Below are 119,397 nucleotides of genomic sequence, written 5' to 3'. Positions count from 1 at the left end.
AAAGTGTACTCGTTGAATTGCGACCTCATGCATAGAGAATGTTCTGCGATCACGTGAACAGTTTGATTTGATGGCAGCAAAATTATCTTGGACAAATTTTCGGGCGATAACTGAGGAATTTTCACATTCCTCGATTCTCGGCGGAAGTATTTGCATTTTCAAAGAACGTTGTTTATTTCTTCTCCATCAACTCCCTCTGTAGACGGTCATAAATGTGAAAAAAAACAAAAATCTGCAGATTCCAGCGACTGCTCGTTGTCTCAGCGGAGCTCCTTCCTAAGGGCTTATATTTAGGGGAATTTCTGATTTGATGACGTCGCCCACTACTGTTCTCACTCTAAGTTGTTTTATGCTACGTCAGATTGCGTTAGGTAGACGTAGAGAAGAAGAACTTAGACCGTAAGTACTTTGGTGCCGGGCTGTACTCTGCAGTACCCAGCATCCTGAAAATGTGCTTTTCAGCACCTCTCTCGTTTTCGAGTGGATTCTTTGAAGGTTCCCTTATCAGTCACCCAACATCTTCTTAACTTTTCCTCATACCTTTGCTTATGACATTTGTAGCATTTCTTGGTGACAGCGATAAGCGCTTCGAATGATTTATCTTTGGCTACACTCAAAATGTCAACCCTAATCGGATTATGTGAGTGTTTTCTGGTTAGATGTTTTTATCCTTACAAGATATTGGGCTGAGATGATGCACGTATCTCCCAAATATGCAAAGGTGAGACGAAAGGAGTAGCAGAAAACGTGCATTGAACTCCCAGACGAATCTGGTACCAGTTTATCGAATCAGCGGGGATGGAGGGCCTAGTTTGCCTCAGGACGGTTTCGAAGCATCGACTTCGCAGTCAGAGCCGAAGCTCTCACCGATTCGGCCTCGCACGCCCTATCCAGTATACATCCATGTCGAAGAAATATAAGTCACTTTTTTCTACACATGTTCATTGACTTTTTGTGTAATTTTCTGCAGAACTAGAATCATAGAGGTATTATGAGGCGGCTGCGGGGCAGCCGGTAGGAGGTTTCGTTGTGACTGTACGGTCTCTGTTTCGGATCCGTGCTAGTGTCAACCAAGCCTTTCAGGATCCTCTGGAGTTGGCAAAATGGTGTCAAACTTGTCTACGAGAATAAAAACACTGACTTGATACATCACTGTATGGCTGCGTTCATAAAACTCAATCTATCCCGAGCCGAGGTTGAATGTGTAGGCGGATCCTGATAGAATTTGATCAACCCCTTGGCTTTTATCCTCTTTTTATCCCTGAAATTAAACCGTAAAGACATAAAATATTTATATAATGTTATATGTGAAATGCATTGGCAAGAAATTATGGATGTACTCTCAGTTCGCAGTATGATATGTGGTTAATGAAGATGAACACATCCTCTACCAAAAAAAAAAACACAGCTATCTCCTAAACATATCTATCGATTGATTCATACAAAATATTTACATTACAGCAAACTTAGTATGTAAGCTCTTCTAAAACTCTTTCAGCACTCTCAAAACGAGCAACGTTACCTAATATAGGAAAACTCCGGAAAAAAAAACAACAATATTATGACAATCAACATGAGATGAAATGAGGCAATGTGTTCGGTGAAGACAACTGAAGATTGCATTGATCAGCAGCACAAATGGGAATGTGACATGAGATGTGGACATGACCAGAGAAAAAATCACTATCAGATCAATAATGAATCCATCATAATGTGGTAGATTTTCTAGGATTCCTAAGAAAGCACAACTATCGGCAAAATATTGGACTATAAGAGAATCGAGACGAGTAGTGGAAGCAGAATCGACAACGAGATCCCAAACGCTGATGATTGCCTGATTTCCGCCACTGAAATGAAGTTCACTATTTATGGATCAGGTACGGCGATTTAAAGGACCCATTAAAGTAACTCACGGTAGGAGTTGTACTCCATATCTTTGGCGGTTCTCCATAGATCACATTCGACTTTTTTTCGAGCCTGCATCGGCTTCACGTGAGATCCACCCTTTAAGAGCATCCACCTAAAATGTTAGGGAGCGAATATTCTCACACGATAGTACAGTACCAATGCAATAGAAAAAAAAAATAACGTATTTGAAATAAATATGTAAATAATACATAAGTTATACAAAAGATCTCGTCATTCCCAAGGGGAAATTTCCGGTAACAAGCAAAAGTTGATGATTTATGAGCACTCAAATGTACGCACAATTCCGATCAGAATTACTGTAACTCAAAACACCGTATCATAGACACAGCAAAACATGTACAAAGTGCAAAATCTCTACAATGCGTCTTTTTTTTTTACAAATTTATGGTCCTAAATGCTATCCATCTATTTACTAGCAACATTTAGAGGGCACCCTTTAAGACCATCCACCTAAAATGTCAGGACGCGAAAAGTGTACTCTCCTGACAGGCACGACTTCTCTCTCGAAGATCCAACCTCGTCGACAGCTCAAGAATGATTCTCTCACGATCGTACAGTACCAATCTAATCGAAAAACTTCATATCTCTGACGTTATGAGCAGAACAGTATTTCTTTTGGCGGAATTCTTGACTGTGATGTGAACGGTATGGAAATGTTTATAGTTTTTTTTTGCACATTGATGTGCTTCAGTAGCAACTACTGTAAAACAATCTCCAGTCTCTAGAAACTGTTATCAAGACAAAGTACAGAAAAATAAATCCGTTCCAAATCCAAATAAAAAATAGTCTTCAAACGTAAAAACATCAATTAATCTCAGTCTGATCCGAAGTTGGAAAACAATAAAGTGAGATTACCTCGTGTTGTTCACACCATCGTACTCAGGCCAAATATCAGTCGATTTGGAATCTTTCAAGCGGGGCACTCTGTAACGGTAGAAAATACAGAAATTGAGGGAAAATCGAGGGAAATGATAGCAATGCATCATAAATATCGATTTCGTCCCGTTGCTTATGAACTCTGACGTTTATGCGCAGTCATAAACTCATCTAGTTCATATTTCTTACTACTGATAATACCGTTGTAGTATTGTCGTCTGTACGGATTTCTTAGATTTCCATTTAGAGCATCTTGCCGTTGCAGCTTGAGGTAGCAATGGCAGGCGACCAACGGGACGAAAACTGTGAACGAAAGTGCATCTCCGGATTTTTGCTTACCCAGTTGTTGCGAAGGAGCTCCAGTACTGGATGATCTTTTCGGATAAGACCTGTTCTCGCTTAGTATAGCCAGCAGTCTCGTTGTAGATGGGTACTCCGAAAACATATTCAATTTCGTAGCCGTGCATCACTCCTGTCCACTTTGGCCACGGATTTGCACTGAAAATTTCTGCGTTAATGCGTTACTGACTGGAATGGTGTGAGTAAAACGTCTAGAGCACTATCTTTGAGCTTTCAGCCCCAAGCTTAACACTGTTTAGGACTTTCTTCTCGAAGAATTTCCCCACTTGTGAAAGAATGTATTGGGATTCCGTTAGATATCATTATTTGAAATTCCCATCCATAACATTAGGTCCCAAGCACTGCTCAATAAATACACGCCTCAAGACGCTGCCAATGTTCGAGATCAAGGGGAAGAAATCCACAAACACGTGATCAATCGATCGGTCATGTGTGTGAAGGGATATTAAAATGCCAAAATGACACGGATATTTTTCTGTACGTTTTTTTCTCCGAGATATTTTTCTAACCACAAAAAATGTGCTGTAAGTTAAAAACTCTATAAAAAAAATTGAATGTCTCATTGAAATGAACGAAACCCTTACCTTGATGGTTGATCGAAGTAATAGACGTATACACGGCCAGCTTTCGGCTTATGTGTTGGCGCTTTGTCCGCTAACCAGATGCTGTCGCAGGTGAAGAAGTAATCGCCGACCATTTGATTCACCTGAAAGACGTACGGATGGCGCCAGATCAGCGGTACGTCAATAAGAAAAGAGGAGATCACAAATTACCAAAATTTCCAATAATTTTGACAAATCTGTCGAGAACAGAGTCATTGGGAGTTGTGCTAACTCTACCCATAAAAAGAATCGGCGATTCGAACCTGCTCAGCGTAGAACTGCGTCCTCTTATTCGGATCGGTGCAATTCGGATCCGAGTAAACGTGCTTCGCCGCACTCCGAACCAATTCCGGTTGGGAGGCGAACGCACGTTCAACACAGTCGTGGAACTCGTCTCGGTTCAGCTCTGGTTGTTCAGCCTTGTCGAAATAATTGGCCAAGTTGTAGATATTCCAAAAATTCCCTAAACTAATTAGCTTTAGACGAGAAAATGTTGGAGTTGTCTCAAGAAATGTGTGAATGATATTCGTTATATTTTAAGAACCTATTTAATAGAGAAAATGGAAAAGGGGCGTAAAAATAATCCAAAAAATTCTCTAAATCAGATAAAACACAAAGAGACGAATTATAGTGTTCTGTGGTTGGAAGAATTCTTTTTTGGGAGAGAATTCAAGGATGCAAAAACTCTTTTTTTAGGGAATATCAGAAATTTACAAAAAAATATTCGTCGTCAAAAATCTGTCAAAGTTCGGTAGTAGCTCCCCTCCTTATGCGAACGCTCTGCAAATATAGGGGTCCCCGTTATTCACTCGTTTTTAAGATTAAGTTTAGGTGACATTTTAAAGAGAGGAAAGCTCCATCGTCCAAAATCTTTTTTAAAATTTTTTGAATCTAGGAATTTTTTAAAATTTTTTTGAATCCTAACTTTTTTTGCAGTTCATTATACACCAATACCTTCATCGTGGTTAATCCCGAACATTAAATTCACTCCGTGCATGTATTGACCCGTTCTTAACGAAGTAAATCCATCCTTATGCCGGAAGAAATTGCGATCCCTGAAAAAAAAAAGATTCGGATTACTTCAGATAACACTTTTTATTTAAAAAAATTGTTACGAAACTAGAAGAAATTCTTTTACCTGGATACTATTACAAATGGGAATTCGAGAAAATTTAAATTTAAATTCCATATGTTGTCGACGAGAAGTTGTGCAGGGACAGATCGTAAGCAAGCGATGATGTTTTTCACCTAAATCCGTCAACAATTTGAATTAAACTGAATTTGATTTGGATGAAAGGTCCTTCATTTTAGCTATCCATTTTCAGAAAAACCATCTATTTTCTATTGAACAAAGAAATTTTTGACTAGGTTTCCAAAAGCATAATTAAACAGGCTGAAATGTAAAACAAAGTAATAAATGATTTTAAAAAATTGTCGATGATCCTTAATTGTTTTGTAACAATTAGCTGAAGGATTAAGTTCCTTGAAATTATGTGATAATCCAGTGTGTAATAATTCCAGACAATCGTGCTGAACTCAACCAACCTCTGTGCGATTGCAACCGACAAGTTTCGCCAATTGCAGACTTTTGTCCAACGCTCGACTTGGTGGATCCATTGACCATTTGTTATCCAGACTACCAGACTGGAGTATGCCGTTTTTGAATAGGCTATAAGGACAGCAGTAGAACCTTGGTTTTTTCTCCACATTCGTACTTTTTGATAATTTGTTGGCATGAGGCCTTTGTACACACTAATTTGCTGTAAATTTTCACGCTCTACAAATCCTTTTTTAATCGTTTTTCTTTTTTCTTCCTTAATAATCCTTTTTTTACCGGAGAGATCGTACAGTTTAAATCAGATTCAAAATGGCTACTGTAGGAAAGTTGTATATAAAAGCGCATCTGTTTGCACTTGCATTCGTAGTTTAAATTTTGATAAGTTTCAAAACATCTGACCCTTCGTCCGAACGAGCTTCGCTCTGAAAAATTCGAAAGAAGAATGCCAATAAATAAAAGTATTTACACGCACCTAAATAGTGTTCAGTATACTGTAACCTACGGTAACATATTATATTTAGAGTTCATGGCAACAGTTTATTTTTTAAAATATTCTCTTTTTGATGCCGAGCCATCTTTCGTCGACAGAATTCCGTTCATGAACGTTCAGTTCTATTGTCTGATTTACGTCCATCCATCATATGTTTTGATGTGTTTTAACTCAAAGTTTCAGAAAAATTCTTGTGTTAAACTCTCCTTATTCGTTAGTCGCAAGAAAGAAACACCAAAGAATGTTCTTCACTCACTTCTGAGATCCTGGAGCGATAAGGTGAGCGACTATACTGGCTGCTCCAGCACTCTCACCAAATACCGTAATTCTGCTTGGATTTCCTCCAAAATTGAAAATATTGTCTCGGATCCAGTAAAGAGCGAGTTGCTGTAAAACGGACGAAGAATCACCTATCTGAAGACCAAATTTGGTATTTTAGTAAGTGAATTCTTGTGAAATAGGGCCTTAAATATCTTAAAGAGGTCGAAATCCGTTTTGAAGTTCTAAATTCCGTTCCCAAAACGATAACAAATGTAAAATGCGCAATAATTACATGCTCCACTGAAGTGACAGCTCGGGTCAATTTATTATCGCTGAAGTTGGCGTTCGGTCCCGTGGGGTTTCCGCAACATACTCCCTCACATTCGAAACAACAAGAAGCAATTGTTGAGGATTTCAAAGAAAAACGTACGCCCTCATAGGAGTTCGTGAAAGAACTCCTGTTAGTGTTACTATGATCGTCAGCCTAATAGAAATAACGCTAAAGTTTTCTTTCCCAGAAAAAAAAAACGTCAAATCGTACTTGATCAAGCATCCCAACGTTTCCTGGAGCGTCTTCGTCGTCCATAAAAAGGTATCCAAATGGGCCTACTCGATAGTTCACGTTCACAACGATGACATTTCCCAGCAAAGCCAAAGCCTGAAAAAGAGTTAGATTTCCGGAAAAAAATCACATCAACTGCTCAAAAATCAAATTAGAGGAAAATTTCGCCGGCTCCATTTTGAGAAATGCTCGTTTGAAATTTAAAAGGAAATCTAACAAAATTTCCTAAAAATTTTCAAAAATGACTCAGAACCTTGCCGTCGTAGAGGATCAGTGAAGGACTGCCTGAGTAGTAGCCACCGCCAAACAACCAAACCATCACAGTTAGATTGCTGAAAAATAAAAAAATATGGTTAGAGTCTTTGAAATAAAGTTCACTAGCAGATAAATTTTCGAGAAAATTCGAGCTATGCCTAAACGAAATTCTCAGTGTTTTAATTTTTGAAATAAACCGTCTGGTTCTTTTATATTTTGTTGTAATCGAGCGTTTTTCAGCACATGAAATATAGGAAATATTCAGAAAACAGTGGATTCATAAGATACTGAGCGAAAAAACTCACTATGCTTCAGCTGGAGTCCAAATATTGAGAAAAAGGCAATCCTCACTGACAGGTGTGTTGTGATTCCACATTTCTGAACCCCAAAATGAGGTGTTATATGAGTCTCGACCCTAGAACGTTTACGATTATTGATCGATAGGATCCTTTAAGATGTAAAATAAAAAATTTCGGGGCAACTCTTTACATTTAGTTTAGTCTCCTGTTACGGTGAATGAAAAAACGACAAATTAGTCTATCTCGTTGTAATTTTCTATACCGTATTTTTTCCTTCAGAAGCAGAAGATCTTGTGAAATGGCCAATTTCAAGCATACTTACTCTTCTTTTTCGGTGCAACGAGATCTGATCAGTAGAAATTTACCAATGCTACAGTAATCTCCCACTGTTCCTTCTCAGAAACATACATAACATTATTTGGAACGCAAAGACATCTTGATTAAGTTATTTTCAAAATTCACAAGGGCAGTTTCTTAGAAGTCTTATTTTTAGGTTACGACGTAAAAGTTTTTTTTTAGAAGATGTGAGAAACTCCTCAGAAGTGCAATGTTGCGGCCTTTCAAAGGTTAAGCTTTTACAAGAGACAAAAAAAAGTGTTCTGAGCTCAAAAGGAGGATCTTTAAAAGTTTTGAGGTTTTCCATCATCAATGACGTCAGATGATAACGAAAAAACAACGAGTACCCTGCTGCATCGAACACCTGCTCCACACATTTCCATAGAAAAGGTCTTGCAACGAATTCAGCGGTCAGAGAGGTATAGTTCTTTAGCACTTTCATTTTATTTGACTTCTTCTTTAAGTTCGAAGAACTTGTTGCTTAATTCTTCTTTTTTTACAAAAATTGCCCCATAATTATTGCCTTTCATTAATTTTCTCCAGCAGCTTCGAACACATCCACTTGCACAATTTCAACAGGCTTCAGGTTGTTTTGATCCGATTATACTAGTAGCAGTAAAAAAGCAATAAATTATTGTTCTGTGTTGTTTATGTTTATCGAAACATATTTTACGTAAACAACGACTAACCTGATAACATGCTGGAGATAATGTGTTGGCAATGATTGTATCATTCCATGGTTTCTTTGGCTTCGGCGGTCGAAACCGTCGCTCACCAACCGGCGCCTCAGCGAAGGGAACGCTGAAAATTAAGCAGTTCCTGGTAAGAGCATTTTTTTTTTCAGCAAAACACATTACAAACGTTCCTAAAGTTACAAATCGTTATTGTTTTCTTTCTAGAACAATTACCTTAGAAACGATCGCACCCTTTTGTGGAGAAATATCGATTCCTGTCCTTTTATTTTACCAAGCTTAGTTTCGACTTCGACAGGAATGTGATTTTGATGCGAGGAGGCCTAAATGGTGATAAAGAATGTGTTCTGCATTATTTACAACCTTAGGTTTACAATACAACAAACAGTTTTTGGTTCAATTTGTAAAAAAGTACATGAAAAGTATGATGTTATAAAATATGTTGTATGTGACGGGAGCTGGCACCCAACCCCCCCCCCCCTCCCTTCGCCACCGAAAAAAAAAACGAACGAAGCAAAACGCACTTTTGAATCTCTTCTTAAATTCGAAGTAAAAAAAAAATTTTACTGCGTTGCGAAATAAAAATCCCGAGGAGAACCCCTTTGCGAAGCGCGTATTCGACCTCAAGGCTGTTTTTGGAAAAATGTAGGTTCGCTCAGGGTCGCTTAACCTCAGCGTTCCTTCCACTGGTCATTTCGCCACAACCAGAAAAATGTTCCGCTCTAAGTGATCAAGTATAAAATCCTCTGAGATTGAGGTTTTCTCTCGCAGATTTAATCCCACATTGTATCTCGACATCCCACACCAGTACAACATACGGAGCACGCTTGGAACAAGTCAATCAATGAAATCTGGTTTTGTTTAATCACCCAATTTCGAGGTGTGAATTCTAGGAGTCTATGCAGAAGTTCTGCGTAGGAAGATATCCAGACTGCTGCATGGTGTTTCGCGTGATAGCATATTCGTAGTAAATTTGTAGATCCCGAAGAGAATCTTCTAGTAACTGTTGGATGTCGCCTGTAGATGTTGGGCTCCAGAGCGAAAAAGGTATCTATTCGATGATTTAATGCAAAGTTGAGATTTGTGTTCTTAATTAACGAATGAAATTAATTCCCCGCACAGTGTCCTCTGTTTTTCGGAACTTAGGAAGGATCTCACTGATGGCCATACGCCATTGTTACCGAAGCTTTGACCCAGAACAGAAATAAGAAGTGGTTTTAAAAGAACGAAAAATCGAACCGGTGCTTAGTAATGATTTTACCTAATGTGGAATACTTACAACTATTTACTCACAATTACTCTTCACTACCACTTCAAAGATGCAGCCTCAAAATAACCCCCGAGTATTGCTTGAGCCCGAGAAGAACATGTAAGTACCTCAGCAAGTGCAGAACAAAGTGCACTCAGTACAATTTCCGCCAACATTACGCCCGTAGAAATAGCTGTGGGCCTGAAAATGACAGGACAATTTGAATTGACGGATGAGCTATGTCAGGTTCTACGACGAGAAAAATGGATTGTGTAGGCGGGGGAAGTAATTGAATTATAGAACATCGATGAAATAATCTAGAAATTGAGCACTTAGGGTAGATTCGTCGAAAAATAATAGAGTAGTTAGGATGAGGTAACAAAGCTTGTGTTTCTGGACGAGAAAAAAGCAGAAATCAGGCAGTAAGTACGAAAAATCGGTGGTGAATGAGTTATTATCTTACGAGATCTCGTAGTAGCAGAGCTGGATAATCTCATCAAGAAGTGACTGACGCAAGATGAAGCGCGAAGAATGATGGATTGAAAAAGAAAGAAGGTATAGAGCGGAGCACGAAATGAAGGAAGAAAGGCAAGAATGAAGTTGGAGGAAAACGAACATGAATAAAATAAAACATACGCATAAATGTAAATAATAGTCGTTTCGAACGATGAATTTCTTGAAGTTTTAGTTTTCTCAAATAAGTTATTCATTGCCTTCAAAAGCGTGAAAAAAATGTGAAAAAAACTTCTTTTGAAGAAGTGATAAAAACGTCTACAGAGAAGGAAAAAAATTGTTTCTAAGGGAATTCCAGTAACAAACCAAAAAATATTACTCTTAGCAAAAGTAGTACGTGAGATATTAGCAAATTGCAGAGGCTAAAAAAAATGCCAGACAACAGATTTTTGCAAGATCTACATTACAAAATATTACGCTGGATTGTATACAGTGAAACGAAGAGGAAATCCCAAAAAAAAAATCCACGTTTTCGTGGGTTTTAACTTTGAAAACGAGGAAATCTGCTCCGCAACGAATTGCCGTTGCAGGGATTCAGGGCACAGATTCTATGAAAGTTTCCCGTTTGCAGGTTATTTCTAGCGTTACTTCGACATTATCCTAAACATATGTCGGAGCTTCATTCCGGAGAAAAGTGAGGACAAATGCAAGAGAATTAAGCGTTGCTCTCTTGAAATTGGTTCACTTGGAGAAATCAATTGCAATCGTCTAATAGAGCTCAATAGATGTTGTCCGTAGAGAACCCTTAAGAAGACTGATCCGGGGATCAAAATAGGATTCCGCGGGATTTCCTCTTCTGAACGTGAGATCGTGTAGTAAAAGAAGCAAAGGAGGTTCACGCTTCCTCAGAAATTAGCTCGAAAAATATAAGAAGTTACACGAAGGAAAATCCTCCGAAAAATTAGAATTTTATGTTTCAGTATGTGTCTTTCATTTATGTCCCACAAATTATCATAGAAGTGTTCTTCAAAAACGAAAAGAATTATTTTATAGAGCATAAGCGACATTTACGAAATGTTGCTGTTAAAAATAGAAAAAATTTTAATGAGGGCATGTTTTCTGTGTTACCGTTTTCGAAGCGGTAATTAGTATACGGTCTGCAAAAGATCTGCGAAACATCAAAAGTGAACATAATTCGTAGTTACTGTAATTCTAAACGGAATAAGTGTAAAGGGAAAAACTAAAAAAAAAAAACTAGAAAGCTAAATTTTCGTTTTGGTAAGTTTTCTGTTAATTTTAAGAAATTTTTAAAAGGTCTGAAATCTTTTTAGGCTAAAATATACAATAACACTGAGTTTCAGTGAATAAATATGAGCAGAATTTGAACGAAACGTTTGAAGAATCCCAGAAGATTGGATTGCTTCGACAAACAACTGTTCAGTTTTTCGTATTCACGAGACAGTAAAATTACGCCATCAGGGTTCTGTGATGCTCATTTTGTAATCGAACAAAAGGTTGAAAGACGTTTGTTTACGTTGAAGCTAACTTTTCACAAAATTTACTAGGCAGAACTACGAAGAAAAGAATACGAAGAAAGAATTTCTTTATAGGTTAAAAGTTTGATATGAAAACGCATGCAAACCATCGCACATATGTAATGAGCACATAAGGAATGTTACTTAAATAAAAAAAGTTGCTTATTTGTTACTGAAATCAATCCATCGTATCGAAAGAGAAGAGGAAAGAGATTTCATAAATGTACGAGTGTGTATGGTTTTGTATTCTTTGAATAAAATGGGGTAGCGAAATTATTGCTGATTTTTTAAAAATTTTTCTTGCAAAATAGCCTAACAAATGTTGCGGATTTTCCGTGCATTGATGAAGCCGCAAATCATCTCCTCGATGTTGATGTTGCAAGCGGAGGAATATGTTCTGTTTTTCCTTCACATCAAAAATTAGGAAAAAAAAAAACTATGCGGCAAAATGGACAGGTTTGAAATTCTGAAAATGATAGAATTTAGAAGCTTTCTAGCAGATAACATAGTTTATTTTATCATTGCTGAACCAGCAGGTGCCGAAGATGTGCTTTCTTCTAAGAAATCGAGTTATGAGAATTTGAGCCGATCGCGCCGAGTTTAAGCAGGAGGGAATTCTTGCGCAGGAGAAACTGCATTAGCTAGGATTTCCATGAGATGACTTTCAGGAAAAGAGAGAAAGAGAAAGTAGTTCGAATTTCTTGCCGGCAAAATTGGATTTTTCATGGCTGATGTTTCCAGCGAATCAACGCAGCCTTAAAGCTTAAGAGGTAAACTTAGGGGAGTTTGCGTATTCAGCTGACCGCTGATGTGCATAATTGTTGATCAAAACAAAGTCTCATGTGTTTTCTTGGAGTCGCTTTGAAAGTTGATTATTTGTCGAAATTTTAAGAACGCAACCAAACACAGAGAGCGTGGACGGACTTGGACCTGAATGAAGTTCTCACGATACTAGGAGCTCATAAACACAGCCTTATAGAAAAATATGGGTCGGATTCGTTCCAAACACACCAACACTCCCAAGCAGGAAATTCAGAGGAAAGAGGAAAAAGGAGGAAAGAACAGGTGTTCGGCATACCTAAACGTTAGGGGTAAATTGAAGGATATGTAGGAGTTAGTAGGATAGGATAGGTGAACACACGTTGGAATGCTTTGGTTTTTCTGCTGGAAGCAACGTTTATGAATTCATCAGCTAAACACACTAAATAGTCATTAGCTTCGCTGCTCGTTTAAAACGTCAACCCCACTCAAAAAACACTTCCCGTACACGCAAATCCCGGAATCTCTCAATAAACTACTCGAAAATGTCATCACAGTGGTGCATTTTGCATTGTGTGAAGCAACGAACGCACACCACAACAGTCTGGAAGGTTCCCGACGATAAGTAGGTTGGTTTTTTGCCGTACATCGTTGAGTTTCTGCGGCTGCTGACGACGTTATGAGCGCAAGGAACCGAGCCGAGCAGAGCGCACACACGCTTCACTGCTTCAGTCCCATATCTCCGTCACACTCGCATACACACACCACCACCACATTCTCGGAATCACCCACCCGACCTGTTTACTGCGGATTCGATGGCGGATAAGACGATAAGTTGGAGCAGGAGCGTAGTGTTGATAAATTTCGAGAAGAAAAGCGCAAAATCCAAATTAGTGGAAGTTCTGGCATTCAGTGTATCTTCGAGATAAAATGAACGACTTGAGAAAATCTTCGCTTTTTTTAGAAACCTTAATCAGTTCTTATTTGCAGGGATGACTTAGAAACTCTCAAAAAGAATTTCCTAGGAGACCTCAGAGGTATTAGCATTAATAAGATAGGCTGAAAATAAAAAATTGGCTAAAAATGTCAATAATTCAGCTAAACATTGAAGAGTTCGGTTGAAATTCAAAAGTTCCGGATTTTAACAGTTGATGAATTAAAGATTTCTGTCATATGTCACATGAAAAAAGTGGCCCAGCTAGATTTTAGAAAACGTAGATATGAGAGGTGGGCACCAGTTCCAGGAAAAAAATCCTGCTAAAAAATATTGAAACATAGGAACAATGGTATAGATTCTGAATTTTTGAATCAAAAGTTTTTTAAATTAGGTGCAAATGCGAGGGTCAGACATTCTTAAGTAAACCTCATCTGATTTGCGCACGAATTAGCAGAGCTCGAGTCATTAACTAATATTTTTACAAGAGTACCTCGGCCCTCAAATATAGAAAATGAAATCTTTGAAAAAAAAGCAAGAAGTTAAAATAGAAGCGAAAATGAGAACGACAGGTGAAATCAAAAAAGACTGGCTTCGACACGGGCCTTAAAAGCAAAAGTCGTGCTGGTGATGGACGAAAAAAGTGAAGGAAAAGGGTGAAGGTTGAAGATGCAAACAAATTAATGAGGAAAATATTTCAAGTCATATGTGATGTGGAAGCAGCACCAAAACGGCATCGTTCGATGTTCCCATGTGTTGCACCTGCAGTGAGCAGCGAGTGGAAACCTCTTGAAAACCCTTCAGAATATTTTGTCGTTCCAATCCTAAGCATGGAATGTGGTCGCGTTTGTTTGCTCGAGTGTTTCTCCCTCAAGAGACCAATTCCCGCGCATCAGTGCTAGAAGTCGCGACCAACGCTCTAATTTCCAGTGATTTTCCCCCGGCGAGTTATTGGGATTGACATTCGCGCGTAGGTAAGTGGTGTGGAGGGTGAGAGCGCATGAAAGTTCACTATCCAGAGCCGTGGAAGAACGTGGACGAAAGAGAATTTTCCTCATAGAATTCGATGATCAATTTATGGACAAAGCTTGGTGGTTTCGGAAATGAAAACGACACAAATCAAAGAGCAAATATGCTCTCTTATGTTTTATTTTTTCGGGATTTGGTTTTTTTCTTCAAGGATTTGCTCAGAAGCAAATCCTTAAAGAAAAACGTAGAAAGTAAAACGATGTCGATTTTTCGTGCAACAATTTTTGAAAGAAAAACAAATTTTCTGACTTATCTTAAGTATCAGATGTGGATGGTTTATGTATTTTATGTATGCACTTGTTATTATTATGTATTTACTATATTTATTTATGTTTACGTGTTTTTTACACGGTTTATATGTACGCACCTAGAAAAAATTTGTCAAATGATGAATTGCACGCTAAACCCATCTCTTTTTTTTTAGAATAAGCTACAGTATATCCATTTTATATTCATTGTAAGCATTTAGAATACAGTAACCACCAAGTTTCTTCTGCTCTACCATTGGAAAAACAAAGATGTCAAAAAAGGATTTAATTTGAAATTAGGTTGCTAGAAATCGCCAATGTAGATTCTACCTTAATGTAGATTCAACGTTTCTTCTACGATTTTCTCATCTTTCAAAATATTTTAATAGTTTTTTTTGGAATTTGTTACGGAACAAAGTCTAAATTAATCCCACATCGTTCGTTTTTTTTTACGAAATTGACAAGGAGGTATTTTCAGCACGAGGAATTTGTAGCAAAGTTTGCTTTGACCTATAATCCAGCTCAGAAAGCAAATCAGTTTCTTCGTAGGAGACAGGAGATAAAAAAAAATTATGCATCTAATCTAAATGAGTTTTATCACATAGGAAAATCTATAAAAGGAAACCTCATAGAAGTCAACAAAAAAACGAAAATGACAATGTTCAGAGATTGAGAAGTTTTTCAAATAAGTGCAGAAGTTTAGAAAAGGAGATCAGATTGAAAAGATAATGAAGAGAAAAGGAGGCCAGGTTCTGCTTGGAGCGCCTTCTTACTTTTTAAAATCTTCAGTAAACATTATTTTTATTTGTTCAAACAACTTTGAATCTAGTCAATCCAAATTTAAATAGTATGGGAAAAATATTTCTAATTTAAAGTATTTAAAGTCACAATATGAGAATGACAGCAGTAAAAAACTCAATAATCCGGATCTTAAATTAAGTTGCATTCGACGGATTCTGGAGAAATTACCCCAAAAAAACCGTTTCGTAGTGGTTTCACGGATTTCCTGATCGCTCTGACCCACCTCCCTATGGATGAGTTGATGGATTTTTTGGCAGGAGAGTACTGATATTTATTTAGGGAAGAAATTGTTTGGTCGCTAAAACATTTAATTGTACCCGCAGAACAGATAAACTAGCCTCTCCGTCAACGCAATAAAAACGCAACAAAAAGAAGACGGAAGCAGATGTTTGGATAGTTGGACTCTCGCCAACGAGTTCCCTCTTATATAACATAAGATATGGCGGTATACTGTAGGTGTCATGTGCAGCGATTATGTGTGCAGTGTCTATCGATAAGTGGCACACATTTACTTGATTGTCATTCATTAGATCGACTGCCACAACACGAACGAATTGCTACTAATCTGACAGAGGAACTCGGAAACACAATCATGAAAATCCTGGAAAAAATTGCGTGTCATATAGTAAATGACTATGGTATACTAAGGGGGCGACTAAATTTACAAAAGAGCTTTCCTTCAAGCGATACAGTACTTTCAATAATTATTACCAGCGCTGTCAGAGTCCCCCATGCATCTACGGATCATAGTCAGGTAAACAAGTTTTATTTTGAGAAAATACCAAAGTATAGTACAAGCGTCCTAAATAACTCGGATATATTTAACTCTCATTTTAAAAAGTATAGTAGAGGAGTTTGTGACAAAGTTAGCGGAGGATTGTTCAGCGATGAGTGACATAAAACTATACGATTTCACCCTCCTTGAACAAAGTTATCTAGGATATGACATAGATTGTATTTTTCTTTCCTTCTATTATTATTTTTCTTTCCCAGAATAAAATACCGATTGAGCTTGTCCATGCCTCTGTTTTCTATACAAGTCTACATTTTTTTTCACAACTAAAAAAAAACCGGGAAATGGATAATGTCAGTTTTTTTTTGAGTTTCGTGAAGATTATAAGCGCAAATTTTTTCGACTCTAATTAATGGGAGAATGTCTGTGACAGATTTCTCGAACAGATATTCATAGTTTTATGTGATTATATCATCGAATGAATCCTAACAAACCTAGGATAATCTCATTGAGAAAACTAACCCATTTCATCCAGTATTCTGAGGGCCAGAGAAAGAACAAGAAAAGCGGAAAATAGTGTTCTGATAAGTTTTATTATTAGATAGAAGAAGAATGAAATAAATTTGAAATTTTCAGCCAAAAAGTTATGTAGCTTCTAAGCAATTGATAACCACTCTTTTTGCTTATCCTTCCGATGACTGGCACAGATTTCTGTGGAATCTCCGAGACAACAACAATAACAAATACGAAGAATACTATACAATCCAGAAATAAGGCAGATTTCTTCAGTAAACGTGGAGAAATGAAGATATAACCCACAACCAAAAAAATTTAAAAAAAAATGAAAAGGAGCAATTGTTGATGTATGGAGAAAGTCTAGATAACTAAAACCAAAATCAAAATAAAATCAAAAATAGATCCGAAAAGAAAGAAAAATTCTAATTCAAATTAAACCAATCATATAGAAGCAGTGTCATGGGAGTTGACAGGAAGAATATTGAATGGAGAAAAGTGAGACTGACAAAAAAAGTGTGAAGCTGCAAAATTGCAAAAAACAGCTGTGCAAAATTTAATGATTAGGAAGATCCTTCGTCGTTTTTCTTGTCGAAACGTTAAAAAGACAAGCGCAAGTCTTTTACTAGTAATGATCACGGGTTTGGATCCATATTTTTTAACAGGATATATGCATTTGAATCTTCAGAAAAAAACAGGTGGTACTGGTTTTGGTACTCGTTCATTTTTTTTTTTGATTCTCACGTTGTAAATCCAGAACACACTGTTAATTATTCAAACACTTCTTGTCCTAAGAGTTGTGTAGAATGATTTCATACTATTTGATTATTGTTTATACAACCCGATAAACGGTTCCATTTGTTTCAAAGAAGTGCTGGTCAGCTGCCACCGGGCAGAATCAAAAAATATGACGTATCCACACAAAGAACGTTTGAATGCCTAAAAGTCAGGACAATTCCCGAATTTTTCCCACAACGCAATAAACCAACTAAATAATATGATGTTAAGCTCCCAAGCGTGAATAATACCCCCTCATTTGCGTTCACGTCATAGTTGAGGTGGATTGGAAGAATATAAACACATCGTGGTGGGAATACGAGAGAGCGGCCACAACTGAAAGCATGTTAGCAGCACGAAAGGGCTCTTCCCAACTCACAATAGGGTTTTCAGACAACACAGGAAGACCGAGACGCTATCCAGCAAACGAAGCTCGTCGTCGGCCGCCTACTCCGGCCGCCTTCCAGCACGAGAGTTCACGACGGTGGCGAGGTGGCTCGTCCACCCCTGGATGTTGTTCAGCGCAGATTTCAATGGCTAAGAGTCGAAAAATGCAAATGCATTGTTGTCCGCGCGTTTGCTCTTTCAATTACGTCACGGTCCGAGAGCATATGGAAGTAGGAGCTCTCGAAGCGCTTAACGTCGCGATTCCTCCAGCTCCCACGACACTTTTTGTCGAGAACCCATGGCTTTTGAGGAGAAGTCCTCAGCGCCTCGCCTACGTTCGCGCTCTCGGGTTAAGGTAAGTATTGAAAAGAACATCTTCACGAGGAGTTCCGGCGAATGCAATTATCGCATTGTGGATGTGTGGATGTGCTGGGAACTCGCAACCCTAGATTATTTGGCTCAGGGCACTCGAACAGAAAAAAAGGCGAAGCATGAGAAGAAGGTCCGAACAGGACGAGAGAGAAGATGTAGCAAGAAAATGGCAAAAACAGTGAAATATATGAGAAGTACGACGTTAAGTGCTCTCTCGAGGAGAATATTCGCACTGCAGAGCTGAAGAGCTCCTTACAAGGATCCAGAAAAACTACGGTTCTCAGACTTTCAACTTAAAAAATACAAGAAAAAACAGATTTTGACTTTTCCACTTCCCACTGGAAAAGAGAAATCGGTTCTACAGCAGCATTTATATATAAAGACCGAAAAAAATGGCCATCAAGGAAAACATTTATAGGTCTAGGTAATCGAAGATAAAAATGCGTCTCATTTCGTTTTTGTGGCTGGAAAAAAATCACAAAAATTTTCGCTTATATATTGTTATATGATATTATTAAAAAGTGGCAGAACAGCTTGCTGGAGGTAATGCTCATTTATGATTTATTTGTGATTTATTTGTGATTTGGTGAGGTAGCGGAACAAAAATGAAGTAAATATGTACGTCTACCTAGCAAAAGACCAAATACATTTAGAAAATGTAAAAATTTAAAAAACCTGCAAAAATTTTTTGGAAAGCTGTGAAAGTTTGAATTTGAATCTGGTAGTGACACTAAGAAAATTTCAATTAGTGCGATAACCTCCAGTAATTAACTGTGTTAAATGAAATTGATATAAAAGGAATAGCTTATGTAGATGAATGCAAATCCTGGAGAAGGATAGTCTTGACCAACTATCCGCAGTAACTCTGGTGAACTTTCGGGCAACAACGTGAGAAAAAGACGCTGTGAGAAAAAAGCGGAGCGTTATGGAGCAATTGGATTTAATTTTAGGAGCACTCTCAATTCCATGTGAATGGAAAACACTATTTAATAGTAGTGAAGCAATCTTTTTTTTTCTTACAAGAACTTATACGCTTACGAAGGGAAGAGAAAAAGAACTGTTACAAGAATAGAATCGACCCATACAAGGTGCTCATTTTATCTCGTTTAAAAAAACTACATACAACAGCGCTGCTAACCTCTGTCCCTAAACCCGTCGCAAACCGTCGGAATCCTTGGGAGTTAGCAAAATTATATTTTAAAATTACCATTAGAAGATATACCAGTTGAAGACCTACGTCTGTCGAGCCATATCATAGTTTTGTATTTTTTTAATATCGTTTTTCCAAAGAAGGTTGTGATTCCGTTCATTTCTTCCTAATTGCCGTAAAAAACGGCCCGGAAGACACGGCTTCAGGCGTTCTGGCGCACTATTTTCCACAGGGAGTTCGACTGGAGCGCGCCAGCCTTGTGCGGCGCCGCATCTTCCGGGTCGTTTTTTACGGCAATTAGGAAGAAATGGACGGAATAACCCCGTTTCCATAGTCTCCCATCCCGTATACGAATACTCCACCCGAAATCTGACACCACCTCAGATTCGTGGTATGCTGCCTTTAATGTAATATTGCAGCTAATATTAGTAGTGACCTCAAGAAGACTTTTTTTCATTCCCCAAAATCCCATTTCTCGTTACCAACCGATGGTTTCGATGAGATTCAGCTAATGTTAGCTTTGAAATTGGAGTTTTTGAAAAGTACAGCAGTAGTGCACAAAAACGAAAGAGAAGCGCGTGAAAAAATCACAAAAACAAACACGAGCAGAAACCTACGCCACGCACACTAAAAACGGCAGCGCAGCCTTAGCAGCGAGTGCAGATCGGACAAACATGTGCTGTAGTTTACACTGGATTAGAATCGAAAATCTAAACATAGACTATAAATGATGCAAACTTTTCTGCTTTTCAAAAAGAAAAAAATGAAGGGAGCCTATTTTTAGAATTTTTTTTTTGCAAAGCTCCCTCCGAAAAAAAAAAAACGTACAGCGAGGGAGAGCAGTTTTCAAGAAGCCTATTTTCTAGCAGCATCCCGCTAGGAGAAGTTGAACCCTAAATTCAGCCTTAAAACCTCACGAAAGCTCAAAAATATTTTTATTATGTAAATTGCTTGGACTCCACACCTACATACATCATAAACTCATCAATATATCCCTGCTACTAGTTCCCAAAAGCAAACAGTGCATTTCTCCTCCGATCGCCTTCGGCAAAATAGTCCGGGGATTACAGTCTTAGTCCAGAGGTTGTTAAAAGGCTTTGAAACAGCATTTGGTAGAAAAAGTACTAGCTGAGTGAACAGAAATATCCACAAAATGTGCTAAACTCCGTAAGAAGCACACCTCTTCCTCGATTTTGAGAACTCAAGTTCTTATTTTTCGTATTGCCCTCGGTGAAATCTCCACGGAATTCTCCTTTCTTTTAGGATTGCTACCTAAGCACACTTTTTAATGGATCTGGCAGTGACAAGTTCTTAAGAAAATCTTAGTGCAAAATAGTGGTGTGTTTCAAAACAAAGCCTTCACAAAAAATCCAATCCAAAAAAAAACACGAAAAGAGCACAATTTTTCAGATCAAAGTCCGGATCCAAAAAGAGAACAATCAATCAATTAATCTGTGGAAAAGGAGGAATCTGTACCCAAAATGTTTGAAGATTGCGTATCGTGGAATTAAGGTAGGGGTAGGAGTGTGCCTGATGAGTATGAGCCTCTTCACACCCGATCCCCAGAATGCTTATAAAACAGCCTTCCCTGGTCCCATCTCTCCAACGAAACGACATATGACGCGATGGAACCCGGGCAGTTCCGTCGTCTCCCAACATCGGCAATTCCACCATCTCCAGTAATAAGCACAACAACCGTGGACTTCTTGCGAATTGCCCTCGTTCTGTCACACGTAAGAAGTCGCATCGTCTGAGGAGACTGAATCACATAAGACTGCTTCACACACTTTTTCCTGGACTACTGGGAGAGAATCGAGCGCGATCATGCACATACTCGCGAGCTAAACACCCGCACCTCTTACCCAGCCGTGCAGAGAGCCGAACGTTGCGAATTTTGTGACCGGCCGTCTTTAAGGAACGCCTATACCAAAGTGGATTAGACTCGACCAAGAGTCAGGATGGGTAGAACTCCAAGTAGATCTAATGCCAACACCCAGTTGCTTCATGGAACCCGAATTATTCATCACAAACCTGAGGAAACTTCTCACTCTTCAAAAAACAGGTCATTCAAACATTTTGTTGTTCAGTGAGAAGAAGTGCAACAAATGACGAAGTCAGTTGCTCAATTCAGCAACTATGCGTATATAGAATTTCTATCTACGTAGGAATGGATATAATGTTGCGCCAGGATTCATATCGTATGGCATCCTGAAATGTGGAACATGCAATTCTAAACGGCGTGACCTCACGCTCGCTTAACTTCCACTCAAAAAAAAACGCGGAATGGCTCAGTGTTTAAAGGCGTCACCCCACGAATCTGGGATGGTGCGAATTTCAGGTATGTCATGCCTGTACGAGGTCACAGATTGTGAGGTAGAGGGTGATTCCATCCATTTCTCTCTAATTGTTGTAAAAAAACGACCCAGAAGATACGACTTTGAGCGATCCGGGGCGCTATTTTCTACAACGAGTTCGACTGGAGCGCACCAGCCTTGTGCACGCGACGCATCTTCCGGCCGTTTTTAAGGCAATTAGGTAGAAATGGACGAAATCAACCTCTTCCCCACAATGTTCGACCCCGTATAGGCATAATTCACCTGAAACCCGTACCACCTCAGATTCCTGGGGTGATGCCTTTAAGGAGACCAGAGAAAACTGTGATTTTGTAATTAGTCAGCAGTAATAACAAGTAGTAACTAACTAACAAATACTTGTCTAGTGATTCTTTATGTGATTAAAAACACCTTTTCTAAAAGGTACTGAAAAAGGTCCCATCATTTTTTGTTGTTGTTATAAGCTTAGACAATACAATGTCGGAAAGTGTTACGAAGGAAGGTTACGCCACGGAAAAGGAGTTTTAATCTCACCCGAAGGCAGAAAACGCTGTAAAGCATCAGCAAACACTTAGGAAGCTTCTGCATATTGCTGCTAGAAGTAGACGGAAGCTTCGCTGCTCATGCAAAAGCAACCATGGAAATTTTCCGAATTTTTTTTCGAAAGATTAGCAGTGCGGGTTTCCCACAGGAGGCTATTCTCTCTAGGCTGAAAAAACGCAGAGAGTGTGAGAAGGAACTGAAGAATTCCGAAAAGCAATGGGAATGAGCTGAGTGCACGGCAATTTTCCTATCCACACAAAAAAAAGCTATCATGGAGAAGGGAGAGGGACGACGCTACACAGCATAGTTATTTGGTGCATCGATCAATTATACGGATTTCGATGAATGTGGGACTAGTTTTCGGTGACGGATTGTCCCGTCAAATAATCTTTATGATGTTATTCGGAGTTTTTCAGGAGAAGGAAATGAGCTAAGCTGAAAATTTATCATTTTTTATGGCATCCGAGTGGCTATTAACCCGGAGAGAAGGAGAGATGATTTGTCCTTTGACAGAACATGGGATTTCTCAAGAATATGTCGGCTATGGAAAATTCTTGGATGGCTGAGCGCCGATGGCAGCGGCTGGCGATCACGTCAAACAGGGCCGGCCGTATCGGTGTGTACAGCATGGCGAACGCTGGAAACATCAAATATCGTTGTTGTGCTAGTAGATTAATGACGCGTTAGATGTTTGCACGACGAGGGCGTTAAGGTCATGGAGTGCAGAGCTATAAAGGCGCTTAATAGACATTTTCCCACGGTACTTCAAGCTGATCAGATTAACTATACGTATTCTGTGATCTACCGGTGATAGCAACATATTTTAAAGAGATTATAAAAATATAACCATCGCATAGAGATACCTAGGTCAATCGGACAGCATAGAAAAACAGGTGAGGCAAAAAAATTACCGCAAAAAATCTACAGAATTTTGATTGCATTGAACTGGCGATAAACATTACTAAACCCAAGCATGAGCTAATGCAAACTGACCAGCACATAAGACAACTGAAATTTAAGCTTTAATTTCAACACGATCATTGAGAAGAGGTTAGATGGTATTTTCCGGAATCACATGAGCTTCTGGGAAATTTGTTCCAGCAGATTACTCCAGTATCTCCTCACTCATTTCGTCGTTCCTACTCTTTAAGGCAAATCTCAAGGAAAGAGTTTTTTCTCATACTATTTAAACTTGACAAAATGAAAGTGATTTGTAGATTTCTAACCTTGCGACCTTACTGGAATCACGAAGATTAAAACACTAACCCATTGACTGATTGAAATCAGATTGATTTCCTAATTCGTTTCAGCTGAAACCAGTTCTAAAGCAAATAACCACAGGGTTTCGAATGGGTGAAGGTCCTACTGTTTTCGTTTTTCAAATGTTTTCTGTCTTTTTTCAAATGTGACTTTTGAAACATGGATTATTTCACATGGAAAGCATTCTAAACGTTCTGGAATTTTCCCCATCATACACAAAGCCACTATATTTCACAAGGACAAATTTAACCAGAAAGCTTAGCGGTCCATCTCAGATGTTCATGAAGAGAACAGGATTAGAATGTTAAAGAGTCGGTAATGACTTCTTAACACGGATATCCTGGAAGGAGCAATTAATCGCTCGTAAATACTTAAACATCCAGCAAATATGTTTGCCTATCCACTTTGGAAAGGACGACAACAGTCAAACAAAGAGAGCTATTAGCCGTGAACATACACAACGATAGCCACAGCACGTTGTTCGGCGGCCCTAAGGATGAAGGAAGAATTTCCATCCGATTAAGTTCTTAAAGGAATCAGATTTCGTGAAAATATCTTAATGTCAACACAAAACAGACAGATAACGCTTTGTTTCTCCCTGCGAATTTGTTGCTTGGACGTGGAGAGGAATAAAAACGGCTACAGCTGTTCTGGAACGGAGGACATGACGGCTGTCTGTGTTCTACATGGAGATGAGACATACAGAACAGCTATAAATTTTCGTTTAGGTGAATAATGATCCAGTGGTGCCCGGAATTGTGGCGTTATTTAGCAAGTTTCACAATCATTAAATCATCCCAGTAAGAAACAAATTCACAGTTTACTTCAGTCAGGCCGGTCAGCCGAGTTGATTGATTGTGGAACTGTTTAAAACACTGCTGGCAAAACAAATCTCGGACAAAATAGAAAATGATATGGAAAAATTTGACGAGTTCTCCGAGAACGCCGAGCTAATCAGACTTGAATGAGATTGCAAGGCGCAAATACTCGAAAAAGCAGACCTAATCACTCTTCTACGAGTTATTCCCAGAAAATGCTTTACAAAATATTTCGCAAGAAGACTATAGACGCCCAAGAACTTTTTTATATCTATAATCATGTAGTAAATTGTAAAATGAACTTCACCTAATTATAACAAACCATATCTACAATTTAAGGTGAGTACAATTTAAGAGAACGTACAATAATCGACCAAATTAGCAATATCAAGGGACGAAAAAGTGATGTTAAATAAATATCGTCGCTGATTTTTACGAAATAATATGCTTTTCTTGCGGTTAGGAAATAAATAACTGATAATTAGCCCTCAAAGAGTTTTAAGTGTCACTTTTTTCGCTCCACAAATACCTTGAAGAAAAACACCTGCTTTAATGTTAGAGAAGTGAACAGAAAAAAGTTTTTATAGGATCTAAAACACTAAAGTAAGTTGGTTGGAATAAATAAAATAAAGGAGAGCGACCGTGTTCTCCCTTTACGTTGTCATAGGGATTCCAAGGAAAGAGTAATTGATGAGTTCGACAACTCTACAACTAAAGACAATTCCCCAGGAAACTTCACCCATATGAGCATCTTGGACCACAATTCTTGTACAGAGGTGGATTAAAAAACCAGCTGCAAAGTTGAAAGACCGGTAGGGATCTTCGTGCTGCAAAATCGGAGCAAAAAAAAGAGATGAAAGATGATCCGACATTGTTTCCGCAACGTCTCCACCCGAATATTCCCACGCTCTTGGAAATGGAGAGCAGGGCAGAGGAAGTATATGCCCTCGGAGTTTTGAAAACAAAATGCTTCGAAAATAGCAGACGAATCCACTCTCGGATCCCAGATTTTGCTACAAATATAAGGGAAAATGAGTTCGTTTTTTGATTCGCAGTTTTTACGCTTCTCTTTTGAGCCGCATCATTACAAATTGTGTTCTCTCGGATGGAGAATTAATGAGGGTACGCACCGGCATGGTTGATAGCCTTTCATTTATTGGCGTTTGAGAGTAGGTTGAGAAAATTCTTATAAAAATTAGAAATTAAAATTATAAAAAAAATAGTAAAATATAAAAAAAATATAAAATAAAAAATATAGTAACAGCGCGAAAAATGCAACATTCGCATGTAATTATAAGGATTTCACAGGCTTACTTTCCATTGCTTCAGTCTCCCTCCCCTACCCTTGAGGAGAGACGGAGGAAGGATTCATTGATATTGTAACGAAGCTTCGACAAACGGCTAACTTTGAAATTTTGGAAGCCGAACAAGGATTTTTGTGATTCTGAATCTTAGAGGTCGCAAATATGCTCCTTTTTTAATCTTAGGTCCTAAGTGTTGCAGAGATTAGCTATTGATTTAATCCTCATAACGGAATTATTCCGTGTTAAGTACTTATGTTCTCTTGTTTTGCCAACGAGGTTTGGGTGAAACTTTTTTATTGGCCTGACGTTTCGACAAACTCGTCTTTTTCAAAGGCCTGAAAGTGGTTCGAAGTCTTTGATACCATGCATATCCCATCAAACTCCTCCTCTCTCCTCGCCAACGCCCGATATTGTTCCGAGTACACCACGCAAGACCTTAAAAGGAAAACAAACTGACCAGTTTCACTGACTAGCGGGTTGGTAAACCACCACGCTCTTAAAGAGGATAATCGCTAAAACTAGCCACAAGCATAGCCAGTTCAAACGGTTACTCGAGATTGAGATCTAACACCCAATTTCGAACTACGAACAATACAGTGAGAATCCCACGTGAAGGTAGAATTCCTTTGTGCATCCCCTTCGTCTCTGACTCCTTAACTGCTGCTATACACCGGACTCTTTTACGAGCACAGCTGCAAGATGATGTTGTGTTGGTGAACATCCCGAACGACAGCATCAAGCGACAGTTAGTTCGCAATAGATTCTACGATAGGCAATGCGGGTCAGAATGTTGCGTGGTTAGTCCATTCGGTAAGACCGGTGACTGCACGAACATCGGAGTTATTTACCAAATAGAATGCCTAACCTTCAACGCCATTTATATTGGAGAAACTGGAAGGATACTGAACGTGCGTATCAAGGAACATTTGGCTGGTAAAAGGCGAGGGAGTTCGATGACACCACGAAAAGGACGCCACGAAAACGATAAGCATGATGGAAATATGTTTGAAATAAAATGTACGATATTAGCGCACGAGAAAGAAATATCTGCTAGGAAGGCTTTGGAAGCATTCTGGATTTCCGTCAGGAATTCGTCCATGAATAACAAAAATGAGTGCTTATCAATTACCAATGACTTCTTGCCGTTCGTAACACTCTGTGAGCTATAAGATTATCTCACATGCAGTTCCTTAACGTTATCCAGACACCAGTACTTAAGGATACTGCGCAGTGCGTAGATCTCATTCGCCTTGGTGACAGTCTTTAAGAGCGCGGTGGTTTACCAACCCCGCTAGTCGGTGAAACTGGTCAGTTTGTTTTCCTTTTATGGTCTTGCGTGGTGTGCTTGGAACAATATCGGGGGTTGGCGAGGAGAGAGGAGGAGTTTGATGGGATATGCATGGTATCAAAGACCTCGAACCACTTTCAGACATAAATACACTATCAAATGCGGAGGTTTCAAGAAGAGAGGACTTGGAGATTTACGTGCTAAGTCACAACTACAGAATAGGAGGTTGAGAAACGAAGAAAAAGAAAACTTTTACTCTAATACAGGAATGAAATGGAGAGAGCGGAGGAGAAAAGAAAGAGAGAATATGGGCACTCAACGTTTGGAAAACTTCAGTATCATTGACATAGAAGTTCCAGGACACAAACGAGGCAAACTCTTTAATTCTTGTGATAAAACCTTCTTGATTACATTAGAATTAACCGACAAATGTTCTATGGTGAAGAATCGGTGGGCAGCAGAGCTGCCCTGTCGAAAAACGTCGCTACGTAATTGTGGGATTTTTCTACAAAATATCCTTGTAATATCGTAGAGCGAAAAGCGAAAACTGTTGATTTTGGTTTATTTCTAAAAACACTTGACTCGGAATGCTAACGGTACAAAATTCCAGTTCCGTAGAAAACAGAAATCAGCATATTGTCGTTTAAAACTACCACAAATTGGATTGAACCTCATTCTATTCCCTTCCTGAAAATTGGAAAAATTTTACATCCTTTTATTTATTACTATTCATTTTGTTGTTGCCTATCCATATTTTATTTTATATTAATTAAAACTTTTATTTTTGCTTCGAGGAAAAATGTTGACATGCGCCGGTCAGAAGAGAACTATGTGGCGGAAAAATAGAAATTAAAAGTAGTAGAATAATTCATAGCTTCAGTTTTTTTTAATCTTTCTTGATGATATTTGAATTAATGGGGAAGTTTTGTTTCAAAAATCCTGGGGATAGTCCTCTTATTGTTGCTAAAAAAAAGTTTTATCGAAGCAGTGGGTAGTTATCCTCACGATGTCCTAATTGAAAATAATGATATTTGGAATCTTTAACATTAACTTCATACAAAACAAATAGATTTCTTAAAATCAAAGGGGTTTGGCTGATTTAACAAAAATATAGTACAAATTCTTCTCATAGAAGCACATTCTTGTTCGGATGTAAAAACAGACAAATATGCATCCAAAAACGAAAAAAGAAAATGGATGCTCGATTCAAAGAGAGCACACTATTATTTAATATTTATGATTTGTTCCAGATATAAAAGATTTTACGAAACTTTCCTCTTTTATACACCCGTGAAACGCTCAACATCCGCAAAACATGGACATAATGCTGCGTACGGTGCAACTGTAACGTTGTCTTTAGAAGAGAAAAAATTTCCCTCAGTACCTTTTTGCTTGGAACTTTGTGCTTTTTCAGTATTCTGGATGTGTCATCCTATTTGCAGTTTGGGACACCAAACGTTCTGTCTTGTTCTCTTTAGTACTATAGTTTAGTTTAGTAGTAACATCTCAAAAGTTCAAAGAATAAACGACGAGGTGCTGGGCGTTGATACGAGCCTTTGAGCTGCGAGAACGTTACAACCACTTTAATCCAGAATTGTTTTAGATATACAAAGTTTAAACACTTTTGCAGTTTAAACAATGACCTGCGGGGCCAGTCAATGTATCAAGTCAGTGTTTTTATGCTTCCAGACAACTCTCGTAGCAATTTATCAATTCCGCATGGATAAAAGGTCTGATTCGCGTTAGGGCGGTCTCGAAGCATTGACCAAGCAGTGGCAGCGGGATCTCTTTACCGATTCTCCTGCCAAAGATAATTTCCGAACACTGTTAACGCATCTAACTTTCACCTCTACCGTTTCTACGTGAACTATCGCTGAGCAGCAGGTGAGGGTTTGCACTCCTCGATGTGAGTGAAATCAGCAAGCTATGAAGGTAGTGGTTATGAAAGTTGAATGTGATATATAATTTCTGTATATTACTGTAATTACTGTACACACAAAGTGCAAGAGATCGCACAGAGTGCAAGAGAAATAGCTGAATTCTTACAGAAACAGAAGTGAGGCCTGGAAGTGTAAAGTCGTTGCTTGAAGTTTCGAAAAAACTACTACAATTAACTTTGATAGCATGTGAAACACAGCGCATCTGAACAATTTATTATTGAGAATACTAACATGTAGAGAAAGAACTTCAACGAAGAAAAAAGACGGGCCAGAAATGCTAAAAAAAAAAGACGTTCTTCCACTTATCCATGCTAGAGATCCTCTCACTCGTAGTCCCAAAATGAATTATTTATTTGTTTAACCTCTTGGGATCTACCAATGGATTCCTCCATCGCTAACACTGCACCCCAGAAAAGTTGCGGATCTTATTTCTTAGCAAATTTCTGAGCTAATGAGATGCCCGCTAATGAGTGAATGAGACGAATCTTGCGATATTTTCAAAACTTCCGATGTAACTCGGTGTAGCAGATTTTATTTGTTTTTGTTATCGAAGTATGTACATTGATAAAAAAAAGCTAGAGAGCGTGATTTACTTTTCGGATAAGACTCTCCGAAGCGCTTCTTCTAAGGATCCCTCCGAAATTGATAGAACGATGGCAGCAAACAGTGCTTTGGAAGAGTAATCCGTTTGAGCAGTTATCAGAAAACCTAGTCAGCCTTATCTGGAAGGATTGCAAAGATCGGTGGAAAGCAAAAGCTATTGAGTAAAAACGAGCCAAAACGACAGCTCCTACAATAGCGAGAATAGTGGAAAAGAAGTTCAATGATAATTCTCCTGTTATTTTAGAGAGATTTTGATTGATATTAAGTTCTTTCAGTGCTAAAATTAGAGGTGGACACTGATGCCCTGCTTCTCTGACGTACTCGCCAATCGATGGCGCGTTTTCGCTGCGTCTCGGTGCATCAACGTGATCCACGTTGCGTCCGACTTTCGGCACGAATTCTTTATGGTTTCAGTAACAGAAATGTGAACGTATTTAAGCAACAGAGATGGAGAGGGGCAGCCAGAAACTCTCGAGAGTCTCCCCCAATGAGTTCGCGATATGTTCATGCTAGGGACATCAGCTCTGTCAAATTGATCGAGGTCGGACCGCGCTGAGTCCTCTTTGTGATCTCTATGAGATCTCTATTCGTTTTCTTTTTCTAGACAGATCAAATCCTTGAACAGCAATATTATCCGGCAGCATTTTCTTTGAACACTACTTCGGAGCGAATCCTTCATAAACAATTAGTAGTTTAGTCCTCCACAGCATTTCATCGCATGCGCAGATCATCCCATCATGTGCGGCTCCAGGCAAAACCTACACCCTTACCGAATTCCATTTTGAATATCCAACATTTACTTGTTTTGTATGTACAGCACTGTTCCTAAATGGACATAGTAGCCAGTTTCACTGCATGGAAATGGTAGTGATCCGACTACATTTTCGATAAAGATCAGATTCTGGAAACTTTCTACCTCTTAAATGAGTGTGATATGAAATTCCCGCAGAAATCACAACGGTTACTGTAGTAACACTGTAATAACAATTTATTGTATTGTAGGTTCTACTTTGCAATTATTTCGACGTATATTGAGCATTACATGTTCGAGAAAGTGCCTTTGAGCGGGGCAGATCAAAAAAAATCGATGTGCTAGGATCAATGATGGATAGAATCTGCACTGCCACACACTTGATATCATTTCTCTGAAGCGAGATCACCGCAGTCGCGCTCGTCGTTTGTTTTTCTTCTTTTTATTCTTCCCCTCATTTTTTTTGCCTATTCCTTTCTCTAATTGTCCCTTACTACTTTACGTCATCCTTCGTGGGCTTGCTCTTTTCTTGAATCCTCATCTTGGGTCATTCTTGCTGACATAATAATCAGAAGCACTATTTACGAGGAAAAAAATATTCCTTCGACAGGTAAGAAAAAATCTTGCTCCTAGCGCATTTATTCGTAGTTACTAACTTAAGGGCCTCTTACTCGATCTTGATCTGATTATCTCTAAGCTAAAGCATTTCCATCTCTCGGCAGACACTTCTGTCAGATAAGTGTACAGTAAATAACTTAAAGTTGCTGGCTTAGTGCACACCTGTTCGTAATTTCACTGCGATTTTACTCGATTGTAGTTTTGGTGCAACAATAATTGATACTCCTACATTTATTAGAACATGATCGCTTTTAAATCCACTATTTATGCTGTCATTTGCAACATAATGCTGTATAAGTCAGTCTAAAAAACAAATTTGCTTATTATTTATTTGTTTATTTATTTATTTATTACGCTCAATAGCGTCCCAAAAGGATATGCCAAAGATGAATAAGAACAAATATAGAAAATACATACATGGTAAAAAAGCGGCCAACAGAATACAATGAGCAGGTATTAGTCCCGTGTACGATCCCAGCACAACAATGATTTTTTGGTATTCAAAGACATCGAGAACTCAGGAAGTTAGGCGTTAAGACCTGAGAAGTTATTAAAGTGAACGCAGGCTGCAGACTTTAGTGGCATCCATTCACATCAGCCAGCAAGATGTCCTCCTCATTGAAGTCATAGGTACAGCGACGGCAGTTCAGCAAACGGGTATACTGGCTCACGGTCACGGATATCCATCTCCACGCACCGCTCAGTCGGTGTGCAGAGATGGAAGCACTAGTACTAATGGTGGCTTGATGAAGAAGTAACAGGCGAACACCAACAATGCCGTACCGAAAATTGAAGCGTAGCACGTACGTAATTTGTTACCGTAACTCTTTGTTATTGGTTTAAATGATGTTTTAAGTGAAACGATAAGCATACAGGGAAAGAATGATTTCGGAAGAATATTTAGAAACAGGAACAAGTGCTAAAATTTTTAATGACTAAAGATTGATCGTCTTAACTCGTCGTCTCTGTGGGAATATGCACTTAAGATCAACCTCATTTGATCCCTCAAACTTTGAAAGGCCTAATATGTCGTGGTGACATTTGTATGAGTTGTGTAAGCTTTATATACTAGGAAAAATAACGTGTACTCAATATAGAAAAGAATAAACAGAGTAAGAAAAATCCTACAATAAAGAATGTCCAACGTTATTTCTGGTTGAGAGAAAACGCACATACAAGGACATTGTCCTCACCTGAAAACAGGTACCCTTTTTCCCTTAACCTCAGGAATTAAAATGCGAACATAGCGCTGGAGAGTTAGGATAGAGGACAAAGTCCTTTGGTACCAATCCATATGGGACGCGCCAACGCGTTGAGGTTTTAGACCTCGTTGCGGTTCTAGAACGTGTGCTTTCCCTGCACAATGACTTCCGGGGGCCAGCCGATGTATCAAATCAGTGTTTTTATCCTCCTAGACACGTCTGGTACCAATTTGTCGACCACGAAGGGGTTAGTAGGCACTAGGGCGGTTTCGAGCTATTGACCGTGTGGCCACAGCGGACTTCTCGGACCGACTGTACCACACCCACCAATACATTGTGCAGTTGGGCAAGTTTGAACGGATGCGTCGTTGTGAGAGAGTCCTATGTTTTTTCGCATACTATTAAGAACGAACCACGATGGAATCCGGCATTTCTGAGCTCAGTAACTCTCAAAGGAAAGAAAAATTACGCAAAAACGGAAGTCTTTGGTACTCCAGACGACACTTTTCGTCTTTCACACCTTAGCCTTTTCCTCAATGGCGTGGAGTTTTCAATGTTTAATGAACACCTACTGATTTGTGTGATTTCTTCTTTGTCTTGTTAAAGGTAGGTCGAGGAGACTCATTGAACCATTGATCTTTTGATTTGTGAACTTTGTTGAAGAATATGTTACTTTTCAAATTGTTTCCTTAAAGCTAACCTTTTCGTCGTTTTTGATGTTGCTTGCAAATCTGTTTGCTTTGTTGCTGGAACAAATCATTGATTAGCCGATTGTTCCTGATACAGTCAAAAACTGGCTCATAGGAAAAACATATCACAACCTTACTACTAGTGGTAAAGAATTAATAAACGCTAAGCTTGTTGCTGAGGCATCGGGCTCGAAACGATGCGCTGTGTTAAAGGATGAGGGATGAAGTTTCTGGCGTTATTCAATCCGCTTGCTATGCGCTCCCACGTTCACTTCAATTCAGAATCGGTTGAGGTTTACCAACTTGTAACTGACCTATACAATGACTTGCGGTGGTCAGCCGATGTGTCAAGTCAGTGTTTCTATCCTCCCAGACAAGTCTGCTACCAATTTATCGATCCCGGAGGGACGAAAGGCTTGGTGAGCACTAGGGCGGATTCGAACCTCCGATCGATCGAGCAGGAAGCGGAACCTCTAGCCGCTACACCACACCCGCCCAAAACTATTTAAGATCAAGTTGTTGTTAATGGGGTACAACACAGACAACCCACTAACTGCGGACTGCGCTGTGTTGTGTACACATTAGTGCACTGAAATGCTCACCGCAACCCGCCGGCGTTTCTCAGTCAAAGTTTGTTTATCACTGCATTTAGCTCCGTTATCCAAACTCTGGCAAAACAGCTAAAAATAGTAAGCAAATTTCTAGATTGAATAACGTTGAGGAAGTAATGTAAAATGTAATGCAACAATGAGAAGAGGAAACGAAAAATGATGTTTTACGCAAGAGACAATCATCATAATACCAGGTGGATGGTTTAACAACCATGTGGACACATTTACTGTTTTGAGAGGTCGATAACAGAAGTTAGACATCGCAGTGAGGAGGATAGGGGTTGCTCACTGAGTGTCTTGCGCGGCAACGCATTCGAACGTGGTTACGTCGCCTGGAGATCAACTTAGAGTTCACTTCTCTAGTTAACGAACGGACTTCTTGAAATCGGTTCAGCCGCAAGGAGACTTTAGATTTACACCATCGTTACAATTAGATGCCATTCGCAGGGTCAGATTGGTGGTCCGATTATCAAATGCAACATCGCGGACCTAATAAGGTTCATGTGTACTAAAAACACAAAGGAACATTGGAGTGTAATGTTTTCTCTTCCCGTCAATCCTTTTCTTCACTTAATTTTTAAATCTGGTATGACTCCGTTGCTGGCGTGACTGCTCTCAGTCACAACTTAAGGGCGTCTTGTCCAAAAAAAAAATGGAGAGAAATTGGTCAAGAGCGACGTAAAACTTGTTGTAAACAGTTGGTGAAAGTAAGCATTATACTTTTGGGATTCACGAACAAAAAGGAGCTGAACAGTTCTTCTTCCGAAAAACGGAAATTTTGATTAGGCTTAAAGTAAAACTTTCTTAAAATTAAACTAAGAAGAGGGGATACTATTGCTGAAACCTAATACATGTTAGATTAAAAAATTCTGAAAAAAGTAAACTTCCCAGAAACTCAGGATGGCCACTCGTGGTTAAGGAATAGGAGCATTTAAGAAGTTCTACTGACCAAAGTTTTACACCGTATTCTCTTTCGAAGGTGATCAGCCGTTATGTCTGCACTCAGAAGGAATAGAAACAAAGTCCTCATGTCTACTACAAGTTCCAGTGGAATTCTGGTCGTGAAGTCGGTTTTCCAGAACTCAAGCGGATAAATCGAAGGATGACGTTGCTCCAAGCAAATCTTATAACTTCAGACGTTACATAATGGATTACATGGATTTTTCTTACAACCATTTTACTTACAAAGTTTACAAGTCATAAAACAACCCTATTTTCTTCTCTTTTTTCTTCTCTCCAGATTCTTAAAAATTTTAGCTTTTAATACGTACTGTCGGCAGTCCAAAGCATAGCTCGGAGATGCGGAATAAAGCTTGGAATCCAGAAATCTGAATTACAAATTTCCCTATTTCCCACGAACCGTTAGCTATCCGCACCTACTAACTTACTTTAAGGAAAGAGTTACAACTGTAATACATTTGTATTGAGATGGACACTTAGTGCCAGCGTTTCGGCTGAATTTTTCTTCGCCTCATTCGTCCATACTTAATCCAGCCAATAACGTGTTTTTCCTTAGGAGAAAGAATTAGGGTAACGCGTATTAACAGTATTTTACGAAATTTTCATCCTGCATAAGTACGACTACTTCACGTTGATGGGAGTACGCGTGCACTTCACGTTTGTGACAAGGATCACGCTCAATTCAAATAAAAATTATTTTCAAATAAAAAAATGCTTGCGTTGTATCACTGCCAGGTGTCTTCGCCTCTCCAACGATGCAGCTCAGTACGCAATAAAGCACAGGCAACTCCGTCGGCGTACAACGTTCGCAATCCAACTAATGCTACTTCGATAGGCAGCTGCCGCAACAATCACGGACGCGTTGCGGAATTTCCGCGCCCCATCTCCGGTAAAAGGTTCCGTCGTTGGAAAGAGAAAACATGGATAAGATCTGCTATACTCGCATTTTTTCTGGGTTTTTTTGGAGGGAACCGAATTCACCGTGGGTCGTGAACGCCACCGTCTGCTTCGAACATCGAAAATTTCATGAACGTTTAAGCAGTCCAGTAGTTTTTCATCGTGTGTTTCCTTAAATACGCTTATAGCCTTAGCAAAGAATAATTTTTCTGTTTTTGTGAGAAATTACATGTTTCATACCAGATTCGTGGATTTCATTTTGTTTTCACTTAAAAAAATGTCTAGCTCCATTTGGAAACTTTCTATATTTGTATGAAGAAGTACATATCCTAAAGTGAGAATGATTTATTATTATTTATTCGGCAGAAAAAGTGGAACAACTGTGCCCAAAATATTCGAAAAACCTGACCTGTCTCATGTTTTGTGTTAAAGACTGGTCCCATCTACTGACCACAATTTTTATCGAAATTCCAGAATAGTTGCGCTGACCTTCACAGTCATTTAATATCTGTGAACTTCTCGGCGTCTTCGAAATCAAACAGTTCGCCATTCTCTCAAAAATTCTGAGAGCTGTGCGAAAAACAATGAAATTCTACATCAACTTCCATCGAAACTCAATTCCGAACATCCCTCATTTTGCTAACGGCAACCAGAATTAGTTGAATATCTATTGTTGTCCGCCTTCTAGCACTATATATTCCGCGACTACCAGTTTCTGCGAATCTTTTATTATTTGAAAACAATGTCATTTTGACATATTGGTTGTCCTCCGAGGTGGACGTGATCTTGGATCTCATCAACACTGTACCCAGCGCCCCGGCCGACGAGAAGCGCGGTAGTGATGATGGGTTTGAGGAATGCGGTGACGTTGTTTTGCAATCAAGTAAACTGACGAGTGCAAAATATGAGCTGTCAGCTGCGAGACAGACGAATTTCATACCCATATCGCTAACTAGTTGTGGTTGTACTGACGGTGGCGCTCGCCAGACAGCGATAAAGAGTAAAGCAGTAACGGACGGCACTCACAGTTTCAGAAACGCACCTCATCTACTTTGATAAAAGTGCTAGTCTTTGTTGTCTTCTTGGTTCTCTCATCCAGCAGGGCAGAAAGAGTGGAAACGACACTAACCCAAGGAAAACAGATGAGTTTCTCATAAAAAGCGAGATGCCAAGGTTGTCTGTTCCACTATTCTGTGTGTGTTCTTTGTGAGGAGTTATCCAATATCCCATCGGTTCGCTAACCTCTTTTTTGGGAGATTGCCGATGCAGACAGACAATTGGCGCTCAAAAAAGTACTCGTTGTCGCAGTCGACATGTAAAAAAACCGCTTTGTCGTCAATGAGGTAAAGGTTTTTTTTTTCGAGAAAAAAAAAATAGAGGCATTCTGCTATTTCTACTGAAATTCTACACTCGTTTTCTAATTATTTTTAATTTTCTAACTTTCTACTGAAATAGCAATATTTATTCAAGGCACGAACGACTTTTTACTTAACTACCATTACTTTAGCAAGCTTCATTTTCTGACTACTCCTTTTTAACAACTCCTAACTGTCCCTATTTGAAACATTTCACTCCACTGCTTATTAAAAAAAGAAACATTCATTTAATGAGGAAGTATCTATGTTTCGGTATTCGGCTGTACCCTGAAAAGACACATTCTACATCGTTCTCGCCGTGTACGCTTTAATTATAACCGTTGCTCGTGAAGAGTTTAATCAGATGGTTATCGAATAAAACAATTTAGTTGTTTACGAGAAATTATCGCACCTTATAAGGGAACTAAATATCATGTAATTGAACATACTATTCAGCAAAGAAACAAGACGAATAAGAATAGAAGAAACATACTTCAAACAATCCTGAAAATCTGAAACTACACAAATGAACTTTTCTAAAAGCGAATTAATGCAAATTATTGATGGATCACTATGGAAGAGGCTGTAAAACGAAATATTAGAAAAAGTCTCTTTTTTTCTAACCTCAAACAAAAAGAAAACATAGACCTACTGGAATATGTGCGAAGTAAGCCTACTCCAAGGTATATAGTAATTAATATACAGTTGCGGATAGTTTTCAAGGACAGGTTATCCACATTGTTCCTGGTTTCCTCCAAAAGCACGAATTCTACCACTTTTTTGCACCGCAATTCACCTCGTTCCGTTTCTGATCTCTCCTCCAAATTTTGCATTCTTTTTCTTCTACTTCTTGTCTTTTACTTGTCTGTCGTTTTACTTCCATAATCAGTCAACATTTATCAGTTGTAAATAATTGATAAAATAATTTGTCCTTTTTCGACAAGCAGTCTTTTGTTATACTTGTTTCCTGAATTTTTTTAATGGACGAGTCTAACTCTGATGAGCGTAATTGTATTTAACTATAGATATTGCTATACTTGTGACCGTAATATTTTTGCTTTAGTGAAGGAGAGTTTTTTTTTTCAATTAACAGCCTTTTTCAGTTAATAGTGAATTTTGTACCCAGTCGTCCAAAAATTCTGAATACCAACTCCTAAAAATTAGTACTCTGATCAACTCAATGGAGGAGCCCAGAAGAGAAGCTTCCTACTATGGTTTTCTTATTGATTCTTTAACTTCAGCTTATCTTTAAGGCTAAGCTGCCGAAGAATTAACTTAGGAACCGTTAAAAATTGTGAATGATAATCTCAGAAATATAAAGAGGTGATGTTTATTCTTAGAAGTATCTAGGACTGAATGAAATGAAGACAAAATGCTTGGAAAAAAATTGGAAAAACTAACTTCTTTTCAAAGCAAATTTTTACCGCTATCACATCTCTTTGAGTTATAGATACAATGTTTCCACCGTGATAAATCCACAAAATTATTATCTTCTGGATCTTACATCCACTCATGTTCTCTTTCAGGATGAATCGCTTACTCACAACCTTTTCTTCTTGCTTACCCGTGATTGTTTATTCAACCAACTAAATACGACAAGAAATTGTCAAAAGTCAATAACTTGTATTTAAAAAAAATAAACAATGGATGCTGAACGGTAGCAACGTTGAAGGTTTTTCAACACAAAAAACTCCTGTAACAAAAATCAGTTTTTATTTCCCCAGTTATAATCCAAAAAAAACAATTTTCTTTTTTTATCAGTTTTTTTTTTTCAGTTCAAAAACAGTTCCAATTCCTTTGTGTCACTTTCTCTTAGTTTCCTTGCTGCATCTGCTGGAAATTTAACAACTAATCCGCTCGGATTTGCTCGTATTCTAGAAATTTTCTTTCCAAGTACACACGAGAGCTGATTAACTGAAGACATGCGCAAATCCCACAGAATTCCATCTTTTACAAATCCGTAGTATTTTCTCGGAACTGGACCGAAGGTAAAAAGATGTTTTGAACACAAAATGAACCCAATCGGGGATTTAGTTGGATTTAGTTTATGTATTATTGTTCCAGCATGTGCAATGCAAATAAACGCTTACATCTGTCTGCAAGGGACTTAGAAAACAGAAAGAAAAAACAAAACCACGAGAACAGCGACGGAACCCTTTTATCCCTCAGCTCCTTTTTGTCCCTTGCTTTCCGCGGATCTTCGAGAGTCCACAATAGAAACAGTTGCAGATGTTCAGCTTGCAAACGTTAATGTCCCACTAATAGCGAACTTGCAAATTCATTACCATGCTCCACGTGTATGTAATCGAAGCGTAGTTGTGGAAAAACAAATTTAAAAACACACATAAAACGTCGCACGTGAAAGTCATGTAACGGTGATGTAAAATACGTCACACGTCGTCATTTAGTCCACTTTTTATTCCGTTACATTATGACGCATAACGCATTGCAAAGTAATGAATAAAACTGATTGCATTCAACTTTTATAATAAGCGGTTTTTTTTCCGCAACTGCTTTTTCTTCCTCGAGTCTTCAGCGTTGATTCTATACAAGTAATGATGTACAATGCGAGTGCGTACCTTATAGAAAACAGCTGATTTGATTATTTCGCATAAATCGTTATCATATCTTTTTTGCCATTAATTCGGTTGTAAATAGTACAACAATTCCTTTCTTCCTGACAATTTGTCAAATTATTATTTTATTATCAGTTTATTGAGTAGCTAATGGAGGTACGATACGCAAATTTACAGATATTCAGATTTTTTTTTCGCGCTTTATAGAAGACTTTAACCCATAATTTATGTAATGATTTGTTTGTAAGGATACATTTCCTATCTTGGAAAAATATAATAGGACGTATGTGTCGTTTCATGTCTGATTTCTGTACAAACAAAGCCACACTATCCATGACCTCCATCCAAATGAGTTACATTAAAAACTAACGTCTACTGCTACGCCAATGGTTTCTTGTTTTGTGAACTTTGAGGATTGCCCGTTGGGTGAACAACGGTCAGATGTCACCAACCTGAATCACCATCGGGAAAAGTATGCTAAAATGAGATTAGTTGAAACAACGTGTGGAATTGGACTAGGTTCGTTCTACTGGATTCAGCACAGCTACGCATGAGTTTGAAAAAAAATGCTTCGTCGGGTTCCGATGGTGGCAGACTCCCATCCGTCTGAAGAAGAAACAGTGCTAATAGATGTTCTGTTAATCTATCCGAAAGCAGCTCGTAATTCCTGCCAGTTTATGGGGATCAGCTCAGTCCACTTTATTGCGGGTATTGCGTAAGAAATACGGTGGATTTAAGAAGCCGGTGCGAGTTTTTAGGAAGAGGCTCAATTCGATTTTGCTGATTGACATTCTATCCATTAGCCGTCACGAATGAAACTTTGAAAAATACTCAAAAAATGACTTAGTGTAAAGCTGTTGACGTTGGAGAACTTCACCACTTAACATTAATAGGTCGTAGGAGGAGCTGTTTTTGGTGGAATCAATTCCGAAGAAACGATGCTTACGCATTTCCGTTAATCTACATAAAAGCAGCTTCTGGCCGCTTGCGAGTTTTTAGAGGGCGCCTGAGACAAGCTGATTCCGTTGCGCAAAGGATACGGTGGCTTTACGCTGATCTGAGGTCATAAGAAACGCAAAGTTCGTTGTTTGCAGTCCATTAGTAGTTCATGATCGAAATCTTCAAAAATGTACTCAGCGTGGAGTTTTTAATGTGGAATGATCTCATCACGTAACAATAATGTGATAACAAAAGTCCATTAATAATTCCCTTCTATGTCGCAAATTTATGAAAGAATAAAATAGTTTCTTAATTTAGAAATCATTTCCATGTGCATTTACGTGTTCTATTCATTTCCCCAACAAAGAACACTTTGAAGAGAACACAAATAGAAACATGCAGAAATATAGACCTTTCCTGTGATTTAATTTTCCTTTAGCAGGCACCTTAGAAAATAGCAATAGTATTTTTTCCTCAAGTCTCGAAAATTGTGAAATTACATATGGGCGAAATAAATGGTTCGCCAAAAAAAAATGAAAGTTCACATTTATCTTCTTGAGACTGTACTTAGGTACTCAAAGTTTCCTGTGGTTATATTTTCCATCGTCATCAGAAAAAATAATGGTCATCTCACGCACGCTTCTCTATTTTTCTTCAGCTCTTTTGTGTTTCGCTCAGAAAAACAGCAAAATATGAGAATTCGCGAAAATTTGGATTTTTCGGCATTTCATTGGACATTATCTTACAATGTAAAAAATACTACTACATATGAATTGCAAAGGAGTTAGCCTCAATGTTTTCAAAATGAGGGGAAATAAATGTGTGGGAAAAAATTAAGACAAAAGAACTGTAATAGGAGTACCGTTTGAATACAAAAGGACATGCTCAAACGGGTAAATTCCAACCGTTACTGTTTAATTTCTTTTAAATTTTCAAACGGAAAAAATTCCCCGTAGTTTTATTAGTATTTCTATTCAAATCTGTGTTGTTGACGTAATCGCGTTTGCGGAAGAAGACTTGCAAACCATTAGCGGTTGCCTATTCAACGAGGATCTCATTCAAAGAACAACATTCGTGCTGTAGTAGTCCGCATGGACTCCGAGCACTAAGTGCGCTGTTTCTGAATTAAGTACGCGACGTGGACCCTACATTTCAATCAGAATTGACTAAACAGATGCCACCTGCTAACGAATACAGAAACTATTTTGAAAACTTAATAAAATATCGAAAGAAATTTTTTTGCACTTCAAAAAATTGTCTTCTACGAGAATGCACAAGGGAAAGAGCGAGTTGAAGATGAATATTCACATCATTTCGCCACTTAGAAGAAACGAAAAGCGTAACCATACTCAATACAAGGAAATGACATATTTATTTACTATTATTAGCAGATAATAACAAAATATCATTTATATTTATTTTTATACTGGGTCTATATATGCCCTCCATTCGTTCACAATCCTTCTTTCTTCACACTTTGTACCGAGCTACGTACATACGATCGTTAATAATTTGCACTTCTCCCTCGGATCTAATCCGTGGTTTACAAGAAAAAAAAAAAACCAATCGAGGAAGGTCTAGTAGTTGTCTCTGTCGTAGGCAACATACTGAAAAAAAACTGCACTTTTCCCGCATAACAATACCAAAATAGATTTCGACTCTCGAACTGATAACAACTCTCATCTTATACTCGGGTGTTCTCACAGCAATGTGTTCTCCCTGGACTGGTAGTGAATTCCATGGAATTACTGTGATTCCACAATTCTCCACGAGTAGAAAATTAAAATGACGATACCAAGAAAAAAAGCTATTTTTAGCTGTTAATGCGTTGCTTGTTCGAACCAAAGAGAGCAGCGGAGGCGTTTTCTCTGCTGTGTTGATCGTCATTAGCATCGCTTATTATGGGACTGCTCCGCGACGTTTTAGACGAGTTCTATAGATACAATTACTTTCAACAATGTTGCTACAAATGCAAGTTTAGAAAGATTAAGGTCCAATTACATCAAAATGATTTGCATCTGTTGTTCAAGCAACGATTCTTCAAGCAAAATGAGAAACAATACAGTACTTTCCCCACACGAATGCATTTTGCACTTTTTAAGAATTTTTTCGTATGAATTTCCCGCGCCGAAAATGCATACAGATTTCTGACATTTTCCTTATATTTTGGTACTAACAACATGGCAATAATACGATTTCTATTGGGAAATTGGAGAGAAGGAAGGGCGGGAGGACTCTGTAACGTACTGCTTGCAGAACGTTACAGCTACGGTCAATGGTTCGATTCCGCTCCAGGCCAATCAAGCCTCCCAGCCATTCGGGATCGATAAATTTGTACCGCCTGCATTTGTTTCTGAGGATAAAAACACCGGCTTGAAACATCCATTGGTCCTGGTCCCCACAAAGGCAGAAGTGCGTCCATAAACTTTAAACGATTCTGATTGAAGTCGAACGCGAAGCGACAAGCGGATTAGCTGCTACATTGTTAGTTAAGACGACAGACTTCTCCTTCGTTCTATACATTCCTTTCAACCTCATAAACTAAAACATAACATAATTGTTTCGTGTTTTGTTGCCTTGAAAGTGAGTGATGAAAGTGTTTGTTCCCAAAAACCTGCCTCCATCCAAGTTTAAAACGATCGCTTGAAAACTAACTTTGCGTACTTAGAGTAACATAATTTTATAAAAATAGTATTAGGTATTTTATAAGGTAACATAATTTTTAGCGATATATTATGAAACAAGTGATAATTTTTCTTAACGAAAAGTTGTTGATATGCAGCAAAAAAAAACTGTGCATCAACGCTATATGTTGTGATAACCAGTGAACATAATTGTGTAGCTTTAATTCACAACTAATACATTATTTAACAAAGAGAGGAAGTGGTAGAAGATGATCCAGAGATAAAGCAGTAGAAAAGCACTATAAATTGGTTTCTGACAAATTTTTCAGTTTATCAATGGAATCCCTCCTCCCCCTCCTTTTCCCTTTTCGCGAATATCATATTGCAAACTAACGAACTCGTTTATTATGTGAGTCATCTGTTTGATTTGTACACATCATTGGAATGCGTCTTCCGAGAATGTGAGTGTGATACGCACAGCAATTTCTAGGTACACCACTTAACGTGGAATGTAGCAAATCAGCATAAGAGAACTGGATTCACTTCTTTGAATTTTGCAACATTTTGCAATTTCTAGACCTCGTATTCAGTTGTGGACACCAAAGCAATGTGATGTCACGCAGAAGTTTCCTGAAAATTAATACGTGCCGAAGCTGCTAACTTTGAACTCAAATCCTGAGGCTACCGCTAAGGTTTCCTTGGTAGGGCACCCATACGCAATAACGGCGCTCATTGATGGTTAAACAATCAAAAGTCATAGAAGTAAATGTTCTTTTAAAATACACATTTGAAACTAGAAAAATCCAAGTGAGATTTTCTTTTGAAATACTTTTGCATAACATGAATAACAATAACTAATTAATGATAACTAATTAATAACAATAACTAATTAATAATTTGAATAACACAATACGATGGCTTGTATCTCATGATCTGCTGAACCTGCAAGAGACAAAACATTATATGAAAACAATTAGTCGTCATGACGTTGTACTACAAGATCCAAAGGACACAAATGTCCTTCAGCTTCTTCCTCAACAAGAGTACTGTATGCTGCTGTCTCGGCACTCGGACAATAACTGAAAATACACGCATAATGACTGCACATTGATAATCTTGAAAATCCTGCATGCATGCATCATCGCGGCTGTTCTCAGATGAAGTTTCCTTATCTGATGATGTTTACTTAACTGAGTTGTTCTGAACAGCAACATGTACTAGGGTACTCCCGCAAATCTCTGTCTGATTTTGGGACATTACTAGGAATGTAAAAGACAAGGATCCAACGATGCTCTCGCTGCGCATCTATTTCCCACTCTTTCAAATACCTTATCCGCCCTGGACACTCGCTTATGTACCTTGTGATAATACAAACGGACAGAAAGTGGTGATATTGTCTGCACTGAAACAACTGTCATACTGTCAGAAAATACTAAATACTAAATTTCGTTGATACTTTCTTGTTAAAGGCAGCGTACTAGGAAATTAAAGTTAGGATGTAACCAGAAAAAGATAGCGTTCTGAGTGTATCTAACTAATATGAGCACGATTACGCCCAATTCCTACTAAACGTCCTGAAAATGGTGCCGGGAAAAGACCTTACTAACCGTTCGTTTCTACGAGGCACGTTAGAACGCGGCACCTTTGTACACGCGCCGCGTCCGCTGGCGAGCGGATGAAAATTAATGAAGTCCCTTAAGCCTAATCTTTGACAATTTCACCATTTAAAAAAACGAGAAAAGAAAACGGCACAGATAATCCTTCATTAGAAATAATGATGCATTTCCCTTAACTGCACAGAAAGAAATCGAGTGTTCACGCTTGCGTATAGTTCAAAAGCAATGTGTTCACCTGCCTCATTTAGAAACTTGATTCTTCATTTAGAAATTTGATTCTGCAAATCCAAATGCATTTTGTGAATCGTTTCGATTTGCAGAATCAAATCTAACGGATTTGAACATCCTGATCAATCACTTTCTGGAAGAATTAATTCGAATGACAGTCGATGACAAAGAGAAGGTGGAGTTTGACCAAACAAGCATTAAATGGTCAGCAGGGATACTTTTCTAATCACGTGCAAGACCTTATTTGGACAGAAGTTGAGTTTGAGACATCAGGTTTTTGTCGCATTGTTTGGAGAAGTCACACATCAGTGTTCTTAAAGAACCGTTTTTCATGGGGTTTCCTCGACTTTCTTGATGCTTTCGACGTCGGCGCACTATACTTTCTGCAAATCAGAAAAAAAAAACTCAAACATGAAAATGATGTCAGATTCTATCCCGAATTACATTCCTCCCACATGCCTCGTCACCGAAAAGTGCCGCGAAAAGTGGATATATATCAAATTGATAATCACTATGATGTGACTACATGAATACAAAATTTACTTCTTCAAATTACTCTGCATAGTTGCATTTCTTTTCTTCTTCTACATCATTCTTCGGAATTGATACTTCGTTGCAATCCCGAGCCTTAATTTACGACTCATAATTTTACAAAAGTCAGACTCCTCTCCCTGGTCTTGCTTGCTCGGAATCCAAAGATATTCTAAAAGCAATTTTCTCAATGAACGGACGTCGCAGTTAATGTGATAAGGTAAAATGCACCTAAGAACCTTCTATCCCACAAGAAATCACTATTTTAAACTTGTACACTTGCTCTTTGTGCACGAAACCCTCAGACAAATCTCTATCTTTACGTAATTGAGTGATGAGCAACTGATCTATGTTATCGTGTAATGTGGCACAAAAACTGCTTCAATTCAAGCCCTGTGAGTATCATTTATTGCGGCGAGATACCATACTATGAGTTACTTGACTTGATCGAGGGCTAGTATTATCGTCTGATGCGGTTACCGGTATCTTGGCCAAGCCTAGTCGCACACATCGACGAGTGTCCCCTCTTTTGGGTTGTGCCTTGATGGTGTGCTAGAAGACAGCACTTTTTGCAATATCTGGGTAACTTTCGCCATACACTTGTGCAAGTTATATGGCTCGCATGTGCCCAGAGTGCGTACCCCATTGCCTGATTTCACTTAGTACAAACAAGTCCGCCAGGTACCAGTCAGACTCGTACATGTGATCCCACCCAATATTATAGAAAGTAAAAAATAATGGAATTTATAATGCAGGGCATGCGGCGAGCACTAGCAAATAATCCTCACGGCATCCCTTCGCTAATCATGACATTAAAGTGCATAGAACCCACACAGATGAAGTGTCCTAAACATTTTATATCAAACATCATAGGAAGCCCCCAGTAATGAGTTTCTTCGTTCTTACTGAGCTGCTTTTCGAACTTTACAACTTATCATCACTGATCAGTATTAAGCTCGACATATCCTCAAAAACCACTTATTGCTAACAAGCTACTCCTAATTACTGCGACAGCGATGCGTCATTCAGTGGCGATCTGAACGCAACGCAAATGGTCTCTATCGAAACTGAGACTAAACCCACTAAAGTCATAAAAGCAAGAATGGCGGTAAAAAATGAAAAAAGATGGATAAAAAACTATGGAAAAAAAGAGTTGTGTTGGAGCAAAATAGCTGTACTGATGAACAGAACGGAAATTCAAATATGATAGCATTCAATTATTGGTTGTGTCACGAATCAACTTCTTAATTAACAGCTATTATAGTTGTACTTATTTATTTATCAATATCCACTAGCGCATATTTACCTGCAATGATCTTATTTCTGTACAAACACTATAAAAATATTTGCGTAAACGAAGTTGTGAGAATAGTCGTTTCCTAGAAGTTGACTTTTTACTTTTACAAGTAATTCCAATCCAGACCATATATCAGAAATGCTCCACACTTCTCTGTAAATAGTGGCTATCGCAATCTGCTGTAAAATATTGGAATTAGTATGCGTTATTTCAATCACTGGAACATTGAAATCATCTGTCTTATTACGCAGTTCTGCTGAAATTTCATTATTAATCACTTTATTTATATATAAGAAATCGCAATAATATTGATTTAGATGGGTGTTTCTAAGTTCCAGAGCACTGTTGTAAACATGCTCAAGTAATTGATCTGTTGGTCTCTCATTATAGTTATGAATTATAAGTGAATCATCCATATACGTAGAGCTTATCAAGAAATCTTTCTTTTCTTTTCTCTATCTTCTTAGAATAATTAAATTCCTTCTTGGCTAGGGTGATGAGGTCCGCCGATAAACGCGTAGTTAATCGTGTTAGCTCTTAAAGACGCTTGCGATTCATCAGCGATTTTCCAACCAATAGTTATCAAAGACATATGTGAATATGATAAGACGTAGCTCCTTAATAAAAGTTGAACATCAATAAGTATCATATGCACAACTTATCTCCTGTTCTGACTAATTCCATTTTATCCAGTTCACAGTAGTTGCACAAAGTTTAAAGAACGAAGTCGTTGCAGTTTTGCTACTCTTTTCCACCTTGGGAATTGTCAGACAGCGTTAGCGTGACGGAGAGAAAAAGCGAATGTCCAGCAACGTTATAATAGTGCACATTTTGCGTATAACCGGTTCAGATGCCATAGTTAATCTCTGCAAATTTTTTCGGTCAATATTAATATGAGAGATTGTAGGAACATTCCCTTTTTACAAAGTTGCTCAAGATCCTGATCGTCACAACCTTTGATTTCGAGTGTTTAAAAGAGACACTTTGTTTGGATCCCAAAACAACAAGACAAAAGAGTCACAGTCCAAGGTGTCATACCACGAACCAACGTAGTGAGTTGTCACCGTTATAAGTGAAACGTTAGTCATTCGAGCTGGCATTCCAATAAGGAAAAAAACCGTAAAATCAAGAGTTATTTCACATTAGAGTATTACATCGGTGAAGAAGACAAGACCCGACACAGACAGAGAGTGTTTCGTCTGCAACTTCGGTCAACTGTGGCCGAGCGCACCTCTATGCGAGTTGAGTATGCGGTAAATCGGTGACTAATAACCAAGTAAGAAGCTGTGTTCGTTCACTGCTCCTGACCCTACTTGGGAGTTTACAACACAACAATCTTCTAGGCCTAAGCTATAATGTGGCGAAACTGCAAAAAGAGCTGAAACGCTGTACTCTTCACATCTCGAGTAGAGCACATCACGGCAAACATGACAACCAGACAACCAAGATGGGTATCTTATAAGCCCATCTATTACACAAGCAGGAACGACTCCCAACACTGACCAAGCGCCAACATTTTGACATTCTGATCGGTGTAATCGACTACACGAGGCGGTGCGAGCAGCAAGCGCTTCTATTCCGATCGGTGATAGCGAGTGAATCTGTCCAGAGCAACAAGTTCTCTTGGTTCTCCCCTGCATGAGAATCCCACTGCGCAGATGTAAAGTGTAGGTCTGTCAGCAGCACAATTGGCGCTGCACAATTGACGCAGCGCAGAGATCGCAATTATTGACCGATGCAGTCGGCTGCGAATTTGTTCGTTCGTGTGGGTGCGGCGCCTCTGCCGTAATCCAATCGCTTTCTCTTTTTGCTTCAGTATGCACTTTTCATGCTTCTGCTTGTCCCAGTCGAAGGTTCTTCGTGCTCGTCCACTTGCGCACATTCGGAACGAATTGGACGGCTGCTTGCATCCGCCTACATTGAGCTGTTCCCTCAATCTCATACGAGGAAAATGAAGTGCTGGGAATGAGCACATTGAACAAATACGGCAATTCGATGATTAAGTGGACCAAGCGGAAGAATCCAGCACTTCAACAAAGATGGCTGTGGTAGCCGTGATTGGAAAGTTATGTGGAGACTGACGAGAAAAGGCTCACATGAAGTTGGTGCACATTGTACCGTTTCAGATATAAGCTGCTGATCTCCGTACTTGACTATCTCATTCTTCGTAGTACTTCCATTGACTTTGGATGCATTTGACATAAGAAGTTCTTCAGAATGACGCTGAAGAGCCGAAGCGTCCAGTAAGCGTCCCACAACGGAAATGTTCGACAGCGGAACAGAACCCTATGGATTTCTTTGAATTTCCTCTATGAATTCCTAGCAAAATTAACTGGACACTAAATACATGCAACGAAATTTGTAACTGTCATGACTGGTTAGTCGTTTATAATCTGATTCAATACTGCTGACTCTAAGGAATGTAAAAATACTAAAACTAGCACATTTGGATCACATTTTTAACGTCTAACTCTGCACATTATAACGGAAAGTGACACTTTACAATACAACTTGAACGGCAACACATCTCGCTAAATAGTTCATTAGAGGAATAGATACGAGGAAAAGGATTACTTTAGTTCTTCTGTAAAGAACTGCATTGTTGCCTCTTGGCCTCAAACCATACGAATGCATTCCGCTCAAATATTCACTATTTCCATCTTGTGTTTCAGGGTTGAATGACTATGTTGAACATCCGACGAAACACTCCCTTGAAGGCAGCAGACCACAAACTTAACGTGGTGAGGGAATCGGCGAGAAAAGTTGGAGATAGTGTTGTATGTTGCAGGATGCGGGGTGGTTCCTATCACTTCTCCCTAATCTTTCTTTCCCACGGAATCAGTTGCAACGCTTCACCCTCGTGCACGTGCCGCGTCAACGAGCGTGCAGTCGAACACCAACTCGTTATCAGCCTATTCAAGTAACACCAATGAATATACAATACTTCTGACGGGACCGGAACACACGTAGAGGTTTGTTCTAACGCACCTCATAGGAAATAAATCGCTTCTCATGCCGTTTTCTACGACTACTGGGGAGAGATGAGGGGAAATACTCCGAATCCTCAAAACCACAACCCCAAGCTCTAGCTCTAGCTTCTCCCGAGGACCCACTCAGCACGTCAGATTCGTGGTAGGCTGCCACTAATGTTTCCTCAGCCGCGGTATCCAGTAGTAAAAACTGTGTTGTATTTGTACAAGAAAAGCAACAGCATGAACCGTTTAACTTTGTCCGCGACATCATATATCTGACTGAAGTCTACTTCTAAATAAAAACGAATGAAAGGAATATGGTTGAAGAAAACTATACATTGAATCAGATAAACTCACCTATGACACAATCGCAAACGAAAACGCAAAATGCAAGCGTTGCTTCAGAAAACTTACTATTCGTTCCTGTATAGAATAAAATCAGTAAATGAAGCTCGTAAATATTCTCTAGCTGAGTTGAAAAGTTTTATTTCATGAAGAACAGGGGGAAATTAATAGAAGCTCGCTGAAACGATAAAGATGTCATTCTGTATTGAGGAGTTTAGCGAGCCAACTCTTCACAAGGTTCTCCAGTTTGTGAGCTAAAAACCGAGAAGATTGGTAAAGTTCCATGCTTTAACACCAGTTGGGATTTAAAAAAAGAAGTTACATATCTGCATTTCCTCATTTTTATAACTAAGATGAAAGGAATTCAATGTATTTTCTCTTCTTCAGTTAAACAAGCCTTCACTTTCAACACCCACTTCAGTTGCGTTCGAGGAATTCTCGTAGCAAGACCTACATGTATTCTTTAATGAAATATAATAATATAACAGAAGCTAAGGATTTTCAACTCCTGCACCAGTTCCATTCGCAACATTGCCACAAAAAGAGTTATTTTTAGCTACCAGGAAAAATATCTCATGACCAGAACAATCCATCCTTTCACGACACACTCTGCAACATCGAGACTGCAAAAAGCGGGCACATTAAGTGTATTCCCTTAATGCAGACATGACACTAGATAAATTTTGAAAAAAAAAGATATCGAAGATTTTGTATTGTCGTGAGTTAAGCTGTACCTCAAGATTAAACTCAAAGAAAAGCGAATACAAATGTAATCTAATGTAATCTAGTAATCTAGTAATGTAATCTCTCCGCCTCCTGCAATCTTACTCTCTATGTAGTTTCGTCTGCGAGGGTCTAATTAGCAAAACACAATGGAATTACACTCGCGATTTTACAGCCGACGTGAATACTTGATAAAACGGCCCTTCCAAGAATTGAAAAGTAAACGAAGAAAAAGGAAAAAAAAAGTTGGAAACAGCAACAACAAATGTGTGGACTTGTAACAACTGCTAAATGCTAGATTGTATACAAAATGTGCTTCTTACTAGCACCATAGAGCTGAAAAGGGTTATATAGATAGACATGGATGGTCCCACCTTACGCCGCTGACGTTGTTGTATTCGCGTCTTCTGCATTTTCCCGACAACAACTGAAAGCTGTCCGAAATCGGTGGAAATGGTTGGGCTGCATTAGTAGAAACCTGTAATTAACTAAAGACCTAACCACTCAATAAACGCTTAATCAACCGCCTTAGACAAAACCTAAATGTTTAGGGCAATCAATGTCGATCCTAATTCAGTATCGAAAAAAGTGCTTCAATTTGGAAAAAAATCCCCTCAGAATACACTTAGTCCTTTAATTCAGATCCTGAAAGCTTTGGACTGCATTCGTTGCCTCCAAAAACTCCCTGGTATGATATGGTGGGGTTTTTGAAGATCACCCCCCATTCGTACATCGAATCCACCGTCCATCCATGTGAGAGTGTCCTTAACGTCCACCTATACCTCTCGGTGTCAGGTACGTTGTCTCTGCACTCCAGAGTACGTGGTTGATTGTGCAGCGCCGCAGCGGTGACTCACTAATGAAAGGATTTACTATCGTTTCTTTCAGCTGGAGATCCTAAGCGGATCAGGGAAGTCATGTCGGAGTTCGGTTGAGTTGGGTGCAGCACTCAATCGCAGAGAAGCGCTGTAGCACACTCCACAAGCTGATATTGCTTAAGGATCAATCATAGATATTAATAATAATGATAATAATGTTTCATAAATATTTCCTGAGGCAGTATGGCAGGTAATGCTCTCGAATACACTTGCACAAACCTATCATTGAAAACAATTAATTGTAGCAACAAGTCAGCCGGATCCTCATGATTGTGTTCCTAGCCAGAATTCCTGAAAAAAGCAAGGGTAGTGCGTGTTGCCAACTAAGCTCACTGTCAAACCTTACTTAATGTCACCATTTAGAATTCCTACAACTTGCTGTTCATAATATGGTGTAACTTTAAACACTAAAAAGAAGATAATAGACAGTGTTTCCACATCATTTGAGTGGGAGGGGAACTTTTTCTCAAAATATCTTGCAGAAATTGTGCACTGAACCACGCCTATGCTGTTTGTACGTGACGTTCACGTGAGATTCTCTGCAGTTGGACATTAGCAGCGACAGAAACGCATTCATAAAACTGATTTGTTCATGTCGTTTACACTTATAAATGGTTCCACTGGTGGTCTAACCTTTTCCGCTGCCGGGATCTGCAAAGAGCATGATTGCAACCGAGAGCAAACTGAAACAACACACTTCACCTGGAGTCTCAATGTCTCGAGGATAACTCTCGATATTCACATCACTTCTACGCTTTCCGTAACCCTTTCTCCATACTGAAGTATGGCCGGGCAGTGTTCGGTTGAAACAGAGTTGAAAGGCAGAATCTCAGGAATTTTTCAACTTCCTCAAAGCCTTCGTAATGAAGGAGAATCATTACAGTAATGCCGGGGCTCTACTTACTTATTTGCAGCTTGGAAAGACGACGGACCATTGAACGTGGTTTGTAGCTATGGCCCCAAAACAAAAACTTATTGCTGAGGACATTGGGTCAATTACGAAGAGCAGATGAATCACATGCATTTCACTTGAAATCGTGCCAAGAAATTGCCCGTTTATGTTTATTTATTTGGAAACATGTGTGGAACAAAGTTGATCTTTTTGCAGATTATTGTTTTAGATTGACAGATCATTGTCCTTCCACACGGAGAGAGAGAGAAATCTCAATCCAGATATCCGGAACGCTACAGTGGAACAACGGTGACCAGTGTTTGGGAACCTTGGCCGAACAGGTGGGAAACTCTTGCTATCCTCGAACGGCTAAGAGCACCAAGAGAGAATAGAAACAAATTCTAGGGAGGAACATATAGCTGACATGTATCATCGAAATTTTTCATACTAACTAGTTCGTGTCTGATTTTTAAGATATAATTGCAATTATAATTGTAATTTGTAAAAAAAAAACTCTTCTATTAATTACGCATTCTGCAGTAAATGGTGCAGAAATCCTACCCAAATTTTCTGCAACACCTCTTCAAGAGAAGGCGAGTTAAACAAATGCATGTAATCCAGAATAAAACGATTAACACCCTTGTTGAGCAGCGTCAAGGTGCCAGGATTTATGGAAAAATCCAGAGAATCTCGCCCACTGGCTCCTAAAAAGGGGGAGCAATAACTGTCAAACAATGTGATATGTCGTTCAGTGCACATCGAGAGTGAAGTCATATGTTTCCATGTAGCACTCTTGCACTGTAGCAGAAGAAGATGGTGCGACTGTAGACGACATCAAAGGGCAGCTACGAAAACCTGACCAACAACTGTTGGAAGAGCACGCGTTGAATATGAGAGTTAAGACACCGGAAGAAAAATTGTTGGCTGCACCAGTGCATGGTTCTGCAGAAGTCGGAGGAGCCTGCCGACGGATCCTGGCTGAACAGGGATTCTCTTGGGATTCTGCCTAATCAGCGCATGATACGATGTTAGGATTTGAGTTTACTAGCTTTTCAACATGACTGTCAATTGAAATTAGTGAGAAACGATAGCAAATTAGCTGCACAAGGGGAATTGCACGCAGACACTGCGATACTTTATTCATTTCATCTTTCAATAGATCACACTACAAATATTCAGTGGAAATAAAGCCTGTACACGATATAATGAACATAAAAACTAGGCCAATTGTGTATTGAAGGTAATTTGTACTTTGAAAATAGTCTTCAATTAGATTTCTTTCACGCGAAAAGTTCTCTTACAGTGCAAACGGAGAAGTGATCACGAACAGAAAGCGGGTCAATTGGAATCGTTTCCGTAACCGTATCTCACAGATGTCCACATAATCATCGTTGTAACGTACTGAAATGGGGCAATGCAAATAACTACGAAGGTTTCTTTCAATCGCTGCGTGACGCGAACTGACATCCGTAACGCGTCGCGGAAAGAAATGTTGCAAGGTTACAGCATTAACGAATTTCTAGCCTAAAGACTCGAATCCGTTCGATATGCTCGTCGTAGTCGTAGTTAATGAAATCTAGGTGCAATAAGGTATGAAAGTGTAGAAAATTCTTTTTTTTTGTGGGAAACCCAAAATATTGAAGAATTAACTATAAATTAATATAATCATAGTGCCAGGTAATCTGTGAAGTGAACAGCGATCTGTCATTGCGTCTTGAAGAGAGGAAGTAATTAATTTTTCAGCTCAACTCTTACTATCAAAACGCAAAATTTTGCGTCAGATCATATAGGACACCTTTGAAGCTACCCTTAAATTTGTTAATAATACCTTACCCTTTTATTTTTTTTAGAAACCAGACGTACTCATCGGGAAACCGTGGCCTAAAGTGCGTAAAAGTCCCAAGTGGTGAGGATATTATGCGCTAATCAGTTTGCTCATTAGCGAGCAGGTATGAGGAACGATTGTGCTCTTTTTATCGACTACGTGGATGTACGTTCCAGGACACAACGGTCGAATCACTCGAAACAGTCGCATATGCTCTTTTTTGAACTTAAACTCGCCTTACAATATGACCTTCTTGGTCACATGTTTGATGTCATTCAGTCTCGTGTCGTCGTGGCCGCAAATCTTATCATCATAATTACGGACATCGGTATTTATTTATTTTTTCTTTCAAAAGTATTGCAGTAATCTACCGGCTTCGACCATTAGACTTAGAAAATAGCTTTGTAATTTTTCTAGAACATAGAATTTCTCGCATATGATTTCAACTCACCTTTGAAAAACATGATTTTGTATTTTTCCTATTTTCGTTGTTATACCAGTTCATCCAAGAGTCCTTCCGAGATCAGACGTCGGATTGAAGAACGTCATGGACGTACTTCTCATGAATGATAAGATTTGTCTTGGCTTCGCCGCTGTGTTTCTGCACGAGAACAGCAAGTTTCACACATATCTCGAAAAATGCACGTGAATTTTAGATTAAGTGGCAAGCTCCACTATCTGTTAGGTGAGGAAATCGAATTACGGAAAAGTTGTTGGGAATATTAGTTCCACAAATTAACATAAAAATCATTGTATGGCATGAAAATCACTGAACGACTATAATGGAATTTGAGGTGTAATTTTCCCTTTTTTTGTGATTGTTTAAAGAAACGGTAAACGGATAATGTTAGCAGAAACATTTTGTATTGCAAATGTGATGTAGAGGCGGGATTTACTTGATCATTTCATTGAAACAACTGAAACCTTATCAGTGGTGTAGAGATCCAAGATAGAAATTGTTCTTCAGAAGAGCACCCCAAGGCCAAATCGTTGGAGATCGTTTTTTACCGTACGGATTCCACAGTACTTTGCACGACATTCTCAATTTCTACGCCGTTGCTTCAGCTAATATCGGCAGACAATCACCGCACGATGGAGTTTTGTGCTTAATTGTTCGACTTATCGGTTCTCTAGAATGTTGCCTTCTAGCAGGAGCACTCCTCTTCTTTGTCTCTTCTTGTTGACTTAAAAAGTCATAGTTTTCGCGTATTAAAGGATCCTAATTGAAGCCTAGCCCCGCCCCCCTGACATATAAGGGGCGGCGGACAGGTGGCAAATCACACTCCTCTCGTGGCCATGCAGCCATTGCTGATGTTGCTGCCGTTTCTGTTTACCGTTGCTCATGCAGTATATCAGGACTGGCCACTGGAACGAAGAGATGTGGAGGACAGTCGTGATCGTCGACTTCGTGGAACCTATGAGGATCCTGACTATCGCTTCAGGAAACAATCGGACCACGCATTCTCTCGTGAACGGCGTGCAAGATTGTGTGGCAAGAAGATTATAGAGCAGTTGCTCATCCTCTGTGATTCCTGCATTCTTCCGATTGGTTCTGAACTGGCGAAGCGATCTGTGACCAGACGTGAGTTTCCAGCACAACATTGTATTTAATCTTTGTAACACGCAAGGTAGCCTCACGGATGAATTCTATTTTGAAGAGTTTTGTGGGGAAAGCAAATTGCCAGCCGAATAGCAGAGTAGAGTGAACTGCAAGTCCCACCAAGATATATTTTTACGTTTTCAGATGACATTTACCAAGCTGCTCACCGTCTTATGAAGCGAGAGCAGTCCATTGCCGCAAAATGTTGTGCTGGTGAATGCAAAATCTCAGAACTGGAACAACTATGCTGCAAAAACGGTTAAACTGCACAACGTTTGCTCAGATCAGATTTCACGAACACTTCCTTAGTTCCTCTTTGCATTTGCATAATCCTTATGGCTAGACTTATTTTCTTCTTACTTTCGTGTTCTTCCTTGCAAATTTTGTTTCCATCTTCCGTGATGTTAAACATCATATCGAAACTTTAGGATTCGAAACACGTTCTGCTGCTTCCCGAACATCCTAAATTTTTTTTCCTAAATCAAGTGATCGTTGAACGCGATATAAGGCATGCACCGCATACTGTTTATTCCTTGTATATTGTTAGGATAAGACTGAGGTTGATAGTTTCGGTTAACTTAGGTTACGGGTATTCTACAAATGCTAGTGTTGTACAATGTTCATCCGAATTTTTTCTAGGAAGAACAAATACTTTGATCTCTTTCTGACACGCTAGGAGACACGGGATATTTCTAGTCCTACTGCATAGCACTGTATTATATTTTATGTTGGCAACTACACTTCACGCCATCGTATCATTTTCATAGGGGCACTGTAGCAGGAATAAAGTGTTTCACTTTTGTCGCTTATAGAATTGTTAGCACTGTTATATCTCTTCCCCATGAAATTCATTGTGTGCGGGTTGTTTACACCTGTTTCCAAATCGCAATTATTGCTACATAAAATGTTCTAAATAATCGTTTGCACCGGACATAATGTGTTCAAGCAAGTTCCGTACCGGACCTGCTTCCAGAAGCCAGACTGCGCCGAGTTGTAGAAATTATGAAACAAGAGATGAAAATTGTGAGAAAATAATAGATTGATCGGACTCAACTGCAGCAAACGGTGATTTCAGTAAACCAAGCTCATAAGAATTTTCCTCCGAAAAAAACATTCCAAAATTATACTCGCTCAGCTCACTTCATTCCTTCATAGGACATTCATCATAGAACAGCAAATAAGTCATTGTACATAAAGAATGTAAGGTCACCCAGCAATTGAACTGGAACCATTTTTCTCAGTACAATCAATCAACCCGACAGCTGCCGAAAAATTGCAACAACATGCAGAACTGTGCCAACTTTTTGATTATCCGTATCGAATTTTCCTTTGCCAATGATCCTTGGAGTGTTGTTCTATTGTTAGAACTGCATTAGAGTTGTATAAGATCTTAACCTAGAATGTTCCTTGAAAAAGAAACTTTTATAATTATCTTTTTCCGATTGATTTAGAGGCGTTGTTTCTTAGTCCGTTCTCCGGCTTCTTTTCGGCTGCGGTGAATGATGTCCGGAGTGCAAAATTCAAATCGAGGAAGTTGTGTGAAATTGATTTCTGTTATTGCAGTAAGTCTGACAAAAAAAAAATCTTTTTTCTGAGCTTTGTCTAACAGGAAATAAGGCGAGCAAGTATTTCGAGTAGTGCTTGATCCACCTACATTGTTTTCAGTATACCGTATCTACACGAAATAAGCATATACGTAGTTGCTCTTCTCCGGAGGCAGTTTCATCCAGCTCCATCCAGCTAATGCCAACAGAGTCGTGTAATCAGAAATAGTTGTCACTATCTTTCTTCAAAAATTCCTTTTCTTGCTTAGAATTTTGTCCTTGAACTCTTTCCCACTTAAATTTCATCCACATAAATCCGCGTTCAAAAGGAATAACCGTTCTGCCTTGTTATGGGTTATGGCCATTTCCTACTCTTAAAGACAACGATTTTTGAGCAATATCTTCAAGATTTTGACACATCTGAAGATAGTTAAACAAAATTGATGATATCATTTTCATGAGCGGAAGTAGCGCAACGCTAAGAGGTTCCACAACGTCTGCATGATCGATGATTTCACACTCGTCCAAAACCAGCCAAGTCTCCGATTTTTACAGTCAATAAATTTGCATCCAACATATCTCGGAGAATAATAACTGTGACTTGTTAGTTCTTCTCTCCTTCTTTAGCATAGACTGAATACGTGTTCATGAACACTTGGGATTCTGATTTGAAATCGAACGTGTTTTCGCATCGCAAAACAATCCACGGACGTTGACTTTCTATTTTTTCCAAACTTATTCGCATCTGCAGAGTTCGCTATATTATGCTCAGGAAGTTTATAAGTTCACGTAGATGCATTTCGAACAAGAGTTTCATTGCATGGATGGCACTTTTCTTTTCCAATTAAGTTGTTATATCCTCGTTTTTTTCAGCCGATCAACTTTTTGAAACCATGTTCGACCTTTGCATTTATTCGATTATATAAATGTAATCATTTCACTATTTGAAAATCTCGTTCAAAGGCGTTGCACACCTCCTTGTACTCTTCCCACCAATTCGAACAAAAATAATGAAACCATCAGAAATATTTAATGGAAGAAATATTCCACAGTCGATTAGATTTATTAGGGTTTCCATTTATACTTGAGGAATGCAGCGTAGGAACGCACGAATTAACTCGCGTTGTGGCCCTGATCTCAGAAGGTCTGGCAGAAGAGCTGGAGCTTGAAAAACTGTTTTATGGCATTAACGTGTGGTTTTCATCGAGCATACGTCCACGGTTCCACCGACAGCTTTAATGTCGTGAAGCGAAAGTGAACAACGAGTGGAAGGAACGGCAGCTTTGAAGTTGATGCATCACGGAAATAGCGAGGCTGGGAGTGGAAGTACCCTCACAATCCATAAGGGGCCTGTGAAATAACCTTGTATGATCTCATCTCACCAACGATGCAACTTAATACACGTCCATCATCGTTCAAAGCACGCAATCTAAATAATATAACTCATAATAATATAATAAACATGCAGTAGAAGATAACCACCTCAACAATTCACAATTCGTAAATCAAATCAATCAACAATTCATAAACACAATTCATTTTTGCAGACTGCCTTCTTTCTATTCGTAATAGAAAGATGGCAGTCTGCAAAAATGAATGCATGGTGAAATGAAATGGCGCGTGCACAAGGCTGGCACGCTCCAACAGAAATCGTTGTAGAAAACAGGGTTCCGGAATGCTCGAAGCCGCACCTTGCGAGCCGTTTTTTACGGCTATTAGGAAGAAATATTAGGTGCGGGGTCCCAAACGGTCCTGCAATCTACGATCCCGTACAGACTTCTATGCCCTTAAAGGCATCACCCTACGAATCTAAGGTGGTACGGGTTTCAGGTGGGCTATGCCTATACGCGGTCAAAAGCGGATAATTCCGTTTATTTCTCCCTGAATTAGTGTAAACGGCGACCCCGGAATGCTGTTTCTTATGACGGCTTCTGTTGCGATGCGTAACGTTTGCGCACCGCCTTGCCCAGCCCGTCTGCGAATCGTCGAAAACCCATTCGGACGAATCGCAGAACGGGGGCGGAGCGCAAACGTTGTTCATTGCAACAAAAGCCGTCGTAAGAAACAGTTCCGGAGTCGTTCATTTACATTGATACAAGGAGAGATGAACGGAATCACACTCTTCCAAACAATCTACGACCCCGTATAGGCATAACCCACCTGAAACCCGTACTACACTAGATTCGTGGGTTGTGTTGGTTACTTGTACTGGATACTTGTGTTGGACTTCGGCAATTGACAGTCCTGTTCGATGTGCCACGCCGGATACAACTTAGCAACTTTATTCGGCACTTGGGTAGTTAAACCATGTAACAGCAACAATAATGATGGCAAGTGATACATGGAAAGCAAAGGAGAGCGAGCAAAGTATAAACAACACTTAGAAATGAAGAACAAGAAAAATGGCACGATGAACTTTCCGCGGCTGTTTATACGGTGCAGTAGACTGTTATGATGTCCTGCACATTCTAACACAACGAAACACTCGGTTGTCCAAATGAATCTTTTTTTTGCAGCTGTGAGGCTAAGAACTGCAAATTCTTCCGCCAGACAGCGTTAGCTCAAGTTACACCTTGAACAGTCGACAGACAGACATTGTTAATTAGGCACAATGACGTGAAAAATCAGCGAATAGTCATGGTCGTATATCAGAAAAAAAATATGATTGTACGAGAAGCAAGACTTATGGACTTCCAATCTATTGACCTATAGACCTCTACACTTTTTAAATTTGATCACTGAGGAACACTAATTTTCTTTAACTGGCTACAGATGGTTTGCTGGAAGCATTGAGGAGCAATGTGTGAGGATCAAAAAATGGTCATGTGATCGGGTGATCCGACTCTCTTCTTCTGGATGTCACTACACTAGGACAGTAAGAGCAAAGTAGTAAGTCTACAGTAGCTCATGTTCAATTCAAGTCAATGTTTCGCTCCTTCTAACTAGTATTTATGGAAGTTTGTAGCATGTACGAAGATGTTATTATAGCGTTACACGAATATCGGTTTATCAGTTCGTGCGAAGTATAAAAAGCAAAAGAATTTCCACTATTACCTTCACTATTCACACCCTAACATGAGATTGGTAAACGATGGCAACAGTGATTTCCCGCAAAAATAAGACAATAGATAATAGAAAACAGACAAAAATAGACAGAGAAAGGCTACCTTAAGCTGCTTACAACTGTGTTACAAAAAAGAACACTACCAGGCAGTCGAATTATTGCGTATATCAGCATCACGACTACCCTACAACTGTAGCAAAGCACCTGCCTTAAAGGCATCACCCCACGAATCTGAGGTGGTGCAGATTTCAGGTGGAGTATTCGCATACAGGATGGGAGACTACGGAGAGGGGGTGATTCCGTCCATTTCTTCCTAATTGCCGTAAAAAACGGCCCGGAAGATAGCAAGAAATGGACGGAATCACCTCCCTCTCCATAGTCTCCCATCCCGTATACGAATACTGTACCTGAAATCTGCACCACCTCAGATTCGTGGGGTGATGCCTTTAAAGGCAGCATACCGCGAATCTGACCGGGTGAGAGAATTGGCGGGGAAACGTTTCTCTCAGATTTCTGACCCACCGAAAACTGTCATAGCAAATTTGCTGTTTTAATATCTTACAACAATGCATCGCTGTATTGCTTAATAGTCTCATCTCATCCGCAAAAGAGTAGTTCAAAAATCCAGAGTTTAGAGAATTTTTGACAGTGGACGAATGGGACACACCATCTTCAAATCGGGGAATAAAATGAGTCGAAATCATCGTTCGGATCGCATATGCGCAAATAGGTGCTTCGGATCAGTATACTCTCCGAAGCAACTATTTGCGCATATGCGACTAAGTCAAAGCGTGTAACGTGCACTTCAACGACCCCACAGGTGCAAGAAGTTGCTTCGTCGACGAATTTCATCGCTACTACTACTTTGGACGATTTTGTCTCGTGATTGCTCTTGGGTGTAGCTCCGCCGATAACCTGATCAATCTTGCTCTATTGATCCCTTCTTTTTCAGGATTATTAGGTGTTGTTTCGCGCGTTCGCTCTGACACTTGCAAGCTACGTCCGGAACTCTGTTCGCCACTAGGAAGAACGCAAAAACGATTTCTTTGTTCCTCGATTACCTCCTATTGTTTCCTACAAATTCTTTTGGTTTCTTTTTTGGACGTAATCAAAACATATTATCATTTCATCGTCTTTGCTTTATCCATCATGCCCTATATGTAGCAACAAATACAGTAAATTAACTCTTCTTCTTCACTTCATTGTCATCTCACCAAGCTGGGCAGGAGAATCGTGTTTGAATTTACTATATCACCCAAATTATTTCTGTAAACATAAAAATCGTCTTCTCAAAAGATGTACTCCACACTAATCGCAGATAAACATGAACTCGAATAATGGCACGTTTTTACATTCTCAGACAAGTGTTGGCCGTAATTATTAAGTTGTTTATTAGCAATGCAAGCACGTAAACAGATCCAAAGCAAGTGTAATCTCCGTTCTACGACCACTTATGTCGTTCACGAGAGACTATGTTCTTTCATCTTAATAAATGTTTGCGACATCATACACACTAATAACGATGTTCAAACGAAAATAGAGAACAGCCAATTAGTAACTTCTGAACTATCTTATAAGAAGCATCTTCGTAAAACTTTCTGTAACTACACCATATGAAAGGGACTAAGAACGGAGCACTGGAAAACAGGAATTGTTCTCCTTATTTTGTGGAACAGCAGGAAAGTGACGCCCAAAAATGATAGGACTTCGTCGGGGGACGTAGGCATCAGGTCTACAAAAGTTTGTTGAGCATAATGTCATCATGTTTCGCGAAAGCGAAACTTGCCGTCGGTCCTGAAGAGAACCGCCGTGGTTTCCGAGGTCCCGATGGGTCTATCCTTGGTTGGGTTAAAGGCATCACCCCACGAATCTGAGGTGGTGCAGATTTCAGGGGGAGTATTCGTATACGGGATGGGAGACTACGGAGAGGGAGATGATTCCGTCCATTTTTTGCTAATTGCCGTAAAAACGGCCCGGAAGATGCGGCGCCGCACAAGACTGGCGCGCTCCAATCGAACCTCTTGTACAAAATGGCGCGCCAAAACGAATGAAGTCGTATCTTCCGGGCCGTTTTTTACGGCAATTAGGAGGAAATAGACGGAATCACCCCCCCCCCCCCCTCTCCCATCCTGCATACGAATACTCCACCTGAAATCTGCACCACCTCAGATTCGTGGGGTGATGCCTTTAATACGAGTGCAGTGGAAACGAAAACATCGGTAACTTCTCTCTCCAGTTATGCACGTCAATATTATTTGGTCGCTTTTTTTGAGAAAAACTCAGTGCAATAACTCTTCGCTTCGGGACCGTTTGTTGAAGAAAAATTTTCAGTAATGAAGCGAGTGAAAACGAATTCCACCCGCGTGGCGCGTTCGTTCGTGGACAGATGTCTCTTGGATAGTTATCGAGTTTATCCAGCTGAAGGAATTTACTGGAAACGGGCTCGGGAAAGCGGAAAGACACTTCCTTTTAGCTCCGAGTACACACAACCGTTGTGATTTCTATGCGTTCCACCTTCTACTTACAGAAGAGGATGGAAATACTGCGCATTTGAAGAAGCTGCTACAGCTAATACAGAAGAACACCTACAAATAAATCGGAAGAGGGTCACATTTTAGTCGTCTTCATTACATTTTCTTCATCTACACTCCTCTCCAATCGGGCTGCGCAGCTGAGCGGAGATCCAGTCTGGACCTTACCACCACTTTTGGCGTACTTAAATGAGGGAGAATGTAGTTGGGAGGAAGGAGGAGGGAGGAGAAGGGAGCAGGCACTCAATGCTCTTATTCCTGGAAGCTCTAAGTTACGTTTTTCTATACTTTTAGCTTGCATGCTATAGATCCTCTAAGACTAATGCTTAGGTTCTGCTGCGTTGACTGACTTAGTTATTTACTTCCAAAAATAAGAACACTTTTGAGTGCTCCCTCCCTCCTCCCAATTATACTCTATCCCGGAAATGTTGCTGCTGTGCGAAATGGACACTTCCCTATGATAAGCGCTCCAAACATCCTTATTTCGACAACGTTCATTAATAACTGCAAGATTATTGACATATGTTTTAACATGTTGTCTGCTAATTCAGAACTAGTAGTTCTCGTTTTTCCCATAAAGTTCCCGTCACGATGACTTCGCACCGAAAATACATACGTAGAATCTTCACGTCCGTCCCGTGGTCAAAGCATTTTGAATTATTGCGCATAAACTTTACTACTTTGTGTGAATCTGCAGACAAGATCTAATGATTAACGGCTACCCCCAACACCATTCAAATCTCGCATGCCGTCTGCTGTCGTTTGATGGATATGAGGTCTTGGTTTTGCTAATTCATGGATTTTCTCCTTACCTATTGAGTCGGCATATTTGTGCGACATCTTCGTTGATATTGTCATATCAGGGTGTTCTGTGGTCTAAGAGCTCTGTCAATTCTCGTCCCGAGAGTTTCTGAGACGCGTTCCTTCCTTGGTTGTTCTCCAGCGATTTGATTCCAATTTCAAGCAAAGTGGACTCTCGTACAACTTCTTCGGACGGTGCTTTGGTCGCTGGTGGGAGTCCGAATATGGCGTCAGAAATTGACGTAGCTCGACACAGGTTCCCATTTTGCATTGTGTGGACGCCGCTCCCAGTGCTGACGTATGCCTTTCATTATAGCAGATTTCTTTCCTCTTCTGTTCAAATACTTTCCTTTTATTACAGCTGGATCTTTCCCTTAATTGGTCATATGGGTATAGGAACAAGCAAGGGGATTATACGCGATTTCTCAGGCAGTTACTATGTTTCTGTGGGTTCTCTATTCGGTTTCATAGGTTATATCCCAAGTTCTCTCTGCGAGTTCCATGTGTCAATCCATTTTTAGGAGGATGACATGGGTTTTGACTGGCCAACAATGTATTGGAAGTTGTCAGTAGATTCTGTTGAAGGGGGTGCCGAAGCTTATGACAGAGCCATTCGCGAGGCTTCGGACGAGTACAAGAGTAGAATGGTTTGTATAATGCACTATTTTTATTTATTTCCTGCTTTACTTCACAAGTTCAACTCAAAACTAGTTTTTCCCTCCTCCGGTATTGCAGCGTTTTTTCCAGCATAATCTCTGTTGTGATAACTGTCATTCCCACGTTGCTCTTGCATTAAATACAATGAAGTATGACAATCATGATCGATGGAATATGGTGAAGTTGGGATTTTACATCCAAGTATATGGAAAATATACTGGGTTGGTTTATCTTTCGCTTCACTGTACTTCTTTGGTTAACATTTGTATGTGTTCGATCTTTTAGAATTGGTGGCTTCCTTAAACAATGGGGATTCTTTCTGCTCATTTGTGTCGTTGTAATCACTTTGTTTATTCTATTCTAACGTTAAAGCGTTTTGTGCAAATTTTTTACATGCTACAAGAACATGGTCGTATCTCTTTTCTTGTTTAAAAAACTTGTACAGTTATTTTTGTATACATTCTTTGGCGGTTGTGTGCTCTGCACATGTTTTTGTAGTATAGGCGGTGTGCAAATGATTCAGACGTAGGATTTTTCCTGATCATTTGATTTTGTACTTTTTCTTTAATATCTCTTGGATCTAATCTACATAATACATGTTCTATAAAATAGTCTGAGTCATTGCTTCTTTTAATGTTTGTCATTACCGTTCAGATTTTTAGAGAGCCTTAATGTCTATGGTTTGTAAATAAAGTGTTATCCTAACCTTGATCCGGTTCCTCACTTGGTCTCGGCCGTTTTATTGAAATTGCGCCAAGATTCTGACAAAGATATCAACGCTATAAAAAAAAATTTCAAGGCTATTTATCATGGTCCGTCTCACGGTGGAGCTGATTGATAATGCTCCACAGTTCATCAACACGGTTCGGGAGCGCGAGCTTAACTTACGTGGCTACAAAATCCCTGTGATTGAAAATATGGGTGTTACAAAGGTAACTTTTATATCCTCATTGTCCTTAACCGTCATGACTTTATATCTTTATGAAACGAAGTTGTTAGTTACAGAACTGTTGTACTACTCAGGTTCACATTCTCCAAAACTTTGCTTCTTTATTGAGCTTCACGACTCTCACATATTATATTATGACTTGCTGTAATTTCTAGGATCAATTCGACGTCATTGATTTGACCGATAATGATGTGAAGAGGCTGGACAACCTTCCGTTGCTGAAGCGAATACATACTCTTTACCTGCACAACAACAGAGTCCAGTATGTTCCAATTTTTTTCTTCTCGTAATGGATAGTGGGTAGAAGACTTCACACTGAAGAATATTTCTCCATAGAAAATGTGTTGATGCTGTAGATCTTTCAGTATTCTTAGAATGGATACTATTTCGACTCTCAAGTGTTACTTTTAAGCTACATACAGCCAGACATTGGGGAAAAGCTACCAAACTTAAAAATTCTTGCTCTCACAAATAACAATATCACGGAATTAGGTGATATTGATCCGCTAGCGAACTGCAAGAAGTTGGAATACATCACGTAAGTACTGGATTCACTTCTTCTCTCTTTATGTGTTTCTTCGGATGTTGATACTAATTCATTTTTTTTGCAGCTTCATTGGAAATCCCATCACGCACAAAACCAATTATCGTAACTATATCATCTACAAATTACCTTCTGTACGTGTAATTGACTTCAAACGAGTGCGATTGGCGGTTCGTGCTTTTTTTCTACCTCGAAGTGTTCGTACTTTGTCAAATACTTAATGTTTCCAGGAAAGGGAGGCGGCTCGTAAAATGTTTAAGGGAAAGAAAGGTCAGAAGAACCGTGAGGCTATCAAGAGAAGCACGAATGCTCCAGCTGACATCGAAAACGGTGAAACCTCTAGAGTGAATGGATCTGTAGCACTTACTCCAGAAGACAGAGTAAAGATACAGGTAATGATGTTATACTCAAACGCAGTGATGGAATTTTTTATTTTAATTATTACTTCTTTCCCCGCTTCTGTGTTCATTCCGGTTGATTTTTTTCCTTTGAGAATGCTATTGCAAGCGCGCGATCTCTTGCTGAGGTGGAACATCTACAGTCAATCCTCGCAAGTGGCCGTGTTCCTGAAAGAGGTTGGAATAAGCAGATGCTACTTCCCAGTGATGTAGCGACTGTTTCACAGGATGGAGGGTTAGTACTTGTTGCTTTGGCTCATATTTCGTTCGTTTCTTAATCGAGTTCCATGCTCAACTCTTTTCGGTTTAGGTTCGTGCCTGAGACAGAGGATTCGGAATACTCAGCTGCTGCACGTGACAGTGTGACTGGTATGGAATTAGAACAGCATGAACAGAATGGAAATCCTCCTCAATATGGCAACGCTCCAAATGGTAATGGACATCGTGAACCTGATGGAGACGGTATGGATATAGAAGATGATTCTGGGTCTGCTAATGTATAAAATGGTAAGTCTTTTAAAATGGTTGATTTTCGGCGCTGTGTCACTGCTCCTTCGTAAGTTCCTTTTAGTACCTTGCTTTAAAAGCTCTCATTTTGGGCATATCATCCGCGAATCGATTTTTTAAAATCTAATGTTATTAATTTGCATATTCAATTATTTTGTATATTTCTGAAATATGGTTCTAATTTTAACATGGGATCCAGATGACAGATAATCGAGAAGTTTAGGGGATTGCGTTTCTGGAAACATTGTTTTGAACTGATTTTTGTGGTTCTTTTTGACGAAGATATCCCATCTGTATTGAATACAAAGTTCAGAAATGAATATTCTTAAATTGTTCTCTTCTTCATCCATATAGTCTCTCGATATATCACTCTTGCTTTAACAACACAGTTACGTTGCTTAATCCACAAGAGGATCGTTGGAGAAATACTTTGTTGTTTACAAACTCATTAGTTGATGAATTATCCAGTTTCAGTAAAATCAACTCCTAAGTGTTTTCAGGTGAGTCCCGTCCGTCGCTCTTTGCCCACTTTTTAGCTGCTACGGAATCTCTTTTCCGGATGGCTCCACTCGAGATGTGTTGTTGCTCTTATCGGATGTTACTTTGATGAGAACAGAAACTCTTGTCGTAGAACATGCAGTGTTTTTATTTGAAGGGATTTCATACATTTTTCATTTATGACTCTTTTTGTTTTACATAAGTGATGTTGGTCTCTAGACTGGGAACGAGTTTTGTTGAGTATCTTCAGTTTGTTATTGAATAAATCTAAAATATGACATTTATTGTGACTCAATCAAGGATGATAAAGGAACCCTATGGGGGCTAGAATGCTGATGTGCAGTCATAATGTTATTGTAAATGGTAAGTCACGAGTATCTCATTCTTCTTCCTTAATATATGTTATACCTAGTAGTGCTTTTGTAAACATCCAATACTTGGAAGGCTTGGGGTCAGCGGTCAACTCATCTAATTCCTGCTAGTCTACTTAAGAGCCGGTGTTCCTTAGTGCGCCTCCCTTTTGTGGACACAGCTGAACGTTACCTTTCTCACCAAAATACTCCACTATGAAGTGAAGTGTCTGCCTATTTTTACTGAAGCCGCAGCGATGCATATGCGTCAAGGAAACAAAGGGGTTGTGGTCACCCGGAGAAGAATGCTTCACTGTTTCCGTGTTTTGATACTATTATAATGCATTCTAAAAATATTTCACCATTCGAATGTACGTAGCAGATCCTTGCATGGCGCGACTCACTTTTCGACTTCCAATTTTTCTATGCAAAGTCGCACACCTTTCTGAACTAGAAGTCAGAGGAAAAATTTATTCGTCACCGGTAATTTCATAGTTAATGCACAAGTAGTAGTTAAGGTTGTGAAAGTACGCTAACAGAGGCAGTTAAGTATTCAAATAAAGGACCATATCGCATAAGATGTTAACTTGACAGAAAATGGTGAACGTGAGTGATTTCTTTCTGCTACGCCACATGTAGAGCAAAGAGTAACCTTTCTTATCACATAATTTTCATATCTCGAGAAAGAAATATTCATAGCGAAGTTCAAGTACAACTCTATCTGCAATCATTGCACAGAGATGCAAGGACCTTATAGGAAAATGGGAATGATGAGCCTCGTGGATTACTACATAGGCTATGGGAAAAATTATATGGGAAATATGGCTGTGGGAAATACCATAATTGAGACCAATCGAGATTGTCTCAGACGAACCTGGGACGCATATTATTGTTCTTGCTTCTTGGCGGATCCAATCTTAGTCATACTCATCTATAAAGCCCTCTCTTTATGAATGCATTATATAAACAAAGCAGAAAGAAAGGAACCGACCTGTTGAGCAAAATCTAAGCTGCGTTTCGTCTCGGCAATTTGTGTTACAGCCGGATTCAACGCGACTATGACCATGGTTTTTGAGTTACCTGCCCCTAGACTGTCTCGAAGCAACATTGTGAGCTTCGAATTGCGATATGGAATGTGCTGATTCTAGAATATGTAGAAGTTGTAACATTGCGACATCTTCACATGAAATATAGGCTTAGCATAGCGTACTAAGCTGAGCAGCGCATTCGAATGCTTTATTGTTCCACTACTACAGCAAAGTATTTCGCACTGTTGTGATAACTATACGAAAAAAAAAGAACTTACCTTGTTCAACTGACTACGTATACAGTTCTGAAGATTTGACAGTGCTGAATTGATGTGCGTCATCTCTTTAAAACGATCTCCTTCTGCGCCAGATTCTTTGACACGTTCGGATCCAGCAAGATCAACAAGATGGAGGGCTGCGTAACGGTATGCGCCTAAAGTGGTAGTTGCTCTCCGAATGTTGAAAATGGGATACATTACAAACCTGAGGTCTTGTTGCTGCCCTGCACTGCAAGCTCAAATACAGCATGACTCCTACTTGACTGTTCGTTGCACTTGGTAGCGGCTGTGGAACGGGTTCGGTCGGCTACGGCCAAAATGTTTTCGATCTTAAATTGCAGCGTTTTTCTAAATAGCTGTCGAAAGCTTCACCAAAAAATCTCCTCACATCACTTTTATCATTGATTTCGTAATACTTCAACCCTATCACGGTCGTATTTCCTGATCCCATTTTCACTTCAAGTTTCTTCCTCTCGGCTAAAAGGTCATAAATTTCTTCGTTGTAGACCTCTAAGAATGAGGCCTTGAAATCGAACTGAAACATCCATTTCAAATAAAAATATTCAACGGTTCAAAATCCATAATAGTGTTTCTAAAAAATACAAAGCACCTACAGTCCAATCTAAATCTGCTAGTTTATCTCTGGAATGGAAGAGAAATTTCACCGCTCGAGGAATGATTCCCTCACTATCGCCCTCTCCTAAAAAACTACAAAATTATCCATGTCACGTTATGACACTATACTATAACTACTCTAAGCATGTATCTATCATTTATAGGTGTTCCTGATTTTATGCGTATTTATGTTTCCAGTTTGTCAGGAGAGTTATCATCAAAGCACAGGGAGCGCTCTTATATGGGCAAGATTTCGAACTCAAGATAATACCTCTGAGAGATCTTATGAAAATAATTGAACGTTGTTAAGATATATGCAAACACGAATACTCTGAACTGAAAAGCCTTATAATTGCTTAGACTGCTAGATAGATGGTATTCCACCACTAGTTTCTCGTGGATAATTACGAAGAATAGATAAAGCAACGGATGGTTAATCCTGTCTTCGCTCGGAACCTAGCTTTACCATTAGTACTGCAGTTAGACTCACTCACCTCCCCTCATAGTGTGAGTTTTACCACTTCCAGTTTGTCCGTAAGCAATTATAGAGACATTGTAACCATGTAGGCACGACTGAAAAGATAGTAAAGGAAAGGTTGTGTGGGGTGGATCTGAAAGAAAAAAGGAACACGCATACCAGAACTAACTCTTCTACGTCGTTGAATACCCTCGCTTGACTCATGTTTGGACCGAATACCCTTTGGAACTCAAAGCACTGAGAACTTTTGCCCTGAATAATCAGGGAATGTGTTATTGAGTTGGCGGAACAATACAATATGTATTATACGCAAGGCATACTTGATCCAGTTTAATCGATGAGACTCCAGGATAACTGATATGAGTAACAGGTACATCCATTTCTTTACCAAGAGGAGGACGTACACGGACTGCTACTCGAATTTGTCCCTGTAGGAAATATTTTGAGAACTCTCTGAGAAAATTGCAAAAACTGTGAGCCTTAAAAAACAGGACGAAAAACAACATTTTATGTCCACTCTTTCCAAAATATCTACTCTGTTTTGAAACCGGAACTGAGTTTGACGATCTTCAATTCGTATATTTTAACATACTCGTTTAGTCTTTGCTTGCAAGGCTTGGTAAGAGCGAATTTGTATGTGTAGTGTGCGACATGAAGCAAGGTGCAGTGGAGTAAGCTTGTGCACTCGAAGCGGCGCAATAGAACCAGCGGTTGGAGTCGAGGTGGGACCATCGCAAACTACAGAGAGGAAGGATGTCAGCAAGGGTACTCCCTAGATTCTAACTCACTACGCTCCGCAGCATCGCTTCGAGCATAGCTTCTTACATAACTACTCCGTGCTTTTAACCTTAAAATCCACTTATCTCGGCAGAACCAAACTAGAATGCCCACCGAAGTAAATGCCTGACTGCCCACCTTTAAATCTACCACGGCGTTGTGGAGTAACCGCATTTCCTCATCCTTTTCACGTAGTTCATCGCGTTTGGCGGAAAGTTCCGACATCAACCGTCCAATGCTCTCAAGTTGGTCTTTACTTTCACTCTCAAGACGTTCGATCGCTGCTTGCATAGAGGCAGACTTCGACTTTTCCGCCTCAAGAGCGAGCTGCACAGAAGCGAGCTGTGCGTCCTTCAATGAGATCGTTTGTCGATAACACTCGTTTGAACTCTGAAATAGGTACATAAAAGGTATAAAAATACATGTAACACTGAAAATCACTGTATCTAGATAGATTAAGCTAAGTTGCTACCTGCAATGTTTCCAAATTCTGATCTTTCAAAGAGAGTTGACTCTGAAAAAAGAGATTCACTTGCAAAGAAGGGAAAACTACGATGAAGGACGATGCAACACCTTCAAGAGCTCATTCGCTGCAGTCATTTTTGCAACATCCCCTTCAAAAGACGTCACTTTTGCCCGCAACTCAGTCAATTCCACATTTTCTCGACTCGCTGATGAGGAACGACGAGCTAAAAAATGTAGATAGAATTGCGCGGAACACTGGGTGACCACGAGATTGCAAACTCACTAACACTCGTACAAGTCAAACCGTTTTAATCTCTTTTTCTTTTTATGCTATTAAAAAGGGCGAAAAACCGAGCGAAACAAATCTCCCCTTGTTTCACTAGGAAAAAAAATCACAGAAATTCTCCTTATTTGTCCTAATAAGTGAAAACAGCCACAAAACTTTTCTAAGGGCATATTAGCAAATCACAGTATCCCAATATCTCAAGAATTAGAACAAGTTCGAGGTCTACAGACACACGCCATAAGTATGAGAGACGTCCAATCGTCGCCAAACTCCAACATAGACACTTTAAGAAGCGATCCTCAAACATTATATTGTGAAGATTCGAGCAAAATGTAGTTGCGGCAGCGGACACTCCACCCCGCTCCAATTTTTGAATTTTTACTTAGCGGGCAAGAAAAAAAAAACGTTCCTACAGCTGAAAGACTGTCAAATTTCTTTCTAAAGACAGACTGTCAAATGTTCTTTTCAATTCCGTAACCCAGCAGCCTTCATAAAGGTTACACCACTTAAACCAATACCAACTTTGCGACCTTGTGAATAAAATCAATGTGCCGTTAATAAAGAAGATCAATACTAATCTTGGCTACAGTCCAAGCAAATCAGTAAAAGCAAAGTGTAGTTGTTGCATGCAAAGATTTTTCATTTTGTATGCAGCTGTTCATGATATGACTCCTCCTTTTTTCTCTTAATAGCTTCAGACTATATGTCATGAATCCTCGAAGACAAATGCTTAGAGTCTAGGGCTATACTGAATCTGGGGGGCTATACTGAATGAACAAAGCACAAAGCCTACAAAGGACAACTAACAAGTGGATAGCGGACATGGAGTGTTCACTCGACTGGAACTCGTTACGGATACCACATTCCGTCGTGAAGCGGACGATGCTGTAGTTTGAAGATAGCGTGGTAATCCATTTGTACTTGCTAATGTTGCTCTTCCTGTTCTCATGGACTCGGGCAACGGTTTGGAAACTAAAACTTCTCTCTAAAGTTCCTCTTTAACTTATAAAACCAGCAGCACAGCTGGAACCATTACCTTGTGAAGCAACAGTAAGATTGACCCGTTTTGCTGGAATTGCCGATGACATCGCTCTATTGAAGTGTTCAATACTTTTTCTTTTCAGGTTTCGAGCAGTTTGAACTGTAGCGGACAGTGGCGCACGAGCTGAAACCGCACTGATAAATAATTAAACTAAGAAACCTCTTCACTGATAAACGAAGGGTTGAACTTGACCTTTTCCAGGAGTAAGGCGAGGGATATTAGAACGACATGTTCCGAAAACCTTAGGCCTAGGAGAGGGACGATCGCCTTCCATAGTGGCTTCGAATGGATCTAAACTATGTGTCCTAAAGTGTAGCACAGTAAGAAGATTATAGTAAAAATGAAATAAAAGGTAGTTGTTCGAGGGGGGCACTCAGTGGCGCACTTATTTATCGAAGTGAATAATCAAATCAATCGGGCCCTGAGGCCAAAGTATTAGAATATTATTATTATTATTTGGAGGAAGTAAGTTAGACCATCGGGAAATAAGGGAGCCATTGAGTGAAAAAAAAAATGAAAGCAACCAATCCATCCACGCAGGTAGATCTTGCTTCATCTTCCTTCAAAATATATGTACTGCCGCGCGAACGAGCTACTGGACGTGGCTACGGAGAAAGCATTCATCGAGGCGTACAGTATCCAGCATTTCAATGAACCCTTCTCCACATGGTCCGCAGAATCAAACCAGGAGATCGGGCTGGCAATTGTCGATCAGTGGTCAGTTGTTTTACAGTCCGGCCAAGAAATAATTGCTCTACCTTGCTGCAGACGAGTCTGCAATTGATGTCTGCGCTGGGACCCTTGCCTAATTCCCTTCTCGAGCTAGATGCCAGCTGTTTTATGCAGGACCTTTTCATCAATTTACTGGAGGCTTCATTCATACTACTGAGCCCGAGAGCAACAACGATATGCAAAACTCTTTGTGCCGCATCAGTTTTTGTTGTGGAGGAGCTGCAGATACATTCGGATCGAGTCAAAACGGCCACAAGGTTGGTGGATCTGTAGAACAGTTGCAATTGAGGTGGGATCACCGCTAGCTCTACTCATTTCTGCAGTCCCACCGGAGCTAGTGATGGTCCCATCTCGATCCCAATTCCAGGTTACATCGTACCAGGCTTCACATCGTTTTAACCTAAGTCTACTAGGTGTGTTGAAGTCTTACGACGCTTTCGGTGCATTTCTCAAACTAGTGATTTGATCCCATCAATGCCCGCTCTTTGTGTGGCTTGAACAGTTGTCTTCGCATCAAGTGTGAAAGAATCTTGGAAGAGCCAATAACAGGAAGAAATCCTCTACTGTTTAAACTTTATTCAAACCAACCGGTAAATTGATGGTCCTTCGGATCGGAGGTACCACTAGTACCCAAGCAGATGCACTCCGAGAATGATACACAATCTTGAAAACGTAGTAGATGTCCACCCTTTTATAGTTGGTTTTATCAAATGATATTCATATTTTGTTACCATTTACCACCGATTTCGCTAACCTAATATAGTGAGAGCAAGATAGGAACCGGATATCCTGGTTCTCCAAGTTTCAGCGTTTAGCGCAGTTGGTAAAAGGTCTGTACGAGCGCCTTTCAACCCTCCTATTCGACACATTGGAACCAGAACTTCATGAAAAAGTTAAAACACTTGTCGATAGTCAAATTTAAGCAACAGCCAAGATTGCTAACTAACTTTATTACGGCGTTGACGAAGGCGGGCTGGTTGTTGTTTAAATTCGACTATCGACAGGTCGCAATCTCTATGCCAAGATTCAAGGAAGGCTGAACTATCGCACTTCTGGAAGGTAAAACACTGTAATGACATGTCGGCTTACCACCGCAGATTAATGCAAGGCCGCACACTCGTTCATAAGCCTCAAACAATTCTGAATAGAAGTCGTTTTCGTAGGCGCATCCCGAGCGGATCGGTATGCCAGAAACTTTGTCCGTATCCTTTTCCAAAGCATGGTTGCTTGAATTTCAAATTTGTAACGGAAATAAAAGAAAAACATATGAAAGGTAAATAGCCGTTTGCAGTCTCAAGGCGGTGTCGAGATCCCAATGGTACAATCCATTAGCAGGAGAGATCGTGTTGTCCCGCTGTACACCAGGGTGAGAATACATTTGGAAAAATAGTAGTGGTCCTCACTGGACCTCACTCTCAGCAATTACGATTATGTTCTACTGAACGAGATAAGTATTCAATTTTAGGAACACATCATGGGAGTATGACAAAAATCTGATAGCAACGCGTGAGGTTATCGAGGAGAGACTACGAGCGTTTGCTGCAACTGTAGAGCATGATTTTGCTCAATCACTCTCACGACTTCCAGCATATGTGTCTGTTCACTCACTAACTTTATGAACATCCATTTAAAGACATCACCCCACGAATCCGAGGTAGTGCAGATTTCAGGTGGCTTATTCGTATACGGGATGGGAGGCTATGAAGAGGGGGTGATTCCGTCCGTTTCTTCCTAGTTGCCGTAAAAAACGGCCCGGAAGATACGGCTTCAGGCATTCTGGCACACTATTTTCTACAAGGAGTTCGACTGGAGCGCGCCAGCCTTGTGCGGCGCCGCATCTTCGGGGCCGTTTTTTACGACAATTAGGAAGGAATGGACGGAATCATCCCCTCTCCATAGTCTCCCATCCCGTATACGAATACTCCACCTCAAATCCGTACCACCTCAGATTCGTGGAGTGATGTTTTTAATGTATTGCGAACTTTTCCTTGTTCAATGACTCTAAGAGTAGTATTTCCGAGATATCGGGTGAAAAACATCACTAAATAAATGAGTAACAACTAAATGCATAACAGAGAGAAATGAAGAGTGTTCTGAAAGCGCTGAAAGGAGCTGTTCTGATGCAACTGTGATCTCAAAATAATTTCAACAGAAGCGAAATCGGCGAGAAACCGCTCGTCGCCTTCACCTTACTCAAACTTTCTGAGTACAAATAGTATATATCACTCAAACTGTGTGATCATTGTACTGCTCGTAGACTATCGGAAAATAAGTTTATTTGATAACTTCACTAACCCGTTAGTACTGTCTCAAGTACGATAACTATTGTTTATGAATAGAACAACAATGTGGCAACTACATATTCATAAGTTACAACAATTTATGTACAACTGTTTACTGCAAAAAATCTTTGAACCTACCTTAAAACTCTTTTTTTTTCGAATCAAATCACTTATTTTGCACCTTTCATGACACAAGAACTGTGCTGCCACATTGATGCTGTAAACAGCAGTCAGATTTAAACACTTATATAGTTGAAAAAGAATGTGGAAAAGAGAAAGTACAAAATAATATTGACAAAAATGCAAAAAAGTAAATCTGATATGGAACTTGTGCGGAATTTCTCGGACTAGCTCTACTTCTCCGTGATGAAAGCACCTGGAAATGAAGGAGTTGGGGCGACGTTGACCAGAATATGCGATATGTTATGCTGCGATATTTACGTGGTGACAACACGATTCTAAACGGTCTGGAGTTTATTGCGAGCGTGTCATTACTATACGAAGTTATAGTGGCATCCAACTTAAGGACGGAGGTTCCACTGGGCACCGCGAAATTCTTAGCAAACATTGGTTCTCCTCTTGTGCAATAAAAAGCAGAATCCTAATATTTTTTGTATTTTTTTATTCAGTGAAACATTGATGAGCTCCTTTTCGATCGTTTTGTCGTTATATTCTGGTCAACAACTTTGAATCAACTTCGCAGACGTTTTTAAATGTCGACTTTCACATTTAAACTTCCAACTTATGCTGTTCTCATGCTGCAATCCGGAAACTTAATCTTTTATGCTCCTCCTTGTATTTAACCGGGTCGCCTTCAACCGGACGAGTGCGATACGTCTCCCACGTTTTCCTTTCTGGCGCACACTTCCTCATTCCTTCGCTGTTATCTGGTTGGACCCCCAGTGAAAAAATTTTTTCTAGTTCGAAGCGACTGTATCACCTTTTCACTGAAACGAAAGGAAAGGGTAACGATAATTTGACAGTGTGCAATTAACGTCACGAATACGTCGCTGCCGCTGTAAAAAAAAAAGAACACATTCGTGCGCCCTACCTCGATCTGACGATAAAAATTCTATGAACATGCTTACTTCTTTCGCTTTACTCACTAAATGTTTGCTGTAATGTTGTTTGCACTAACCCGTATTTCTCATATTTTCGGATATTACGTAGGGAAAACGACGTCGAGCTTCTTTCGCTGAGCCATATCGTTTAATACCTGAACAAAAGCGAATGAAATTGGAAGAAAATAACTGTGTTCGAGTACGCTCACCTCATTCACCGATCGCCTGCTTGTTTCCGGACACATCCACATCATAATCGTGAATACGCCAGTGGGAGCTAGAAACAAGAACATAGACTGCCCATGGATCTGAAAGAAATCGGTTGTACATCATGAGATCAAATCTATGCCTTAAGTTCGGATACGCCTGGTACGCACCACGTTAGCTAGCGGGTAGAAGGCGAATTCGACTCCAATCTTAGTAAGAGCTTCGAACATTGTAAGGATTGATACGGACGAGAGAAGGATGCTTCGGGGGACGAGCTCGGCAGAGTAGAATCGAGAAAGTGAGCCGATTCCACATGCGCTGATCAGAAGTAGAGTGGCGAGTCCGATCAATGTCGCTATCTGAATCGGTATGAATGGAGTAATTCCTGGGATATCGGCTGCAGTTCTCTCACCTTCCAGCTTGGTCCGATATCGATTGCTGCCAACAACAGAAGAAGTGAAACGAAACATATTCCAGTGGATCCTATGAGCATCGGTCGTCTACCGATTCGATCTACCAGAAGGATCGGGATCAATGTAGTAGGAAGTCGAACTATGCCTGAAATAGAACCCATTTTCTCTCTTTTTTGTATTAGTATTATTCTTTCCATTAAAGACGTAATGTGCAGTGTATAGGTGGCCTGAAATTTTCGTCTCACCCAGAATTAATGATTCCATCAAAGCTGCACTATGTGACCAACCACCCATAGAGTGCAACACAAAAGTACTGTACGCTCGAAGACATCTTGCTCCCGTGAATACGTAGGCTATCTTAAATAATTGTTATAATCTACTTTTCTTTCTTTCTCATTTTTCCAATTCATTCTCGTTGATTACCTTCACCATGACGCCCAGCCATGCACCGTGGCGCACCACTTGGGAGACAGGATCGCGAGCTTTCCATGGCATGAAGAGTATGGTGATTGAGTCGTGTTCGGTTTCAATTCCTCCAGACGCTCCCTTAAGGATTCCATCATAATATCACCAACCTCGAACTATTTCTAGTATCAATCATTTCGAGAAAATTCGATAGTAGCTCTCTGATCTCCGCAGTCAGATTCACACATTTGCCAAATACAAAATAAACTTCAGAAATTTCTTTTTTTTTTTTGGTTTTTTTCTTAGTTCTTTTTCAGAAATTTTCGACAGGTTGTTGTTATGCAAGCACACCTTCTGTTTTCCACTTTTCTTTTTTATGGCTTCTTCACATATTCGTATTTCCGAGTCCAGTGACGAATCCTCCACGCTGACCCCATGATACGCTGCCAAGGCCTTCCTTGCCTAAATACTCATAAATGCTGCTTGTTTGTTATATGCAACCAGTAAATAAAAACCAACCTTCTCGGTATCGCCCTTCTGCATGATGTATTGAGGAGACTCGTAGAGAAAAAGAAACATGATCAACGATACAACCACGAAAGCGATGTTCGGAAGAAAGATCCACGGCCAGAGCACGTCATCCGAGAACGGTACACCCAATGCTTGTGTGACCAGCGAGCCTGTATCCATTAATTGTAAGGATTATCTTGGTTGCAGCGCATCCGTATTAGTCCATCTTAGGCCCTCATGATTGTTTTCTAAGTAACGAACCAGCTGCCATGAAGAACTCCTGCATCGCCGCCATTCTACCACGAATATTTGGCGGTGCACATTCGACAATCCATACGGTTGCATTCACGCTGTTCACCCCATTAGCCAAAGACCTTAATAACCTCTTACGTAGACAGAGACTCAAAATGACTCAAGATGCTTCAGAATCCTCTGCTCACCACAGAATCCTGCCCACATATAAGAGCTCAAACGAATGGAAGAGCTTCGCTCCAGCACTAAGCAAGGTTGCTGGGATGTATACTGCACATGCCACGAGCGCAGTTCCTTTCCTTCCGATCTTTTTGCACATAACCGCTGCCAGAAACTGGCCAAAAATCATGGCTATCGGAAAGCAGACGTTCAGAAATGACCACATCATGTCCTAAAAAAGAATCATTACTTGTTGAAAAATGAACAGGTTGCTAATTTTCTGAACATACCAGCGTTGACGAGCTCAGAGGGGAGCCTGTACGGTCGATCCATGACTGATTAATAAATTTTTGTATTTGCAAGTATGGTTGGTTCAGTACCGATGCAATGTAGCCTTGCTGGAATCCAGACGAGAGGCAGAGCGCCCAGGATAGGATATGTATGGATAAAGAAGGCATTCCTGAAAATTGCGCATAAAATTGTCCAAATGCTCACTCGCGAATTCACAAATATATGTAAGGCGATCACTTTCATACTACTTAATCTGCAGTAGACAATGCGAGTCACTTCTGGGTCCCATGCGTTTAGGACCATAGGACAGCACAAAAAAAACACGAGGAACGCAGTTAATCCAAAAGATTAGCCATGAGAACAGTACCAATAAAGGGTTATATTCTCTATCAGTGTTAGATTTTGTCAGAAATAACGTTTCGGATCCAAATCCCAGGAAAACTGAAAAGGTGTACTGTTGTCGTATCGTAGTATTGTAGTATTGGGACTTCGACCGCTGAAGATCAAGAAAATCAGAGATTTTCGATGTAAATATAAAAAACACATCTAAAAATTTTGTGGTTTTACTCTTTGAGAACCAAAATTTACACAGTTTCCCTCTGGTGATACCATATGAATGACCTTTGTGCGGTTAAAGAATGGTAAATCCTTTACATGAGGAATAACAGATGCGAAGGTGGTCAGAAATCAAACTTAATAAAAGATTACTAAGCCAATACTTTTGTCGAAGGGTAAAGTGCTCTTAATCGCTTGTATTTATTCCTCCCCTTCTAACTTTTAGTTAAACCGGCAACTTTTTTCAGTCTAGTTAATTTAATCCTGAGAAAATGCTCTTTTAAAATGTTTACTATAATATTCATGAGGTGCAAATTGTTGAGAGAAGCCAAGAACTAGTGATAATATTAAAATGTAGCATAAAAATCAACTATTACGTCATGGATTATTTCAAATACAACGATTTGTCAACTTATTGATAATGTTTTATGTAATTGTAGGGTTTATTATATAGTGGTAAATTTTCGGTGAAGTGGCCATGTTCCTGGACGGCATAGAGAATTAGGGACCCAGTACTAGTAGCCTACGTGTGCGGGTTTTCCGAGAGCTCTTCCCGCAAGAGCAGCTTCAATTGCCGGAGCGCTACTGACAATAACAACGGCAAAGGGGAGGTCTTTTGAGTTGACATAGACGGTTTTTATGTGAGAACTCAATAAGTGCGGTGTTTGCCTCTTTCTCTCTATATATTTATATTTAGAGGCATCACTCCACCTGTCTGAGGTGGTGCAGAACGGCCCGGAAAAAGGGCCCGGATCGCTTTCCGGGCCCTTTTTTACCGCAATTAAGAAGAAATGAACGGAAGTACCAACCTCTCCATAATCTACGATCCCGTATACAAATACTCCTCCTGAAATCCGTACCAACTCAGATTCGTGGAGTGATGCCTTTAAGTTATATATAATGATTTGCAGAAAGTATCATGTATGTGTTCAGAACACCGGAAATATATTTTTTTTAGATATTGCTCTTAAAATACTCATTTTACATAGCCGTTTCGAACAACAAATTCCATATGTTCTAAGATTTCATTAAAGAAAACTCGTACTAAGATAACTCAATGAAAAGAAATTGAGCTTAAATTTTTTTTCGCGACGGAACCTTGCCACTGTACAAATATTTAATAAGGATATCTAATATCTTTTGTAACCTGTAATCTGTTTAGTAATATCTTCTAGTTTTCACGATCTACTGGTCGTTCTCTTCCTTCTTGTTGACAAAACGATATTTTAAATTAATTTGAGCCGAAGTATTTTTGCGAAGAAAAGGTCAGGAAAAATTCAAAAAGAATTCACTACTATCATTTAGTAATAATCCGATTTTTATTATCACTAACCCATCAAGAAATCCAGAGTTGTCGCGCGTTTGAAGAACACAGCAGACAAAAAAGTGGTTTCCAATCAAAATCCACTATTAAACACCGAACAAACACAAAGTACAACGTCAACTAAGCATAGTTGCTGTACCAGGGTACCTTTTTTTGGGATGAGGTATTTCTCAAAGTGCTATGACCTTAAGAAGAGGTATGGGTCATAACCCACATCTATATATGTAATAAAATCGCTATCATTATCCGGCACATCCAAATTGTACCCAGAATATGGATCTCTTAAGGAGAAAGTGTGAGCTGTTACTTAAGTTAACCGCGTTTAGGCTGCAGATTGTCTTTAGATCTCTGGAAGAGTACAAACTCAAATTTTGGTACGATAACGGTGGTGCAATCCTCACAGGTGAGGAAAAATGCAGAAATTTCCAAATATTGACTGAGACTTATGAAAATGAGGAAAAAAAAAATTCTTTGTTCCTAGAATACAGTAGCCATTGCGGGGCTCATACTTGGCTACTGTCCTACTGTACCTCTGTGGTTGTATGTAACCTACAAGCTACTGTGAACTAAATTTCAATTGAGAACAAAAAAATTTAAGAAGTTTACAAGAACTCACAAGCTACCATATACAATAAAACACATAAATTCTGCTACCGTATACAATAAAACACATAAACAAATTCTGCAAATCAAATTCTCAACGGAGACCAGCCATACTTATGCGGAAACAGAACTATTTTAAATCTCTTTCCTCTTACGATTCCTTAGCTCTCGATTTCTTAGCTCGGTTCTGCTAGCTGTCGTAGACAAGGTTATTAGATTACCATGAAATCCGCATTCCACCCACTAAGTCACAAACTTCTCAAAATATTGTTCTTTAATGTTGATCATAGTTTTTCTGATAGGTAGGTGCCTATATGTGAGCACAGTTACATTTATGTACGCTCCGAATATAAACGATAAGTTGATGTTGGACATGTGTACCTTGGCCGCTATACATGGCCCCCTTTTGTACATAGAAACACAAATGGATAAAAAAAGGAGTATTACAGGTGAGCGAAAAGGAAGGTCTGGCCGAATGACTGCTTTAATTCTCACAGCACCGTAATTTATATCGTCAAACTAATCCCTTCACTGTGAGTTGCCAGGTAAACACTGTACGGTTTCCGTGTCTTGCAGCAGTCGAGAAGGTTCACGTGGAGATCATCGAGCCTATCAATCTTCGACTTTTGAGCTGGCGCTGATGTGTTGTTTCCTCAGCCCATCAGTGCTTGCAGCAAGACTCGTCTGTTTAGCTTTTTTGTTAATTAGCTCTTAGTTCATCGAAGCGAAGTCTGCAAACTATGAAGCAAATCGTCTTGAGCGGTGTTTTTCCACTTCGCACTTTTCTCAGTCGGTCGAACGTCAGCATCTCCCAGAAAAATCCAAAGCACAACACCACAAAACTAATTTTGCCAGTTATATACCTTGTTTTAATGTCTTCCTCGTACTTTCTTAAAATTTGAGAACAATGAACACCACAATTTTTGTGAAAAAAGAAAATTCGAATAAGAAGAGATTTTTTTTCAATCTTCGGGAAACGAGTGGTCTTCCGGTCTGGTACCGATAAAATCTACGTTTCTTGGTAATGTAAATCATGAACCTGTGTGCTTTGTGCTTTTGGCCACTTTATGCAATTTTTTTCGATAGATTTCTCCGATTATTCCAAGTACATCAATAAAATTTTCTCAGACTAATAAATTAATTAGACAAGGATGAGCTTATACGTTTTTTGTATAAGAAAAGTACACTTCGTCAGGTTGTTATGGGATATTCCTGTCTGAAACAACAAGTGTAAGGTAAATATATCGACGCGTATAATGAATGTGCCAGAAAATTCTCGAAGCATTACATATTTGAACAGCACCCATCGCGGTCACGAATGGTATGACGAACTGCTGCGAAATACAGGTAGTTGCACCTGGTACAGAAAAAGTTTGAACCAAATCTGAGAATGACTCATTCATTGAGAAATCGTCAGTGGAATTATATAAATAAATATTTATAAGTGCCGTGATTGTCTCTCCAAAACCCCAGGGTTGACTGTACGGTGGGATCACAGATGAACCAACAATCAAACGCTCAGTTGACATTCGATGGTGATCGCTCTCTGAGAACTGCGAGCAAAATTTCAAAAAAAGTAGCAAACACCTCACGGATATCTCAGCTACAGTGCAGACGAACTCCTAACTTCATTGAACGAAGGTGCATTCGGTCGTCCTTCAACAAGTATCCTTTTAACTCCCGTCTTCGTTAACCTCCTTTGCTATGAGGAAGTTCGCTGTCTCTGGATTTTTGTGGTAGGAGGTGGCTTTTGAGGAGAACACCGGAAACCTGAAGCCTGCGTTGGCAACGATGCCTTATGTACTCATCTTATCCATTTCTCATATTAAAATAATCAACTTCAATTCTTTTTTCTGAAAAATTTCGTTACTGCAATATTGTTTTCTATATCTAAAGAACATGATAATGTATAACAAATATAGACGCGGTTTTTGTTCATTTCAAAATTTTTAATCCAATTTATCTATTATTTGAAATGTATGCGGAAGAATTAAAGACTCATCAGCCAAATGAGTGGGCGCGCGGAAAGAGGAGTATGAATAAGTGTGCGTAATTAAATAAAAGCAATAGGATTTAGAAATTATGTTTGAATTGACGGAAAATAAATTATTTCGAGAAGGTGATGCAAAAAATCCTTCTTTTAAATTAAATTAATTGGTTCATCTGTGCATAAAGTATGTGGAACAATATGTGATCAAATAGAAGGAAAAAAATTAAATATTTATCTAATATCACTCCAAGTACGTCTCCGTTCTTGTTTTTTTTCGATAATGCAAAGCTGTGAGATAAGATAAGATAAAAGATATGATATAATAGATAGATTTATACTTTCTGTACCTTTTTATTATTTTATTGTTTTTTTCTATTATTTTCTATTATTTTTCAAAGTGTCCTACATTGTTCCACAGAAGAGTAGTCGGTGTACCCGAATGTTGGATAATAATTATTCAAATCAATGGAAAGAATTCAGAAAAGGAATATTATACAAAAAAATTTAAAAAATAGAAAAGGTAGTTTATTGACAGAAATTTTAAACCTCGTCATCGACTACTTCAACAGAACAAAGACTCGACTACTTCAACAGATTGTTGTAATCCGATCTCTTTTGAAGCTCTAGTGGAAATCCATTGTGAAAGAGGTTCCTATATGACTATACTGTTTATAAAGCACTTCTAAACGTGTACCTAAGCTGAATATTGTTCCGCTTACTGTAAATATTCTTTCAAAGAACAATCAATGCCTTCGTCTTTCCAGTTTTCTATGGAATCACCTAGAAAACGCATGGGAAATGGTGCTGAGGAAGCTCCTATCAGCAGCGCAAACAAGCGGTGAACAGCTTCACCACGGGATTACAAGAGAACCGTAGAGAGATAAAATTACTGTATTGAAGAAAAAAAATTGGTTGAGTAGTGGAAGACTTAAAGGAGGGAGCGATTAATAATGAGTGAAACAGAGGCACTCTTTATGTACACGGATTCCCGTTAAACTGTAAATAAAGCAGAGATGACGAAATCAGCCAATGATCCCGGTTACAATATCCCGATCATGGAGTTCGTGTCCGAAGGAACTTCCACTAATCCCAATTTAGAAGAGGGACAAAACTGGAGGTATGCTTGGATTATGGATAAAGCTGTTGCTTTTTTTGGACCTACACCTTGCAGAAGTGGTGATTTGACGCTAAACTGTGTACGTCTCGAGATAAAATAAAATCTTTTTCGTTGTTTGCTCGCTGCGTTGCCAGTAAGACTAAAAATTAAAAGCAGCAAACAAAGAAATTGACGATATTAAGGTCTTGTTACGAAGAGATAGGGGTAGAGGTGTAGATCCGGTGATCACGTTCAATTTCCACTAATTGCCTGAAGAACGGCGCGGGAACGGCCTTGTCGATCGAAATTTCCTACGAAGCACCTGGGAACATAGTGGGTGCAATCACAAGCACCAATGGGGTGCTGACACTGTCTCCGCCGCTAGCAGACGCAGCGCATATGCTTGCGCTCGCGTTCGGGGCACGTTATTAGGTGTTGTGCAGGAAAATTCGATAGACATGGCCGGTTATCCACACCGTTTTTCAGGACAATCAATGGGAATCGAGTGTGATTGCGCCCATCTTCACAGATCCACACACCTAACCTTATTTATAATCCTTTACGGGATTGACGGCAACCTTGAAAAGTGCATCCAAAAATAAACGGTTCTATCCGATAATAGTACAAGGAAGAAAGGAAAATCAGAAAAAGAAGGAAAAGGAAATTTAAGGGAAGGTTTAAACCATCTAGTCATTCTATATGTTCTCTGCGGATCAAAAAAAGCTCTGTCTAAAGACTATTATGGGTAACCGTTCCAGAAAGAAACTCTCTATTATCAGAAGAGATTTTCTTAGAAATAATTTTAAACGGTAACTCGAAGCGCTTCAGAATACACAAATCATCTCAAGGAAAAAGAGGCTCTAAAATTCATGGAAAGACTATAAAAAATAAGACGAAATATAACCTTACAAACACGTTGCGAAGGAATTTACCAGGGTACTAAGAGATTTACTAAGATAACGTGTATGTGAATAAATAAGAATAATAATTGAGAATATTTTACGGAATAGTGAGGACCTCGGATGAGGTGCTTCAACGCAATTACTACGTAAATATCAAATTTGTGCGAACTAACAGGTCACGGTTCATCAGAGAGCTGCTGGAAGTGGATTTTTTTTTACGTTCAAATAAAAAGTTGTTTTGCTGCCAAATCACCGTTCATGTGATTTCATCATGTTGACATCCGTGAAATGCTTGGTATTTTTCATGGTTTGTCAAATTTGCCAGAAACTGAGGTTTTTTCTGGTACAGTGAAACTGTGAAGATGTGTCCACAGCGTCTGAATTTTTCACTAATCTGGATTCACTAACTTCTAAGAGTATCGAAAGAGAAAACATTCCATTTCCGAGAAGCAGCTACCGTAGCGTTAGGTGACCTGTTTTATGGAAACAGCTGTCGTTTTATGGATTCACTTTTTCCCCTCAAATCAATGCAGCAGTCACCCTTTCATGAATTTTGGGTTTTGTTTCTCTTTTGACTAATTATCGATTTCAATCCATATTTATTTTAGAAAGAATAAAGTGGCGCTGATCAATCGTTGGCAGGATGCGTCCTCTTTCCTCCTGCTTCAACTCTGAATCATTTTAGAATAATGAACGCGTCTGCATAAAATAATTAATTAGACGGGAGAGTCGATGTGTCAGATCAGTAGTTTTGCACTCCCAGATAAGTATGGAAACAACTGATGGACTTCTAAAAGTATGCAAAGCGTGGTTGGTTCCAGGGTCGTTTCGAACCATCGATGTTTCAGCAGCAACCAAACCTCTTACTGACTGCGCTACACCTGCTCTCGTCATCTTACAACCCTTTAACGTATTACCGAAAGCAAAGCAATTTTATTTCTTTTCTAATATCATTTTATTTATTCATCTTTGATTTTATTCGCACTAAACAGCAGCTGGGTGGTAAGATATACGCAAAGCAGTGCGATATCGTCAACTCGTCATTTTTCGGTTTTTTTTTCAAGTTTTTTTTTTCAAAGTTTTCTTTTCTTCTAAAAAAAACTCAATATTGTGATAGTGATGCCGTGGTTCTGGTTGGAGAAATTCGAGGAGTTGTGGCGATGTGTCGATTCAGTACGCTACTTTCGGATCCACCATCCTCCGCTTCTTCACGTCCCAATGTAAAAAAAAAAAACTAAATTCTGAAAGATATCCATTTCTTCTAAAACGCTCTGTGGTTCCTTATAACCAAAATTACAACAGAAGCGAACGGAAAATGGAAGATTTGCAGCCTCATGTCACATTTTTCCAGTCACAACACCTTTTAAACAATCAACATTTGCGAAGAGAGTTTCTAACGTACAAAAAACTGCATCCACCTCAAATTGAAGGAGAATACCGTTCAATTTTTCTTTCTAAGAAGGTCACAACGTTGAACACTGCAGAAGAAAGTGTTCTAAGAAAAGAAATACAATTGAATCCAGGCAGATGTTTAATTCCTTCTCTCACCCGCTAATATACAAGCCGCTTAACAGATTATAAACTGCTACTTGAGATCGGAAAAAAACCTCCGAGCTATTTTTGGCGGAGGAATTAAATTTCCACGGATACTGTTTGAGAAGGCCGTAAAAGTGACGTGATGTTAAACGACACGTACCGTCTCAGCAAACATATTTAGTTGAGAGAAAATAAGAGAAAGTGTGTACTTATCAGATTAAATGTCTAATCAGGAAATCGATCCGGGATTACACGTGTTATTCATGTGAATCAAGAACCTCGGATTGTTGGGTATACATCGGGTTCGTTCAGCTCACTAGTAGCGACTACTTGGAAACGATTCACCACCGAGGGAAATCAGTCATAGTTCTTCTGTGAAGTTCAAGTAATATCCAGGCGAATTTTTCCCTCTGAAATTGAACTGTTGTGTGTACGCAAAAAGGTACATTTTTTTATTTTTTCTCGATCTTATTTATTTTTTTCCACTTATTTTTTTTTTACTTTTTTTCGATTTTATTCCATTTACTTTAGCTATAACATAGTGGTTCCCTTACGAAAGACTTATGATTCCTGCAGAGGAGAATTGCTCGAAAGTATCCTGAGACCAATGTAATTTACACTCGACATAAAAAATAAACAGGAAGTCGAGAACGCCTTCCTCTTCATCCACGAGAGTGCACATTACATCAAGTATCAGACAGTTTACTGAATTCAGCGACTTGAAAAACGGACGTCGGACTCATCATGGGGCAAAAGTTCCCCGTTGACCGATCATTCCAACGTGATTAATAGTTTTTTGAAAGCGTCCAATTTTTTCGAAACGTCAGTCAGACGGTAGAAGAAGGCGAGTGATTGCAGCGTGCGCTGCATCCTATTATTTGGAAAGAGTTGCTCATCCTTGTTTGGAAAGATGTACAAATACAATAGAAAAAAGCAACTCTGCAACGAAAAGCACGGAAACACAGAAAAACACCTAAGACTGGGTTCAAAAAAATATTTGTTCACTGTCGGGTCGGTGCGGATAAGTAGGACCATGTACCACGAAAACTTCAGATATGACTGTTGCTTCGGCACTAAATCTCTCCAGTTTACTTCTATTCCATTCTAGTGAAAAATACGTGCTAGATTCACTCAATGTACGATTATCCACGAAAAATGTGTAGCTACTAAAATTCCTGACTCGAACTGCCGTAACGCACGTACCTTTTTTGCCTGACGAGAATTCCATTCCATCTCTCTTTTTGAAATATGTAGTTAATTAAATATGATAATAATGATACTAATATGATAATACTATGTAGTTAATTTTTTTAACAAAAACTTTTAACAAGGTCTGTGACTGAATTCTTGGTCTTTTTTCGCAAGATGACAGGATTTTGCGAGAAAAAAAACCCGCAAGCAACTTATAGCGCATTCTTTTAATGGATTTTACAGCGAGATCCTCAGAAAAGCATTTTAGAAGCGAACGAGGTAGAAGGAAGTACGAAAGTGAGAAGACTGAGGTTCGAAGTCGTTTATTACATTTTTTACAAGATTTATCAATGCTACTGTCAATTTCGAGAAAAAAAATTCTGTCTATATGAAATCGCTGTGAAACAACAAACAGACATCGTCAAAAGAATGAAGATTTCGGCGAAAACTGCAACCCGATTTGAAAATGAGATGAGATGGAGCAAAATAAACGCCTGGAAAGGCACATTTGATGGTGAAAAGGAATTAAGGACATGCTATGAAAGTGGTTATATATGTACATTCGGAGCAAAACTCTATATTATTATCCGTTGAGGAAATATGGCATAGATGTATTGCGAGTTACGTCGGAAACGATACTTTTAGGTTCTTTCGCATTGCCACCTCGTTGAGGACCTGAAATCATTTTTTTCTTTTTTTTTTGCTGGAAACTGGTTCTTAAATGGCATGTTCTGCAACTGCAACACCTAGGAAGACAAAAAAAAATCCAAAAATACCTCGTTGACTGTTCTTTTGCTTGTTTCCGGGCAGAATGCCCACATAATTAGAAGGAAGAAGGCGGTGGGAATCAGGAACATGAGAAGAGATTGTGCACCAATCTTAAGAATTCCGCGTTAGATTTCATACAAACGACTCTTATTTTAAATAATATCGGTTGATAAGTTCAAATAGTCTGGCTTACCACATTCGCAATAGGATACCATGCGAATTCCACTGCGATTTTCGTCATCGCTTCGAACATTGTCAGAATCGAAACGGAAGAAATCAACAGGCTACGCGGCACAAGCTCGGCCGCATAAAATCTCGACACGGAGCCGATTCCACAGGCGGTGATTAAAAGCAGCACGGAAAGTCCGATCAGTGTGGCCACCTGGAAATTTCCGAATAGCTGCAGAGAAGCAAGGAAAACACTGCATGCGTACCTTGAAATTAGGTCCAAGATCGATAGCCACAATCATCGTGGTCAACGATAAGAGAGAGATCACCGTTGACGTGATCATCAACGGCCGTCGCCCGAGGCGATCCACCAGAAAAACAGGAATCAGAGTGAAGGGAAGTCTGAGAAGACCTGTAATTATCCCAGTTATCCTTATATAAATTCCAACGAATAAAAACACACGACAGAAATGATTTGCACTAGCTTTTATCCTGTGGTGCCTACAGTAACCACAGGACGTGCTCGACATGGAGACCGTAGTACTGATTGGAGAAGGGAAGAGTATGTGAAGCTGAGGAACAGCATACTCGAGGGCGCATGCGCAGCGCTCACGCGGCTGAACCGATTCGAAGCCGGTAATTAAAGGTTGCGCAGCCTCATATTTCACTTTCCGATGCAGTACCGCTTCGAGAAAATGTGACGCACGTCCGGAAGAGAAACCACGGGGAAAGAAGATTCTCGGCTAGCGCGAAGCTCTCGTCCAGTTCAATAAAAGGTTTTGAGTCTCTATTTCTTTTGTTTTTTTTTTGCTTTAAATGGAGTACAAAAACAAGATTGTCTGAACTTCGTCAAACAACATGATTAAAAATTACATCGATCAGAAGACAATTTTCTTCGCTTGCAAGATTTTTTCTCTCACTTTACTGTTGTAAAATGAACTTTTATCAAAGAGAATTCTCCCGAAAAAAAGCATGATTCTTAATTTGATACCGTTAAGATTAAAAATGTTCTGAATTCAAACAGTAGCAAATACTTACTGGTAACAAAGGATCCATAAAGAGCGCTATCGAAACTCCATCCACCCAAATCGTAAAGGATAAATGTACTGAACGCTCGTAAGCACCGAGCACCAGTGAAAACGTAGGCGATCTGCAAAGGAAGATGCAGTTAGGACTAGAATTCTCCGAGGCAAATTCGCTTCCAACCTTAACCATCACTCCAAGCCATGCAGCTTCCCGAATCACTTTCGAGGTGTCGTCTCGAGCTTTCCACGGCATAAAAATCACTGTGACCGAGTCATGCTCGGTTTGGATGGCACATGTTGCGTTCTAAAAGGTCAGGATTTTTTATTGGGAGTTAACAAAAACATTTTTTTTGAGTAGAACTTTGCGTACCTTAGCATTAGTACTTTTTCTGCTAACGCTATCCTCACAAATCCTGAGTTCAGCCTCAATCGAAGCGTCATCAACGCTTACACCGTGGTAAGCGGCAAGTGCTCTTCGAGCCTGTAATTCGCTTTTGAACAAAGAGAAACGGAATAGTGACGAGGAAATTCTCACCTTAGTTTTATTTCCTTCCTTTTCCATGATGTATTGCGGGGATTCGTAGACAAAAGCGAGTAAACCCATGGAGAGGAGCACAAAAACAATATTTGGTACGAACACGTACGGCCATAGATGGTCTTCCGAGAAAGGAACTCCAAGCGCTTGAGTGACGAGGGCACCTGAAAGGGACATTGTCACATTGTAACTAATGATATTTGCTTTATTTATTTCTTGCACCGTGATGTTTGCATGAGAGGATGTAAAAATAAAATAATGTAAAATTCTCCTCTCACGAAGAGGGAAATTCATTATGAAAAAAATCCTGGTGCAACTTACATCGCGCTTTTTTATTGCTTCCGATTTTGCAAAAAGATCAGAGGAGAAAAATGCCATAGGAGCATAAAAACTACGTGATATTACCTCCACATGACGAATAAAAACAAAAATTGTAATAATAATAATAGTAATAAGGTTCTTTATTAAACCACTATCAAGTAGTTAAAATCACTTCTTTCGCAGGCTGTACGTGGGAGGAACTAATGTTTCTTCATGCAAGCATAGTAAGCATAAGCATTTTCTCCATAACTAATTAAAAGATATTCATTACCTACTTTTAAGTTTTTTAAACATTTTTAGAAATTAACTTTTCGTTACATAATCCAGAAAAATCTTGGACTATTTGCAGATTTTTTCTAAATTTTTCCGCCTACCAAGTAAAACCCGTAGTCGTGAAATTACTGACCTGCCGCCATAAAGAATTCCTGCATAGCGGCCATTCTTCCGCGAATCTCTGGAGGAGCACATTCGACGATCCAAACGGTCGCATTCACACTATTCACACCATTGGCGAGAGACCTAAGCTGTCTCGTTTTTTTCATGGACAAATCCAAATAATGGATATCACTGTGAATTACCAGAGTATTCTTCCAATGTAAAGGAGTTCGAAGTACGGATGCAGATACTTCGAAGCCGCGCACAATAACACTCCAGGGATGTAGAGGGAACTTGCGAGGAGTGCAGTGCCTTTCCGTCCGATTTCTTTGCAAAGAAATGCGGCAAGAAACTGTCCAAAAATTGTGGCGATCGGGAAGCAGACGTTCAAGAGGGACCACAATACGTTCTGAAATTATGCGAATGGGACCGTATCCTTGTTAGCTTATTGAAAAAACAAATCCCAACCAAGAGATCCTCGTCTAACGGCTTCTCCATTCGTTCGGCCCAGGATTCATTGATATAGTTCTCGATTTGGAGATATGGTTGATTGAGAACCGAAGCGATGTATCCTTGTTGAAATCCGGACGATAAGCAGAGTGCTATGGACAGCACGTGTATCGATATTGATGGCATTAGACAAGAGCTGTAAAGACACCTTCTATAATTTTCGGAATTATAGTAGCAGATCAAAAGACACGCATTCAGTTTAAACGATATACAAGGCGAAAAGAAGACAAAAAAAAAGTAATAACAGGGCATAATTTCCGTTGGGACATGAGGAGGATTGCAATAATTTTCGCTTCTTAAATAAACCTTTACGAAAATTAAACAGTGGAGTCAATCTTTTTCTCGTTAAGGCAACGGGAAAGGAAATTTGCACTGTTTTTTGTTTATTTCCATATATCTTGCATTTAATTGCATACAATATTGTTCAAATTACTCTTTTGGTGCTCCTTTTGGCATATGTGAACGAATAAATAGAATAAAATTAATTAGTTATTAATTTTTAAAAATATTTATTAATTTACAATATTTTATTGTCAGAAAATGTTATGAACAATTGTAATTTTGTTGGTACGTCTGTAAATGGGAGCAAATTTTTTTTCCTGGCGAAGAGAACTGGTTCGGGAAATCAAGGAACTGATTATAGAATAGAACAATTATGGAGACGTTTAAGGTCAGGACAAAAACTGCATATAAAACGAATAAAAAACAAAAGAACGCTTAATAAATAGATGGAGATTAATTCAAAAAATGAGGGCAAGTTGAGAATAAGCTGCACAGAGCAGAGAAGAAATTCCGTAAACGCTTGTTGTCTCGGGTTGTTAAGGGCTCGTTGATCTTCTGGAAATCTTTCTGCTCGAGTAATGTCAGCAGAAAAAAAAGTGACTTCAACCGAAAACTGAGAAGAGACGATTGAGGCGGATAACCAAAAATAGAGTTCTGCGCGGGGTCATTAAACGCCCGCCAAACGCTGGCCACTTTGCGCGGCTGACAACCAAAAATCAAGGATTGCCTCGCTTCTCCCATTGGCTTCCGGAGAACGCAGACAGCTTTCCCAAGGAAGAAAGATTGAGCTGTGTTATGAAGAGTGTCCTTACTCGGGGGTACTCTTATACGAGAAGCTTAATCCGCTTATTTATGCTAATCCACCGTACTGTTCGACGAGCACCGTAACGCTGCCGGTGGGCGAGGTTCAAACCGCGACCAGACAGCTGTTTGTTTGATGACGACAAAATCCGACCAGGTAGCGACCAATCCGGATCAACCACATATATGAAGGTTACTCACCGTTGCTGTGAAAAAATGTGTCATATGTGAGGAGGATCCCAATTTATTGAGGTCTCAGGTGTTAGGAAACCTGTCGGCACGAAATCCTTCCTATGGCGGTAAATTTCTTAGCAAAAGCACTTTTTTTTCAGGAACAGTAGAGCTGTTGCACATAGATACCACTTATTCCTACTATTGTTTATTGTTTTATTGTTTTTTGGGAGAATTTAGTTTTAAGTATTATTTAGTTCATCTGTAGTGATAGCTGAATCACTAAAATAAGGTCCCATATGAATCCCACTTGCAGAAGAACATTTACATTTCTTGAACACAAGTGTTTGCCTCAGTATTTAACCAGAAAAGTTCAGGAGTTATTGACTCTAGGGCCAGTTCAGCGATATCGTAAATACGAATGGAACTAAATAAATGTCTGAGAAAATATGTATCTTGGAGAAAGAAATGAAGACGACAAATCTGATTTTCATAGATTCCACCGATTTGTCCGTTTTTTTAAATACAGCCGAATAAGAATCAATAATTCTTTCGAGCAAAAAAAGAAAGAAACAATAAAATAAAACCGGAATGACCGAATCTACGGCACGGAAAAACATTGGAAATTTTAACAGAGCAGACTGATTTAAATATCATTCTGAATCGAGCTCGAATTCAATCTGAAATTTCTTTCTCCATCATTGAACTATCAGATTTGTAGAAAAACGAACAAGCATTCAATTTCACACTTTGGTGAAAGGATCAAGCCCACGATTTGTTACGTCAGCAATGCACTTTTCCGAAAACTCCACTGATTTGCATATCCTGCAGTTTCTCCCAAAAAATCTAATAATGACGCAATGGTTTTTTATAGGATTGCACTTGTGTTTGTCGAATACAGAACAGAATTTGAATTTGTGATGAAAAAGAGGGTAAGTTGTGGAAATACGAGGAAATTTCATTGAAAATTACAAAATTCCGGGTGGGTTCGTTTAATGAGGTTCATCAATGGTTAAAAGGGAGCCGATACTCCAAAACAGTTGACCAAAGCGAGTGGAGAGAGAACAAAATCGAACTGAGAGACACTGTACAGTCGATCGGATGCGTAGTTTTTGATGCTCTTCCATGTTTGGATTTGCATCCTGCAGAATCCACTTCTCCTTTTACGACTAATTTCGTCAAAAATTTCTCGTAGATAGTAGAAAGCTTGAACCTTATTGTGATAGTAGAACGAAACAACCTGAAAACACTAAAGAATATATCTGCTCAATTTTTTTTGTAATAATGACGAGTTTAGCGTTTCATGTGCACGAAGATAACCTTAACCTCTATGTGGAAATCCCTGAAATCTTTTTTGATCTGAGATATTTCACAGGTTAGAAATTTTGGAGTTAGTGAGTCCATTGATCTTCATTGCATCGAGCCCTGCGAAAATTCCAGAAATTCGTAAGTGATCCCAAAATTGTTTGGGTAGCGTTTTTGTTCGTCTTCCCCTCCTTCCCTATTCTAATGATAATAATATTTTTTTTTGAGTTGGAGGGCCTATTTAAGTTGTTAAACGTAGAAGGTCTGTGGAGCTCTGAAGACGAAGAGGCAAGTTCTTCTTCTTTTCTGCAAGAGAAACCTGCATAAAACTTTGGTGAGATGACTGAGCAGCTCCAGAATAACCTAAAAACTATTTTAGTAGCAGTGGTACTGCAGAGCAGCTTAGAGATATTCGAATTTAACGTGTAAAAATTTTAAAAATAATTCAAAACGTAGGCGGAGAGATTACGATAAGGTATTCTCGTAAAATATGTATAATTAAGCTGTCCGCTATCGCAGAGAACGTGCAGAATGAAAAGTTGGCCGGTTTATCTTATCGTCAGAGTGGATGATCTTTAATGAGCGCATTGTCATTGAAAGACGTCATATCAGTCGAAAACGAGAGCACACGCATGCGGTCGCAGACGCAGACGCAGACGCAAACGCAGAACCGGTAAGAGATTGATAGAAGGCGAAGGGAGCCGATGATAACGACGGTCGTGACGAGCGGCGGTCGCCGAGGGACAGCGATGACGCCGAGACGTGAAGAGGTGAAAGAAGTGCGCTCGACGTATCGAAACAAACCAGATGTCATTTTAGATGGAACGAGTGAAGGGCGGTTGTTGACAAACGGGAAGCAGCATACAAACAACAATTGTTATTGCACTATTTGTTGCTTAATGTAGAGGTGGTAGTAAACAAACAATAAATAGTGCATCGCTCTGTCATGGGAAAAAGTGTACGATAACAATAAATACAAAAGTTAGAAAAAGTTCTAAAAAAGTGAAAACTCGAAGAATGAAAGGACGTGATGAAATCGTTTCGAGATATGGTAGAGGAGTCTTAAGACGGAAAAATCTCAACGAATCTGATGTCTTTTGATTTTTGATTCATTATTTATATGTACTCCTGTATCTTATCCTCCTATTCTCTACCTGCACTTCTCTTTTGAAATATTCTAAAACATTCTGAAATACTGCTAATTTTTCGACTGTAAAAATTTTTCTTCGGAAAATTAGTTCATTGAGACGACGTAGAGCAATTTATGAAACTTCTCGAATTCATCGTTATGATCACCCCATTTAGCAAATATGATGGCAAGAAACAAGAATAACATTAATATGTATTAATGTAATAAGAGGTAAAATAATATAATTATAAAGAAATTGATTTCCAACAGTTTCCAGAAGAAGAAACCCTTGAAAGAGCGAAATCATTTGAAGTCGGGGAGAAAATATCTCAGTAGGTTTATCACGTTAGAACTACGTAATTACTCGTGAATTGTAGAAAATGTTCTGGTCGCTACCAGTTTTTCGCTGGTTTCATTTTTCCGCTGAAAAATTAGGATAGCGAATTTAAATTATAGATGCGATTACCTCCTAATGGCGCAGCAAATGGCCACTTACTGGTTGGGATTTTTTTAGAATTTTTTTTCCGTCTCTCAACGAGGAAAAACGAAACAACCCAAGGAAAAACAACTAAAAAGTGCAGCTTTGATTTTAGAAAAATCTCCACAACCAAATAAAATAGGGTGATTCCAAACGAATATTTTGAAACAGTGTCAAAAAATCAGATAAACAAATTTTAAAGTAGCTTTTGAGAAATTTTTTAGAATCTCATTCTAGGAAGTGGAGGAGGACTACTTGAGGAACTGACTTCTTTAAGCCCTCGGCCGACCACTGCTGTTTACGTCTAGACAACATTGAACTAGGCTATACAAACTCACACAAACAAACACACTTCTTTTTCCAGTTCTCGCAGGCGAACACACTCGTGATCGAATTTGATTGCAAAATTCTACTTTGTAATTTCTAGAAATTTAGTAACAAAGGAGTTTTAGCAAATAATTAACATTCTATGACCTCAATGTCGATATTGTATACGGATACGTAGGTTTTATTTTTAGAAAAACTACGGATGTCTGGATCATAATTACGAGATTTGAGTGAATTTATTTCCGTTTCCTATTTATAGCGATTGAGAAATGACGCAGTAATGTAAAGTAATTCTGCAAAAGACAACATCAGCAACATTTTTCTGAGAAGTTCTCGTTAATTCTTCGACGAATTAGAGGTTTTCGGCTCATGTTCGACGAACGGTTCGACATCCAGCCGTGGACTAGCAGGAAAGTGCAGCAGAACGGAAAAAAAAGTTCAATGAGTTTTGAGTTTTCACTTTACAACGTTACCGCACTACGTATGTATTTCGCCTATTCATCAGTAGAACTGCGAACGAGAAAAACCGGAATGCAAAAGTCATGGATTTACCCCAGGCAAAGATGAGGTGAGAGAATTTTGTGAGAAGTCACGTACGGTTCGTCATTCTGTACGCGTCCGGCACAAAAGTGCGCTGCAGTTTCGTTGTCTTTCGAACAGATAACGGTTTTTATCACTACGTTTTCTTTGTGAGAGTGACGTCGCCATGTCTACTAGTGTAAATAAGTGCGCCTACGCTATGTACTTCGCCGAAAACACAACTTTTAGAAGAAGCTGAGCTAGAAAATCAAAGGTACGAACGCACCACAACACCGCAAAAATTCTTTTGAAGTATTTAACTGTTTAGCTCAGTATCCATACAGTAGCCAGCTTTTAGATCCCCTGCTATATTTTGTTCTGCATTCTATATGTCAGAACTACTATCCAGTATATTTGTCTTGAAAGTATATATGCTATGGAATTTAAACTGACGGCGACGCGAACTTTGGTGCGATAGTACTTCATGCAGTTCACTGTGGTACTTAGCCGTTTGTAGGATGAACATTTCCAATCCTTGACCGCATGGACGCAAATTTCTACCCCATGGATTTCTAGGCAGACAAATTTTTACATCGTTATCATCGCTAGGTGATCAAGGGCTATTTATCGGCTAGAGAATATTTAATTTCTTTTGGATAGACGATGTTCGATAGAAACTCGGAATTTATGATAAATCCAAGCACACATCCGACAACTTTCCACTTTCCACCAATTACGGCTTACACTTGAGATACTTCTTGGAACAGCCTTATTTACTGATCTCAGTTGGTTCAGCGCATTCACTTCATTCTGTCGTAAAAAATTTTCTCGGGCGTGAATATTTTCCCAATCATCGGCCAAAAAAGGAATGTGCACGAAGCAGAGAAAGGGCAAAACGTCGCGTTTATCCGAATAAACACATTCGGTGTCGAAAACACATCAGTCCACCATATCGCAACAGTTTCCTAATCTGCCAGGAATTAATATTACCTACTCCTTCATTTTTGCTTGATCAGTAAATTTAAAACATTTTGTTAACGTTTTCGCGATTTATTCTGCAACATTTACCAAATAGTGTGGGAAATTAAAAAATATAAACAATAAACATTCGAAACAAATAATGAAGAGAAATAATGCTCACCGGATCACCGCCTTATGAGCCGCTAATCCTTGATAGGTGCCTATAGCGTACCAAACTCCTCGGCACATACAAATTTTGAACACTTTCCGAGAGCATTTGTAGACAGTGCGCAAAAATTCCGGTTTCATTTTCTTAATTCGTCTAACTAAAAAAATCCACTATTCGGGTAAATAACAACACTCATATGTTTGCTTAAGATTTTAAGCGTTAATGTTACGTTTCACTGCAAGATTATCCATTTAGAGTAATTGCTTGAGTGAAGTGATGGAATTTAACAACGTAGTGAAAATATTTAATAAATGTTCCCACTTCTGACTTTTTGTGTTCTTCTTGTGAATTGGTGGTATTTTATGTCTTAATCCGAGCAAATAAAGAATCTTTTCCGGAACACTGGTGGATTGTAAATATACCACCGTTCACTGCAGCACTTTCTAAGAAAGAGACGACGTTTGCAGGATAAGAGTAAAAAATCATCTAGCGGGAACAGAGAGACGGTACGGAATGCTACGTTTCAAGGCTCTTTAAAATAATTCCCTTGATATCTAACTGATATTCCTGTTTTTCTGTCTTGCCTTTATAGAGACAAGTTCTACGTTATTATTTACATCCACATCATTATTTCAAGCATATTTTATTCGTGATGTCATTACTATTAATTCATCCATTCCTTTCGGTTCACTAAAAAGTCAGCTTAAAGACAGTATACCAAAAAATTGATGATATTGGTATCTCTCTACAAAAAAAAACACGGTTATGGATTCAGATCACGACTGTGAGCGCGATCACACTTAATCCCCTGTAATTGCCCTCAAGAACCGCATGGAAAACGACCATGTAGATCACATTCTTCTACGATGCGCCTAGTAACGTGTCACTTTTGCAAGCACAACAATACGGATCGTTTCTGCTTGCGAGTGAACAACCAATGAACTTGTCCTGCCCCGGGTCCGCTCCGAGGAGGAGCGGCGGGCATCGGTGGTAGGACCCGGAGCGGACTACCCGGATCCAGAGGATCCTGCGCTGCGCTAGCCACCGTATGGTGGCCTAGCCCCTCCGAACCCTGCGAGCTCGCGCCCAGGGTCCCATCCCCTGATCCCACCCCCTCCCCCCCCCCTCAACCTAATCCCTTGTTCTTATAATACGGTAGATGTGGTTACATACGTGGTTTATCCCTATGACGACACTACACGGCAATGCACAAATATACGACATGAACGGCGGAATAATATATGGCCCTGTTAACGGCTCAGTGGTTGTGGTTCTCGGCGGCAGATGGTGTGTGGTTGCAGTTCGAGCCCAAAGGCAGCCAGCCAGAGTTAGATGGTGCGAGATGGTATAATGCGGCTGAGTGGTGACGTGGCTATCGATCGAAAAACACGAGCATAAAATACGACACCACAAAGACGGAAGAAAGAAAAGAATCGGAACGAGTATTACAGTAACGCTCCCACGTCGCCGCATATATAAGGGCTGGATCCGAGTACTCGGAGCAAGCCCTTATATATGCGGCGGCGTGGGAGCGTTACCGTAATACATTGCCAATGGCAATGTTTCCTGCGCGCCGCGTAAGAGAGTTAGCCGGCTGGCTGGGAAAGTCGTGCCGTGCACGACAGAACTGCTAGTACTATTTCTATGCCGCTCGCTGGAAGACGCGGCGCGTATACCCATGCCCGCATGTGTGACACTTTGTTTGCTACCTCGTAGGAAAATTCGATCGACAAGGCTGTTTCACACGCTATTGTTCCAGACGGTTTTAGGGAAATATGCCCTAGTGCTCGCATGCTCGAAACCTACACTCCAACTCTTATCTTTTCGTTGAGAGATCCTAAAATCGTCAGTTCTGCGGTGCATTTGAACCACCATCAACCTCTCAGCCGATCATATGGTCATTACTCCTCTATAAGTGTAATGTTGCATATTTAGATTTAGGTCTATCCTTTTTTCGGGCGAACACTGTCTGATGAGCAATTCGAATTGTAGTTTGTTTTCAAAAGGATAGATTTGCAATTGAAGTGTTTGTCTGCAACAGTAAATCGGCGAAGTTCTTTGTGACCCTACAATCAGCGTTCATCTTCACCACGGTCTCCAAACCGGTATCCATCTTCGTTCCATACTTAAATAGAACTCTGTAAAATGATGAAGTACAGGTATAGAGTTCCAGACACCACTGATCGTTGAACAAATCATGTTCTCATTTCAAGAAAAATATCTCTTATATGTTAAGAAAAATCTCTCTGCACAAATATTGCGTTATCAATCCATTGTAATCGTAGCATGAGATTTCCACAACGTCTGTAAGCTTTTCTCAACAAAATATTTTAACATATTTTAACAAACTGTTTCAGTCAAATCCACAAGTTTAAGCTATGCTACGAAGTGAAAGAACCCGAAAAATGTGATCATGTAGAAGCTTCGAAATCCCAGGAAATCTACTGTAAACTTTGGACGATTCTAAATCTTTTCATTGGGATTTGGAGTGATCCATTTCACTAGTATTCATAGAATTGGGTTTGGGATTCAAAAAAATGCTGTTTTACGTGCGCAGCAGCAAACGGTTCACTAATTATTAAGTAATCCTCCAGGCCGACATAAAAGTGTAAGTCTGCCCATTAGTCGCGTCGCATTAGGAACTATCTAACTAACCATATAGTCATCCAGATCGTTTTTTTTCCTATTTCTTAACTCCACAGTAGGTTCGCCTGACTAGAGCCAAGTGAGCATGGTAGAAAAAAGCATTGCGGTTCCTCATGAGTGATTTTGCCTTACATTTGACAAAAGAAAAGTAATGTAGAGACTAACAAAATTGTACATCCATAAATGTTGTTACTTCAGCTTTTTTTAGTCAGAAAAACTTCTTTTATAAATTTTGATCCTTTCCCCGAAAACTGTTGCATTCAAGAATTCGTATGAAAATCACCACGTATTATTTCCGTGAGCAATCGTGCAAACGTTTCTGAACGAAAAACGGAAAAAATTGTTCATTCATGTAATTAAAAACAGACGCAGTTGTTTTTGTGTTTGTAGAATTTACAAAAAAAAAAGCTAGAAGTTAAACAATGCGCACATTCACGTCATTTAAATCGAGTTCCCACTTATTTTTTTATTCAGTCAACTCGAAATGGATCTATTTTGCCTGTTCTCCTCCATAGATAGTTGTCTAAGAACGTATGATTGCTGGAAAATTTTTATTCCAGCAGGCGTCAACGTCCTTGCCACCGAAGCTGTCGTTGACGGCTTTACATTTGTCGCTGAACTGTCACATGATCTATCGAAATTCGAGAAACGATTCACGCAAGACGGAGAGAGGCATTCATGTGACCCGACGTAAATGTGTCCCATTTGTTGACCTTTTCAACATATCACATGCAGGTTGAGCTTTTATGGGAAAGTAAACGAGCGGCGAAGAAATTTATTATCGCTCGTCACATAGGAAAGTTTCATTTCATTAAATTTCTATACCAAAAAGGATGTTTCTATTTCGAGGAGAAATTTTGAAAATATTTTTAAAACTCACCATACCAACATGCAGCCGAATATATGGAAACACTGAGGCTTTACGATGACTGGTATGTTTAATCAGCATACGCATCAGAAATGTACTTCTTCTTTTTTGTGCAATCCGCTAGCAGGGATGCTGCTCGAGCGTGGGATCCAGCAGAAACGCCTACTTCATTTCCTTTTATACTTTGTGACATTATAAGTGACTTCCTAACGTTTACAGAAATCATAAAAATTTATTTGCTGTGAATAATTTTCTTCGTTAAAGGGTATTTTTCATATATCAAATATTTATATATCAAATATCGTGCTGACCACGAAAAAGTGCATATTTTTAGAAAATCAATGGAGGATAACGAAGTTCGACGATTTTTCTCGTTTACGAAATTATGCCTAGAAAATTCGATTTTAGATAGACAAGGCTAAATCAAATGAAACAAACTAAGGGTAGTTAAATAATAGTGCCATAGCTGGGGAAAGATCACCAAAAATGTGGTGTCATTTCAGTTAATAACATATTATACCTGAAATTGTAACTAAATTAAATTATTATTAAATATAACGCAACGCAAATCTCAATCCAGCTTGAAAAATTGTGAAAACATTGAATTATTTCGATATTAACTAATTGTATAGTGTGTATAGTGTGTAATGGTGTGTAATTTTCACACTTTTGCAAATGTGGCCAGTTATGGGTCCACCAACATCCGACATTGAATATTCGTAAAACAAATAGATGACCACAGGAGCTTATTTCGTTACCTAATTAACTTCACCGTTTACTCTTGATTACTCTTAGAGAGTTATTTATTCCATTTATTTACAGTCTTATGGTTGTATAGAGCTTGTGATGCTGCTCTGAGGCGAATTCGTGGAAAAATACTTGATAAGTTTGAATCCAGCTACAAAACTGCCCAGATTTATGAAGACGTAATTTAAAACATGGGACCACATCTCACATGAGACATAAAATGCAAGGGGTTTTTTCTAATTTAAAAGTGTTGTGCTTTAAAATTTATGTACGTTTTTCTGTTTGAGGGGAATTCTGGATTAATTGTGCACTGTTCATTTGGGAAATTTGGTGAATCATTCAGCGCTAATACAAGCTAATGGTTTTTATTTTGTTCAATCAACCTATGTTTGAACAGGGATATGTCTGTTGAAAAATCTCTTTGAAAAAAAAACTGTTTTGAAACAAATCAATAGTTGACTATTATTTAGAGAGGAACGACGATTTTTCTTTACGTTTAGCCTACTTTTTAGTTTCTACAATCTATTTGGAAGGTTGTAGCGCAGTCGGTAAGAGGATCGGCTGTAGCTGCATGACCGATCGATGGTTCGAGACCACCTTAGCGCCAACCAAGCTCTCCATCTCTCTGGGACCATTAAATTGGTGCCAGACTTGACTGGGGGTTTGAAACACTGACCTGATACATTGGCTAGCCTTAGCAACTCATTGTACACGCTACTTACGTGTTCCTAAAACCTCAAGCGATTGTGAATTTATGTCCAACGCGTGGGGGAATCCCCGTAGGGATTGTTCAATTTCGTGGAATTTATCCAATATTACTTTATCCAACAGTTTAATCCAACTTTTAAATAATATAGTAAAGAGAGTGAAATTGTAATCAGTGAAAAAAAACCTCGATCTGTTCTATAAATGAGGAAAAACACAGAACTATTTTCTTTTGCGATAATTGTCAACGATTTCGTGTTAGTTTTTAAACAGCTCACATCCCACACTCATAAGAAAAAAATCACCAATCGAATCCGAGCCGATGTCAATATTGGATCAATCAATTGAAATGACTCGATAAACTGTGTTTCACCACATCTCGCTTACTCACCTCAGCATCCTCAAAAGCGGATTGAGATTTTTTTTCAAAATTTCTCGCACCATCGCCATAGGACAAACATTTGTCTCCCTCTAGCGGTGGTTCTCGAACGTTTTCATAGAATTTAAGAGTTTTGCGTCACACTTGCGTGAACAAAATCTTGCAAATCCTCAGCTTGGTGGAAAAAGCTGCTCCACTCGATGACGAAATAATTCCTGGTTTTGATCCTCAGTACGCTGTGGGTTCACCTATGCACTATATCTCTTCCGTAAAGTTCAACGCTGAGCTGTGATGATCATCAAAAGGATAATCACCAAATGTAATGTCATAGTAAACAAACAAACAATCAAGGAGTGGAAGTCACATGAAAAAATTGTTGACATGTATATTAATGTAAAAATGAAATATGTGCGGTATGAATCCAAGTTGTTGTGGGATGCTCAGAAAAATAAAACAAATATTGAGTTTTTTAGTCGTTACCTAATTAACCTCACCATTTGAAAGAGTCTTTTTTTTCTTGTTATCCTATAGTATTGTACAGTGATCCTGCAGCAGTGGAATTGCAGTACGGTAAATCAATGATCTTTGAAGCAACCAAAAAAGAAAACAAAAGAATTCAAGAAGCATGGAATTATAGAGTCAATCACAGAGGAAATCTTGGAAATATATTTTGATGATGCAAGCGACGGCTGAAGGGCTGTATCTCGGCTAAAACTTATTCTAGAGATCACAGGCGCCGCGGGGAAGGCACATGACATCCGGAACAGCCGCCGAACGCTGACTTGTAAACACAAGGCGTGCCCCAGCTGAAAAGGTTTCCTTTAAACTGCGAGCTGTGATCGTCTAAGATTTTTTTCTCGACGAAAAATAGTTTATGTACACTTCCTGTAGGTAGACTATCCGCAAAAAGATGTCCACGTGACTCCTTTTCAATTTGGAGAAATAAAATCTGAAATTGACTGAATTTTCTGATTGAATTTTAGGAGATAAAGGAAAAAGTTTGCTCTTTATAATATTTACTACAGCATTAATCGCAGTGCTCTCCGAATTTCTTCGATAATTCGAGCAAAATTCTGCTGGAAACCTCCTAGTATTCGAGAAAATCACACGATTGAAAGCGTCATCCCATCATTATAGAGAAAATTTCTCATTTTGAATATTCATACGAAATCTATAACGTGAATCTTCGAGTGTGAAAGGTTTCCGTAGTGAATCTTATTGTGGTTTATTTTCAAAGAGAATGTCGTACATATTGATGTTCTTGTGATGGGAGTAGCTCTGCTTATTTACCTCGGAGTATTCCCGAATACACTTCCAGATGTGCTCGAGAAGACGCCATCATCCGATATAGTCGCAAGTGGAAAAACGTAACAATTTTCTGTTTTCTTTTCACGCCAACAAGGTTTAGGTGGAACTTTATTATTGGCCTGACATTTCGACAAACTCGTCTTTATCGAAGGCCTGAAAATGGTTTGAGGTCAAACTCCTCCTCTTCTCTTTCCATGAACCATTTTCAGGATTTTGATAACGATGACGAGTTTATCGTTTCGTCAGGCAAATAATAAAGATTCACCTAAACCTCGTTGGCACAACAAGAAAACATAAATGCGCTTCCCAATGCCGACGTTCCAGGAAGAAGGAAGAGAGAACCTGGAGATAACAATTTTCCTGTAGGGTACAGTCGCAATAAAGAACCAACGAACCACATAATCTGTTGATTTAATGATAGAAATTGGTAACTCAATAAATTTTCTTTGTTTTCGTTCTTCTTTTCTTAATTTTCCATTTTCTTTTAATCAAAAGTTTCTTAAAAATAATTTATCCAAGTAAATTGACATTAAAATAAGTATTTTAGTAACTTAGGAGCTATTTTTTTATTTTCATTTTAACTCTCATATTTTCCAAAGATGCTGTTGGTAGCATAAGGTCAAAACGAACTGGCTCATGCTGGAATTGCGTAAGCGGTTGAACTCGGAATGGCGCGGTTGGACCTCGCTCAACTCTGCGGCCAGACTGCACCAAGGAACAACGGAAAGACGTCAGCAGTCCATTGATTGTCAGTTCGCTAGCAGGCTCGGACATGTGACACGTCGTTAGACGCCTCGTAAGAAAATTGGAGTCACAAGGACGCTTTTCGTGCTATTTCTCCAGAAAGTTAGATGGAATAAGGCGTATTCGAGCTCATATGTACTCATGATTTACACTCCTGGACACTACACACTTCCCCTACCTTTTCGTGGATAGATCCCGTCAATTTCCTAGTGTACTGCCTTCAAACTCGAATCTGATCTGTTTGGGAATAAGAAGGAAAGGGTTCGTGGAGTGATACAGATTTCACCTAGTGGTTAATTCTTTATTTTTATTCATGCTTCGAATGATATCTCGAAGTTAACGTGTTGATCAGAACGACCGATCACGATATGCTTAAAATTAAGGGAAAACAAAACGATGAAACAGTGAATGAAAATAGTGTGAATGTTCAAGGCACAACATTAAACGACGACGAGGCTCCGTGTTTCACAATCCTTTGTTGTAGTACAACTGATCCGCATCAGTTTTTGACTGGATTTCTGGTTCAAAAGCGGTTGTGTTAATCTAAAATCGACATTTTTTTCAAGAAATTTAAAATATGCATTTCTAAATCATCTACTCTTACCGTGCTTTCTTGTGGGAATAGGGCTAAGGCAACAGGAAGACTAAAAGCAAATGAAAGAGTACAGACGATGGCATTTACAAATAGATGTCGATATGGAGAGCCGGACACCCATTTGTACCTGGAAATAAACAAAAAAAAATATCTTTGTTGAAAGCTGTAAAATAGAACAGGAAAAATTAGGTGGCTGGAAACGAGGAAAATGTCTGTTTTTGTACTGGATACGGTATTTAAAGGCATCACTCCACGAATCTGAGGTGATACGGATTTCAGGTGGAGTATTCGTATACGGGATAGTGGATTATGGAGAGGAGGCTGATTCCGTCCATTTCTTCCTAATTGCCGTAAAAACCGGCCCGGAAGATACGGCTTCAGGCGTTCTGGCGCACTATTTTCAACAGGGAGTTCGACTGGAGCGCGCCAGCCTTGTGCGGCGCCGCATCTTCCGGGCCCTTTTTTTACGGTAGTTAGGAAGAAATGGACGTAATCACCCCCTCTCCATAGTCTCCCATCCCGTATACCAATACTCCACCTGAAATCTGCACCTCCTCAGATACGTGGGGTGATGCCTTTAAGCCCTAATTTAATTCAAGTATGTGGCCGTCAATTGGGCTACTGTCAAAGACGTACCGTAATGATCATTGCCGTCATATTCCAGTTATCAACTTGTACAACGAACTAATATAGTGGGGTTAAAACGACATGATTTACAGTTTTCAATTTTACAATTTTACAGATTTACAATTTCGTAATCATTTGCATTGGCGGTGAGACCTTCGCTGACCCCAATCGTAAGATGAGGATTTGAGCGAAGGTCCCACGGCGCCATTTCGATTGTGACCGTTTATGTAGTTGCCAGATAAGTCAGATCGTTCTGATCCAATCAAATAACGCTGCTAGTTGTCACTCTGAACCTTTTTATTTCATGTTAGTAAAAATTCTGGATATTTCTCAATTTTTCGAAGTGCAAATATTTCTGTATACCAGTACCGAAGAAGCAAAAGTGTTGTGATAAATAACAAACCTTTCAAGAAAGGGCATAATGCATGGAGGTAACAACAGCAGAGGAACTGGTAAGAATGCTCTCACCAATGTAGTATCGGTAACAGCCTTAATAGACTACTGTCTTTGTAGTGATTCCAAGAAATTTCCATAAATTTCCCTAACCTGTTTAGCAGCAACTTTCGACACTCCGATAACTTTTCCTCCTTTCTCGTAGACTTCGATTCCTGTCCGAAGTTCGTTCCATCGCATACAGACACAGTTCAATGCGGATGCCAAGGATACCGCTGGAAGCGGGACGAAACGCTTCAAACAGAATCGTCCCAGCAATTTACTGAAGGCGGAACACCCCGAATGTAATTTGATTTCTTTTTTTCACGTCATCAGTCGTGGACGCCTGTGAAAAACTCACCTGTACTATAAGTTGTGTGGTCGGAGCTAGTGATTTGGATTTCTTGACGAGATAGGTCAAACCTAAACCACGTACACTTTGTTACAGGGAGATCCGTATTATCACAAGTCAACTAAGGCCCACATCGAGTATTATTTAGCGAGTTAGTTATTTGCGGCCTGGAGAGTACGGCAATGCTCGGACATAAGGCAAGGAGTTGGATAAAGCGCTCTATACTCGACTATACCCAGGCTGGATATGTTTGTTCGAGGATCTGTTACGTCCCACAAGGAAGTCTCAGTTCATTGAGCAACGATAGAAAATAGATAAAATCGTATACGACAGCAGAATTGGAAAAAGGGAGCACTGATGGTTCTACCATATCCAAACAAAGACGAATATACTGGATGTGGCCTTAGATTGTCTTTTGCGAACTGTATGTACCTGCTGAGATCGAACATGCGGTAGTGACAGCGGCACCGTAAGCGCCCAAATAAGTAGAGAGTGGTTGTGGCTGGAAAGAAGGTATTTAGTGCAAGTAACACTAAAATGTTACAATAACATTCCAAAAAATGTATACTGAACTTTCAATGGCAACTGTTTGCACCAGAAAATAGTCATTTACCGTCATCAACTTTACTATAAGCTTATCTGACAGATAATGTTAAGTCCTCATCATTTACCAATACTGTAGCGAAGTCTGGACAACCATTACTCGGGGACGTAGGAAAAACCCATGTTTATGTGGCGAAAAATAACAAATGAAGAAGAAATGGAATCTGCAGAGTACTGTCAGAACTTTTGCGCAATCTACTGTAATACGGTAAAGCTTAGGTAGGTGCCTGAGAGAAATTGTTGAGTATAGATTATAGATCAGTACTGTACATCATTCTTCTTTCATTGGCAGCCAAAGATCCCTTGGTAGCTTTCTCAGATAAATAAAGAATAACTGATAAACAACAGAAGCGAAAAGTGTAGGAAATATGATACAGCTTGAGAGCTTCCTGGAGTCCACTGATACTGATCCCCTGGATGTTACCTGAGTAGCATTTCTGTTCGCATAGTTGACACAAGCGTTGTGTGACTGGTTCATCCACTGCCAGAACAGCAGCGTAGGCCATGAAGGATTCGGCAGAAGCATGCCAGTCACCTAAATTCTGCCTCTAATTAAATGATTGAGGAAACAGTTCGCTGACTTTTTAAATAAATAAAAAAGTAGGCGAATTCTTATCTTTTTTCATTTCAAAAGAAAAGAAACGAGTCCCTTTAATGAGATGTTATTTGATCTCTTTTTTCTTTTTCTTTTTTCTTCTCTTTTTTTATTGGAGCTCTTTTTTTGTTTGAAGTGGGACTCTTTCGAGGATGCTTCGCACATTACCGGTGCAGTTTTCGTTGAAAGTGCGAAAATTCTAATCACAAAATCTCTCCTAGCAAAAAAAAAAGATAGTTTCTTAGGAAAAAAGAGGAGCAGTCCCTAACGTTAAAGTACTCACAGTAATCCATCCGAAAGGCACAAATCCACTCATACGAAAAGGTGGTAGAACTTTTTCGCCGGTGTCAGGATGTAGAATTGCTTGTTTTATCTTCTGAGCTTTCCAGAGCTCCTTATCCGAAGCGAATGCCTTTCCCAGTTTGTAGTCATCGAGTAGTTTGACGCATTCGCGTAGACGTTTCTTCAAAGCATACTTTCAGGTTTTAAAAGTTCAAAAATCACTTTTTTTTCGAAAATGTTCCGGTTATGAATTGTGAGAGACTTACATCTGACACAAAGAGTGTGCTTGGATCTACAACATCTAGATAATGTAAATACCTGAAAATGTCTGCATTACTATGGAGACAAGTTACACAAAAAGTGATTTTCAATTCGATCGCACCTTCCTAGGAACGTTTCTTGTGGAAACCGAGGTTCATTGAGACGAAATGGAGGATATTTTGGGAACCCAAGCACCGAATCTGAGGGCATCCTGCGGGAACGCCTTAAAATAAATTAATTAGAGTTTGGTAGCGCCGTGAGACGTAAGAGTATGTATGTCGGGCTTCGGACGAGACTAAAAGAATAGAATTACACGGGACCATGCGGAGATGGACGTACATATTCCTGCCTTACGTTATGGAACGTAAAGCAACGTAGCACCACACTGATAGAAGAACGAACCAGAAATGGTGTTTTCAGAGCATTAAAGAGTGTTATCAGCGCGTGAACATCAGGAATAACATGAATTAACATCATTTCAGTGAAGAAGATGAATGTGAGCGGTGGCAGGGACGTGCTCGACAACGGAACGCTGCTGATTCAGCGCTAGGTGCTGCGTCATGCGAAGTGACGCAGCCTTCCAATATTGTTGAGGACAGAGCTACACGTTGCGAATTAAAATTTGCATTTGGCCAGCCTCCGAGGTGGAAGAAAAACGCGGTCCTGATGTGAAAATTCCCAAATGTTCTCGCAAGACTGAATCTTTTAGCATCATTCTTATTTCGATCGTCTGTATTCTGTCAAGGGTGTCACTCATGCTTCCGATGTTCGTCGATTTCCTATAATCCCAGAGTAATGTTCTTCATTTTGAGTTCTCCTAGCCTAGCTTTGGCCGGAGGGTCGCCTGTTAACGGAGTCGTTAAAACTATTCTTCGATGATCAACAGGAGCGAAACATACTACGCACTGTGATTATTATATTATGAAAAGAGGGACTAACCCTAGGGAAGCTGACCTACTTGTTCCCGTCTATGACGGCTGAGTAGATAAAAGACAGAGCAAGTTTTGCTCGAGCGGAAGTCAGTAATGCTTTCATGTGTCCCGATCGGATCGCGCCCAGGGCTTGTCCAGTGGCGTCTCTCCTCGCGAGTTCAGGCGAAAGGCATCGTATTACGTTCTAATTACTTTGTGAACAAATCCAACCATCAGATCGCCAGTCTTCCTGCACTGCGTTCGATTCTGCGTGGAACCAGGTTGCTCAAAGCTGGTCCAACCAAGGTTCTCGCTGAAGAAGAGCTCATGACGTGTCCGCCCACATAATTCTACCTTTGCTGGCATATGCGTCATCTTCCATCTTTTCAACTGAACTCGAATCCTTTCTTTTACTTGTGTAATGCGGACCACCCCTTACATCACCCTCTTCATTGAGCGTTCAATGACACTGCCCACATTTTCCTCCTGCTTGCAAAACCACCAACTCTTCGAAGCGTGGATCAACGCAGGAAAACAGGATATCCTACCTCAATATGAGGTGAAATTAGGATTGACCGTCAACATTGGGAACGTCGAATTCTAGGATTTCGCATAAGTTTGCGTTTCGTTCCATGCAGCGAAGTCAGTACAATGAAAACAGCGGAATTTCGTTGTATCGCCGAGGAGACCGACGATAGCCCAACTATACGTAGAAACAGTTAACGCCCATGAGCACAGGCGGCTTCAGTTTGCTCAGCCTAAAAACCACTCACGATAATTTTGGGTTCGTGTGTTGTTCACGCATGATTTACTATTTTAGGTCGGGTGAAGTAGAAATAAAAGTGCTTGCCATCGATCCTTATGGGATGCTTCAAAGCAATGCAGATCTATTGAGTGACCGTAAAAGTTCATAAAACGATAATTCATAAAAAAAAATAACCGCCAACAAATGTGTAAAGTCAGTGTTTTTATTTCCTTAATAAATTCGAAACCAATTTATTGCTGCAGGAGGATGAGAAACTGACCAAAGGTGTCGTATCGACTTAATTACGAGCTGTACACAGGTAGATCGCCTTCTTCAGAGTCCAGAATTGGAGAAACCTAATAATGATTCGCTGAGGTGATCGATCGGTCAGCGGTCACTAAAAGACTCTTCCAATTCAGGGCTCTGAAAAGGCGATTTTTTTGGAAAATTGCCCGATAAAATCAATCGACAGCCTTGTGTACAGCTCATAAACCTTAAACCGACATCTTACTATGCCGAACTTCATTGAAGGTCGGAAATTTTGATGACTACGGGGTGGTTTCAAGCATTAGACCTCGGAAAGACTTTTAAGGTTGTTTTTTTAGAGTATTCATTAAATTTTTTAGGTATAGTATAAAACGTGGAAGAACTCTAGTATCTCTTATCTCGCATCAGCGAAAAGTCCAGTAACTAAAGTGGAGACGGCGATTATGCTTGAAAAATAAAAAAAATAAGTGCTGACAATAAAGAGGAATAATAGAAAATGGGAAATAAAATAGGAGAATAAATCTTCTGTGAACACAAACATGCGAAAAAAAACAGTTAAAAAACAGATTATTACCAGAGTTGGAATTTTTTTTACGATTTTTCACGATAATTAGGCTCAAATGTTTGAAGATCAAATAATTGATTATATGTGTATTTTTGTGTTTTCACAATAAACAATGAAAATTTCGGATTTTTTCTCAGTGAATGTTAGTTTTGCGCTGTTGATGACATTTGAATTTGTAATTAGTCTAAGCTGAGCATTTCCCGCATGCAAATTTCCAGGAAGCTGAAACAAAAATCGAAGAGCGTTGCTGTTACACCAGAAGGTACGTAGCGTGCTCGTACACTGACTGATTTACGGTTCCAGATCCTCTCAAATGGATCTCTGAAGAGGTCCCTGGAATACTGAAGAAAACTCGGAAGTTTTTTTCCAATGCTCAAGGTTCCCAGGAAATTTCTATGCCTCAATTTCCAAGGCCAAATATTCCCTTTATTGCTAATCGTTTGATCATACTCTGTGTTACCCCCGCCCTTTAAGAAAAAAAAACAATTATTTAACAATTTGGCATTCATCATTACCATCATTAGCATTTTTTATGAGTCAATTTGTACCACACGAGGATTTCCATTTTAAATGAATCGGTGCCCTGCAAAAAACCATTGTGGTGTAAGCATTAGCACTCTCCATTTCTATTAAACTCGTTGCTCTTCAGGATAAAAAATGGATCTAATTGTCACAGCCCTTGTCTTGAAAAAATGACCAAGTAGCATTCTGAACTGGCCACAGTCATAAAGCGCAAAATGACTGCACTACGTACGAAAAAATTCTTTTTTCACGTTATTTTCTCGGATAGTGTGAGTTAATAGTACTGAGGACTTAGAAGCAGGAAGGGACGTAGGAATGTGAGTATTTAGCCTCAAAAGTTCAGTGAATACCAAAATAATAATGAAATAATGCAAAAAAAAGGCGTAGAGAAGCAAATAATTTAAATAAAGATAGTAATCTAATTCAATTCAATTAAGAATAAAGTGAAAAGGCGGTATAGTAGTAAAGTGTATTTTTAGTATCCATCAATAAAGTAAAAAAAAATTCCCAACGAGCCATATACAAACTGACTGAAGCTGACCATCATTATTTCTTTCATTATTATCGTCACTATTTCTTTCTACAAACTTAACTCTGACTAAACATGATCGTCGCGGATAGGATATCAGCTTATCTGAAGTATAAACACGAATAATAATGAGTATGCAGCTATTATATAAGAAAAACTGGAAAAATCCCCATTTATCCGTAACGATCATCATTTTAAAATAAGTTTTAGTACGGTCTTCCCTCAAAAAATAGATCAAATGGACGCTTAGTTCAGAATTAAGGGACGCTGCAACATTACTTCTTTCGATATGCGATATGCCACATGAAATTAGAAGGCTAATCCTTGAAAACCCAAGAAAAAATTACCAAGGAACCCTTTCATTAACGGTTCGTTGCGTAAGCGCACGTATGTGTACGGTGGCAAGTTTTAATGAGTTCGTTAATGATGTTCGGGTTCCGAATTGACACAGAACCCTAAAGATGAGACGGAATTCATTAAGACAGTTGTCTACCGCCACCCACTCTCGTTGTGACGTATGATGTCACGACGTACGTCTACACGTACGTCTAGTTAAGTGACATGAACGCTACAAACTACTGAAACGTACTCTGACGGGATTCGAGAGAATTCCCGAAAGTTCGAAGAGGAGAGTCCAATTAAAAAAAAACACCAAAAAGTTCTCATTGAAAGTGACTTTCTGAGAAAAAGCAAAAAAAAAACAGAAAATTAAGCGAAGAATCTTTTTCATTAGGGATTGTCCCATGGGGACAAATCGGTCGCTATCGTTTTGAATAAAAGAAAAATGGGGAAAAAAGCAGTGTAGAATGTTGTAATGAGATGCAGTGCTTGGTGGAAGTGTGAATCAATCGGCTGCGCTTATCGTTTCGTCCAGCAATCAACGACAACATACGGACGGAGACCACCGTGAACGAAAAAAGAGATGAAAAATCAACAGCGAGCTACCAAAACGCAGCCATGCACGTGACCCACCATTTTATTTTGTTTTTCTATGTTACTGAACAATCTTCTTCCAAAAAAAGAAAACAAAACCCTCACTTCACGGCAGAATTCGCTACGAAAATATTGAAAATTTCAAAAATCAGACAACGTTTTTGTGGTGTTTTGAGGAAACAAATCAAAACGACAAGGAGACTTCAGGACAGACTATAGGACATTGAAACTAAATGAAATTTGTTTAAATTGTGTGCAACAGCTGGTCCACAACACACTGCAGCGACAAAAAGAAGCGGAGAACGAGCCGCGAGCCGCTGTCGGCGCACGTTTCCGATTTATCATCCAGAGAGTTATCCAGCTGAATTGAGCCCGTGCTGCAACATATCCCACCACTATGGAAAAGGCGAAAAAAAGCGTGGATGAGAAGTTTTCTGCTGTAAATTTGGGCCTAATTTATTCGATTTTTACCCTGAATTGAACTCTCAAACTCATAATAATTTCTGGGTGTCTCCCATAACTGTCTTTTTGTAATTGATACGTCTAGAAAGACAATATCTTTGGGTCAGAGAAAAAAGAAGTCTGCGGTTGAATCTAGTGGGTTTTCAGTCGCACAATGGCCTTAAAATTTGCAATTAGCAATTCACAAAGGTCTTTAGAATATCTTTAGATTCTGTACGTTGGTTTCAAATCACATGTTATTGGAAGAATTTAAGAGGAAAACGAGGTAATATAAGGATGTTGGTTCTCGAATACATGATGTATTTAGTTGAATATTCAAATTATCCCTTCAAAAATTTGTTAGTAGATGATTTCAGTTTCCCGGCAGATACTGTATCTCGAAATTATTCAACGAAACTACTCCCTCAATTAATTACCATATGGTCAGTGAAAAATCTTCGACTTCACGAGACGAGACGAGGAAGAAGAAAATTGTTACGTACATACGTTCGTATACATACGTTCGTTAATCTATTTTTAAACCGACATTTTAGTTTATGCATTACCAGTAACGCACGGATTACGTACGTTGCTGAGATTAACATGGAAAGCATCTTCAGCCATGAAATTGCACCAGTGATAAATTTCCTGGCTATAAACATCTACTATAATTAGGAACCACTGGTGTTTTTTTTTTCTATTAAAGGCATCACCTCGCGAATCTGGGATGGTACGGTTGGGTTCATGGGTGTTGAACCTATACAGGGTCGTAGATTGTGAGGAGGAGGGTGATTTCGTTCCTTCATTTCTTCCTAATTGCCGTAAAAAACGGTCCGGAAGATACAGCGCATGCACAAGGCTGGCGCGCTCCAATCGAACATGTTGTAGAAAATAGCGCCCCGGAACGCTCGGAGCCGCAGTTCCGGGTCTTTTTTTACGGCAATTGGGAAGAAATGAGCAAGGTCCCAACCTGATCTGCAATCCACGATCCCGTACAGTCTTTGACCATCGGAAATCCATATCATGTCAGAATCGTTGAGTGATGCTTTTAAATTAACCTTAAAACCTTTTTCTACGTATATCGCTACAAAAAAAATAATACAGACGTCAATCTGAACGAACAATTCCGCTGTTGTCGAAATTTAAGAATTTTTTGTGATCAGATAATTACTGGGGAAAACTCTTGCATGTTAAAAAAAAATTCGGCTACAAAGTAATGAATTAAATTACAGTCTGAAAATCTAAAGAGGTAGTGTTGTCTGTTTTCAGAAGACTATGGTTTGCTTAACATACTGAATGACCTTTAAGCACGCACCATTAAAATATTCCAGAAATAAGGGAGGCTAAGAGTTTTGAAGTTGTCGGCTGCGTAGAATTTCTTTCGAACCCTCGAGAGTTTGTGCTGCAGTCGGAATTCTGATTTACCCTATTTTACAAATCCAACTTCGCACTTTAGACGCTACCCTAACGTATTATTTACAGAAATACGTTAGCGTTAAATTATAATTATTATAATAATATGCAGCTAACAATTAATTATAATAATATTATATATTATTAACTATTAGCTGCATATTAAAATTCGTCAACGATTCTGGTGCGGAATCGAAAACGAATATAGAAAAGAAAAGGAATTTAAAATGGTTCATAGTTGATACCGTGACTGTTTATCTTCCAGTGTTGGATTTATTGCCGACAGCAACCTCGGCAAGTAGATGTGTAGGTCAAACACACGTGAACGTGATCCTCTAACGATTCCGAGCTGAACTGAACCCGTTGTCGCATCCTGAGCGGATTGATTAATGCCAGACAGTTCTTCCTCTTATCTTTGCTGATATTTAGGCATTTTTCTGGATTCGGATCAGAGACTTGAGCCTGGAATCTTTGTTCCCTGTATCTCACACGTATAGCTGATCATGGTATACTGGATGCTGAGGAATGGAACTGATTTTACTTGGGCGACATCGGCTAACTTCTCACTGAGATCACACCTTTGGAAAAGTAACCAAAAAAACCTGCTGCAATATTTTAGCAGTATTTTTTGAATGTCGCCTGAATTGTTGGTACGAGTAACCGAAAAAAATGTACGTATATCTTACAGCCTATTCACTATCGTGTATTTGAGCGTTTCCGGTGCCTGGTAACAAGTAGATCAAACCAGGATTCGATCAGGAGTGAGGCCGCCATCACGTCTACTCTGCATCCGACAGAGCCATCCTTCTCCTCCGCCTCCTCCATTTTCCACCTTTCATCATTTTTTAATCATCTTGAAAGTGCCTTCAAATTTAAAACTTCATGTTTTTTCGAGATTCAATTCGAATACCTTGAAATTGTTCACTTTTGTTCTGTTTTGTTGAATTTTCTGAGTCCTTTCACAAGTTTCGCTTCTACAGCCTTTCACAGATGTTTAAATGTGCTAATTATTTGTTTATTTTTACACTGAAATACACATATATGAGCTTCATTTCATTCCGGAACATTTTATGTTCTTCCACTCTCGGAAGTGATTGGTATTCATAGGTTTGTCAAGGAAATTTTATACAAAAAATGAAAATAAGTCTTTTTTAAGACGGTGCAATATCTCTGTAAACTGTATTTGCATTCATTTCTTCTTCTGTCTTTTCTTCTCAATACCTTTTGATTAGCTGATCCATGGCCTCTGAGAGTGTCTGGAAATATACTCATAAACATCTCGATATTTCGGAAAACTTTTATTTCCTTTTGTAGCATGCGACGCTCCAACATGTTGCTGATTATAAATTTTTAATTATGCAAATAAAAGATTTTGGCTTGAAAAAGTGTCTAATAGAAAGCTGTGATTGAATTTCTGCACAATCCTTTATATTGACCTAAAAACATCACCATTAATTGGATTTTCAGCAACGATAAGGTCATTAATTAGGTTTTTATTTGTTTAGACGTCACTTTCAAGGAGTAGCACCGGCGGTTCACAGTGTATATTTGCTGAGGATTCTTCCTCTCACCTTCCGTACGTGTTTGATCCATGTGTTTGATCCATTAAGATATTCGTAAGAGCTCCTACAAGACTCATATGCACGTAGTTGGTGTGCCATGGTTATTTTTTTTTATGGTCATCGAGGGCCAGATCGGAATGCCCAGACATTCTGGAAACCTTCCAGCTTGTCAATGGATCATATTTTAACTTTTACTTTCTGTCAGTGAATTTGACCAAATGAAGATAAACTAAGGTAAAATTAACTCTCCAAGAGATAGAATGTATTATTTCATGTACGTAGAAACTTCGCCTGTATTTTTCTGTCAGTAAATAGATAGGTTTTTACACAATTTTCGTTTTTTTTTCTCAGAGTGGAGCAAATAAATAATTTATTTATTTTAATTCATTATATTATTTATTATTTATTTGTCATTGTGAAAATTGTCATTCGTTCCATTAATGTGAAAGAAAATTTGGGAATGAAAGTAGAGATCAACTGCTTATGGAAAAAGTTCTGAATCTCTTAAAATAAACTCGTGAACGTCAATAATTGAACAATTCGATAATTTTGGTAATTGGAACTGCATTGATTTTTTTCCCAAATTTTGCCACACGTGAATGAGCGCATATTCTGGAATAGGTCCATTTGTCATTGTGAGAATTGTCATTATCTTTTCCTGGAATTTATTGCTCGCATCTCACTGTTATTAGGTTTTATTTATTGGGAACTTCACCGCGCATCTCCTATTCCTTGAAATAATACGATCCGGGTTTTTATGAGTCATCCAATCATTCCTTGGTTTGCTAAGAAATAGTCAATGTCATCCGTTGTTGGGTTATTCGTCAAAGACCCCGTTCTTTGTTCCCCGGCTTGAGATTTCGGCGAAATACGGTGCCGATCTTGTTTGAGGAATGCTGCTGCGATGTCTGGTACGTCTTTTTTTATGTTTGGTCTAGTCTCTTTTTTTCTCGAAAAAAGTCGATTTAAAATCAGTACAAAAAATTCTGAAAAAAGTTGTCGAAAAAATTCCCTGAATGGAGCTTCGTGCAGTCGATCTTTTTGTTCCAGTCTTTTATTGATTAGTGTTCTAAACGGGCAACTTCCCTTGGTTAAAGATGCATCGAGCGTTTTTAGCAAAAAAAAAAAATAGAAATTGAGAGCAGTTTTCTGGAAATTTTATGTACACAAACAGTTTTTATGTTGCTGCGCCCTTGTCGCAGTTCTCAGCTGTGTGGCTAATCGTCATTAATAATCGTGTTGTGTCATTAATATTGAAATCGTCGTCGAAAGTCGTTCGTATTTTCTATACGGTATAATTACATTACTCTGTTACACTAATTACTTACAAATGTGCCTATTCAAAACTCGTAGTCTACTTCATAAGAAGGTAAGTTTTTTCTTTCGTTCTTTTCTTTTCTCTTGGATCTGCAGAGCGCTTTAGAACGAAGATGGAAGGTATAGAAAAAAAAGAGAGAGTGCTCAATGATGATCAAATCTACTGGAATGACCCTGAGTATTCGACCTCGAGGCAAAATCGTGAAGGTTTATGAACCTCACATGTACTGGTGCGGTAGTAACTCAGTTCAGACGAGAACAATAATTAGGGACCTCAGAAATGGGTTCTAATATAAGCAGGTCTAAAAACAAGGAAGGAAATGAATCTCTAAAAAGGAAAGCCAACGTCAGCAGGAAAGGTGGTTTTGCTGATTTTTCCCGAAACATGATGGCATTTGGAATTTCACACGCCTAAACTGATTCGCCATGCATAAAAACTTTCCTCAGGATTCCTTGTTTGTTGCAAGACAAATGCTTTTCTCTTAGAAGTGCAAGGGATTGGAAAATTTCATGGAATAAAAAACGGGAACACACAAATTTTCATCAAGTCCTCGGGCAGCGTGCATTAGTTTCAGTTATGACGTTTGTGGGAAAATCACGGCTGGTCGTCTAACATTCATAACATCCTGACGTAATCAACGTTATTCCTTCATATCGTTTTCCTACAAACTACGAACTTATTTCTTTCCTTTTCTGGATCTTATTTTGTTTTTGCTACATCCACTTTTTTAATTTATTTTGTGACAAATTTTATTACAGCTGTATGACAGGAAATGAGCACATTTCATGTTGTCCTATAACGTGCTCATGAACATTTGTCTGCTGCAAAAAAGCACGGATGAGCTGAGCGACAACGACGAGAGAACGATCCAGGAAAATCCGCCCAACATTCCGAGAAGTCACGTGCCGCCGAACCCTTACGTTCGGCGGCTCCGGTCATGTCATTCATGTTGTTGTGATAGTAGCTGAACCTGTCACACACCCTTGCGCGTTGATTAAGTGTCCTCCGCCGCCTCGATGACGTCCGTGCACCACCCACCGTTTCTTTCACATTTCGTGCTCATTTCACACATGCCGTCGGGTCGTCGGGTACGTCGTCGCAAAATCCGCAACTGACTCGATTCCTCCGTCTTTTTTTTGTGATACGTAGGTTACTTCATGGCGCATCCCTTCATCTAGAAGCTCCTGTGAACGGACGACTCAGGAGCGGAGGTTTGATGGACGTTACGTTCTTTTGATGGGTTCACAGCGGTACGTTCTGTGGCGTATTTCTTTAAACTGTGCATCCGGTGTTTACGGCGTGAACGAGCTCATTTTTGTGGAATACTTCGGGCTTTTCTAGCGCACACTCTTTCTTTTCTGATTTTATATGACGAAAAATTTGTTATATGGACTGGGAATACCTTTAATCCTGAAAGGACGAGACCATATTCCGAAAGAAACACAACAAGTCTTCTCCCTTGAAAAAATCTAACACTACAATGCTACAATGATCTTTTCAGGACA

The 119,397-nt window shown here is 39.3% G+C and overlaps 12 protein-coding genes across 20 annotated transcripts; 7 read left to right on the top strand and 5 right to left on the bottom strand.

The window, feature by feature from the left end:
• Positions 1 to 1,767: 1,767 nt before the first annotated feature.
• On the bottom strand, positions 1,768 to 9,645 carry RB195_016576 (uncharacterized protein; the record flags this gene model as incomplete). 2 transcript variants are annotated; one of them, XM_064183165.1, is made up of 16 exons in its annotated part: positions 1,768 to 1,847; positions 1,914 to 2,020; positions 2,785 to 2,853; positions 3,145 to 3,303; positions 3,750 to 3,871; positions 4,031 to 4,230; positions 4,722 to 4,822; positions 4,906 to 5,015; positions 5,313 to 5,436; positions 6,072 to 6,202; positions 6,618 to 6,734; positions 6,892 to 6,970; positions 7,199 to 7,308; positions 8,218 to 8,329; positions 8,437 to 8,543; positions 9,598 to 9,645. In XM_064183165.1, 16 exons carry the CDS (start codon positions 9,643 to 9,645, stop codon positions 1,768 to 1,770), a joined length of 1,776 nt encoding a protein of 591 aa, XP_064039046.1. The 2 variants fall into 2 exon arrangements, with proteins under 2 accessions (XP_064039046.1, XP_013304267.2); XM_013448813.2 differs by lacking the exons at positions 8,218 to 8,329; positions 8,437 to 8,543; positions 9,598 to 9,645 and having other exon boundaries at positions 7,199 to 7,269.
• RB195_016577 (uncharacterized protein) lies at positions 8,249 to 8,526 on the top strand (the record flags this gene model as incomplete). Its single annotated transcript, XM_064183166.1, has 2 exons — positions 8,249 to 8,350; positions 8,428 to 8,526. 2 exons carry the CDS (start codon positions 8,249 to 8,251, stop codon positions 8,524 to 8,526), a joined length of 201 nt encoding a protein of 66 aa, XP_064039047.1.
• Positions 9,646 to 17,595: 7,950 nt separating the features above from the next.
• RB195_016575 (uncharacterized protein) lies at positions 17,596 to 17,997 on the top strand (the record flags this gene model as incomplete). Its single annotated transcript, XM_064183164.1, has 1 exon — positions 17,596 to 17,997. The coding sequence occupies one exon, from the start codon at positions 17,596 to 17,598 to the stop codon at positions 17,995 to 17,997; it is 402 nt and encodes a 133-aa protein (XP_064039045.1).
• An 8,977-nt stretch (positions 17,998 to 26,974) lies between these two features.
• On the top strand, positions 26,975 to 52,963 carry RB195_016574 (uncharacterized protein; the record flags this gene model as incomplete). Of its 2 annotated transcripts, none has more annotated exons than XM_064183162.1 (3): positions 26,975 to 27,077; positions 50,826 to 50,978; positions 51,072 to 51,118. In XM_064183162.1, the coding sequence occupies 3 exons, from the start codon at positions 26,975 to 26,977 to the stop codon at positions 51,116 to 51,118; spliced, it is 303 nt and encodes a 100-aa protein (XP_064039044.1). The 2 variants fall into 2 exon arrangements, with proteins under 2 accessions (XP_064039044.1, XP_064039043.1); XM_064183163.1 differs by lacking the exon at positions 26,975 to 27,077 and adding an exon at positions 52,758 to 52,963 and having other exon boundaries at positions 50,879 to 50,978; positions 51,072 to 51,113.
• A 2,111-nt stretch (positions 52,964 to 55,074) lies between these two features.
• On the top strand, positions 55,075 to 55,641 carry RB195_016573 (uncharacterized protein; the record flags this gene model as incomplete). Its single annotated transcript, XM_064183161.1, has 2 exons — positions 55,075 to 55,360; positions 55,523 to 55,641. 2 exons carry the CDS (start codon positions 55,075 to 55,077, stop codon positions 55,639 to 55,641), a joined length of 405 nt encoding a protein of 134 aa, XP_064039042.1.
• A 7,583-nt stretch (positions 55,642 to 63,224) lies between these two features.
• Positions 63,225 to 64,339, top strand: RB195_016572 (uncharacterized protein; the record flags this gene model as incomplete). Of its 2 annotated transcripts, XM_064183160.1 has the most annotated exons (7): positions 63,225 to 63,293; positions 63,381 to 63,391; positions 63,461 to 63,616; positions 63,680 to 63,764; positions 63,840 to 63,965; positions 64,066 to 64,196; positions 64,261 to 64,339. In XM_064183160.1, 7 exons carry the CDS (start codon positions 63,225 to 63,227, stop codon positions 64,337 to 64,339), a joined length of 657 nt encoding a protein of 218 aa, XP_064039040.1. The 2 variants fall into 2 exon arrangements, with proteins under 2 accessions (XP_064039040.1, XP_064039041.1); XM_064183159.1 differs by lacking the exons at positions 63,225 to 63,293; positions 63,381 to 63,391 and having other exon boundaries at positions 63,543 to 63,616.
• Positions 64,340 to 64,784: 445 nt separating this feature from the next.
• RB195_016571 (uncharacterized protein) lies at positions 64,785 to 66,909 on the top strand (the record flags this gene model as incomplete). 2 transcript variants are annotated; one of them, XM_064183158.1, is made up of 9 exons in its annotated part: positions 64,785 to 64,907; positions 65,080 to 65,186; positions 65,337 to 65,462; positions 65,536 to 65,638; positions 65,699 to 65,860; positions 65,962 to 66,101; positions 66,177 to 66,228; positions 66,341 to 66,373; positions 66,874 to 66,909. In XM_064183158.1, the coding sequence occupies 9 exons, from the start codon at positions 64,785 to 64,787 to the stop codon at positions 66,907 to 66,909; spliced, it is 882 nt and encodes a 293-aa protein (XP_064039038.1). The 2 variants fall into 2 exon arrangements, with proteins under 2 accessions (XP_064039038.1, XP_064039039.1); XM_064183157.1 differs by lacking the exon at positions 66,874 to 66,909 and having other exon boundaries at positions 66,177 to 66,369.
• Positions 66,910 to 68,107: 1,198 nt separating this feature from the next.
• Positions 68,108 to 73,791, bottom strand: RB195_016570 (uncharacterized protein; the record flags this gene model as incomplete). Of its 2 annotated transcripts, XM_064183156.1 has the most annotated exons (17): positions 68,108 to 68,152; positions 68,213 to 68,365; positions 68,528 to 68,682; positions 68,733 to 68,856; positions 68,916 to 69,062; positions 69,142 to 69,227; positions 69,637 to 69,715; positions 69,780 to 69,872; positions 69,941 to 70,048; positions 70,536 to 70,787; positions 70,870 to 70,911; positions 70,971 to 71,086; positions 71,956 to 72,120; positions 72,185 to 72,313; positions 72,383 to 72,481; positions 73,511 to 73,585; positions 73,677 to 73,791. In XM_064183156.1, 17 exons carry the CDS (start codon positions 73,789 to 73,791, stop codon positions 68,108 to 68,110), a joined length of 1,983 nt encoding a protein of 660 aa, XP_064039036.1. The 2 variants fall into 2 exon arrangements, with proteins under 2 accessions (XP_064039036.1, XP_064039037.1); XM_064183155.1 differs by lacking the exons at positions 73,511 to 73,585; positions 73,677 to 73,791 and having other exon boundaries at positions 72,383 to 72,464.
• On the top strand, positions 72,974 to 74,541 carry RB195_016569 (uncharacterized protein; the record flags this gene model as incomplete). 2 transcript variants are annotated; one of them, XM_064183153.1, is made up of 3 exons in its annotated part: positions 72,974 to 73,179; positions 74,214 to 74,288; positions 74,388 to 74,541. In XM_064183153.1, 3 exons carry the CDS (start codon positions 72,974 to 72,976, stop codon positions 74,539 to 74,541), a joined length of 435 nt encoding a protein of 144 aa, XP_064039034.1. The 2 variants fall into 2 exon arrangements, with proteins under 2 accessions (XP_064039034.1, XP_064039035.1); XM_064183154.1 differs by lacking the exon at positions 72,974 to 73,179 and adding an exon at positions 74,107 to 74,144.
• Positions 74,542 to 76,366: 1,825 nt separating this feature from the next.
• Positions 76,367 to 78,669, bottom strand: RB195_016568 (uncharacterized protein; the record flags this gene model as incomplete). The annotated part of the gene is made up of 11 exons (XM_064183152.1): positions 76,367 to 76,420; positions 76,475 to 76,573; positions 76,643 to 76,831; positions 76,885 to 77,030; positions 77,131 to 77,242; positions 77,309 to 77,431; positions 77,642 to 77,752; positions 77,810 to 77,970; positions 78,062 to 78,174; positions 78,241 to 78,443; positions 78,502 to 78,669. 11 exons carry the CDS (start codon positions 78,667 to 78,669, stop codon positions 76,367 to 76,369), a joined length of 1,479 nt encoding a protein of 492 aa, XP_064039033.1.
• A 9,651-nt stretch (positions 78,670 to 88,320) lies between these two features.
• On the bottom strand, positions 88,321 to 105,254 carry RB195_016567 (uncharacterized protein; the record flags this gene model as incomplete). Of its 2 annotated transcripts, XM_064183150.1 has the most annotated exons (14): positions 88,321 to 88,374; positions 88,476 to 88,577; positions 88,661 to 88,849; positions 88,902 to 89,047; positions 89,674 to 89,785; positions 89,842 to 89,964; positions 90,031 to 90,141; positions 90,196 to 90,359; positions 90,923 to 91,035; positions 91,095 to 91,300; positions 91,360 to 91,537; positions 97,555 to 97,699; positions 99,613 to 99,680; positions 105,226 to 105,254. In XM_064183150.1, the coding sequence occupies 14 exons, from the start codon at positions 105,252 to 105,254 to the stop codon at positions 88,321 to 88,323; spliced, it is 1,740 nt and encodes a 579-aa protein (XP_064039031.1). The 2 variants fall into 2 exon arrangements, with proteins under 2 accessions (XP_064039031.1, XP_064039032.1); XM_064183151.1 differs by lacking the exons at positions 99,613 to 99,680; positions 105,226 to 105,254 and having other exon boundaries at positions 97,555 to 97,622.
• Positions 105,255 to 105,404: 150 nt separating this feature from the next.
• Positions 105,405 to 109,721, bottom strand: RB195_016566 (uncharacterized protein; the record flags this gene model as incomplete). 2 transcript variants are annotated; one of them, XM_064183149.1, is made up of 12 exons in its annotated part: positions 105,405 to 105,482; positions 105,544 to 105,661; positions 106,565 to 106,650; positions 106,708 to 106,848; positions 106,955 to 107,016; positions 107,378 to 107,447; positions 107,973 to 108,083; positions 108,427 to 108,606; positions 108,692 to 108,743; positions 108,808 to 108,909; positions 109,026 to 109,031; positions 109,645 to 109,721. In XM_064183149.1, 12 exons carry the CDS (start codon positions 109,719 to 109,721, stop codon positions 105,405 to 105,407), a joined length of 1,083 nt encoding a protein of 360 aa, XP_064039030.1. The 2 variants fall into 2 exon arrangements, with proteins under 2 accessions (XP_064039030.1, XP_013298346.2); XM_013442892.2 differs by lacking the exon at positions 109,026 to 109,031.
• Positions 109,722 to 119,397: the final 9,676 nt, after the last annotated feature.

Source organism: Necator americanus, chromosome II (genome assembly GCF_031761385.1).
Source record: "Necator americanus strain Aroian chromosome II, whole genome shotgun sequence".
In the NCBI taxonomy this organism is placed as follows: domain Eukaryota; kingdom Metazoa; phylum Nematoda; class Chromadorea; order Rhabditida; family Ancylostomatidae; genus Necator; species Necator americanus.
This window is presented reverse-complemented; position numbering and strand designations above follow the sequence as displayed.